This window comes from Canis lupus, chromosome 20 (genome assembly GCF_011100685.1).
Source record: "Canis lupus familiaris isolate Mischka breed German Shepherd chromosome 20, alternate assembly UU_Cfam_GSD_1.0, whole genome shotgun sequence".
NCBI lineage: Eukaryota > Metazoa > Chordata > Mammalia > Carnivora > Canidae > Canis > Canis lupus.
Genome location: NC_049241.1, coordinates 24,524,492 through 24,642,605, shown reverse-complemented (window position 1 = coordinate 24,642,605; position 118,114 = coordinate 24,524,492). Strand labels below are relative to the sequence as shown.

General features: G+C 37.7%; 1 protein-coding gene across 5 annotated transcripts; it reads left to right on the top strand.

Moving 5' to 3' along the window:
* The first annotated feature begins 22,760 nt into the window (after positions 1–22,760).
* KBTBD8 (kelch repeat and BTB domain containing 8) lies at positions 22,761–114,240 on the top strand. 5 transcript variants are annotated; one of them, XR_005374771.1, is made up of 8 exons: positions 22,761–22,917; positions 23,560–23,770; positions 27,405–28,519; positions 31,394–34,553; positions 42,431–42,500; positions 46,375–46,645; positions 112,065–112,263; positions 114,205–114,240. XR_005374771.1 is itself a non-coding variant. In XM_038565889.1 (4 exons), the coding sequence occupies exons 1-4, from the start codon at positions 22,902–22,904 to the stop codon at positions 31,855–31,857; spliced, it is 1,806 nt and encodes a 601-aa protein (XP_038421817.1). In that variant the 5' UTR covers positions 22,761–22,901; the 3' UTR covers positions 31,858–34,689. The 5 variants fall into 5 exon arrangements, 2 of the variants coding, with proteins under 2 accessions (XP_038421817.1, XP_038421818.1); XR_005374774.1 differs by lacking the exons at positions 112,065–112,263; positions 114,205–114,240 and adding an exon at positions 68,629–68,769; XR_005374772.1 differs by lacking the exons at positions 46,375–46,645; positions 112,065–112,263; positions 114,205–114,240 and adding an exon at positions 45,373–45,509.
* The last annotated feature ends 3,874 nt before the right edge of the window (positions 114,241–118,114 follow it).

The following is a 118,114-nucleotide window of genomic DNA, read 5'->3' as shown; positions in this document are numbered from 1 at the left end:
GAGAGAGAGAGGCAGAGACATAGGCAGAGAGAGAAGCAGGCTCCACGCAGGGAGCCTGATGTGGGACTCGATCCTAGGACTCCAGGACCATGCCATGGACAGAAGGCAGGCACCAAACCTCTGAGCCATCCAGGGATCCCCAAGGCTCAATTTTTAAATCCTCCTCTATTCCTCTACATATTCTCTCATGTAACATATATTCTGTGTCTCTTTCATACTCTGGGGATTTAAGTAATGAATAGACTTGGCTCCTGATATCAAGGATCTTCTAGCAAAGAAGAGAAAATAAGTCAGGTGTATAATGTTCTTCGTGCAATGAAGAACGTCAAGTGGTCAAAGAAGCCTTTATTTTAAAGATGGTGTTAATTTCACCTAGGAAGACTCTGGGAAAAGAGACTATGTGCACCATCATGATTAGAAACATGGAGTTTTGTGTTACCGTGATCTGGGTTCAGTCTCAGCTTTGCCATTTGTTAGCTAGATAACTTTGGTTATGTTTTAATATTGTCACAGAGCTTCAGTTTATTCTTCTGTAAAACAGATAGTTGCAGAGCCTATATAATCGAAGGTAAATGAAAGTTCTACATAGAAATCCACTTACAATGCTACAGAAATTTCAATAAAGGTTAGTTCGTATTAGCAGTACTAGTATCAGCATAGGTAATACCATCATCAAGCCTTATTGATGGGGATGCTAAATGTGGTGTTTTAATTAGGAGTAGGATTTGAATATAAGGCTGGGGAACAGGTGAGGAGGAAAGAAGAAAAAGTCGGAAGAGAGAGAAGGGGAAGTTTTGAGGAACCAGAGAGTGCTTCAGTTTGGCCTCATTAAGCACTGAATGTGTACTTAGGGTAACCATCTGTCCTGGTTTGCCCAGGGCTGATGGATTCTCCAGGAAAGCAGTACTTTGAATACTAAAACTAGGTAAGTTCTGGGAAAATCAGGGTGAGTTTATCACCCTACACTTAAAGGACTATCGCCCAGCAAACAAGGATCTTGACCATGTCAAGGGGTTTAGGCTATATTTGTAGAAAATAGGGAGCTCTCGAAAGTTCTTGAGGAAGGGACTAACTGATCAATAGTCTATTTCAGGTAGTTTACAGATGGAAGGTTTTACCTTTCTTTTCTGCCAAATCAGTTTGCTCCTTCCTACTCTTCTCACAGGCATTTACTTGTCTGTCCTCTAGCATTTATCACATGTTAGCTGTGTTACAGATTTGTGCCTGTCCTCATAGTCTTACAATGTAACTTTTTTGCTATCAGGATTGGGTCTTTACTATTTTCTCTTCATGCTATCTTATACATAATATAAGCTCAATATGTATCTAATTAAGTTGATTAAAACCTATGGTTCTTTGCAATACAATATCTACTGACATTTACTGTTTGTCTCAGTTCACAAATGGAACATCAGTTTTCTGTGCACCTAGTGATTATTCTTTAGGGGGTACGTAAAGTCAATCTATTAAAATACTGATTGGCAAATATACACACAAAATATTTTTCTGAAACATGTACGGGAGTATTCTCCCCCTATCCATTAAAATTTTAAATTGAAGACATTTTTCTTATTCATTTCCTCAACCATCAAGTATAGCTTAATAGAGCTCTGTGTTTGTTCCTATTCTAGAACCCAAGATACAGGTAAAAAAAAAAAAAAAATTTGAGATCCCTCACCTTATTTGGTGGCCAGTTGCCTGGAAGGTAGAGCACCAGGTAGAGTTTCCATGCAAAGTTCAAATTGGCTCAAGGTCATTTTTATTTTATTTTATTTTTTTATTTTTTTTTTCAAGGTCATTTTTAAATGCGTAACTACCCCCATCGAAAGGTATGTTTTAGGTACTATCAAATCAACAAATCAAGTAAAAGGCATTTATTTTCTATGCATAAGTGACTTTGGAAAAAATCAAGATATATTAGCCAATGAGAAAACATAGCATGGTAGGATCAGAAGACATGGGTTCAAATCTCAGCTTTGCATCTCACATACTTACTCTAACAAAATATTAACCACTTTTGTTCTCAGTTTCTTTATAGCCAAAATGGGAATAAAACATACAGTTATTATAAGAATAAAATGAGATAATATATGTGAGGCACTTAGCATAATGAACACATTTTATGCAAGGAATATGTTCCTGAAGCCCTCAGATAGTAGAAGACTGATCCAGGCAAAGGATGGAGTATGTTTATTGGCTAAACAGGGACTTCTTTGTATTCAGTTCATTCATTAATTGATTCATACATTTATTCACACAGTTTATAACTATTTGCAGACCAATCTTTGAAATTATGTGATTCTTGACAAATTTTGGGTTCCTGAGTTGGGTTGGGTTCCTGGGAGGCAGATTCTGAATAGAGAAGTTTATTAAGGAATGATATTGGGAATCAATACCTACAGGGGAAGGGTAGGGTGGAGTCCTAACAAAGGACCCAGTCAACCCCACAGGATGCTCTTTTAGGACATCCAATGTTAGGGCTTTTCTATTCCTGTTTTAACTGGTCCTTGGAGGGAAGTCCTTTGACCTTAACCGGAGACAGCTCTCTTTAGATGAGGCAATCTCCCAAGAGGCACTGACTTGAGGCCTGTCTGCCCATTTCACTGGTAGAAAGTGGGTGAATAACTCTCGAATATGGAGGATCTTGGCAGTGTAGCACCCCATTCACTACATGAGTGATTGTCAAGATTGCAGGTGTTGTACGTAGGTGAAAGTTTATTTTTAAGTGACAATTTCAAAATTACATACATTTTTACCTCACTGTGTATGTTCCCTATTACTGCCATTTTGTCACCTTTAGCTAATTCTTAATTTCTAATCTACTTGATGGTATCGACCTTATAACATTTTGGTGAAGATTAAAAATCATATAGGGTACGTAGGATACTTTGCAAACTTCCTGGCATGCGGCAAATGTCTGGTATGTGTTAGTTGTTTTTATTAAGAGAAGGTCTAGGAATATAGAAGGACTCAGTAATAAGTGAATAAAAGGAAACTATGTCAGAATTCTAAAACTTACAGGCTGACTTAAAGCTCTGAGTCTGTCACTAGCAAAGTTTACATTATGGTATTTGACTAGTGGGTGTCTCGGTCTAGTTTTATGTCAACATTAAATAAAAGCTTGGGTTTTGGCACCTACTGGGAAGTCTCAGCTAGACTTAATGTTCTTCTGTCCCTCTCATGAGAACGTAATTTGAGAATGTTAGAATTACACTCTGTTCCATTTGGGAAATGAACGTGTAAACAATGACAAGAGAGGGACAGAACCAAGATATAATAAAGGATCTAAGTTCAAGATATTGAGCATGTATCTCCCAACTAGGTTGTCATACCAAGCTATTTTTTAATATTTACAATCTTGCTTGAATCAGAACATGAGTTCTCTCAGGCAGAGACAAAATTTCTATAATTGCTTTTTTAGCTTACTGAACATAGTATCAGCACTAATGGACAGATGAGAATGTTCCCTTTGGCTGTCTCAGGAAGGAGAATGGTTATTTTTTTAAGTATATTTCATGCACCTATTTGTAAAGATAGATTTAAAACAAAGTCTTCCTACTGATCTGCTCCTTTCCCTGTCCCTAAAAGAGGGTTCAAATGCTTATTTGGGGATCATAATCACATCCTATTCTGATTTTGTCTCATTTTATGTTTTGGTTTTACCTCCACAGATATCTACAGTCGGTGCTCAATAAAATTTTGTTGAATGAGAAGCACCTGTCTGGCTTAGTGGGTGGAGCATGTGACTCGATCTCAAAGTCATGAGTTCTGGCCCCACATTGGGTGTTAAGCCTACTTTAAAAAAATTGTTTAAAAAAATTGTTGAATGAATTTCAGAGCTGGAAGTAACATTAGAGATAATATAGTCCTTATTTTACAATAATGTTCAGATAAATGGAGGCATATGTAGGAGAGTGCAGAGCTATCTGAGTCAAAGCAAGGCTCTAGGGCTCAGAAACCCCCAGGCAAGGCTCTTACCACCACAGCGCACTTCTGCCTTCTGTGCTCTAAAGACTCGTGTGAATCTACTCAGATCATTGCTTGTCAGTCATTCCTATCCAGGGCATTCATTTCTTGAGATATTTGCTTCTCCAAAGCTAGAAATAAAACACAGCATGCTTTTCTCATTTACAGCCCATCAAGTAATGTTAACATGTCTCAGGTACCTTCACACATTTTTTCTTTCATATCTTTGTGAAATTCCCTTTTATTTGTAGGATGTGTCAGATGTCTTCTTTAATCAATCTCATGATTCCGAGGTTCCTCTTATCTAATTAATTCCACAAGTTCAGAGTAGGTCTAGATTGTACATTAGATACAGAAATGAGGATGGAAGCAGGTTTCTGAAGTATAAATCTTTAGCAAATGTATTATAAAAAGCTATACAATCATCATCAAAAGAGAAAAATATTTTTTGAAAATCATCATCCATGATCTCACTACCCTCACATAACAATGATAATGGTATTTTGGTGAATTTCTTAGCCATATTTTCCCATAGTTATACTCAGAGTATGCTGATATCTGCACAATACATTTTCATTCAACATTATATGGTTAGTGTGTCCATAGCCTTCATGACTATAATTTTCGTTGATTGTACAATGTTCCCTTGAATGCATATATCACAATTGTTGGGGAAGAAGAATTTCCTCTGTCTTTCAAGATCCTTCCAGCTGGACTTAGAATCACATTGACATGAGAAAGATTAATAGAGAAAATCAAATTCAATAGTGTATGTATGGGGAATCCACACAGACAAGGAAATTCCAAAGACAGTTGAAGCAACATAATACTTGTATGAGCTAAGAGAGGGTTATGGGTCAGAGGATACAAAAGAGAGAAAGGCCATTAGCAGGAAGGTGAGAGGAGATGTTTGGAAAACAAAGATTGCCTCTTAAACAGATACATTTATTAGGCAAAGAGGAATCTCTGGTAATAACTCTCTACCTCATACAAGCAGACAGTTGAGTGGGAGATAAAGAGCTTTTCCTAAATCTGCTAGGTTTTGATTGCTTTGAATTCAAAATAATTTTCATGCCAGAGTGGCTCATCTTGGGGCAACTTTCCCTTGGCCTCTACATCACTGACTTAACTGTTTCCCTAGCAGTGGACCTAAACACTTTTTCTAATCATTTGATATTATAAATCAAGTAGGGATGAGTATTTCAGGTTACACAGCTTTTTCATGTGTTGGATTGTTTCCTTAGGACAAGTTCCCAAAGTAGAATTACTGAGTTCAAGAGAATGGACATTTTTATGGCTCTTCAAGCACATGCTGCCAATTCCTGGGTGGAGGGATAGAATTCTGAGTTTAATTAAATTAGAAAAGGGGGCAGCATCAGAGGTTTCCTGTGATCAGTGTTGCCAGGCAACCAATTGAGTCCAATAGTGTGAACAGAGAGGGTTGATTTGAGCAAGAGTCCATCTTTTCAGCCCAGCCTATGGAGACTCATCAGAACTGTGTTGGGTGAGATAGCTATTTCTTAGAGATCTGCATTTGAAATTTTAGCTGAACTCTACTGCAATATTGACTTTTCTTTGTCCTGTTTTTAATCTATGACAATCATCTAATAAGCAAACAGGAAAAGAAGCCTTTTTAGATAAACACATTTTTGTGTCATTTAACCACAGCTGGAAATTTAAAAAGATGGAGTATTATGGCTCTGAACATTTCTGGAACATTCAATCACACAGTCAGAAGAGGCCCCTAGTCAGATAGGGTCCTCAGGGGCCCTAGTTGATCACTCAATGCACATTGCAGTGAGACAGAGGGTTTGTTCTCTGTCCTCAAGTGGTCATGCTGAAATGGTACCCTTAGAAACACATCTTATTAGTCAGGCAAACACATCTAGATGTCTGAATCAGGAGAAAGGGACCCCCGACTATTCTTCAACTACACACCTAATGGTTGAGTAAATAGGCACTTTCTTTTCTGCATGTTTATTCCTCAAAGCAAAGAAGACTTTATAAGTCTCAGAGAGTGACTACAAGTAGATGAAGAATTAATAACACTTCTAGCATTTGTGCGTGCTTCATAGTTTTACAAGTGCTTTCATACACGGTATGTTCACAAGTGCCTTGAGATACGTGTAGTGCCTTTATTTTCCCCATTTTACAGATAAAACAGTGAAGGCTCAGAAGCATCAATGATTTTCCTTCAATCACTAGGCCAGTAAGAGTCTGGATCATAACTAAAATTCCTGCCTCTGAGCCTAAATCCTGTATGTGCATTGCCCCCATCACCACAAAGCACCAATCACAGAAATACATTAGGTGACTTTTGAAAATCCTGGAGTCATTTCAAAGTAAATCTCTGAACATGAGAATTACAATTAATGGAAGATGCAAAGAAATATTTAAACTTTGGGTCAGAACATTCACAGAGCTCAAGTCAACAGAGAAAACAGGTGTAGCTACCTCTAAAGCCAAAGAAGGCACCATGCTCAGAACAGTTGTGTGTAAAATACCTATACCTTTTCCATTCAAACAGCTTTTCCTCATGCACAATTTCTAATCATTCAGAAGACTGAGATTATACACTTGATCTCACAGCCAAGATTTCATAATTGCATACATTTTGTGCGGTCTTTAAATCATCCATGTGTCCTTTGGAATGTTCTGACAATTTTAAGAGATCTCTATGGATTATCTGAGCCAGCCCTCATTCTGTCAACAAGTCTGGATTATTACCCACATGAGGGAACTGAGGTCTGAAAGGTTGTGACTTGCTCAAGATCCTATATTCAGTCAAGGTAGACAACAGGGAAAGAGTGCGCTCCCTACAGGTAAGGAGCCATAGTTGAGGGAGAACCAACCTTTTCCTCTTCCTACAGTCCTTTCCAGACAATAAAATAGAAATTCCTCCTAATTAGAAAGGTTGAAACTATCACTTTTTCAACACTTCTCATGAGCAGAGAAAGATTTAATGAGATGATAAAAACTCTGCCATCCATGGTCTGTATTTTTCTGCTAAGAAACACTAATGAGTTCAACATTGCTCTGTTTCTGTGGTTTCACTCTCTCCATCTCCCTGTACTCCCTGTGCTAGTAAGACACAGATCTCTCTTCCTCAGGATTTGAGGGGATAGGAAGCCTGGCTAGCTCAGTGGTTGAGCACCTGCCTTTGGCCCAGGGTGTGATCCTGGAGTCCTGGGATTGAGTCCCACATCGGGCTCCCTGCATGGAGCCTGCTTCTCCCTCTGCCTATGTCTCTGCCTCTCTCTGTGTGTCTCTCATGAATAAATAAATAAAACCTTTTAAAAAACAGGTTTGAGGGAAAGCATTCAGAATTCTCTTTTTGCCATTTGTCCATGTTATGTTCTCTAATTAGGCTTGGCCAGATAGAAAGCGAGTACAGTGATCCCCATCTGCTTTTGATACCAAATTTCAGTGTATTTAGGATCCAGAGAAAGGTGAAGGTTGATTGGCTTCCTTAGGAACTTTAACAATTTCCAAATATTTACTTCCTGTATATTTTGACTAACTTAATTCTTACATACATATAATAGAGGCTCTCTTAACAAACTCCACTTAGCAGCTTGCCAGATCAACTAATGCTCTGTAATCCATGGTTGCTCAACCTCAGCACTATTGACATTTGGAGCCAGATAATTCTTTGTTGTGAAAGGCTGTCCTGAGCATGGTAGGATGTTGAACAGCATTCCTGACCTCCACCAATTAGATGATAGCATCCCTCCCTTAGTTGGGATAGCCAAACATATTTCCAGACATTGCCAAATGTCCCCTGAAGGGCGAAATCACCTCTTGTCAAGAAGCACTGCTCTAAACCATCAGCAACACAGAATGCTAGATAATCAGGGCCTGCTGAACCCTCCAGGTTAGAAGGTTCCCCTCTAAGATGCCCATATCCTCCTTATCCTATTAGTTGAGCTGTGGACTTACCAAGCGTCAGTTATATATTTCAAATATGTTTATGTCAGTTGCACTGTTGTGATTTGTATGTCACATAAATGACATATCATTCAGTGAAATATGAGAGCAAAATAGAAGTTTTATTTCTATTCTAAGTTGAACGATTGATTAGAAAAGACTCCATGTGACAGAAACAAATGATATTTCTTTACCACATCTCTTTTCTCCAGGATATACAACTGACCAACAATTACCAGCCTCCCCTGCAGTCAGGGGAATCAATATGATTGACTTTGGGTCAGTAGAATGTGGGCGAAAACCATGAACACTCTTTCTTTGGCACTTAAAACTCCCCTTGCTCTCTGTTGTTGCACTGGCAAAGAATCCAAGAGGTCTCTGATGTCTTAAGGTGGAGGCTGGCATACTTTTTCTGTGAAGGGCCAGATTAGATTGTAAACATTTTCACGTTTACATATTCTTTCTTTTTCTTAAAAAAAAAATCCTTTAAAAATGTAGAAACCGTTTTTAGCTTGTAGACTATACAAAACAAATCATGGGCTGGATTTGACTTCTGGGCAGTAATTTGTCAAACCCTGCCCTAGGACATAATGGTGCAATACTACTTTCTATAAAGACACTTAAAAAAAATCCTGTCAAATTAGGTATGGCAAAAACAACTGTAAAATATTACAGGGGACTGTAAAAGCCTAGAATGACTCTGCATGTAGTTGTTTTAAATCTCTTTAAATTCTCATTCTATTTTAAAGAAGCTGAAAATAGAAACCATTGACTTCGCATTACAGATACTGTTTAAGGAAGAAAAATAGTGTAGACTCCAACAGCCAGACTCAGTCGAAGGTGAGACTCTGGTTTTACAATAAAAGACTGGTGAAAAGAATATGCTTTGAATTTAAATTAAAAGTTTAAACTCCGTATCATGTTTGTATGACTCTCTATTTTAGTAGACTTTTATTCAAGTAAGAAGGCTTCTGTTTTAACTTTCTTTTGTGTGAAAACCAACTGAGAGGAGATGACAGGAAAGCTTTAAAAGAAATAGGACAGTACCACAATACTGAGTCCTCTGTTCTGGGTCTTGGCTTGGATGTCAGCTCTCCCAGGAATTTATGATAGTACAATTGTGGCAATGTTCTACATGCAGAAATGTTAGAATCTCTAAATGTTTGCTATACAAAGGTGTACAAAAAGAGCGGTTAGTATGGTTTATTTAATATAAATGGACATGGGCCAGGAATAAGAATAATCTAAAGAACATTTAAATAACAAGCCAGTCATCATTCACATGATTCTAATATACTTTAAGTTAAAATAGACCATTCACTATTTGGGAACTTTACACAGTCTACCTTTAGTGTTTAAGTACTAACTATATAGTTTACAGCATCCTTTCTTTTCTGAAATTCCTAGAGACTCTCATAACAAAATGTGTGCAATTGTCGGCGTGGGCTGCCATAGTAAGAGGCCATGAACTGGGTGTCCCTTGAACAATAGGAATTTATTTTCTCTCAGTTCTGGAGGCTGATAAGTCCAAGACCAAAGGGAAAGTGTGGATGGTTTTTGGTGAGAGCTTTCTTCCTGTCTGAGGCATAAGGAAACTATCCAGAATGGGAAAACAGAGTTGTATAAAGGAAAAAAGAATCAAAGAATGTGATAAATATCTGGAAATGTAAGTAAACATTGAAAATATAAAGCAATAATGGTAATGTGAGGTTTCAATTATGCCAAATAAACTTCTTAAAAAATAAATAAAATAAAATAAATTTCTTGCAATCTTGCTATCTATATCAATAAGGAGGTATGTGGAATTAAAATATTTTTAAGGACCTTACATTTTCTGGAAAAAAGAAACAAGTAAAGAGTAACAGTAGGCCTTTAGAAATCAACAATATATCTTATATGCATTATAGTGACTAGGATTATTACTAAAGAAAAGGAATAGTGCCTATAAGTTCTAAACAAAAGGAAGAAAATGGAATGATAAAAAAAATACTTTCAATTAAAAAAGAAATAGAACAAATAAGGTAGGAAAATCTGATGTACACACAGTGATGTTAATATTTAAATTAAATACATAGTAATTACAGTAAATCTAGAACTAACTGTTCCATTTCAAAATTTGAAATTTTGATTTGATTATAAAATATGTGCTATTCATATTAAAAATACATGCCAACTTAAATGTAAGGATACAGTAAGGTTGAAAGCAAAAGAAGAAAGAGGTTAACACATAAACACCAATTTAAAAAAACTGTGTGGGGGCACCTGGGTGGCTCAGTGGTTGAGTATCTGCCTTTGACTCAGGTCATGATCCTGGGGTCCTGAGATCGAGTCCCACATCAGGTTCCCCACAGGGAGCCTGCTTCTCCCTCTGCCTATGTCTCTGCCTCTCTCTCTGTGTCTCTCATGAATAAATAAATAAAATCTTTTAAAAATAAATAAATAAAAATAAAGACTGTGGCTATGTTCATATCAGAAAAAATAGACTTTAAGATGAAAGGTATTACTAAAATTAGGAGTGTAACTTTGTAATGAAAAAGGTTGAATTTTCCAGAAAGAAAAATAATTCTTTATTAGTACGTACCCCCAAAATATGGCCAAAAGGCATATCAAATTTATTTTAAATTTATTTTAAATGTATTTAAGTTATAAATCTATTCAAGTTTTAATATACATAATATATATCCATAAGCCATTTATCCATATAATTAATATATAATTAATATGTTATTATTAATATATATATTTCTATAGGCAAAACATGGAGATTATTTGGTGACAAAGTATGCCAAAATAGGAGAGGATATTTGGTGTTTTATCTCCTTGGTTTAATCTGTGCTTTAACCTACTGAATCTGTTTGATTAGTTTGTATGGCAAGTAAGAATGTAATAGAAGTTTTATATTTTATTTCATACCTTAATCCACCTAGCCACTCCAGACTGTTGTGCACTATGTTTGGCAAGGGACAAGCTCAAAGGCAGCTTCAGATATGTAAAGACAGTGGAAATTGGGTTGGAAGTAGCGAGGGAAAGGGCAGGCTGCCCCAAGATGGGCCACTTTGGCATGCAGATTATGCCAAACTGAAAACAATCAAGGCCCAAAAGACTCAGGCAGAAACTTTGACTTCTCTCCCTCACCAACAACTGTTGAAAAGAATTTAGACAGAGGACCTGCTCCAGGAAGAAAGCCATTTCCATAGATAACTGCATTATAATATAAACTAGGTATGATAGGGAAAAACTCAGCAACGGCTTTTTATCAAAGTTCTCTCTATGCCCTCCTGTTCCTGAATGGCCCAGCAAACATTTGTTTTCCAAACATTTACTCTTTTTCATCTTCCTTTGAATTGCATTCCTTCCCTTTGTAGTCTCTATGTCTCTGCCTCTCTCTGTGTGTCTCTCATGAATAAATAAAATCTTTTTTAAAAAAATGTCTCATGTCAAAAATGTGATTCAAATACCACCTAGAAGAATCTTACAGGGTAAGAGTAAAATTTTTCCTCCCCAACAAAAGCTGTATTAGTATATTACATTGTTTAGTGTGATATAAAACATATCATGAAACACACTGGAATCATAAATTGAGAATCTTAGTAATTAAGATAGTTTCTTAAGAAATCATTTATGTTTTCCTGTTATTTTTGAGAGATATTTACTGCTATTTCTTTTATACTTTTTCCCCCTGGAACTAGAAATAGGCATAAACTTGGTAATTTTTAGAATAACATGAAGGTATTGAGATTATGAGATAGGCATATAATATTATTCTTTCTACATAACCAGACCATGTTGTTTTTCTAGAGAAAAAATGTTAAAATATACTGTGATTTAATGTTAGTTTATATTGTAATTTCATTATCACCAATCATCTCAGTAATAGAGTGAAAGATTCAAAAGATAAAACTGTTTCCACCTTCCTGTACTAGTTAATGTACAAACATATATGTATATGTGTAATACTCTATAGAATACCTCACTCCAATTAATATGGTAGTTTTAGTCGTAACTGTATTATCGAAGTCTGTAGAACATTAATTCACATTGACAACATGTTATGTTTTGAATAATTATAACTTGATGTTATACCTTATACTTTAACAAAATTTATTTGGTTTTTCACTATGTCTTTATATGGCAGGGAGAGAGAGCATGCAAACTTTCTGGGTCTCTGCTTAAAGGGCTCCAAGTCTATCATGGGGGCCCCCCTACACTCATGACCTCGTCTAAAACTAATTACCTTCCAAAGGCTTTATCTCCAAATACCTTCACAGTTGGGGGTGTTAAAAAGGAGACTATAGGGAGCAACCAGGTGACTCAATTGGTTGAGCCTGTGACTCTTGATTTAGGCTCAGGTCATGATCTCAGGGTTGTGAGATCTAGCCCTGTGTCAGGCTCCACACTCAGCATGGAGTCTGCTTGACCCTCTCCCTCCCCCTCTGCCCTTCTCCATGCTCACACTCTCTCTAGTTCTCTAAAATTAATTAAATCTTGAGAGAGACAGAGAGAGACAGAGAGAGACAGAGAGAGACACAATAGGGTGGCACCCAAATGGCTCAGTGAGTAGAGCATGTGACTAGATCTCCACATCAGGAGTTCTAGCCTCATGTTGGGGGTGGAGTTTACTTTTTTAAAAAAGGGAGATGACAAGACCAAAATGGAATCACTTGTGCCATGTCCGTTTCTGCAAATTGAAACTATACCTAACCTAATTGCACTTTCAACCTCTCCAGGAGTATAATCTTAACTGGTCAGTCTGGAATTTCCTGGTTAGCATGAGTGAGGTCCCCCAAAGGAAAGGTGACCTTTCCTGAAATAATCATTTTGTTGTTGTTTATAAATTCCTTGTCTTAAACCCATTCTGCCTTTAAAAACCTTCTCTTTTCTGTAGCTCTTTGGGGTTCCTTTCTATCTGCTAGATGGGATGTTGCATGATACATGAATCATTCATTAAAGCCAGTTAGATTTAAAATTTAGTCAGTTGAATTTTGGTATTTAACAGGGATTATATATGCATTTTGGAGGAACACGATTCATTCCAGAACATCATTCAACAAAGAAGTGTCTAAGGTGCAAACCACTGCAATATTGTTAAGTCTTGAAAGCACTGAGTGCCAATGAAACACTTTTTCTCTCAACACAATCTGTGGCTAGTTGGCCAAGAAGCTCAGAACCTAGTGCTGATAAATCAAAATCAACTCAGACTGAGTCATCCCCTCAAAAAAGCATACCTTTATTTTCATCCTCCTGAGTATGCCTTTTTGTTGGTAAGGAAAGGCACCAGTTGACGTTGTGTGCCTAAATCTGGAATCATCCACTATCACTATTGAAAACATGTCCTGGGAAGAGAAGAATCATTCAGTATCATTTAACAAAGATTTGAATATCGTGTTTTATCATATTCAAATACTCTTTTATTTCTACAGCATTTTCTCTAAGGAGAAAACTAAGACAATTTTTAATACTGTCCCATTTTAAGATTTCAAGCTTAGATAATAGAACTTCTTTCTACTACCTCACAAATCTGGGTTCTTTGGTCATTTATTTTTACTTTTTTAATTTGGACATTTTAAACCTGAAGGATTACATTTTGCCACTTTTATATTCCTGCGTCTGTGTATACTTTTATACTTATTATTTGTGCCAAGCCACTTGAAAAGTAGTTGCAGGAATTGTGACCCATCACTCCTAAAGACTGGAGCCTATATTCTCTTTGAACAAAGACATTTACTGAATAAAGAGAACCCAGAGAATAAAAGAAAAAAAAATGGTTGGTATTTACCAAGGACAGGTGTGAAAGGGGACATTTTTTTTTAAATGAAGAATTTGCATAGCAATTAAATTTCCCTTGTGACTGCAGGAACCTCATAAATAAAAGAATTCCAAACTGGGTTTAGGCATGCTCCTTTGACCTATTGTAGTCTGGGCAATTAAGAAAGTGTTTGGATTGTATTTGCACTACAAGCTTCAACCCCCTGAGGAGCCAGTGAGCTAACACAGGTGGAAAAATTAGCAATTTATTGATTTGGTACATTCCACACATAGTTTGGAGACCCCAAACTGGGTGCATTCTTGTAAATGATTGTACTGGCTTCCTCTCAGCCATCAGGATTAACATACTGCTGGGCCAGGGTTTGCCTTTTGATTCACAGATTAACAACCCACAAATATCCTTTTGCCTGGCATCACATCATCCCTCTGGAGCCAGTCATTCTGCAAGCCTCAGGCTTGAGGTTCAGACAGGAAACAAAACGTGCTGCCTGAGAACTAACTTTAAACCCAAATTCAAACAAGGATGACGTTGGAAGGTCAAAATTCCCTCAGTGTAGTTTACTTATAGCTTTCAATCTTCAAGTATAAAGAATTCATTTCACATGCCTCTCTTGATTCTGCATTCATTTGTGTCTGTAAAAAGTTGTCTCACAAAGTCAATTAGTACCCCAGAGCTTTAACACGTCCTCTTTCCTTGGTCACTGGTCGTCCATCATTTCCTGACTACTCCTATCATGGTGGACCAGTTTTAGAGAAAGGTGACCCTGTCAAGGTCTTGCCATAGTTCTGATATAAAGCTTATTATCCATGGTCACCATTTAATCATATCATGCCTTTTTTTTTTCCATTGGGACTAAACCTTGCTTAATTAGGTTGGCATATATATTAATGGTACTGTTTTGAAAAGCAATGCTTTAAATTTGAATTTCAAAGTTTTTTACAAAAAAGAATTGAAAATATAATCAAGTCTCTCATGTGGATCTCAAAACAGATGCACCAGATGTGCACTTCTGAATAAAAGTACCATACTTGAACATGAAATGTATGATGGTAGGCACACTTGGGCTTCTGGGTACTGTTGTATATAATCTCAACTACAGCATTTGAAAGGCATGATTTTCATTTCAGTGGATTTAGGAGTGGTGTGAGAAAGTTTGAAAATTACCATAACCCAGATTTTTTCAACTGCAGCGCTATCGACATTTGGGTCAGATAATTAGTTTTTGTGGGGAATTGTGCTGTAAATTGTAGGATCTTTAGCAATCTTCCTAACTCCTATGCAACACTCGAAAATGTGGCAACCAAAAATGTCTACTGGGGGACAAATTCCCTGGTGAAGAACCCCTGTGATAGATGGTTTTGGTTCCATATGATGGGGGAAAATAATATTAGCAACTGCAGGTTTGTTTTCAAGTCCTATGTATATACGCTACAGATTCCCTTCTTAATTGCTAGGTCACTGAGAGTACTAGGCGTTATTTATTCTTGTGTCACTAAAGTGTCTAGTCCTTGCATGGTATGTTTCTCATTGATGCTGTTTTCCGCCTTTTCTCCTTCTGAGAATGGTAGAATTGGACTTCCCAGCCTATTTGTACGAGCAGTAAAGGGTGGCCACGTGACTATTTTGGCCAATGGAATGGGAAGGCAAGTAATGCATGTCTTTCCAGATGAAAGTTTTAAAACCCAGTACACAATTTACCACATGCTTTTGTTAGGGAGAAGAATTTCCTCTGCCCTTTAAGGTCCTTCTAGCTGGACTAAGAATCATATTGATGTGAAACAGATAAACAAGAGAAAATCAAGTTTCATAGCATATGTATAGAGAACCCACACAGATATGAAATTCCAAAGACGGTGAGTTAACAGGATGCTTATATGAGCTAAGAAAGGGGTAGATGTTCGAAAATACAAAGGAGACAAAGACCATTAGCAGGAAGATGAGAAGAGATGTTTGGAAAACAAAGTTTTCCCTGTTATGTAGCTAAATTTCTTAGGTAAGGAGGAATTTTTGTTAATAGTTCTCTTCCTGGTACAAGCAGGCAATTGAGTGGGAGGTAAAGAGCTTTTCTTGAATCTTCCAGGTTTTTATTTCTTTTAATAAAGAATGAATGATGGACATTATTTTGAGCAGGCAGAGCTTGATACCTACATTTTCTTTCCGGTGTAATGACCAAGAACATTTGTAATGGTGGCTGCTCCATCAGTCTGGGTCTCTGAAAGATTGCAATGAACAGAATCCCTGCTTGTTTGTGTTGGACAAGAGTGAATAATGAAATTTTGGTGATGTAAGCTACTTAAATCCCCTACTTTAGTCTATCCTTACATATACATGCTGGCTTTCATGCCACAGACATTTGCATTCACAACACTTATGAGGGTTGTTTGGTTCCTCTTCTCTTATCCTTAGCAAGGCTAGAGATCACTGATGATGAGCCTATACCACAGGAATATAGCTGCATCCCTAAGTGCCCGCTCAGGTTTAAGTATGAGCAAGCTGCAAATAGGTTATTATACCATGAAAAATTTTAAAGAATTAATTGCAGTCATTATCTGCCATTGTTAATTATATATGTACATATTTAACCATTTTATTTAATGATTTAGTGGCTCTCAACTTGGGACAATTTTTCCCATAAGGGACATTTGAGAATCTCTGGGGACATTTTTGGTCGTCATATCTTTGTGGAAGGTGCCACTGGGAACTAGTGGATAGAGACCAGGGATACTGCTAAATACCTAATAATGCACAGGACAGTCCCCCTCTCCTTCTGCCATGACAAGGAGTAATCTGGCAGCAAATGTCAATCCTGCTGAGATTTAGAAACTCTGTGGTACAACAACCAGAAATAAAAATTAAATATTCTTGCAATTACTGTGGTACACCAACAAATTTGCTTTATAAATATTTGATTATTTGGGGGATTAAAGTACAATTAACTCCTTATCCTCTGTGTTTTCTCTGCTGTGTTTAATGTACTCCTTTCCTATTTCTGATGCCTATTCCACAAGAATTTCATTTCTTGTGTCTACATGTTGAAGACTACTGCCCCCTGATATCCCTTGCCATTTGGCTTCTTAGTGATTTCATGAGCTTAAAAAAAAATTCAGATCATGATTGAGGTTAGAAAGAATCAACAATTATTGTTTAATTTCATTCATTCCATTTGGATTATAAAATAATCTTCAAACAGGGACAGGTGTTGATGTCTCATGTTTGACAGTGGCCTTGGTTCTAACAGTATTTTAAGCTTAAATATTATCAAATAACTTAAAGGTCCAATAGGGTAATTCCATTCAGTCTCCAGTCTTGTACAATAATTCAGTCTTGCAGTAGAATAGTAAAGCATAGTCAACTTAATAAATATTAATGATTAATCATTAATATACATATTTAACCATTTTATTTAATTATTTAGTGGAAAGATAAAAATACTACATTACTATACCTCTAAATCTATCAGTTTAGTCCGACAAAATCAAATTAACAGTATGACTATTTCCCTCTGACTTTAATTTTTTTCTCCCCATTTCTTGGGGGGCATAAAAGTATCTCAAATATATACCAATAGTGCTGTCCATTTATGGTAAATACTAGCAGATAGTAATTGACCATGGTTTGATACAGAACTAGACCTGTGTAATGGAGGAAAAAATATTACACCACCTTTCTTTTTTTAAAAATATGTATTTATATTCATTTATTTATTTGAGAGACAGAGAGAGAGGCAAAGACATAGGCAGAGGGAGGAGCAGACCCCCTGTGGGGAGCCCCATGCGGGGGACTTACTCCCAGGTCTCCAGGATCACTACCTAAGCCAAAGACAGAGGCTCAACCACTGAGCCACCCAAGCATCCCAACACTACTTTCAATTTTTTTTAAAGATTTTATTTATTTATTCATGAGAGACACACAGAGAGAGAGAGAGAGAGAGAGAGGCAGAGACATAGGCAGAGGGAGCAACAGGCTTCCCTCCGGGAGCCCGATGTGGGACTGGATCCCTGAACTCCAAGATCAGGCCCTGAGCTGAAAGCAGAGCTTAACCGCTGAAGCCCCCCAGGTGTCCCTCAATGTTCTGTCTTATACCTCAGGATCTTTATATATTGTAGTCAAAAGAGAGTTGCCTTTGGAGCCAAATATCTCTATATGACTATGTACAAATTATTTAAATTCTTCAGGATTTAGTCTCTTCATTTGTAACACTATTCTTATAAAATTTAATTAAAACATGAAATTAAATGAAATAATGTAGATAACACATAGCCATGGACTCCCTTTCTTAGTTTAAGCCCTGAATTAACCACTATTGATGTTAAAGTATGAATGAATAAATGCTTTTTCTTGTAGGTCAAGCCAAGATATAGCAAATGGGTAAGGACATACACTATTCCTTTTGTGAATATTTCTGTGGTGTAGCCTCCTTTGACGTCCAGCTGAAATCCCACACCAGCTGGACAAAATATCATGTCTCTTTGGAAATCTTTTATTTTAATTTTGTGAAATAGTTATTATATTCTAATTAGGGGCTGCCCTCTGTCCTCATTGTTTAATTGATTTTTTCTTGTGAATATTGATTTTCATGTGAAAATGTGAATTTTCATGTTTTATCTCAATAGATAAATCATAAGGTCTTTGAAGTTAGGAATCATATGTGTGTTATATGATATTATACACATATGATTACTATATACCTTATAGCACACATATACACACACTTTAGTATAGTCAGGCTTCTATAACAGAACCATAGATTAGGTGGTTTATCAGCAATAGAAATTTCTCACAGTTCTGGAATCTGGGAAATCTAAGATCAAGGCTCTGGCAGATTTTGTTTCTAGTGAGGTTCTTATCCTGTTTCATGAATAGCTGTCCTCTCTCTGTGTCCTCACATGGTGTTAACTCCCTGGGTCTCTATTATAAGGGCACTAGTCCCATTCATGAAGGCTCTACCTTCATAACCTAATCACCCCCAAAAGGTTGCTCATCAAATACCATCCCATTGGGGATCAGGTTTCATTTCTTTCTTTCTTTTTTTTTTTTCTTCAAGATTTTATTTATTTATTCATGAGAGACACAAAGAGAGAGAGAGGCAGAAACATAGGCTGAGGGAGAAGCAGGCTCCATGCAGGGAGCCCGATGTGGGACTCCATCCTAGGACCCCCGGGATCATGCCCTGATCCAGAGGCAGATGCTGGACCCTGAGCCACCCAGGCGTCTCCTCCTGGGGATCAGGTTTCAACATGAATTTTCTTTAAAAGATTTTATTTATTTATTCATGAGAGACACATACAGAGAGAGAGAGAGGCAGAGTCACAGGCAGAGGCAGAAGCAGGCTCCATTCAGGGACCCTGATGTGGGACCCGATCCTGGATCTCCAGGATCAGGCCCTGGGCTGAAGGCAGTCCTAAACTGCTGAATTTTGAAGGTACACAAACATTCAGTCTCTCTCTACGTAATCGATAATTATTGTTTTGATTTCAGGAACATTACTTTATACAGTGCCTGCCCAGAATGCAGATTGGGGGATGGTAATAAATATTTTTGAGGAATTGAATATCCTTGCCACTAATTTTACAGTCTCTTGTTTTTCATATATGTGCTAAATTTCAAACACTTAAAAGACAAGTTAATGTGTTTTAATATCCCTTAGTATGATCAAATTCAGTGACTCACAAAAGGCAGTCTTCCAGTTACTAATCTGTTGAAGCCTCAAGGGAATTAAAATTAACCTCAAGGGAATTAAAATTAACACACAGGGAGGGGCACCTGGCTGGCTCAGGTGGAAGAGCATCTGACTTTTGATCTTCTTTGATCTCAGGGCAATAATTCTGAGCCCCACAATGGATGTAGAAATTATTTAAAAATGAAATTTCAAAAATTAAAATATAACTGAGGCCAGTAATGTACAATCAGTAAACCTGATGTTACTATCTGCTTAGAGTTTTGTGTTTAAAAGAAACAAAATTCTATGAAGTATATAATGTTCTAGACATTACAAACCCCTTTTTCAGTATGTGATATGTATTACATTTATATTCAAATAATAACTTCTATTGCTTCATTTAAAGCATTAAGTCAGCCAACATAAAAGTCTTTAGCAAGGAAAAATATCTCAGTTTGCTGTAGCTATAGCCTGAAAAGGATAAATACAGGAGGATGTCATTTGTTAAAAGGTAACAGTCACAGGTATTCTCTCTTTACTTTCATTTTACATTGCTCTGGCCAATTTCACAGCTTCAACCAGTACTGAACAGGGAAATTGGAAAACAGCAGAATCGATTTGCAGAGTGGTGTCCTATTTCATTTATACCTTCTTCATCAGGGTTGCTATCATTCTTGTGTGGTATTATTGTCAACAGTAGCCTGGGCACAGCTGATAATTGCTAAAAGTCATTCTCTTAAAGTGGAAGCATAAAAAAAAACTGAAATGAAACAAGGTGACTGTGCGATTTTCTCATTTTCCAAATTTGCTGTTTTCACAATCCTTCATCTTTGCTAGAATTTAATGCAAAGACTTTTCCACTGTCAAACAACCACGATTATAGCAAACTTCTTTCTTTTTAGTTCTTAGGTAATAAATATTAAAATAATAAAGCTTTAAGTATCTAATTTGAACCAATAGAGGTTCATATATATGGTTTGCTTTTTCAATGTTCATTCTTACTACATTTTGCTTTAAATTCTAAATACATGAGAACTTGCTTCATAGGATAATATAGCTCTTAATGCATTAAGAAAACTGGTTTACCTCTGCTGCTGCCTTTCTAGATTGACAGCAAGTTCTTATAAAATTAGAAATTAAAGTCATTTAAAAACAAAGCTGTAGCCTTTGGCTATTTAGTATCAACCCTGAAACAAAATCTCCTTTGTATTCTTAAGGATCATTGAGAATGAATAGTGTGGGACTGTTGGCTCAATTTTTACATTCTCCTCCTTATTCTTTTTTTTTTTTAAATGTATTTCTAATGATGATGAAATCTTTCTATGTAATGCCATCTGCCCAGTAGAATGGAGTCTATTTACAGTGTCATATAAATGGCATCCTTGTAATTATAAATGTTCACTTTTTTCCCCATTTATATTTAGATTAGCCTTGTTCTTCATATTTTGCCATTCCAAATTTTCAGAAATTTTTGTAAGTTAAAAAATCAGGGCAGCCCAGGTGGCTCAGCGGTTTAGCACCTGCCTTTGGTCCAGGATGTGATCCTGGAGTCCGGGGAGAGTCCCACGTCGGGCTCCCTGCATGGAGCCTGCTTCTCCCTCTGCCTGTGTCTCTGCCTCTCTCTCTGTGTGTGTCTCTCATGAATAAATAAATAAAATCTTTAAAAACATTTCAGAAAACTTCCTTTTAATCAATTAAGTAATATTGCCAAGTCTATTAGGTGAGAATGAAATGAAAAAGAAAACTGGCCAAATTTCTTAAAGCTTAGATATATAATGAGGACAGAAACAAAACACAAAGAATAAAATCTGTATTTCAACAGGCTTGAAATATAGAACACCCAATTAAATTTGAATTTTAGATGACAGATATTTCACTTAAATTATGTACTAAATATTGCATGTCCTGTATCTTTGTTTGCTAAATCCCTAAGGACTGATGCCCTCTTTGTCTTAATATCTTCAACATGGTTAAGCGAAGAAACCTCTAGTATTTTCATAACTTAGAAAGCAACAGCATTAAGATCATAAAAAAATGGAAATTTAAAGTTCTGAGTAACAAAAGTTACATCAAGCTTATTCATGCAGAGCCGTACAGACAGGGCTTACAGGGTACTCTCAGAGTGTAGACACAGTGTATATCAATGTTCATACACCCCAGCCCCAAGGAAACTTCAATTCTTGCTAATTTGAATGGAATTATAGCATATATATTTTTTGAGCTCTCAAGTTTTCAGCAGAGCTAGGAGAGCTGGGTTGTTTTTCATCATTCTCTCTTTCTCCATCACAACTTACAATCCAAATTCTTTTTTTTTTTTTGAGATTTTATTTATTTATTTATTCATGATAGACATAGAGAGAGGCAGAGACGCAGGCAGAGGGAGAAGCAGGCTCCATGCAGGGAGCCCGACGCGGGACTCGATCCCGGGTCTCTAGCATCACACCCCCGGGCCGAAGGCGGCGCTAAACCGCCGAGCCACCCAGGGGTCCCCATCTTTCTCCCAAAAAGCTTGCAGCCTATGAAGCAGACGGAATCCTCGTGGTGATTCGCATGGTACAGGTGAAGGCCCTGAGCGCTCAAGAATTAAAAAGTCTTCTCTACTTAGTAAGGGAGCAGCCAGGTCTTCAGGTTCGGAGCACCCTCCAATATTTCTCCAAAGGAAATCCCAGGCTCTCTAGCATCCTAACTCCTCCACTTCCCAGGAGCAGAGAGGAAAGCATCCCGAATCCCCTTGCAGCCTGCTTTCGCGCTCTTGCAAGTGGAACAGGTGTTCTCCGGGCGCTCGAGGAAAGCAAGGCACAGGTGGGAGTTAGAGACCTCGTGCAGACCAAATGAATCTGCAGAAACCAGAGCATTCGGCCGGTGGGGGGGGTGGGGGGGGGGGGCGATGCTAGATGCTATTTCAATTGGGTGTCACAGGTGACTCATCAGAGAACGGCTTGCTTTGGGGCCTCTTGATATTTTACTTCAGGGTGGAGTGTCAGATTTCCTCCGCGTTTTTGGACCACAGCCCTCTTGGCCAGGTCCTAATTTTTCTGGTTTCACAGCTCTCACGCAGAGCCCGTTTTCATACCGGAAGCTAGTTGCTGGCGAGAGGTTTGGGGAATGAAGAACAAGGTGCAAGGAAAAAAAAAAAAAGAGGAAAGGCGAGCCAGGGGCCTGGAGAGAGGCCTAAAATGGGGAAATTTGCACTTGAAGAGCTTTCCCTACCCTAGCCCCTCAGAATGACAGCTCTACTCAGCCAGAAGACTACGTTTCCCGGCAGGCACCGCGCGCCCCACAGACACAGGCTGGCGAGTTCCCAGCTCTCCACCTCCGCCGCAAGCAGCCAATAGAAACCACCGGCGTGGGCCTCCGCCCTTCTCGGACCACGCGGGAGCGGGGGCAATAAAACTACACTTCCCGAAGCGCCTAGCGCGGGTCGTGGCCAATCGGAGCGCAGAACTCGGAGGCTGGGGGCGGAGCCGGATGCCTAGGCCACCCCATTGGCCAGGTGAAGCTTAGAAGAGCCGGAACCCGGGAGCTGGAGAAGCGAAATGACATTTCCTCTTTAAATAGCTGGAGCCGGGGCCCCGTCGAGAAATGGCCGCGTCGGCAGGTGGGTCGTGCGGTGGCTAGGGAGGTGTGTTGCGGGGGGGGCGCGCCGGGGTCCCGGCTCAGGCTGCGAGCTGGGGAGGTGGCGCAGAAGAGGCGTGAGGGAAGGATGGGGATGGGGAGGTGGGGAGGGATGAGGGGAGGGAGGATGGATGGGTGGCGTGGAGGGCGGTGGGCGGTCCGGCCGGGCAGAGATGGGGAGGCCGGGTACCCGCCGCCGCTCCGACCGGTGCATCAGGCGGTTGAGGGGGTTGAGCGGCGGCCGCCGTCCTTCGAGCTTCCCTCGTGAGGCTCCTGCTCCGCCGCTCCCGGCCGAGCCGCCGGTGCCGCCTGCAGGTCCCTCCGCGAGCACGGGGCAGCGGGCTCGCCGGGCTCCCGCAGGAGCGGAGGGTGTTGGACCCGCATCCCCGCGCCGTCTCCCCCGGATCCCACTCTGCGGCCCCACTGGGTGCTGTCTGTATACACAGATGTAGTTTTGGAGGTGGGGAGGATGTGTGGGGGGGGGTGGGGGGGAAGGGAGGGGGGAGGGGAGGGGGGGGGTGGGGGATGGGGAGCCTGAACGCCGTAACTGGCTCCGAACTTCTTGTGTTCGTTCGGTTTGTTTTTTTGTTTTTTTTTGTTTTTGTTTTTGTTTTTTTTCTCCTAGATTTGAATAAGGCCTCCCCAACGCCGAATGGGATTCCATCTTCGGACACAGCCAACGATGCCATGGACCCCTTCCATGCGTGCAGTATTCTCAAGCAACTCAAAACAATGTACGATGAAGGACAGTTGACAGACATTGTAGTGGAAGTGGATCACGGGAGAACCTTCTCCTGTCACAGAAACGTCCTGGCTGCGATCAGCCCTTACTTCAGGTATGACGATGATGGTATAGAAGCTTCGCTTTGCTTATCTTCACCGAGGTTGCCTTCATCGCTCGGTATTGCCCGCTTGATGATAAAAAACGGAGAGGAGACCATTAAATGAAACCCACCAGTTTGCCCCCTCCAAGTAAATAACAGGCCCTGCTCTATTGATTGGGCCCCTTGTTTTTGACTTGACGGATGCTTCTGGAACCCAGGTGGCTGGTTTGTACGTTAGTGAGTCTCTCTTTGTTTCTTTCGGGTAAATAACTGCAAAATCTAGACCCTGTGCTGCTCTCAGCATGGCAGCCACAAGCCACATGTGGTTATTTAAACGTCATTGTTTTAAATTGAATAAAATTAAGAATTCAGTCCCCCAGGCAAACTAACCACAGTTAAAGTGCTCAGTAGCCGCATGGAGGTAGTGGCTGCCAATTGTACAGCCCCAGATATAGAGCATTTCCATCACTGAAAGTTTTAGTGGACAGTGCTGGTCTAGAATTTGTTCCAAGAATTTGTCCGTGAGGCACAGTTCCCTGGTGCCTGTAACTCTTAGCATTTAAAGCAAAATAGTGCTTTCTTTCGAAAATGAATTACCATTCAGTAGGTGGTTTTAATGCCATTGGGGTAAAAGCAATGAAATAAAAATGAACGAATGCATCTTAAGGCTCCAGGCTAATGATTATTTCCATGGTTTCCAGAAGCGTTTGCGGGTTTTCATTCTCATTACGCTCTTTGTGTATCCGAAAGTTGGAACAGCAATATTTCAAAACTTGGGTCTAACAAAGAATTTTATACTTTTAAGAGGAGAACACTGATAAAGACAATTCCCGTCTTGAGTTCAACTTCTTTTGTTTCAAGTGCTCACTTTTTAAAGTCCTTCAGTGTTCAAAACTGGTGCCCGAATGACAGCTAGATAATCTCAACTACACTCTAAAGGTGGTTTGTTGCTGTTGTTGTTTTTTTTCTTCTGAAGGTGCTTGCCTTTATAAGCATATAGCAGTATACTGTTCCAGGCAGTAGTTTCTGGTTCCTCTTTCTCAGAATACTGGGTTAAATATAGTCACTTCAGTCTGATGCTTGTGATGTAACCATTTAGACTTGCCTAGGGATAGGTCATTGGACTGTTAAGTATTAACCATCACAAGGGAGTGAGCTGGAAGGAAAAAAGAAGAATCTCATGCACAGAAGGTATGAAGTTTGGCCTGGTGAAGTTTGGACTGCTGGTGGGATTCACTTATCCAGACTATCTGTTAGATATGGTTAGTTCGTCTGTGCATTTAAATATATGTCATAATTAATACTGATCAAGTTCTGGGCTAAGCTTACTTTACATATATTGCTTTACATATCTTTACAATCCCGTCTTTACACAGTTATTCCCATTTTACTTATGAAAAACTGAGGTTCAGGGAAGTTAAATGACTGCCTAAGACCTCTAACGACGAAAGTGACAGAGGCTGGATTTGATTCTAGAGTCAGGCTTCATAGTCACTATTAAAACTTTTAATGAACAAGAGCGAGCGCCCTTTAAAGTTGCCTTTGAGAAGTTTCTATTGTATATTAGATTTGAACAGTTTTTAAAAATTGAAGCTTGAAAAGTAGGAAAATGTATCTTACTGAAATTTTATACTCTGGCTTGTATCATTTAAATGTCATACTTAACTTAAAGTTAGTTTGAAGACTTAGACAAATCACTTTAAAAGAAGTATGCTACAGTTGATTTTCTTAATTACAAGAAATTAAGGAAATGCTTGGAAAACTTTCTAAGCAATAAGATACATGGATTCAGATGAAGGTATTTGGCTGGGAAACTTAGGGATTAGGTTCTTATCTCTTGCTAGAGGTTTTTGTACAGAAGTTTCTTGGCACTGGTGCTGCTCCTTATGTGAGCCTCTAGGAAGACATACTTAATAGTTTCTGAGTCTTGCATCACTGGTGGAAAAAAATAAAAATAGCTTGAAATCTGGCATGGTTGTTTCATGGTCCCAGTGACTTGTCCAAATTAAAATTTGCATGATTATTGGAAACTTTCTGCTGCTCGGGATTGTGCGTGAGGAAGGTGCTCCATCTCTACATAGCATTTACAGAAAGATCCTGTTAGAACAGAAGAGAACTCATCAAGTGTCACACTGTGCCTGTGTGTGAGACCAGCCTATTCAAGTCAGTTGAGTTCCCATGATAAAGGAGTATGTGGTAATGTTCTCCTTTGGGAGTTAATCTTTGCCTAATGAAGGGCTTTATTTTTCTTTTTAATTGGTTGCTGTATAGCTGAGTTTTTCAGCACCTGAAATGGAAAACCTGCTCATGCATTGGGAGATCTAGTTTTCAATCATGAAAAAAAGCCATTGTGATATGAAACTTAAAATTTATGTTGTAGATGTCAAAGTAGGACTAAGAGATGGTTAATCCAGGCAGCGAGCTGGATTCTTGTACCCTGCTTATCTCCAGTGTTGCTCATTGTATTTTAAAATTAACTATTTAATGGTATTTTCTTATAATTTAGCACTTCAAAATGAGAGGGGTCTGGATCTGTATAAACAACTTTATATCAACCGGTGTTAGGTCACCTTCTTCAACAGACATCTACTAAGCACCCTAGGGCAAACAACCTTTTTCCCATTTTTTTTTTTTAATAACTTTGATTTAATTTTTTGTATTTAATTTTAAAAGCAGCCTACAGGACAGGGGGGAAGGCAAATGATGTATATAAGGGACTAATACTAAAATACAGAGCTAGGCCTTTGACTGCTTAATGTTTTGGCCAAGAAAGTCCCATAAATGCACAGATATTTTGAATGAGAAATCAATGAATAAAAACTTGCTTTCAAAGGCAAAAGCTGGAGACTTTCAAAATCATTATCTCCAAAGCGTTAATTATTCTTAAACTTCTCTTTAGAAGTGTGCATTCTATTAACCCTACTATAATCTTTATTTATTTTCAGATGTACATAGGTAAAATATGGTAGCTTTGAGAACATTGAGTATATTTCCTTAAGCAAAGATTTTCAAAATGTCCAAGAGAAGGTGAAGTGATATTCTTTATATTCCTTATAATGATTAAGGAAGCATTCAAAAGATAATAGTTTTAAAAGGAAGTAGGTAGAGATTATGAACTTCTGAAGAACATCTTATTTTTCTGAGATGAAATTTTTAAAGATTTTTAAAGGACAGGTTGCCTTGTATATTTTCATTGAGACATGAAAAGTTTAATCAGACAGTCTATAAATGCTAACGTATCAATACTATGGGTATTGTTAAATTTTCTGATTGGTCTGGTGAGTTAAGATCTCAGGTCCCCTAAGGCAACTTGACCAAGAAGCCTGGATAGGGGCTCCAAGGAAAACAAGGTGTCCTGGAGTATTCCATGCCATCTTGTGGGGTGCCGTGATTAGGTACACTCTCTTTTTCTCAGAGTTGGCATAAAGTTGACTGGCCCTGAGAATAGGATTTTTGAGATTAGCCAGCCTAAATCCTTATACTAGATGATCAGCTTTTACCCCCATTCAGAATATCAGGAAATCCATAGGAAGTATTTTTCAGACTCCAAGATTTTCTTGGTGGTAACTGCATACTTTAAAAATGTTGTCACAATAATTTTTTTTTTGGAGTGCACATATACTGTTAATCATTCTTTCCTTCCTAGATCCATGTTCACTAGTGGCCTTACAGAAAGTACTCAAAAAGAAGTTCGAATAGTTGGTGTTGAAGCTGAATCGATGGATTTAGTGTTGAACTATGCCTACACCTCCAGAGTGGTTCTGACAGAGGCCAACGTTCAAGCCTTGTTCACTGCAGCTAGCATCTTCCAGATTCCTTCCATCCAAGACCAATGTGCTAAGTATATGATCAGTCATTTAGACCCACAGAATTCTATTGGGGTCTTCATCTTTGCTGATCATTATGGTCATCAGGAACTTGGAGATCGATCAAAAGAATACATTCGTAAAAAGTTTCTGTGTGTCACCAAAGAACAAGAGTTTCTCCAGTTGACAAAAGACCAACTGATTAGTATATTAGACAGTGATGATTTAAATGTAGACCGAGAAGAGCATGTTTATGAAAGCATTGTAAGGTGGTTTGAACATGAACAGAATGAAAGAGAAGCGCACCTTCCAGAAATTTTTGCCAAATGCATACGTTTTCCCCTGATGGAAGATGCCTTTATAGAGAAAATCCCACCTCAGTTTGCACAGGCTATAGCCAAGAGCTATGTAGAAAAGGGCCCATCCAATACCAATGGCTGTACACAGAGACTTGGAATGACTGCATCCGAAATGATCATATGTTTTGATGCTGCCCACAAACACTCAGGAAAGAAGCAAACAGTGCCTTGTCTAGATATAGTCACGGGAAGAGTGTTTAAACTATGCAAACCACCAAATGATCTAAGAGAAGTGGGGATTCTTGTATCACCAGATAATGACATTTATATTGCAGGAGGGTACCGGCCAAGCAGCAGTGAGGTCTCCATCGACCATAAGGCAGAAAATGATTTCTGGATGTATGACCATTCCACCAATAGGTGGCTCTCCAAACCCCCCCTGCTGCGAGCCAGAATAGGCTGCAAACTGGTGTATTGCTGTGGTAAGATGTATGCAATTGGAGGTCGTGTTTATGAAGGTGACGGGAGAAACTCCCTAAAATCCGTAGAGTGCTACGACAGCAGGGAGAATTGCTGGACCAGCGTTTGCGCAATGCCTGTTGCAATGGAGTTTCATAACGCTGTGGAGTACAAAGAGAAGATCTATGTTTTACAGGGTAGGTGCCTGACTGGTTTATTCTCCAGGAGAGGGTAGCAGGTCAAAAGTGGTTTACTTACTTATACTAAAACAGATGTTTGTTCTTGTTAATTGAGGACTCCTCTGGCTTTCTTATCATAAACTGCTGCAACAGTCTGTTCTTTAAAGGATGTATAAAGGCAATAGATTTTTGAATCAAAAAAGGCAGGCATCTTTAAGTTACTAAAATGATTTTGTAAGTTTTTTATGTTCTTAACTGTGTTTTGACATCCTGTGGAATGAGTATTTTTGAAAACATAATTTAGTGAAATACCAGTTCAACATTTTGGGAAGACTTTCAGAGCCATTTTTAAGACTAGGAGAGAAAGCTTGATACATGACTGTTTTACTCTTCAATAATACATAATCAAGAGGTGCCTAGCAGGTACTTTTTATGGAACTTACTGGATTAGTTTTTTTTTTTTTTTTTTTTTTTTTTTTTTAAATTTTTATTTATTTATGATAGTTACAGAGAGAGAGAGAGGCAGAGACACAGGCAGAGGGAGAAGCAGGCTCCATGCACCGGGAGCCCGATGTGGGATTTGATCCCGGGTCTCCAGAATCGCGCCCTGGGCCAAAGGCAGGCGCCAAACCGCTGCGCCACCCAGGGATCCCTGGATTAGTTTAAAGGAGAAGAAAGAACAAAGAATTTTGCGATAAGCCTTATGATTGCGAAGGTCATGAAACTTAATTATAAAGAGTTTGAAATTACAGTCTTTAGATTTTAATTTCACTGCAGTGTATGATATCTTCCATAATATGTTTTCAGTTTTTTTTCACTGAAAAGCTTTGAGATGTCCCCTTTTTCTTTACGTTTGTTATTATAAGCATCTATTTATATCTAATATATTTAGCTTTAAAAAGTGTTTTGTTTAAACTATTGAAGGTTAATACTCTGGCAAAGGTGAGTGTAGAGTAGTAGTAGAAAGAAGCACCAAGTAAGTATAAGTAAGATATTTGATCCGGTCTTCTAATTTGTGATACCTAATGTTTTCTCTGTGTTTGGCTCCTTAAACATTTTAGTTGCTTGAATGTTGAAAGCGATGATGATAATACTGGCATCCTTATTCCTCTTCTGGGTTTCTTAATTGCTTATATGTTTTCCTCACACTATTCGTTTATAAAACAAGGAAAAAAGCGATTCTGTGTAAATATACATGATTTTTTAGCTCTTACACCATTTAAGAGTATGTTCTTCGCTCTCATCTTTTATTTGACTAGAAATGCCTGAACCCACTTGTTTAAACTTCAATATCAAGTTAATTCTCCAAAAGGAATATTAACTATCTAGTACCTTACTATAGTTCAGTAGAAGCACGGGCATGATTAGGTTTGCTCGTCTTGCTGAATATGGAAGATAAGACTGGATGTATAATCTGTCCAGGGTGGTTGGACAGGTTATATCATCCAGTATGATGAAGCTTTCTCTACATATACTTTGGTCTTGCTGGCTAACCATTAGATAGAATTAATTAAAAGACTTCCAGTGGGAAGGTAAAGGTTATATATTAATGTAAATACTAAAAGTAACAATGAATTAATAGAATTTCAGGACTGGAATGAACATTGCTTAATCTGAGGTTATATCTTCTATAAGAGAAATCTGAGGCTCTAAAATTTAGTTTTCTTAATTGCTGTCTGGTTTAAGTTATTAAGAGGACTTCATATTTTAAAAATTAACTTGTGAGTCATCTTTTTATAAGAAATTTGTAGAGAGGTAGTGCATGTTAGGAAGTTTTGTTTTCTATTGTCTTTATTAAGAATCCTGTTAAAACTCAGTGAGGGTAATGTTGGTAAATTGAATTTAAATAAAATATTTTTTTAAAAAGTCAATGAGGGTAGGGTATATATACAACCAAAAGCTGGTGGTTTAATAAGCTCTTCTAAGAAAAATTGAAATTATAGTGTTACTAAGTAGGCAGTTACGTTTGTAGATAAGAGTAAACCTCGTTCAAAACAGTTTTGAAGGGGAAGCTCAATTTAGAAGTAGGTATTTCTAATCTAAACAAAGCTTCTTTATATAAATAAAGTTGATATAAATAGAGGCTTATGCTGCACTATATGCGGCTACTGGAATATCACTTAATGTCCATAAAAGATCCAGATTTTTAAATCAAGGATTTTATACAAATATTATAGCTAGCCAAATTCTTGTAAATCTTCACTAGTTTAATTCTTTTAGACATTTTTATATTGGCAGTCTGACTCAGCCACACCCTTTTATCATCAAAATAGAATTGAAAGTGACCTGAAGTCAACTCCATGAACTGTGTGTTTTCTATCTTATCAAAGCCATGTTTTGTCCTCTTAACGATTTGTGTTATAGCAGCACTAAAGGAAACATATTAATGGCCCATAGACATAAATCTGAACAATTCCATGTGCTATCTTCTAATTAATTAGCATATAAATGTGTAGTGGCTTATTCATGATGAAGCTGTATACATACTTTGATCTTACCGACTAACCATTAGTGATAATGCTCTTTTAGAGCTGGCTTAAAATAAATTTTCTGAAATATACAAGTGAATGGAATAAATGGAGCCAAGCTTTCAACTATTATTCTGCCTCTAAGCCAAAGTAACTCCTTATACCTCCCTACTACAAAGCCCCAAATCAGGTTGACTATAATATTAGGTTATGTTCTGCTGTGGAATGAAGAAGTTTTAAGTTATATTATACTATATAATGTATCTCTGGAGATTATAAAAGAAATATTTTAGAAAGTGAAAGATTCAGAAAATTATGTTTTTCAAAAATTATGCTTTCGGTTCATCTAACCAAAAAGAGACATGTAAATGTATATATTCTTGGTTTTCTTTCTTTCTTTCTTTCTTTCTTTTCTTTTTTTTAGGAGAATTTTTCCTCTTCTATGAGCCTCAAAAAGACTACTGGGGTTTTTTAACCCCCATGACTGTGCCTAGAATCCAGGGCTTAGCAGCTGTCTACAAGGACTCTATCTACTACATAGCTGGAACCTGTGGAAATCATCAACGAATGTTTACTGTAGAAGCCTATGATATTGAGCTAAATAAATGGACTCGGAAGAAGGACTTTCCATGTGATGAGTCCATCAATCCATACCTTAAACTGGTACTTTTCCAGAATAAACTGCATTTATTTGTTCGAGCTACTCAAGTGACCGTTGAAGAACATGTCTTCAGAACCAGCAGGAAAAATTCCCTTTACCAATATGATGACATCACTGACCAATGGATGAAAGTGTACGAGACCCCAGATCGCCTCTGGGACCTTGGCCGGCATTTTGAATGTGCTGTTGCTAAACTCTACCCTCAGTGTCTTCAGAAAGTACTTTAATGAGTAGCAGGCCTTAGTGAGCTCACTGGCATCTTGTGCTTGGAGAACTTAGTCTTTCAATGATACAAGAAGTGCTGTCAGTATTTAAGAAGCTGAGAGAGTTTGTACATGGCAATGGGTGCTCTTAAAGATTACAGTGTAGAGAGGGATTTCTTTTCATCCTTGTGATGTTTTCATTTCATTAAGCAAAAGGTAACAAAGTGCAATTATCAGCATTTTTTTTCTGGTATATAGTAATCATTTTCATTCTAGAATTTTGTGATAATTCATCACTGAGATACCAGATGAATCAACAACTATGCACTCTTATAAGAGCAGTTAGGGTATTATGGTTAGAGACATCCAAACTAGTTTGTTGTGACTTTTTATTTTAAATACGGGTAAAAATTTGAGGCAATATCACTAGGACTTTAGCTGTGACCTCTCCAACACAGAGAAGCACTAACTTAGATCCTCATTCTATAATATATTTGTGTACTGTTTTCAAGTGTACTGAGATTTAAGTGTGTTTTTAGAGTAGGTTGATGGAAAACAAATCCGTCTAAGAAAGAGCTTTTACTCTGCTTGTTTCATATTTCCCATGTAACTTTAAGTTAAGCTAAAGTTTTAAAGTAGCAGTTGTTTTTATTGTTGTTGTTGTTGTTGTTGATAACTTTTTCAAGTGCTGACACTGTCTCATTATTTACGAATCCCGAAAAGGGCTTAAATTCGCAGGTGGCTGGTGCTAGTATAAGTGAATTCATGGGTCTAGCTCTATGGGTTGAAGTTGTTTGAGCCTGTGCTTACCTTTCAAGTTGGTATGCTGGTTTTGTGGCATAGTACTTTACCTGTTGAACTCTTGTGATTTCACAAGATTCTCTGCTTAAGTGATAGCAAGATCTCTAACTGGACTCAGTTTTAGAATAGTGAGAACATGACACTCAGTTTGCACTAACATGGGCCATTTTGTTGCCCAACCTCCTTTCCCATCCTCCACCCATCCCTTCATTATCGGTACAGTGAAAGGTAACTTATTTCTCTTCTGCACAGAGCATAATGTGAAGTTTTCTACTTGCTTTTACGATTTTGTTTTCCAGAAACCTAAAACTCCTTCAGTTGATCTAATTTAATGGCTTTTACGTTACATATGACCATTAAAACCTCACTTTTTTTTGTTGTTGTTTTCTCATTTTTGCACTTAGTAATGTATATTTTTACATTGAAAACCTTGTTCTAGCTGAAAGTAATTGAGAAGGAAAGGGTGAGTGAGTATAATCATAGCATTGTAGGTACTAAATCGCTTTTCCTACTTAACGGATGGATTTCTAACAGTCAGTAATAGTGACATAAAGGACAAACCAACTCACTTGTAATACCTAAGGCAGATATTTGGATCAGTAACTTGTTTTTTACTATGCCTAGAATAACTGATAAAGGACATAAGGATAGCCCACAGTCTGTCCTCAAGTAGAACATTTTGATTCTCTTAAAGAAAACAAACTGGCATGGTTTGTATTAAAAACTCTTGCACAAATTGAAATGTGATACTGTGAAACAAATTTAAAACATTGCCTCTTTGCATCACATACCTCGTTTTTCAGAAACTTTCCAAACTGCTTGTCCTTGACCTCTACAAGTAAGGAATGTTTTCTGAAGCAGAATTTAAAGTGGACAGCATTTATAGAATTAACATTTTAAAATCTAGTCTTGGGAAGTTGGATATGTGGTTTCTTATTGGCCTTGATAGTATGTCAATAATCTCTTTATAAACTTTGTCAACCACCTGTTTTTTTTTTTTCTCTTTAGTTTTTCTTTACTTACATGCTGTTTTGGGGCTTTTGCTGTGAGTGTTTTGAAGCATCTTTCCAGTGTTGCATTGCGGAGGGGAGGAGAAGACAAAACTAACTTTTGCAAGAGATGTTCATGTAATTTATTTTTGAAAGCTGTGTTGAATATCTGAGATTTCCTGCCACTTTTTGACAATCTTCTGTATTTATTTAGAAAAATGTGTTACTTGAAAACATGACATAGAACAGTGAGTTAACAATTTACATGTGCCGTGTGATATATAGGAGTACAATATACTGTGGTTAATTCTGCAGATTTATTCTGTTCATCTGCACAACAGTTGATCCTTTGCTATAACTATTTATACTGGGGGTGTGATCCAAGTATAGTGTGTCAAAGCCAAGGTTTAGAATTTGCTATGGGAGTAGAATATATATTGAATTTTGTATGAAGAACTATTTGTTTAAATTATATAACTGGGATATTTTGCCACTTTTAAAATGATTTCAGAAGAGGTCCTAGAGAGCTAAGATTAGTAATTTGTGTGGGTATATATGTTTAGATATTTAAGGTACATTTGCATAGTATAATGGGAATATAAGTAAAAGGCACAATGGGGACTACAGAAGTAAAATATAGGCTAACATATGCCAGTCCCACTTGAACTTTGTTTTTGCATTTGAAGAATGTATGTAGCACTTTCCTATATATTTTTTACATATTGAAAACTGGACTTGGTATAACTATGTTATAGGAAAGTAGAAACTGTATTCTTTATTTTCCATCTTTGTTTTCTGTTATCCTACAAAGTTGATGCTTAAGCATCTGGCTGATTTCTCTGGTGCATGAGGAGAAGTGGGTGTGCTCTGCAAGGAATCAGATTCCCTATGTGAAGCAGTTTCAAATGGCATTCAATGTTCAGTGCTCAGGTATGGAGTAAGTACTGTAGTCCTTTGGGGGCAAATGTGTAGATATTTTTAAACATTTTGCCATAATTGCACAATTTTATGCATTTTTACTGATGGCATTGTTTCTTATAATAAAACCTTTTCTCATTAAAAACTTCCATTGTTGTAACTTGACCTCTGCCTAGCGAGTTCCACAGAATTAAAAGTTGGTGAAAAACATGAAATACCTTCTGTCATAGTGGAATGAAATAAGATTTTAATCTATCAAATATTTGGCCTCTGGTACAAGATGAACTAGTTAATATCACCTTAGATAATGCTCCTTAAATTCAAAAGCAAGCTTGCATATATCAGTAATTCCTTTGTTCTCTTTGGTTTGGCCTGAACTTGGTCATTCCACTCCTCTCTCACACTTCACATCCAGTCCATCAGAAAATCCTGTTGCCTCTTCCTTCAAAATATACCTAGACTCTGACCACGTACCACTATGCACCACTATCAGCGGAAACTAAACTAGCCTACCTTGTCTGTCTTCTTCGCTTTGAAGTGGTGAAGAAGACAGACCTTTCTATACCCTTGAATAGTTGTAATCTATTCTCCACACAGTAGCCGGATCGATCCTGTCAAAACACAAGTCAGATTACATCCTCCTTCTGCTCAAACCAAACCCCTCCAGAAGATGGCTTCCCATCTCCTCCGCTATGAGAGCCAGACTCCTTCCTCACTTGATCTATATACCTCACAACCCCACCCCTGGGACCTCATCCACCATTCCACCACTGTATTCCAGCTGCATGGACTGCTGTTCTTGAAGCATGCCAAGCTCTTCTACATCACTGCCTTTGTCTTTGCTGTATCTTTTGCCAAGAAAGCTCTAACAGCTCACTAACCATTCAAGCCTCTATTAAAATTCCAGACAGGACTTCCCTGATCACCTTCTAAGGAACAGAACACTGTCCTCCCAGCTGCACCCATACCACCTGTTTTTTCCTGCTGCTTTTTTCACATTTCTTCCCCTACTGAAATGTAAGCTCCATGAAGGCAAGAGATTTGTTTTATTCATTATGCACCTCAGATCTAAGCCTAGCATATACTAGGCACTCAATAAATGTTTGTAAAAAGAAATGAATTTTCCGTTAAATCTCAGAACCCTGAGAAGTGGTAGGACCCATACAATCTTCTTTGTTTTATCAGGTAGGACACATAAAGACCAGTGAGTTATTAAAGGTCATCTAACTACTTAGGGGCATGACTGGGATTAGAACAAAGATTCCCACTTTCTTTTTAAAATTAAAAAAAAAATTTTTAAGATTTTATTTATTCATTCATGAGAGACACAGAGAGAAAGAGGCAGAGACACAGGCAGAGGGAGAAGCAGGCTCCATGCAGGGAGCCCGACGTGGGACTCGATCCTGGGACTCCAGGATCACGCCCTGGGCTGCAGGCGGTGCTAAACCGTGAGCCACCCGGGCTGCCCAAGATTCCCACTTTCACTTTAGTTCTTACAAGCTCCATTAGTTCCAAAAAAGAAAACTGATAGAAAAGGGTAGACGCTTTTTTAAGGTAACATGATTATTCCCTAACACCATGACTTAAAACATTTACTGTAATTTTTAACTGCAATTGATTTTTCAATGAGGGAAAAGATGAGGTAGGAAAATACCCTCACTAGGTCATCCCGCCTGGATGCCTCATTTTTATATCCTTCTGCTAGTATACTGCTGTTATGAGTTCTGTCCCTCAAATAAGGTGAAGAAAAACAAGAAGAAATGGCTTGTGAAATATGGATCTAGAGTATTGTTATTTTGGTTCTTAAAATGACTTGCCATTTTAAAATCTTGGTTGTATGCCTGCGTTTTTTATTGAAAAATTATTTGCAAATACAAAAATTCAAAGTAAGTGGTCTAATATCTTTAAGTCTTCATAGCAATGTTGTAAATAGCATCTGCTTAGTCTTTTTGAAGTGAAATTTGGCATTTTATATAATGGATTTAAGTGAGGGGAAAGTATTTTCCCTTCATTTTATGCTTCTAGGAATACTAAAACTTCTTGACTTGGAACTTTGGTAGATAGAGTTCAAGTGGTTTTTAACAGTAAACACAAAGGGGTGGCATTAACTATTACTAGTTCTAATAAGTATCAGGTTGACGAATCCTTATTTTTTTTTAATTTTTATTTATTTATGATAGTCACACAGAGAGAGAGAGAGAGAGAGAGAGAGAAAGAGAGAGAGAGAGGGAGAGGCAGAGACACAGGCAGAGGGAGAAGCAGGCTCCATGCACCGGAAGCCTGACGAGAGAGAGAGAGAGAGAGAGAGAAAGAGAGAGAGAGAGGGAGAGGCAGAGACACAGGCAGAGGGAGAAGCAGGCTCCATGCACCGGAAGCCTGACGTGGGATTCGATCCCGGGCCTCCAGGATCGCGCCCCGGGCCAAAGGCAGGTGCTAAACCGTTGTGCCACCCAGGGATCCCCTGAATCCTTAATTCTTGTTCTCCACACTTCATTTTGACTCCCTCCCTGTATGTCTCTGGAGAAAGATGTCAGAACTTAGAAGGTTGGGTACCTGGCTCATGGGTCTGCTGGTTTTCCCTTCTCTTTTGGTAACTGGCTTTAGCCCAGACACTGTGTGTATACATAAGGAAGTTACTCTACGCATTTGGATAGGTGAATCAATCTGGCTGCCATTTCAGAGAAAGGAAAAAGTACAGTTACAAAGTAAACATTTAGACATTTACATTGCTATGCCATAAGGGCAGAATTTTAATCCATGAAAGTGTGAAATGTATTATGAATGCTGAGGGGGGCATAACCCAGAATGACTAGGTAACCATGACACAATATTTACTTCTACTTTTCAATCATGTATTTTTTTTTTAACTTTATTTACTTTTGAGAGAGAGATTGGTGACGAGCAGGGAGGAGCAGAGGGAGAATAACAAGCAGACTCCGTGCTCAGTGTGGAGCCTGATGTGGGGCTCAATCCTGTGACCCTGAGATCATGACCTCAGCTGAAACCAAGAGTGGGCCCTCAACCAACCGAGCTACCCAGGCATCCCACAGTCATATATTTTAAAATATTTAAATGGCACAAAATATGCAATAAATTTCTCACTACCCACCTACCTTTATTATTCAAACTCATGCTTAAGAACCCTGCTATCAGATTTTCAGAATCATTGAGATGCCAATCCATGGTCCCTACTACTTTTTCCACTATTCATCAGCCCCAACTGTGGACCCTTCCTGAACTTAGCCAAGGTCAATTCCATGATTCATGCAGAATAATGTTATTTTACTTTTCCTCAGTTATCCTGCTTCTCTTTCCTACTGCCATATTTGCCTGAGAAAAACCAATTCTGAGTGATTCCAGCTATGAGCCTTCTCTGTGCTGACCTTGAGTAGCAGAGATATCCCATGGTCAAGTGGATACACTGTAAATTGATACACCTCCCATGGTTTTTCAACATGGTGTGGCAATTGTTGCCTTTTCTCAGACTGTTGCATTTTTTATCCCTCTTGGTTCTTAGCTCTTTAACTTCGTGATATGTTGAGAAGACAGAAATCTGTCCTATGGGTGCTCCCTCATCTCCCCACCATCTACCCGATTTTCTCTGCTCTTCCTCTTATCAAAGGAGGAAGGGTACTGTTTCTACCCGGGGTTGCTCATGCTCCAGCCCCCATGTACTCTCCCCTCAAAACCTTGGTTCCTTTATCATTCCCTCTTGCTTGGCTCATTTTACTAGAACAAAACAAAATTCCACATGAGTGAAATCATATGGTATTTGTCTTTCTCTGACTGACTTATTTCACTTAGTATAATACCCTCTAGTTTCATCCATGTCTCTCAAATCGCAGATTTCATTTTTTGATGGCCAAGTAATATTCCATTGTGTGTGTGTGTGTGTGTGTGTATACATATATACATATATATGTATATATACACACCTTCTTTATTCATTCATTAGTCAATGGACATTTGGGCTCTTTCCATGGTTTGGCTATTGTTGATAATGTTGCTATAAACACTGGGGTGCATGTGTCCCTTTGATTCTGTATTTTTGTATCCTTTGAGTAAATACCTAGCAGTGTAATTGCTGGGTCATAGAGTAGTTCTATTTTTAACGTTTTGAGGAAACTCCAAACTGTTCTTTGGAGTGGTTGCATCAGTTGCATTCCCACCAACAGTGCAAGAGGGTTCCCCTTTCTCCACATCCTTGCCAACACCTGTTGCTCTTTTGTTGCTTATGTTGTTAATTTTAGCCATTCTGACAGGTGTGAGGTGGTACCTCATTGTGGTTTTGATTTGTATTTCCCTGATGATGAGTGATCTTGAGCATCTTTTCATGTGTCTGTTAGCCATATGGAATGGAACACCGTGTTTTGAAAATTCTCCTTTTACTGGCCTTACCCTGATTTACTGCTTCCTTCTTTCCCTAGGTCCTCTTCTCTTTTTCTTATCTTTTCTATTCTCTTCTGATCTCATATAATTCTGTGGTGTTAAATGCCATTTGCATACTGATGACTTCCAAATTTGTATTTTCAAACCATACTTCTATTTTTGGCTCCAGACTCATATCCACCTGCCTACTGGATAGGGTTAGTAGAGACATCTCAAACTTAACATCTTTGAATTTTCCATTTCCATCATTCCCTGCATCTGTTCAGGCCATCAAACAGGTCCTAAAAGCTCTACCTGCAAAATGCAATTTCTGTCTGTCCACTCCTCTCCATTTTCACTACTTCTACCTATACTGAAGCCAGTCTTCCGCTGTTAGGACTATAGCAACAGAAACGTAGCAGACCCTACTTCAATGCATATCCACATTCTCAGTAATATGTCCCCAGTATAAGAGCCAGAGTGATCTTAACGAGTGGCATTACATTTCTGCCAAGTGTAGACATAGCAATTGCTTTCCATCAGGTGCTACATAAATGGCCCCTTGCTTACTTCTCCAACTTTACCCAGTATCACTTCCCCCACTTGCTACCCATTCTGTAGATATACTGGCTGTGGCAGACCTTGTGGGTGCTCCTTCAATGTACCCTAGGCACTCACTAGTCTCATGCATATTGACCTGTTTGGCTTCCAGTTGCAACTATTGCAGTTTTTACTGGCTCTTGGACCCAGACTGGTCCACCATAAGGCAGGCTGGAAGTGCCAGAGAGCTAACACCCCTGAGGACTAGACTTCAGCCAATTCCTGATGGGACTCAGTTGATAAAATCCTAGCTTCTTTCCGTAGGCGGGATAAATGAGGCATGTTCCACACTGTCTTTTAGAGTTCCCTAGTGTAAATCAATCCTAATAGCCCATAATAGTAACTTGCTTAATAACCACAAGTTCCCTGATTCACTTACCTACTCCCCTTCCAATGCCTCTTGGGCATCCTACTTCCTCTCAATGAACTACTGGCACTCAAATTCTTGTACCAATGCTCAAATCCTTGCTCAGGATTGGTTTCTGCAAAAGCCCAACCTGAGACACTGGCCATTTTTTCAATTCTTCGAGGCTCCTCCTACACTATGGACTTTGTTTACGCTCTTTCCTGTACTTGAAAATTTCTTCTCTTCACCTGTTCTTTGCGTGACCATTTCATTCTCATCTTTCAGGTCTCAAAGAAATCTTCCCTGATAATCCTAGCTAAAATAAGTGGCTGGGCATGCTTGCTTACACTAGCCAAAGTGGTTTCCTTCCCATAACTTTTGTTTCTGTGTCCTCATTAAACAGTTCCATGAGGACAGGGACCAGGTCTATTTGTTATGCAATGTGTCCCCAGTACTGGGAAAAGTGTCTAGCATATAATAGATTTTATAAAAAAATAAATTTTTTTTTGATAAAAAAATTTTTTTAATTTCAAAATAGTTTTAATTTATAAAAAATTTTCAAAGATAGTACGAATTCCGGTATTCCTCATACCCAGTTTCCCCTATCATTAACATCTTCTATTAGTGAGACAATGTTGATTCATTATTATTAACTGAATGCTATAGTTTCAGATATCCTTAGTTTTTACATAATGTCCTATTTATGTTTCAGGATCCCATCCAGGATACACTGAGTTCTCATCCTCTGTAGGCTCCTCTTGGCTGTGACAGTTTCTCAGACCTTCCTTGTTTTTGATGACTTTGAAAGTTTTGATGAGTGCTTACTGGTCAGATGTTTTGTAGAATGTCCCTCAATTGGCATTTGTCTGAAGTTTTTCTCATGAGTAGACTAGAGTTATGGATTTTGGGGAGGAATTTTCCACAGAGGAAGATTACCATTCTATCACATCTCAAGGGTACATATTTTCAATATGACTTAGCACTGTTGATGTTACCCTTGACTGCCTGGCTGGAAGTCAAGTTTCTCCACTGCGTAGTTGTCCCCCACCCCTTATTCTACACTGTACCTTTGGAAGGAAGTCACACGTCAGGAGTGCAAAGTTACTCTCCATTACCTGGAGATGGGGTATCTACATAAATTATTCAGGATCTTCACAGATTTGCCTCTTCTCCCTAATCTATCTATTTATCCCATCACTTGTATCTATATGGACTCATGAATATTAATTTTTTATACTTTGGATTATAATCCACTACTATATTTTGTGGCTTAAATTGTTTTTTTTCTTCTCCTTAAAGATTTTATTTTATTCATGAGAGACACACACACACACACACACAGACACACACAGAGACAGAGACACAGGCAGAGGGAGAAGCAGGCTCCATGCAGGGAGCCCGATGTGGGACTCGATCTGGAGACTCCAGGGTCAGAATCTGAGCCTAAGGCAGACGCTCAACCGCTGAGCCACCCAGGTGACCCTGTGTCTTAAATTGTTACAGCTTTGGCCATTGAGAGCTCTTCAGTCAGTGCCTGTGCCCCTCTGACATACTCCCATCAACGTGAATGGTTTTGGTTTGTTTTTAAAAGAATTTTGTGGGAGGCAGTTTTCATTTCTGACCTTACAAGATGCTACAGACTCATCTTGTATATTTCCTTCCCCAGTGCTAGAATCAGCCATTTCCCCAAGGATCTCTAGTTGTTTTTATTGGAGATCTGGGCATTAGGTGTGCTTGTTGCTACTGGGATGTCATTGTTTCTAGACCCTCTCAGCTGACTAGAGAAAGATGCATGTACTTTAATCTGGCCACCACCATCCATTTACTTAATTTCAATTCTAGTATACATTGATAGTGCTCTCAGAATTGTTAACCCAATGCCTATAGGAAATCACTTTATCAATGGAGTACAGAGTTTATGTACAATCCCTTTGCCTTTATAGTTAGTGACTCCACTCATTTCCAGAGTTATTCAGGTCAGCACCTGTTCCTTCCATCTACTTTGTGAGGTTGTTTTATGCATTTTTAATTAATTAATTAATTAATTAATTATTTTTGAAGATTTATTATTTTTGCTTATTCATGAGAGACACACAGAAAGAGGCAGAGACATAGGCAGAAAGAGAAGCAGGCTCCCTGCGAGGATCCTGATGTGGGACTCGATCCCAGCACTCCGGGATCATGACCTGAGGCAAAGGCCAATGCTCAACCACTGAACCACCCAGGCTCCCCCTTTGTAATGTCTTTATCTGGGTTTGAGATTAGGGTAATGCTGGTGTCTTAGTAAGAATTAAAAAGTTTTCCTTTTATTCCATTTTCTGGAAGAGATCATGAAAATTTTGTATAATGTCTACCTTAAATGTGTGGTAGAACTAACAGGTAAAACCATCTGGACTTGATACTTTATTTTTGTAAGGTTATTAATTATTAATTCAATTACTTTAATAGCTATAGAGCTCTTACCTATTAGAGTTATTTTATATTCCCACTCAGACAATTCCAAAATCTCTGACATATCTAAGTTTTGTTCTGATACATTTTTCTCTTTAGAATGTTTTTTTTTCTTGTATTTTAGCATGTCATAATTATTCACTGAAAGTCAGACAAGATGAATCAAGTATGAAGAAGATAAATAGAACCTTAGGGTGAGTATTTATGTTAATATTGCTAGGAGGTGGGCTTTGTTAAATGATTGCTGTGCTTATGGTGTTAGAGGCATCAAATTGCTCTAGTACCCTTGTTTCTCTCCCCTTCTTACCTTTGGTCTTCTCTGAGTACTTCTATTCAGAGGGAGTCTGTGTCTCACAACTCTTTCAGCTGTAATGAATCCACTCTTATTATATGGAAGCTTGTTGGTGTGGTTGTATGGCGTGGGAGATAGAGAGCAGTATAAAATCTTCCAATTAAATCTGTCTTTGAGTGCACTTGTGTCATAGTGCTATGACCATCACAGGTGTTTCTCCAGTGGTATCGCTTTTTTTTTCCGCCTGTACCATCCACCCTTCCTGACTGCAGCATTCCCAAACTGTTAACTTGATGCCCTAACCCCTACTGGCTGTATATTCCTTTTTCCCTTAGTTGAGACAGGAGTGCTCTTTCTCCAGCTCTTATCAAGCTGTCAAAGTATTTCTTCCCTGGAGAGGCCTTTGCTATGGAAAAGGCTCTGGGTATATTTCACAATTATTACCCCTCCCCTCTTGCTGGAGCCACTAGCTGATCTTTATCAGATCTCTGCCATGAGACTTTGGTGAGATGATTATAGGTAAAGCCCACAAAACTGTAGGGGCTCCTCTGAGACAATTCCCAGGACGTCTTTACTCATGCTAGTCCATGCTCAGCCTTCAGTAATTCATTAGAATTATCACTTAAGTGTTCTTAACAATTTATGGCTCTTGGGACTTTTGGGCCAGGTAAGCAAATGTTGACTGCAACTGTCTGGTTTCAGCTGTATTCTAGATTTCAGGGTGACTGTTTGCCTTGCAAACAATTTCTCTAGTGGGTCCAAGAAAAGTCACTGATTCTCAGTTTGAACAGCTTTATCTTGTGAGGTTGTGAGTGACAACTTCCAAGCTCTACACGTTCCAGTGCTGAATCTGTAAGTCCCTATAGTAAGCTTCTAATATATATTTGTTACTGAATGAGTTATTCTTTACTTCCTGCATGAATTTATTTTATGCCTTCTTTTACATGTACATTTTACAATAAAACGTCAGTGAAAAAAGTCTCACTTTGTAAAACATGTTCACACACGTAATCATATTTAGGTATCTTTTCTTTGTAATTTACATGGTCATGCAATTATTTAGCATATAGTTCAGTGAGTGGTGACTCTTGAGCACTTAATAACCCAGTTTTCTAGGACCAAATTAAAATTTTGTGATATAATTTAATTAAAATCATCAATCTATTTTGAGATTTTTTATGCTACTATGAAAGCTCATTGAACATTACAATGCAATCATTTTAAATTATCCTTATCACGTATATACAGAACATTTTCTATTGATTAGTTTGTTAGAAATAAATGGGATTTAGTAGATCCTTTTCTTCCTTTCTTTCCTTTTCCACCAATAGCACAACTGTATGATTTAGTGGAAAAACGATGAGTATTAACAAATAGAAAATGTTAATATATTTCCTATATTTTATTGGTCTTATGAACAGGAATTATAGTGCTTTTTGGTGAATATGAGCAGATTTCTTAACCTCACGGAGTTTCAGTTTTCTTGTATATAAAATAGGGTTAATAATATAATCCACCTTCTAGACCTTTCATGAGGATCGAATCAGCATGACAAACTTATCACAGTGCTTGGCACATAATGAACACTCTATAAATGTTCAACTAATGTTGTTAGTATTATTAACTATATATAGTCTTTTGGATATACTCAAAACAGTCTCAGTAGAACAAGATATTCTTAATAGCTAATACAGATATGCTAAAGAGAAAGGAAGCCATTTGCAATCTTGTTAATGACATTGTGTCCATAATCCCCATGTGAAAGCAATTGTCACAGTTTTCTGGTCACACAGTTCTCACTTTCCTTTCTGCACTGAGCATTTCTGGAGAATTGAACTTAAATAATATTTAAGGCAAGCTTGTAACCTCTGTCTGCAAAATAAAAATAAGGGTTATTTTTTGTTTTTAAGACCTGTCCTTCTGGTTTATCTTGTCCTCTGTTGTCATTTAGAGATAAGGATCTAATAGAGTTTGAGTCACAGTTCAGTTCTTGAAACCTGTGTTTCCAAAGATCCTTTAAGGATAAAGAGATCTAAGGTCAGAACACCTCACACCAACACTTAGATTAGGATGTTTGATACCCATCTGTAAGTCACGTGGCCAAAGTGAAGTTTTTAAAATTGCACACCGGAAGTAACTTGTACAGCACAGGACAGGATTTCCTTGTCATCAGGAAGTGTCTGAGATGGTGAGAAATCCCCGAATGCTCTCTGACAGTTGGTCCAAGCTTAGGAGTTAGGTCAAAGTGGACAATGAAAATTAGGATTCTGGCACCTACACTGCTGGTTTTAGTTGAATTTGAGTGAATTGTTGCATTATCTAAAGCAGCCAATGAAGAATGAGAAGGAAAAGTAGCTAAGAACAAAATCTGAGAAGTTCAGTGGGAGGGACAGAAGAGAGGGGACCCCTGAAGGAGTAGTCCTGCAGGAGAGAATATAAAAAATGAGATCCAGAGAGAGTAAGGGAAATGCAGGCTGAAAAGGGGCTCCTGGATCTTTCAGTTTTAAAGCCTGAAAATGACAGACCAATTCAGCAGGGTGCTAGGGACACTGCTGTGCACTGAGGTGCACGTTGAATGTGTGAGTGGGTGTGAGTGGGCAAGGGTGCGGCATTCTGCCCAGAAAGCCCGGAGGCAGGGAGATTCGGAGATGGGCAGGCTCTGGAGACGCCAAGTTAAAAAAAAAAAAAAAAAATCAGAGCAATCAGTACCTCTTCAATAAAAATAGGATATGAGAAATACCTGTGCAAAAAGTCATAACCTGTTGCATTTCTAGGCTGTGTCCAGTTGAGAGTTCTGCAGTACCTCCACTTTCCCTAAAGTAATATAAGCTATGGACATGCAGAAATCCACAGGTAGGGCCTGCAATGCTGAAAAAACAAATCCCTAGAAACAGAAGCGGAGCAAAAGACAACAAAGAGAAGACAACATACTTTTTGTGGCCTCTCACATTTGTGCAGGAGCATAATGTGAAACGGGAAGTTTTTGCAACTTTTTGCTACTTCGCCCCACGGGTCAGATGAAATGCAATGGTGAGCCAGATCTGGTTCCCACTCCTGACCAAAACATCTGGTTTGTGATACGTACTCAAAGATCCTGTGTTTTCTAAAGTATGCAGTGGGTGTGGTGACAGCAAGAGCCACCGGACGCAGAATGGATGAGCTAATCAGGGGTCATGTGAAGGCGGGGAGGACCTGAGTCTTTTCAGGTAGTAATGTCATACCAGAGGGGTTAGGGGGGATGGTGCCCATCACCTAAACCTGGCCCCCAGTCCTGCCCAGATTCATGGATTTCACTCATGGTTTCTGGATCTCAACCCCAGGTTGTACAGCATGTGCCTGGGGATTTAGCCCTGGGACAACTGTAGTCCACAGTTTATAAAGCCACTTGATAGCTGGGGTTAGGAAAAGAGGAAGGCAATTTGGCATATGGATATATACTTTTACGGCCATATATAAATGTGATAAATAGCAAAATATGTACATCTATCTATGCATGTCTTTCTCGAAGGTTTCTAAGAGATATGATTTTCCTCTTAAACCTACATTTCACCGTTCCCAAAATAAAATACTACCCACATTTTATTGGGCACTGAGCTGTCTCAAGTCTGATTTGCCGTTCAGCATGACAAACTCTATATTTTAAGCCCGCGTATCCTATTTATCATACTTGTATGTGACAATAGCCTCCCATGTGGAAAATATTTTAATGTTTATGAGCCACCAGCTCACATCCTATTCTTGCACAACACTTTCTACTTTTCAAAATGCTTTTATAGGTTATCTTTTTGGATCCGACTCCCGGTACTGCAGCCATCTGTCACTGCCTCTGTTTTTACTACTGAAGCAACAAACACACGGAAGGGGAATTGTTAAACCTGTGGGATCCCACGGAGCTCGACGGGGGAAGTGGACACATCACATGCTCCCCAGTCCCCAGGGAGTGGGGACCCAGGAAGGTGGCCCACACGGTCACGTTCAAAACCAGCATGCCGGAGGTGTTAGGACTGCAGCCGGCTGGAAGGGAAGCCGGCGTGGGATGCGAAAAGGGTGAGCTCACTTTTGGATGAGCGGCGTGTGGGGGGCCGTGGGAGCAGCATGCACAGATTGGGGCGCAGAGCGGCAGCCAGGCTGGGGTGGAGGCGGGAGGCCGACGCAAGGTGAGACCAGAGGTCAAGTGAAGATGCAGACTTGGCAGCGGTGCAAACCCTGATCACCGAGCCTGCACCGAGAGGGGCGCAGGGGGGAAGCCGGGCCTTGGAGGCCCCACGTGAGGCACGGGAGAGGGAAGAGCACCAGGATCCGGGGTTCCTGAGGCCCAGACCATGTGCATTTAATCTCCAGCCTGCCCTGAGCACAGAGCCAGGAGCTGCAGCCTGGAGGCCCTCACCTATGCGGTGACCCCAGGTGACCGGCCCTCTTCTCCCCACCACGGCTTTATTTCTCTTCTCTGCGACTTCCTGACTCCACATTTCCTCCCATGGTTTGGAAGGATACATTTTTCAGGCTTAGGGGTGATGGGCAAACATTTTTTTTTTTAATGTGGGGTTTGGCATTTAAACGTCCGGAAAAGTTGTGAAATCAATTTTCTCGGATAAAGATGGACAGATGGAAATGTCTGGTGCTTTTTCTTACACATGTGCAAGTGTGCAGAATGAGATCATTGCTGATTGTGCTACACTGGAACTCTGTTTTACCAGATTTTAGGAAGAGTATTGTCTTTTGTTTTGGAGCCGGAGCGCTGGGGTGGAAATACTGCCTCCTGACTGAAAGGAGAGCTGGGTGTGGAATATTTAGTGGTGTCGAGTTTTCATAGGCTTTTCCCAAACACTTACCAAGTCTCTTTGGAGAATTTAGATTTCCTTTCTGTTCAAACTATGTGCAATTGCACTGATTCCACCTATTGTATCACGTTGTCTGTGACAGAGGGTGAAGAAAATATAAAATTAGCTGAGATGGAAAGGAAAAGGGAACTACTGGTTTTTTTGTTTGTTTGTTTGTTTTTGTTTGTTTGTTTTGATCACAGGTAGGAGCCTATCTTGGAAACTAAAAGATCTGTGAGCATCATGAAGCAGATAGCAAAACTTTAATATTGTAACTCAGGCACGTGGGGAATAATAATTTCATTATTTTGGATATACCCGAGCAGGCCATCTTTCGGGGTCCCCACTCACTGGGAAGTGGGAGAAAATTAATAAAACATCCACTTTCATTTACAGCTAAGTGAGATCCAGTACGTTTAATAATCCCTTTACAGGAACCCTCAATGTCTCAGATCAACACACTCAGTTTTATACCAGCCCGGCCAGGCTGTCCTACCAAATCAGTGTGGTCATGTCCTGGGTTGGGGTGGCGGCAGCCCCAGGGATGCTTTTGACCGGAGTTGTAAAGTAGGATGAGGCAGGAGCTCTGCCCATGCTGTTGCTACCACATCTGTCTTGTCCTTTCTTCTCTGTAGGAAGGAAGCGATGATACAGTCATCCTGACCACTCTGTTCTTGGCCCTCTGTGCTCTCCTCCCTGCTTTCTCTCTGCCCCTAGAGTCCTGTCTTACAGAAACCTCTGCATGCCAGTGAAGAAGCCTGGCACTTGGTAATGTGAGAGTAAACGGGTACAGGAATGGGGAACTCGGCCTCAAAGGAGAAGCTGGGTTTACAAGCTTCTTTTCTTGCCTCGTAATCCTATTTTGCATGCCATACGCTGAGTATTGCTTTATTCTTTGTCTCTGCTGTCTTTCTCTAAAAAATCCCAACCACGCGTAGGAAATAGTTAACCCTTACAGGCCAGGAAAACACTCTTGAATGACAGAAGGAAAACTATTACCCCAATTCACTTCATATACACATTCTTATTTTTTTTTCTAAATGCCATTCATATCACCTCCCCACTACTCCCCCTTCTCCCCTTTTCCTGGAACCCTCAACCCAGTACCAAGCTTCTGCCCCCAGAGCCCATTTCACCTTGTCATTTTACAATGCTTTTCCTACTCTACGGTGCTGGATTTCTTCTTTCTTGACCTCCCCTTAGTTTTATACAAACCCATTGTCTAAATAGGTTCTTTCTTTCATTCTTTCTTTTTTTTAAAAAAGATTTATTTATTTATTTATTTATTTATTTATTTATTTATCTATTTATCTATTTAAAGAAGAACGAGCAAGAGAGAGCACAAACCAGGGCAGGGGCAGAAGGAGAGGGAGGGGCAAACTCCCCTCTGAGCAGGGAGCTTAACTCGTTTGGGGCTGGATCCCAGGACCCTGGGATGATTCCCTAAGTTGAAGGCAGACTCTTAACCGATTGAGCCACCCAGGCACCCTGTAGTAGTTTCTAAAAAAGAAACTTTGGAGGTAAGATGTCCTCATTTTACCTGACATGTGATTGATAAATTTTGAGTACAGAATTCTAGATTGGAAAGAATTTCCCCCACTAATGGAAACCATTGCTTTCTAGCGTTAAGTCCTATCATTGGTAAGTCATAAGTTCGAAGTCCTATGTTCCCTATCCCATCTTCTTTGTTTTTGTGTTTGTGGCATGTGTGTGATACTGTATTATGTATGTGCACAGATACATAAAATTTTTTAAACCATCATTTAGTGTAGGCTGAGGGTGGCGAGGAAAGATGTACACATGGATTACATATCATTTTCATGAAAAAGCTACCTTTCTCTTCTTTTCTCCTATATTATTTTTATCAGAGTATCTTTAAGTGATATGTTCATAAAGGTTCATGGGTATGAACCTGAATACAGAATCTGTATCAGAAAATGTTTTTATGTTTTGTATTTTTATTTAACCTCAACCCCTGATTGTGAAAGTTCACAATCCTTTACTCTTAGAGCTTTATAGGTTTTCTCATTATCTTCTAGCATTTAGTGTCATGGAGAAGCCTGATGCTTGTTTAATCCCTATTCATTTGTAAATAATCACTTTTTGCTTCATTCTAAAACAAGTAGGGTTTTAACTTTATTCTGGAAATTTAAAACATCAGGAAAGGTTACCACGGGGCCAGTGGCTATGGGAAAGACACTAGGTCCTCATTACTCCAGCATGAATCAGAAGTAGTGTCAGCCTGCACCCCAATGTTTCTAGCAGCAATGTCCACAATAGCCAAACTGTGAAGGAGCCTCGGTGTCCATCGAAAGATGAATGGATAAAGAAGATGTGGTTTATGTATACAGTGGAATATTACTCAGCCATTAGAAATGACAAATACCCACAATTTGCTTCAACATGGATGGAACTGGAGGGTATTATGCTGAGTGAAATAAGTCAAACGGAGAAGGACAAACATTATATGGTCTCATTCACTGGGGAATATAAATAATAGTGAAAGGGAATAGAAGGGAAGGGAGAAGAAATGTGCAGGAAATATCAGAAAAGGAGAGAGAACAGGAAGTCTCCTAACTCTGGGAAACGAACTAGGGGTGGTGGAAGGGGAGGAGGGCGGGGGGTGGGGGTGAATGGGTGATGGGCACTGAGGGGGGCACTTGCTGGGATGAGCACTGGGTGTCATTCTGTATGTTGGCAAATTGAACACCAATAAAAAATAAATTTATTATTAAAAAAAAAAAGAAGTAGTGTCAGGACTAGAGAAATGTACTGCCACCGTGCACGGGGGAACATGTTCTTCTGGGTCTCATCTTCCCAGAAAAGGTAAGGCCAAAGAGGGGGTTGTCAGTGTGTTAATTTCAGGACCCAGCTGCAGAGAAAAATATATAGAATGAAGTTGTTAATCCATGTAACAAAGAACTATTAGCTGTCATTCTGATCTAGCTTCTTAGCAAAATGGCCTGTAGACCCTCAACTTTGAGGAGTTCCTTGGCAGAGATTATAAACAGTATCCAATTTGGCAGAGCTGACCCTTAAAGGAAGGGATTCAACAAATTCAAAGAGAATATAGAGTATCCAAAATTGCTGACTATGGATGTGCATAGCCCAGGACACTCAGAAGCTGAATGGCTGAACAGATGCTATATACCAGTAATACCCAACTTTTGTCTCATATTTAAAGGGCAAGCTTCAAATGGTTCCCAGGTGAATGTGGAAATGTGGAATCAAAGTAATACCTCATACTAATCTTAGCTGGATATAATCTTTATTTTTTTTCTAAAGAAAGTGAAAATAGTCTGAAAGATCCTCTAAATGAATGGTGATTTTCTTATGGGTAGGCCATAAGAAAGAAACCTAGCTATGGGTACCTAACTGCAGAGTAGAAATAGGAGGAAGGGATGGATGAGAAAATGCACGGCCTTGCCATCTCTACTTACTCTCAACTACATGTCTCTCTTATGAGCTAGAAGCACAAGAAGGTAAGTGAGAGAGAAGAGAAACAGCTTTGCATGTACTAACCAAATCAGCCGAAAGAGAAAGAAAGAATGAAAGAAAGAAAGAAAGAAAGAAAGAAAGAAAGAAAGAAAGAAAGAAAGAAAGAAAGAAAGAAAGAAAGAAAGAAAAAAGAAAGAAAGAAAGAAGAAAGAAAGAAAGAAAGAAAGAAAGAAAGAAAGAAAGAAAGAAAGAAAGAAAGAAGAAGAAAGAAAAGAAAGAGCAACAGTGAATCACTGGAGGATGTGTGATACAGAAAGCCACCCTAAACTTCTGTTAACCCCAAGTTGAAGAATGCTAGAAAGTGAGGAATGGTGTTGCCTCTAGGGCAGAAGACTCAATTGATTTGATGAGAAAGTATTTAAAAACAAGATATTCAAATTAAAGCTACTGGCAGACAACTGCTTCTCCAAACCATCTTTGCTCTTAATAGAGGACATTGATTAACTGTCCACATTCAAAGAAGAGTAATATGAAGAAAGGAACAATCTTGGGATCTATGCATTGCTACTACAAAGAGAGAAGGAGGGAGAGGGAGTGGGAGGGAAGAAGAAGAAGGGGAAGAAGGAGGAAGAGAAGAGGAAGGAGGGCAAAAAAAGAAGGGGAGGAGGAGGGGGAAGAAAAAGAGAAGGAGGAGAAGAAAACATAACAAACAACTTGAAGATAGTGAAAACATGACAGAAGAATTACTCCAGGAAACAAAAGAAAATTTCAGACACATACTAATTTTTTTAAAAGATTTATTTATTCATGAGAGACACAGAGAGAGAGAGGCAGAGACACAGGCAGAGGGAGAAACAGGCTCCATGCAGGGAGCCCGACATGGGACTCGATCCCAGGTCTCCAGGATCAGGTCCTGGGTTGAAGGCGGCGCTAAACCACTGAGCCACCTGGGCTCCCCAACACATACTAATCTATATTCTACTATTAGTTGAAGAAAACACACTATATAGATGAAAGAGGTCAAAGGGGTGATGAGGAGGCAATAAAATAGAAAAATATGCTAGAGAACTTACTAAAGAAATGGTAACTAGTCAAATCATTGCAGAGAGCAGAAGAAACAAAGTATAAAAGACTGTTGCCAAGGGTCTGGGGAAAGATTTGAAAATCACAGAGAAAAGCTGTACTCTCACATTAATATATGTAAAATCCAATACTTACAGTGAATAAAAACACTTGATAAGCTAGGAATAGAAATAAATTTGCTTTGGTTGGTATAGAATACCTTAGCAGAAATTCACATAAAACATCTTTTAAAAGGTTTTATTTATTTATTCATGAGAGACACAGAGAGAGAGGGGTGAGACACAGGGAGAGGGAGAAGCAGGCTCCTTGTGGGGAGCCTGATGTGGGACTTGATCCCAGGACCCTAAGATCATGATCTGAGCCAAAGACAGACACTCAACCACTGAGCCACCCAAAGTGCCACACTCACGTGAAACATTTGTGTTGGAGTAACTATACAGGGATTCCTACTCAAGTCAAAAATAGAGATGCTATTATTTATCCCTGCTCTGGTAGTATAAAATTAGAAAAGGGAGCAACAATACATTTTATGGGCAAGACATGGACAAGATTATTTATCTATGAATGATTGGTTTGACAACATAGAAATTTAAGAGAATCAGAATGGAAAGAATAGAACTAATTAATACGGTTCAGTGAATGGGGCAGGGATTATAGATTATTAATATAGGAATCAAAATGCTGGAACATGCAAATATAAGACTTTTTCAAAATAATGATTTTAAATGAAGATTTAATTTTAATGTTACATTCAAGGTGGTAATTAATAAAATAATATCCCTTTTGGAGGACAATTTATCATTATCTGTTAATATTTCTCAAAACATAGAATCTTGGATCCAGGAGTCCTACTCCTAAAAATTTGTTCCAGAAAAATTCAGCACATGTAAAAATATTTATATGTATAAGAATATTAATTGCTGTATTATTTGTAATAGTACATAGATGTTGTAAAGGCACAGAAACATGTATTTTAGATATTAAGAGAAAAGCTATATACACTCTATATATGTATCCCATTTTTGTAAGAGTGCCTCCTGTAAATGCATGTATAAGTCTGTATGTGTATCTATATACTTAATTCTCAACAGGTTTACTTCCCAAGACTGAGAAAGAGAAGGGCATCTATTTTTCATTTTATATATTTCTTAATAGTTTTTGTCTGTTTCTAAGCTTTTTTTTTTTTTCTTTAAGCAAAGAGAATGTATTATTTGCTATGCAAACTAAACAAAGCTAACACTAAAACTTCCTGAATTGGAGCCTTAGCTCTACCAGTAATTGGTTTGCATGATCTTCGGTAAATTGCTTAAGTTTTCAGAGTCTCAGTTTCCTCATTTTAATAATAGTACCAACCTCACAGAGTTATTAGAGGACTAATGAGTTAATATATGATGGGACATTCTCCAGAATATATCACACACTAGGTCACAAATCAGGTCTCAACAAGTATAAATAGTCTGAAGTCATACCATGCATATTTTAATATATTTATATCAATTATTTATATTTATATATATAGATTTTCTTTAAATTCAATTAATTAACATTCAATATATTATTGGTTTCAGAGGTAGGGGTCAGTGATTTATCAGTCTTATATAATACCCAATGCTCATTACATCACGTGGCCTCCTTAATGCCTGTCACCCAATTACCCCATCCCCCCCACCGCCCTCTCTTCCAGTGACCCTCAGTTTGTTTCCTATGATTAAGAGTTTCTTATGCATATTTTCTGACCACAATGCTGTGAAACTTGAAATTGACCACAAGAAAAAATTTGGAAAGACCATAAATACATGGAAGTTAAATAACATATTACTAAATAATGAATGGGCCAACCAGGAAATCCAAGAAGAAATTTAAAAAATGGGGTGCCTGGGTGGCTCAATCGGCTGAGGTCACTATCTCTGAGTTGTGGGACTGAACCCCACATCATGCTCAGTGTTCAGTATGGAGTCCTCCCTTGCTTGCCCACCCTCAAATGAATAAATGAAATCTTTTTAAAAAGTACATGGAAACAAATGAAAATGAAAACAAGACAGTCCCAAACCTTTGGGGTGTAGCAAAAGTGGTTTTAAGAGGGAAGTACATAGCATACACATCTACCTTAAGAAGTCTCAAAAAAATAACCTAATTTTACCCCTAAAGGAGCTAGAAAATGAAAAAGCCTAATAGGAGGGAAATGATAGAGCAAAAATAAATTATATGAAAACTAAAAAAGTAATAGAACAGATCAACAAAATCAGGAGCTAATTCTCTGAAAAAATTAATAAAATTGATAAACCCCTAGCCAGACTTATCAAAAAGAAAAGAAAAAGGACCCAAATAAATAAAATCACAAATGGGGGGGGGGGGAACAAACAACCGATACCACAGAAATACAAACAATGATAAGAGAATATTATGAAAAACTATATGCCAACAAATTGGATAACCTGGAAGAAATGGATAAATTCCTAGAAACAAAACTACCAAAATTTAAACAGGAAGAAATAGAAAACTTGAATAGACGGGTAACCAACAAAGAAATTGAATCAATAATGAAAAACCTTCCAACAAACAAAAGTACAGGGCCAGATGGCTTCACAGGTGAATTTTACCAAACATTTAAAGACCACCTAGTACCTATTCTCCTCAAACTCTTTCAAAGAATAAAAAACGAAGGAAAACTTCCAAATTCATTTTATGACAGTAGCATTACCCTGATACTAAAACCAGGTAAAGACTCCACTAAAAAAGAGAACTACAGGCCAATATCCCTGATGAACATGGATGTAAAAATTCTCACTAAAATACTAGCAAACCAAAACCAATAATACATCAAAAGAATCATTCACCACTAGCAAATGGGATTTATTACTGGGCTTCAAGGATGGTTTGATATTTACAAATTGATCAATGTGATAAACCACATTAATAAAAGAAAGGATAAGAACCATATGATCCGGGATCCCTGGGTGGTGCAGCGGTTTGGCGCCTGCCTTTGGCCCAGGGCGCGATCCTGGAGACCCGGGATCGAATCCCACGTCGGGCTCCTGGTGCATGGAGCCTGCTTCTCCCTCTGCCTGTGTCTCTGCCTCTCTCTCTCTCTCTCTCTCTCTCTCTCTCTGTGACTATCATAAATAAAAAAATAAAAATTTAAAAAAAATTAAAACGTTTAAAAAAAAAAGAACCATATGATCCTCTCAATAGATTCAGAAAAAGCATCTGACAAAATACAGCATCCTTTCATGACAAAAACTCTCAACAAAGTAGGATTAGAGGGAACATACCTGAATATAATACAGGAAAGTCCATATGTGAAAAAAACAAACAAATACACCTAATACCATCCTCAATGGAGAAAAACTGAGAGCTTTTCCTCTATGGTCTGAAATAAGACAGAGATGTCCACTTCCATCGCCTTTATTAACAAAATGTTGGAATCCTAGCTTCAGTAGTCAGACAACAAAAAGAAATAAAAGGCATCCAAATCAGCAAGGAAGGATCAAAGTTTTCACTATTTGCAGATGACATGATACTCTATATAGAACCCAAAAGACTCCACCAAAGAATTACTAGAATTCAGTAAAGTCGCAGGATACAAAATCAACATACAGAGATCTGTTGCATTGCTAAATACCAATAGTGAATCAGAATCAAGGAATTGATCCTATTTACACAGAAATCTCTCTTTGGAATTTAACTTACACGTGCATATCCCAGAGGCCCATCCTTTGACTTCTTCTCAGTGTCTCTGCATTATTTGATAAAATGGATTGTTCAATGTATAATCGCTCTCCCTTAAAAAAAAAAAAAAAAAAGACTTGGGATCCCTGGGTGGCTCAGCAGTTTAGCGCTTTCCTTCAGCCCAGGGCATGATTCTGGAGTCCTGGGATCGAGTCTCACATCAGGCTCCCTGCATGGAGCCTGCTTCTCTCTCTGCCTGTATCTCTGCCTCCCTCTCCCTCTCTATCTCATGAATAAATAAATGAAATCTTTAAAAAAAGACTTTATTTTTAGAAAAGTTTTAGAATTATAGGAAATTGAGAATATAGTACAGTGGGTTTCCATAAATACCCTTAAAAAGTTTTCCCTCTTGTTAACATTTGTGTGGTAAAACAAACAAACAAATAAACAAACATTCGTGTGGTATATTTGTTACAATTTTTGAAACATTATTGATGTATTATTATTAACTAAATTCCATATGATATGTAGATTTCCTTAGTTTTTACCCAGCATTTTTTTTTTCCTGTTCCGGGATCCCATCCAGAATATCACACACACAAAAAATATTTACTTGTCATTTCTCCTCAGGCTGCTCTTATCTGCGATGGTTTCTCACATTTTTCTTATGTTTTTTGTTTTTGTTTTTGTTTTTTGTGATGATTCAGTTTTGAGGAGTTCTGGTCAGATATTTTGTAAAATGTTCCTCAATTTGAGTTTGTATGATATTTTCCTCATGACTAAACTGGGATTATGAGTTTCGGGGAAGAATATCACAGAGGTGAAGTGCTGTTTTCATCACATCATGGTGATTTATGATTGCTGAAATCAACCTGATCACCTGGCTGAGGTGATCACAAGCTTGCCAGGTCTCTGCACTGCAAAGTCCCTCCTTTTACCCCCTTTCATACTCTCCTCTATGGAAGCAAGTCACTATGTGCAGCCCATACTTAAGGAGTGAGGATTTATGGTTCCCCTATATTCTCTTCTAAATCTCCTGCCTTGAATATTCTCACAGAGCACAATCTTGGTTTTCTTTTTATCACTTTGATATGCTAAGTATAGGTCTAACCAAATACCCTGTGTCAGTGGTGTCTCCTTTTCCCTCCTCAGTAAATCCCTCCTGTCCACTCCACTCCTCCGTCTTCTGCCTGCCTGCAAGAGGCTCCCAAATGTGTACTCTTAGCCTGGCCCCTCTCCTGAGCTCAAAGGCCAGATATCTCCACAAGATTCACCTGTAAGCACATGACAGTTCAATCTTCCAAACGCTGACCTCTTCGTCTTCTCTTTCTTCATTTCTACTAATGGCATGTCTGATTACTGAGTTGTCCTGTCACGAAACCTCAGAGCTGTATCGAGTGTTTCTTGCTTGCACTGAATTCAGCCAAATTATCAGTTCTTGAAATCATCCATATGAAATCTCTCCCCTCAATCTCTTCTTTTTTATCCATGGTCACCCAGAGTCAGGACGTCACTTTCTCTCATCTAGATAGTTTCAATGGTGTCCGTTCATATATCTCTTTCTTCACAATCTATTTTGTGCCCAGATGGTTTATTCAATACGGCTAAAGTTATAGTATTCTGAGGTAAACATCTTTAGTGGTTGGTTCCCTGTTAGTGAATATCTCCCTCGTTCCCCTCCTTCTTCCTTCCCTCCATACACCCACTCTACCATCACTGTCATCAACACCACCAATTACTGAATGACAAGCATTTTATTCAATGCTCATGGGGTAGAGACAAATTGTTGAAATGTGGCTACAGTCAACCAAGGTGAGCATACATTCTTCACAGTGACATGTAAGGCACCACATATTCTAATCTCTACCTCCAAATAGATCTTCTGCTGTCTATATAAATGCTGCTTTAAACATATTATTTAATCTATCTAGAATGTCCTATATTCTGAGACATCATTACAAACATACACAGACATAAACACATACACACACACTGATGTTATCTCTCTTGTCTTCAAATTCATGTGGCATTCTGTTTATGTTTAACACATGGGGCTTTCCCCACCCCCTAGATTATCATCCTCTGTGTACATGTCTTTTATCCCTCCCCAGACTGGTAGTCCCTTCAAGTCACTGTGGTGCTTCAGTTATGTCTTATCTCCTTTAGTGCTTGCATAAAGCGGACCCTCAGTAAATCATTTTGACAGCTTACCTTGCTTTGTGTTATACAGAAGTCCTTGAAGTGAGAAACAGGTCCTAGATAATTACTGTAAACCTGGCCCTGTGTACCATAGAACACTATCAGAAAGGGGTTGCTGTTTGTATCCAATTTGGTACACGTCAAATAATTATCTGTCTGCCATATAGTACTGTTAGAATTTATTTTATCAGTAGGAAAAAACGTTATCGATAACAAACAGTGAAAATCACAGCTCAGGGTATCTGTACCTACTTAAATAGCTTTTACTAAGCATCTGTTAGAATTCCTTGCCAACCAAGATGTTTTAAGCACCTTGCTACTATTTAATTGTGCAAAATAACCACAGTTTTAGGGTTGAATTTCTAAGTGATTTTTCTTTTTTGTGTACTTTCCAGAATTTATTTCAGACATAGTTTTCAATTTTGAATAATAACATTTCAAATCAACCCCAAGGAAAACGTTGTAGGACAACATAAAAAATGAAGTCACTTTTCATGTGTTTCCCATTGGCAAATTACCGTGGTTTTTTTTCTGCCACCAGGCTTCATCTAATGATGTGACCTTTACCGTGCTAATAGACAGCAAACAAAAATCTGCCAAATTGTGATAAAATATAGGTTTTAAATATAAAATGAATTAAGCTAAGAAGATTTATAAAGGTCAAAAGCATGGAAAAATTAAGTTGAAACAGTGATTTGTGTTTGACACATATTGTACCAGATTTTCTCCAAGGTTATTTTCTGAAATCTTAAGGCTTAATAACTGTATGAGGAAATGTACTTTTTTTTTTAAAAAAAGTAACACTACAATAGTGTTGGCTAATATTTGTTTGAGCTCAGATATGAGTTTATTCAATAATTATTATATAGCAAATATGCTCTAGGTAATGGGACACACTCAATAAACTCAATAAAGATCCTTAACCTCTTGCAAAATACAGTTTAATAGGTGAGGGAGAGAAGAAAATGTTTATTTCAGGGAAAATGCTGGTGGAAGCTGTACCTCTCTCACTTAGACTTCTAAGAAGATGGAGTCTGCCCTGCACACAGTGGGGGAAGACAACTGCACATATAAATGACATAAAACACATAAAAGTATGGGGGAGAAAAACAGTGTGCTTCTGAAATTGAGAGAACTGAAAGGAAAGTTGCTTATGGTGTGAGAGAAGCTTGAGAGTGTAAAAGACTAAAAGGTGGTGATTCTCAACCAGGGATGAGTTTGGCCCCAGGGACATTTGTCAATGTGTGGAGATATTTCTGGTTGCTGCAACTCGGCGTGTATGGAGGCATATCAGGATCTAGTGAGTAGAGGCCAGGGATGCTACTACCTATCCTCTAATGCACAGGACAGCCTCCTACAACAAAGAATACTCTTGTTCCAGTGTCAGTAGAGCATGGGCCAATGCTGTTATAGATAAGCCTGTAGACATAAATTAGGATTAGGTCACAAAATTAATTGTGAAGGAGTTTGGAATTTATACTGGGAGTCATGGGGCACCATTGAGGGATTTAAGCACTTTTTTTTTTTTTTTTTGTCATTCAAGAGCCACTCTATTATCATGGCTGTTATTAGATATTTGTTTATAGTGAGTCTCACTCATGGGATTGGAAAATAGTGCTTATTATGAATTACTATGAATTTCCACCAGTCATACAAAAGTTGAGAGAGCATCATTGTGGAAAGTTTGCTAGAAGTTTAAAAGCCAGAAGGAAAGATACCGTAATTCTTTGGCCCCTACCAGTCACAGGATAGTCTTTAAAAATGTGTATATTTATGTTACTGGAGTCTCTCCTGCCACAGAGTCAAGCATGAGCACCCACTCACACAAATCTGAAGCCGTGTTGGAGATCAATAGAAGACCACAATGAACCATTGTGCAGTTTCAACTGGGAAAAGGAAAAAGAGAGAAAAAGAGAAACCTCATATGTCTAGTGAAAAGAGGAATCATTCAAAGCTTCAGAACAGGCTTATTTTTTTTTTTAATTAAAAAATTTTTTTTAGTCCAGAGCCTTTTGAACATCTGGACAATTATAACCTCTCTTTTTAGAAATACGCACTTATCCTCCCAAATATTGCATCTAATTTCAGGGGTTCGCGGACCCTATAGAGATTCAGTGATTTCTCACATGATGCTAACGTTCCCCAAAATATCTAAAGGCTAGATTTATAGAGACAAAAATTTGCCAAAGGAAATACAGCACAATTTACAATCATCCAGAGAAAGCTTTGCATTTTTTAATCAATGAAGAATTCTTTCCAAAAAAGCTAAGATGCCACTTGTGTCATCTTGCAAAATATAAGTAATATTGCATCACAGCTAAAAAAGTCAATGGAAACAAGCAATTTTTCTTATGATCTATAATGAGGACAATATGTTGCTCTGGTTACAATAACCTCTGTGATGAACAATTTTGTACACCATGAGATTTCTGCTGATTCCTGTGAATGAAATCATTACTTTCTCTAAAAATAGTGATTGATTACAGTCTCAGTGTCTTAAAAATGGGAAGAAAGGGTGAATTGATCTTGCTTGTGCTCATTATTTTTTTTCTCTTCTACATTCAAGTACTGAACTGTCAATTCCCTTTACTCTCTTGCACTACAGATGTCCCAATTGCCTTAGTCAGGAAAGAAATGCCCCCCAAATACCCACACCATCATAAACATACACACATGGATACACACATCTCATCAGTTCTTTGGAGGAGATAATACATGCTTATTTAATGGTTTCTATCTCTAGTGACACCATCACCAATAACCCACTGTATTTTCTCCTTGTTTGTCAATACCCCCTTCATTTGTCTCACTTGTTAGTTTCTACAAAGAATCTGAGCATCTGTTTATCTCTAGTTCTCTCTGGGATTTCCAGTAATTTCTTCACTCAAACCAGATTCCATTATAACAATCTGAATGTCTGCTGGTGCTCTTTAGATTGGGGTTTTGTGGACTTTTTGAATCTAAGGCAGAAGAAGTTAATACCTAGTCAGAATCAAGCTGTCGACTGGGACTCAGGGTCTTCTTATAAGCTGATTGGTTGTTTGCAAAATTCATTTCCTTCTCAAGCTTTTCACATGTCTGGTTCCATCTTTAAACTAGTAAAGGTGGCTAGAATCCTTCTCATACTTCCCATCTCTCATCTCTTTCTGCCACATTTCTCTGACTCTAGCTAAAGAACGTTCTCTACTTTTAAAGGCTCATGGGATTAGACTGGGTAACACAGAGTACTCTCTATCTTACAGTTTCGTTTTTTTAAAAGATTTTATTTATTTATTTATTTATTTATTTATTTATTTATTTATTTATTCATGAGAGAGGCAGAGACACAGGCAGAGGGAGAAGCAGGCTCCTCGCAGGGAGTCCGATGCAGGACTCAATCCTTGGGCCCTGGGATCACCATCTGAGCCAAAGGCAGATGCTCAACCACTGAGCCACCTAGGCATCCCTATCTTAAAGTTTCTAACCTTAATTACTTCTAAAATGTCTCTTTGCCATGTAATATAACATACTTTAGAGTCCATGGATTAGGATTTGGACATCTATGGGGGCGGGGCATGATGCTACAGAAACCTACAGATAAAAATATATCATGGACATTCAGAGGAAGGGTGGGGTGATCAGTTCTAATTAGAACTGTCATGGAAGATCAAAACCACAAAGAGATATCACTTCACACTATTGAAGGGCTGCCATCAAAAGACAAGAGATAATGTGTATTGGCAATAATGACAAGAGAAAGGAACTACTGCACTGTTGGCAGAATGCAAATTGGTGCAGCCACTATGATAAACATGTATGTATGGATTTTCTTAAAAAGAATAGAACTATCATGTGGTCCAGCAATCCCACTTCTGTACATATTATTTCCAAAGGAAATGAAATCAGGATCCCAAACAGATATCTGCACTCCCATGTTCGGTGCAGCATTATTTGCAAGAGTCAAGATATGGAAATAACATAAGGATCCATCAATGAATCCTGAACAATGAACAAAGAAGATGTGATAAATATATATAGTAGAATATTTTTCAGCCCTGAGAAAGAAGGAAATCCTGCCAATTGTGACAACATGGATGGACCTTAAGGGCACTAAGTTCCCTTAAGTAAAGTAAAGTAATTCAGAGAAAGTCAGATAATGTATGATATCACTTATATGTGAAATCTGTAAAAGCTGAACTCATAGGATCAGACAATAGAATGATGGTTACCAGTATATGAGGTGAGGGCAGAGGAAATGGAGAGACACTGGCCAGAAGGTACAAATTTTCAGTTAGAAGATGAATCCATTTTGGGGATCTAATGTACAGCATGATCATATATAATCATATATATGATGATATTGTATTTTATACTTGAAAGGGATTAAGAAAATAGATCTTAAATATTCTCACCACAAAAAAGAAATGGTAGTTATGTGAAATGATGGTGGTGTTAGTCAACTCTAGAGGAGTGATGATTTTGCAACATGTAAGTATATCAGATGAATGTGTCATCCTCCTTAAACTTACACAGTGTTAATATGTCAATTAAAAATAAATAAATAAAGGGATGCCTGGGTGGCTCAGTGATTGGGCATCTTCCTTCAGCTCAGGACATGATCAGGAGTTCTGGGATCGAGTCCTGCATCGGGCTCCTGCATGCAGCCTGCTTCTCCTCCCTCTGCAAATGTCTCTGTCTCTCATGAATAAATAAATAAAATCTTAAAAAAAATAGGTAAAATTTTCTAAAACTGTTAGAAAAAGAACCATTATATAAGAACTATATAAAGGAGGTGGGACCTTGGGTTTCCGGCTGGGCCTTAAGTTTTGAGTAGAATTTTGACTGCTGGAGCTGAAGCTTGAGAGCATAGAGATCTGAACATGGGAAAGTATGAGAGTTTGGAAGAAATAGTGGCTAGTCAAATTTGGGGCATGAAAGATGAAAAAGTAGGTTGGAGCCAGGGAGTGGAGTATCTTAAATTATGGGTCAAAGGTTTACTCTTATTAAGAATATAACCTGTACCTTGAAGATATTAAATAAAAATAAATACTAAAATTAAAAAAAACGCATTTCTTAAGTGCTGCAAGTGAATTCTGAGAAAAGTCAATTTTGCAATGATTAGATAAATTTATCTGCAGAAAGCATAATGTTACTGATATGGTTTGGGTTGTGGGAAGAGTCTGACAATTGAGGAAGCCAAATGCAGAAAGAGCACCTCTTAGCAACTCCTAAATAAGGACTTCCCATTAAGGTTTTAATATTTTCTGTGAAATAAAGGCTTCAGATTTTACAGATGTTCATGTTCAATTATCATTGTGCCTGCTTTTACCACAAATATGAATGACTTGCAGGTTCTTTTCCCTTTTATTCATGAAAATAATCAAATGTGTTGTGATTTGAAAAACCTAGAGATAAAAATATTCAGAAGATGTAATAGAAGATCTTGTTTACAGCAGCAAAAACAAAGATAAAAGGGGATAAACAAAAAATATGCAAGACTTACATAAAGAAACCTTTCAAATGCTATCAAAGAATATGAAAAAAGACTTGAACTGATGGAAAGATGGATTATGTCCTAGATCAAGAAGACTCAATATCATAAAGATATTAATTCTTCCTATGTTAACTTAAAATTGAATGTTATAATACCAATAAAATACTGACAGTCTTCATTATTTTTTAAACTGGACAAACTGAATATAAAATTCACATGGCAAAATAAACAAGAATATCTCCAAATCAAAAACTCTAAAAAAGAAAAATTGAGGTGAAACTAACCATACCAGATAGTAAATCATACCCTAAGTTTCAATAATTTAAGTAATATGAAGATGCAGAAATAGACCCAAATACATGCTAAATGATAAAGAAATCAATGTAGGTTAGTGGAAAAAATGCAAATTCATCAATAAGTTAGTCAAAAAATCCAGTTGTATTGTGACAATTGGATGGCTATCTAGAAAGAAACTTTTATCTATACCTCACGCTGATCTACAGAGTACATTCCAAATGGATCAAAAGTGTAAATGTAAACCATGAAATCATAAAAGCACTAGAGCAATCTGTAAACAAAGTCCTTTGTGATCTTGGAAGATCAGAAGTTATAGAAGAAAAAGTGTGATTATATCAAAATTTTGTTTAGAAATGAAAGTAACATAAGCTAAGCCAAAACCTGTGAATTAATTGATACTATATTTGCAATAACATTTAAAATAATAAAAATATTAGAAACATTTAAGAATTTCCTCTGTGGGAACCAGTTAATCGTGTTTGATTCACATAATGGAATACTATGGGGAGATAAAAAAGAAAAATGGTGTTCTCTATGTATTGATATCAAAAGAACACCAAGATGTATTATGAAGTGAAAAAAGCAAAGTATAGACCACTGTTTTAGTATGCATCTTGTATATAAAAAGGGGAGACTGAAGATATATATTATTTGCTTGTATAGCGATGAAGAAACTTTGGAGGTATATATGAGAAACCAATAATAGTGCTGATCTTAAGGTTGAGAAATGGAGAGGAGACAATCACAGGTGATTGAGGTGAGGGTAGTATTTTCTTTTGAATCCCTTTTATTTATTTATTTTAATTTTAATTATTATTATTATTATTTTAATTTTTATTATTTTTAATATTTTATTTATTCATTAGAGACACACACAGAGAGAGGCAGAGACCCAGGCAGAGGGAGAAGCAGGTTCCCTGTGGAGGACTCAATGTGGGACTCCACCCCAGGACCCAGGATCATGAACTGAGCCAAAGGCATACATTCAACCACCTAGGTGCCCCCCCCCCCCTTTTTTAAAAAAGATTTTATGTATTTATTCATGAGAGACAGAGAGAGAGAGAGAGAGAGAGAGGCAGAGACACAGGCAGCGGGAGAAGCAGACTCCATGCAGGGGGCCCGATGCGGAACTTGATCCCAGGACCGCAGGATCATGCCCCGGGCCAAAGGCTGGCTCTAAACCACTGAGCCATCCAGGTGTCCCTAGGTGCCCCTTTTGAATCCCTTTTAATACCATTTTATTTTGTATTCTTGATTTAAAATTTTAAATAATAAAAAAGTCTAATAATATCTCTCTTTTTCCAGGCAACTCTAATTCATTTTATTAATTATCATAGGGAATATTGCTAACCACAGAATTCCTTCAAAGGAATGCTTAGTTTGACAAAGGTAAAGTCCTTCTGAGTTTTGGCTCTAATGGCTGTCATACCACTTCTGAATAATTGGTTACACTCTTGAAACTCACTGAATCCATCCACTGAATCCACCTGTAAAATGAAACTTGAGGGATCTGGTGAGCCATGCAGTGAGCTCTGGGGCCAGGAATTACATAAGTCAATCCATGACAAGGATAAAGAGCTGGTCAGTATAAATTACATACTACTCAAAGTTGGCCAGGCTCTGCATTCTGAATTTATTTCTCTCCTTGTCTGGTCTCAGTGAATCTATCTTGACCTCTTGCTTCTCCAGAGCCCTGGGAATTCTGACATGGTACAAAGGAGGGAAATAGGAAATTAAGTGGGGGCCAGAGGTCAGGGGAGGGCAGTTGCCATTCTTCCCTGTTATGTAAATAAATGGTACTTTTTGGTTAATGGGATACGCTGGAGAAACTGCCTTATAGCTCCATTTAAAACCATTTTAATATTGTGCTTAGGTGTCTTTCTTTAAAAAGTAAAATTCTTGGAAAAGAGGCCTGGATCCTTTCAAATAATGGCAAGGTGTGACTCTGAAGACCATTTGTGTGCGTATGGAGAGAAGTGGGCAGGCTTAGAATAAATGAAATTCCATTCCAATTAAAAAGGGATTCTTGGAAGCACCTCAAGCAAGCTAGAATTACTGTCATGCCTGTTGATGTTTTAATCTCTCCTATTCTATTGGCTGAAAGGCCTAGGAAGGAGCAGAGAAATAAGGCAAGTAATCTGAGAAAGCAAATGCTAGTGGATTTTTTTTTTCTTTATAAATTTTAAGTGGAAAGAGGCTGGCTGAAGCTGAGGTGGGATTATGGTATAAATGGTCTGAGAAGAACAAAGACTCTGGTGGTTTTGATAACTGACCATGGTGGATAAGATTTTAATTCCTTAAAGAAGCCCTAAAAAAATGAAGAAATCAGATTGCAAGGAACACACTCAGGCTCTGAAGGGGAACTCAAGGTTAAATAAAGTGAAAGCAACATTGCTGAAGATGAGTTAGAAAATATCCATTCTTACCTGGTGTCTTTCCGTTTTTTCTCCAAATTGTGCATCTTGTTTGAAGCGAGTATTTCTTCATGTTTCTGCTTTCTTGTTTAATAGAGAATTCTATTTCAGGCAAAGCCTGAGTAGAAAATGTAGCAAAATCCGGTGACTGACTTATTCATGCCTGTGGGAAGCTAGCCATTCAGATCTCAAAGCTAAGACAGCGCTCTGAATAGGATGACACTTCAGTCAAACAATGGGCATGGATCAGGAGACATTTAGAGGCCACTGACATGCTAGCGTGAACATGCAAGCCTACAAAATAACCTTGGCAAATACCAGAGAGTGTAAAAATACCTTTTTGTGGCGTCTGTGTCTTAGAGCATCACGCTGAAATGGACTGTTTTTGAGTAGCTGCAGTTTTCAAAATGAGAATGAGATCTTAGGACTTTAGAGCCTAAGTAATAAGAAAAGCAGCAAAAAAAACTTAGGAATGACAATTAAAGTACATTTCATGCTTAACTGTGCAACTTCAAAGCCGGTAATTTTAATCTCTGTATTAACACCACAATTTTCAATAGGTTGAAATGACAGTGGAATTCATTTTTCAAATGTCACCTTTTACAGAATCTGGGTCCATAAAACAAACAAAATATGGGGATTTTAGTAGTTTTAACCAATTTCATAAGTGCCCATTTTTATTTATTTATTTATTTATTTATTTATTTATTTATTTATTTATTTATGATAGTCAGAGAGAGAGAGAGGCAGAGACATAGGCAGCGGGAGAAGCAGGCTCCATGCACTGGGAGCCCGACGTGGGATTCGATCCCAGGTCTCCAGGATCACGCCCTGGGCCAAAGGCAGGCGCCAAACCGCTGCGCCATCCAGGGATCCCCATAAGTTCCCATTTTTAACAGTTTTTTATTTACTTCTAAAACCAGAGAAAATGACCAGGCTGTTTTGACAAACAGGATCATTTGAATGCCAGGGTTGTGATCTCAAGTAGTTATGACAGAGCCATTTTTATCATCTTTAACACTCTACGGATTTTTGTTTTTTTGTTTGTTTATTTGCAAGATAGAGGGAAAATCCTCTCTTACTAAATCAGAGCAAAGCAAATTAACACTTTTCTAAACTACTCCCTTTGCATTCTCAGCGTAGTGGGCAATTGAGTCTGAAATACAACAGAGGATGCCAAATGCTTTCCTGCATTTACTCAGTAACATTATCTAACTATTGCTCACACAATTAAGTAGATTAAGTGCTCAAATTTCAGAGAATTTGATAAAAATAATAATTTTTTGGAACAAATTGTTTAAAAACGTATAATGTGATGTTTGGTTTGTTTGTTTGTTTGTTTGTTTGTTTATTTAAAAAATCTTTTGTATAATGCTTGTCTCTATCAGGGGCACAGGTGGCTCAGTCCATTAAGCTGTCTGCCCTTGGCTGAGTCATGATCCCAGGGTCCTGAGAATTAACTTCCCTCCCCCACTGCCCTGTCAGGGTTCCTTGCTCAGTAGGGAGTCTACATCCCCCTCCCCCTCTGCCTCCCTCCCCACTTATGCTCTCCCTCTCTCAAATGAATAAATAAAATCTTTAAAAAAATAAAGTTTCAAAATAGTAAAATGGATTTCATTTTGTGTGTTAAGATTTGATTTCAGTGCTCATATTGTCTGCTGTTAGAAAGATGTTACTATTGCAACCTGCATAGCCTAATGAATAGTATTCATATTGTAAAAATTATTGGCAAGACACAAAAACTGATGCAAAATGTATAATCTAATGTGACGGACATGCACAGCCCCAAATAATTAATAAAAAAGACATGTATACAAAACCACATAAAAATTTTAAGATTAATGTTGCATTTACAAGAAGTTCAACTATATGCAAGAACTGTCAAAGTAAACATTATTTTGAAATTTTTACCTATATGATTTCATCAGAGTACAAGATCACACATTGATGTTCTGTAATGTGTTAAAATATGGTATTAGACACTTTTGAACAAGTGGGTTTGCGGGTCTGTTACAGTTTAAATAACATCTAAAATGTATGAAGTAAGGTTTGACTTCAACAATGATGCAACGTAGGAAGCACATTTTGAAATATCTTTTAAGATATCTCAATAGTGGAGTTAGAGTTTTGGGACCTAGGGTTGGAAACAATTAGTACAAGCCTAAAATCCTGAGCTTTCATGTTGGTGTATAAATCCCATAAATCTCTTAATCACTCCTAGGGCAAGCTTTCATCTAATTTTCCCAAGAGAGAGTTATCAAAGCAATTCTCTGAGTTGAATTAGGGCATGTTGGAGCTCTTTGGAGGATAGACTTCTTATAGTTCTCATAAATCAATATGTATCCCAGGCTTGCCTAATATAATAATTGTGTTAAATCCATTTTTTTTCAGAATGTTGTGCTATGACATTATCACAAAATGTTACCGCAAAATGGTTGAATTTCTTTTCCAAAAAATATAAAGTTAAGCCTTCTGTAAGTAAATCATAGAGGACATTTTATAAAGCTATCTCATAGTATGTTTTTGTGGCTTGGCCTTTAATGTTACCTCTTGTCTATATCATTTAAAGGTATTTTACTTAAGATGTCATGAACTGCAATAATTATTGATGATACAATGCCCTAACTTTCTCAGCAGGATGGCAATCCAGTCAGAAGCATAGAAAATGCTGATGTGTCTCCTTCCCATACCCAACGTGACTTAAAGAGGAAAATACTGGAGTACATAGTTACAGCCCTATTACAACTTTTACTTTGTATGTCAATTAGCATGAAATGGAACTCACTAAAAAAATGTATTGTCTTCATATTTCAGTGTATTCTCCTTCCTGGTGTTCTATTTCAGAAAAGTGATAAACTCTGGTTCCCATCTCCTAGTCAAACATAAGCAATGCAAAAGCAGTCACTTTCTTCTAAAGCATCCACACTAATGATCAAGCCATTTTTCAGTCTTGACTTTTAGTCACATTTTCTTCATTATGATAATTTATCAAGTAATCTGTGAAAACTAGTATCATAGCTCTTGCATTCTGCTAACTAGATGTGTGAGCTGTATGTACACTTTCCCATCTTCTTCATGTCTTGTCCTTACGTTGATCCGTGAAGTACTAAGGAAAATAAATCTTGAAAAAAAAAAAAAAAAAACCTATTGTGGTAAGAACACCTCGCATGAGATCTACCCCTTAACAAATTTTTAAGGGATCAATACATTATTGTTGAGTATAGGTACAATGTTGTATTCTTTATACCACTGTATTTTAGGAGCCATGCAAGGTTCCTTTTTTTTTTTAACATTTATGTATTTATTACAATTTTTAAAGTTTAAATTCAATTAACCAACATATAGTACATCATTAGTTTCAGATGTAGTATTGAATAATTTATCAGTTGCATATAACATCTAATACAACACCTAGTGCTCATGACATCATGCAAGGTTCCTGACTGGGTATAGTGGATAGTACCATAAGAAGACAAAAAGAAGTTCAGGAAGGTAGGCTCACTGGTAAGGAGCAGGGAATATATATTACTATATTACAGAGTTGAATACAGCTAAAGGACTAAAGGATTCTCTGGACAACCGGATTCAGCAGTCAAGTTTAGCCTTCTTGCTCAGATGTATTTTAGCTGGACAGAAAATTCTTATACAGTATCTATTAAATAAATCCGTCTACTGCCCAGATATGGGAAAACATTGTGTTAGCAGATTCTCAGTACTGTAGGAACTCCATTTTTCACCAAGGCATAATAAAGAGCTTTCTGCTAGAAAGCTAATCCTTGTTTACTGCTGACCTAGTGAGGGACTGGAAGAAGGTCTGTTAATTCGAATGAGAAAAAGCTGCATAATTATTTATTCTTGTTTTTAGAATGTACTTACACACACACACACACACACACACACATATATATATTTGAATTTGTCCTTCATTCTAGAAATGTCCATTACTTTACAAAAATAGTAAAACCACACTAAACTCAATAGTAGTTCGACTATGATTATCTGACTCAAAAGACAACAAATTTATGCTTCTCACTCTTTCTTTGCTGATCAGTTCTTCCAGTGTTAGTGTAGCGTCCCAGTGACTGAAGCAAAGTCACAGCCTTGAAAGAATTGATTTATGTCCTTGCATCTACTAGCCCCCACCTTCCTGGTCACGTAGGGAAAATGAAGTACTCTGCCATATATATTTCAACTTTCAGAAAAAAGAATTATTCACATACATTGGAAAGCTCTTAAATAAGTAGAGCAGATGGTACTGTCAAAAACATTTTGAAGGGATAACTTAGCATGATTCAACAGATATTCTCCAAAGGTAAGGTATCTAGGCTGTGCCTCATTTATCCCATCTTTCACAGGTAACATGGGGTCTAATAATTTTATCCATTCTTGCTTCCTCATTTGGCTTCACATAACATATAATTTTTTTCCCGGTGGATCAAAGACCTAAGTATGAAAAGCAAAACTTCTAAATTTTTTTTTTAGGAGTTAGAAGAATATTTTTTGATGTTGATTCATAAGGAACAAGATTATGCAAAAAGATTGACAGATTTGACTACATGAAAATGACAACTTGTAAATAAAAAACAACTGTAAACTAAGTTAAAAGACAATAACACATGGAAAGATATTTGCAAGATTTTAACAGAAATAGTGTCACTATCCAGAACCTATACATAATTCCTACCAAACAGGAAGAAGACAACATAATAGAAAGAGGCAAGATACATATGGATAGATAGATCTCTGATGCAAAAACCCAATAAACATGTTAAAAGATGCTCAACTTCACTAGGAATTTGGAGGATGCAAATTAAAACTACAATGACAGGGGGATCCCTGGGTGGCTCAGTGGTTTAGCGCCTGCCTTTGGCCCAGGGTGCGACCCTGAAGTCTCAGGATCACGTCCCACGTCGGGCTCCCTGCATGGAGCCTGCTTCTCTCTCTGCCTGTGTCTCTGCCTCTCTCTCTCTCTCTCTGTCTATTGTGAATAAATAAATAAAATCTTAAAAAAAAAAAACTACAATGACATTTCATGCTCTAAAATTTAATAGTTGATTCATACCAGATATTAGCCAGTATAAGGTAAAAGAGGAAAACTTTCCTGAACTCTTGGCAGAAGTGGAAATTAATACAACCACTTGGAAAAGTAAAGTTGGTAATAATTATTAAAGTTGAAGATAAGCATTCCTATTTTCAGGTATCTACCTTAACCCTTGTGCATGAACGTATGGAACACATGCAAACCATCATTACAGCAATGAGAACAACCAGGGGAATGGACACATAAGTGGTAGAAATCTACATGGCAGCTAAAATGAATGAATTTGTCTCATATGTATCAAAACATAATGTTGGGTGAAAATAAAGTCTCATTTAATGAAATTATTAAAATAAGCAGAAAAGTACACAGATTAATATGCTATATATTCAGGTGTCTATGACCCAGAATGTATAGATGTTAACTTTTGCTATGTCTGCTTTAGCAATTATTTTTAAAGAAATAAAATATTACAGACAAGTTTGAAACACCTTTTTTACTTCCTCTGGACCTCGCCCTTTCTGTGTTTCTCTCTCTAGAGGCAGCCTCTTTCCTGAGGATGGTTTGTATCTTATCTGTCCATATCTGTATATATTTGTACATAAATGATATTAAATATTTTATATAGATGGCATATTTTAGTAACTTCATAACTGACAAAATGGTAGCTATTCATCTTAAAGATAAACTAATAATGAGTTCAAAGACACAAATTCACCAACTTTCAAAACTTACCTCCCAAAATAACTATTGATAAAAGAAAATATCTTAAAAATTAAATAACTGACTTTTAAAATAATAAAAATGGAATATTATAGTAGGACTTATGGAATGTGGTCAGTATGTTCCTTAGGCAAAAATTGGATGCATTTACCTTAAGAATTAATTCAGAACAACTATTTTAAAACCTGAGGCAAGTAGCTGGAGGGAATGATAAAGATGACTGTAGAAAAAAATTGTTTAAAGATTTTATTTATTTATGCATTAGACACAGAGAGAGAGAGAGACAGAGAGAGAGAGACAGAGAGAGAGAGAGAGTCAGAGACACAGGCAGAGGGGGAAGCAGGCTCCATGCAGGGAGCCGGATGTGGGACTCGATCCAGGTCTTCAGGATCGCACCCTGGGCTGAAGGCAGTGCTAAACCGCTGAGCCACTAGGGCTGCCCAAAATGAGCATTTAAAAAAAAAAAAAAAAACTAAGAACAAAAGAATAAAACCTAGTAAGTGAAATTTTGAAGAAAAAAGATGTAACCATAGAGAAAACAGAATTAAAAATGAACAGAGAATACTATAGAAACTCTCCTATTAGGTTTAAATGGGCATTTTAATGAAATTTAATGCTCATTACCTATTTAAATATCTCTTTAAAACTAATATTCAAACTAATTATCTTTCGTAAATCAACAAGTTTCTATCTCAAATCTGTATCTAATGTCATACATAAGGATGAAATGCTAGAGGCATTTGTGTTAAATTAGAAATGAAACCAGAATTCTATACTTATCATTGTTCTTGAAATTCTAGAAGAGAAAAAAAAATCCAGAAAAACGTTGTATATGTGGGGTAAAATAGAATAAATTATTATTTGCAGGTGATGTATTTTTTAATTTTTATTTTTTTAAAGATTTATTTATTTATTTATTTATTTATTTATTTATTTATTTATTTATTTAACAGAGCAAGAGAGTACAAGCAGGGGAAGCAGCAGAGGGAGAGGGAGAAGCAGGCTCCCCACTGGACAGGAAGCCCAATGCAGGGCTCGATCCCAGGGCCCTGGGATCATTACTGGAGCTGAAGGCAGATGCTTAACTGATTGAGCCACCCAGGCGCCCCTGCAGTTGATGTATTTTTATTAAAACAACAACAACAATAACCCAACAGGATCAATTGAAAGTCTCTTAAAGTTGATAACAGTATAATAGCAATTGGAGATACATATATCTCCAATTATATACATCCAATCTTTCTATAAAATACGTATATGTTATATTTACACAAAAAGTATATTTTTACATATATTATATACCTATACATATGTATATACGTATATAATATGTATCTTAGTATATTTTCAACACATCAGTCAAAAAATATAATTGAAAAAGAAAAAGAATATTATACACACACACATCTACACACATCTCTCTCTCTCATTAAGAACAAGAACACTACCTTGGGATAAATGGCAATATTAATAAAATGTATGGGAAAAATACCCTACTGGTTAAAAGAATCAACTTGTATACACTAAGAAAAAGCAGATATCACATGTTTTTAAAAAGGAGGAATAAATATTGGAAGGGAAATTTTTATTCATGAATTAAAATATTAATACATTCAGTTTTTTCATTTGACAAAATGATTCTAAAATTGATCTTGAAGATTAAATGGGTGAGCCTACAGCCCGGTGCCTAAGGAATGGTAAATACTCCAGCTATTGGCTTTCTTAACACGGCAACCGGCAATATTAAAGTTACTGATCTAGTCTCAGCCAACCTGGACCTGGCTAGAAACAACTGAAGGCACATTCTCTCCAGTCAGACTTGCTCTTGAGAGGAAAACTGAAAAAGGGGTTGTGTCTCATATCCATCAGCAGTAGACCAGAATTTTCACCTGTGGTCATGCCATTCAGAGAATACTCTTTAGCATTGAAAATGAACTAAATGCAGCCATATTCATTAAAGATAAACCTCAAAAGACATAATGGTAGGAAAAAAAGTAACTCCCAGAGGAATCTAAGCAGTATCCTTCCATTTAGATAAAGCTCAAAACAGAAATGCTAAACAACATAGTGTTTAGAGATACACAAATAGAAAGGAAACTTTTAAAGAAGAGGAATGATTATCACAAAAGCCAGAAGAGTGGTTATCTCTGGGAGCAGACTGGGTCTGTATTAACAGTCACATACAGAGGCCTTCTAAGACATTGGCATGTTCACCATCTTGAGTGATCTGTAAATATGTATTTTCTATATTCTTTTGTATGCATGATATACTTTATTTTATTTTTTTTTTTATTTATGAAAGTCACAGAGAGAGAGAGAGAGAGGCAGAGACACAGGCAGAGGGAGAAGCAGGCTCCATGCACCGGGAAACCAACGTGGGATTTGATCCCGGGTCTCCAGGACCGCGCCCTGGGCCAAAGGCAGGCGCCAAACCGCTGCGCCACCCAGGGATCCCTGCATGATATACTTTAAATTGGGGGGGAAATGGAGAAATGGTATGAAAAATAAGAATTAGAACATCCTTCTTTCTCTGTATAATATCTGCATCTTAATTTTCCTAACCAAAGCATCACAATTAATTACACCTTTACCTATCTCTTTTGTAGAGATATCAGTTGGTCCCTTTCTATCTTTTGCCACAGTTATTTTTTTTTTTAAAGATTTCATTTATTCATTCATGAGAGACAGAGAGAGAGGCAGAGGCAAGGCAGAGGGAGGAGAAGCAGGCTCAAGGCAGGGAGCCTGATGCGGGAATTGATCCTGGGACTCCAGGATCACGCCCTAGGCCAAAGGCAGGCGCTAAATGGCTGAGCCACCCAGGGACCCCCATTGCCACAGTTTTTTTTTTTTTTTAATTAAAAAATACTATTTATAAATTCACAGGGAGTTGCAAAGATAACACAGAAAGGTTCAGGTATCCTTACCTGTGTTTCCTCAATGGTTATGGCTTAGAGTTAGAGTACACTTTCAAATCAGTAATGAGACAATATGTGTAGAGGTCTCCCATTTTATTATAGGTATAGATTTGTTTTTGGCTTTTACAAATAAAACTGCTACGAACAATCGTATATAGGTGTTTGGGTGTATGTACGTTTTAATTTGCTTGGGACAAATACTCAGGAGCATAATGCTGGATAATGTGGCAAATATATGATTTTTTTTTTAAGACATGGCCAAATAATTTTCCAGAGAGGCTGTACCATTTACATGTATACTAGCAATGTATGGGAGATCCATTTTCTATGGGTCTTCACCAGTCTTGTCACTATTCTATCAAATTTTCCCATAGGTCCACAGTAAGAGCTCACTGCAGTATTAATTTACATTTCTGTAATGGCTTGTTGTGCTATTTTCCTATTGCTGCTATAACAAATAATCACAAACTTAGTGCCTTAAAAGAACAAATTCATTATCTTATGACTCAGGAGGGAGGTCAGAAATCTAAAATGGGTCTGTAGGGCTATGTTACTTCTGGAGGTGCTAGAGGAAAATCTGTTTCCCTCCTCTTTTCAACCTCTAGAGACTGCCTATAATTTCTTGTCTTGGGTCCTTTCTTGTCTTTGAATCTTATCATGGCATCTCTCTTCTCCTTTTTTTTTTTTTAAGATTTTATTTATTTATTCATGAGAGAGAAAGAGAGAGAGAGAGAGAGAGAGAGAGAGATTGAGAGGCAGAGACACAGGCAGAGGGAGAAGCAGGCTCCATGCAGGGAGCCTGATGTGGGACTTGATCCTGGGTCTCCAGGATCACGCCCTGGGCCAAAGGCAGGCACTAAACCGCTGAGCCACCCAGGGATCCCCGCATCTCTCTTCTCTTATCTAGGCTCCTCCTTCCCTTGTGATTACATCAGGCCCACCTGCATAATGCAGAGCCACCATATCTCAAGATCTTTGATAACTTAATCACAACTGCAATGTTCCTTTTGAATATAAGATAACATATTCCTCGGTTCTGGACATCAAGATGATGGGCATTTCTGTCTACCAGAGCTCATAATGTTGAGCACCTTCTCATGTGTTCATTTGCCACCCATATATCCTCCTCAGGGCTCTCTTTTGTCATCTTCTACAAAGATTGTTTGGGTTTTGTTTTGTTTTGCTGTTGAGTTACGAGAGTACTTGGTATATTTTAGATCTTGTCAGATTTGAATATGGTCCTTGTCAGATATCTTTGAGTCTGTACCTTGTCTTTTCATCTTCTTAACAGAGTCTTTTACAGAGCAAAGGATTTACAATTGCTTTGATGGAGCCCAATTTATCGATTATTTTTTTTCTTTAGGAATCATGCTCTTGGTATCAAGTCTAAAAAGTCCTTGCCTACCCCTAGATCATGAAGATTTTCTCTTATATGAAAAAATCTCTTATAGTTTTAGATTTTATGTTTCAGTCCATGATCTGTTTTGACTTACTTTTTTATAGAAGGTGTAAGATTTAAATCATAGTTCTTTTGCTAACACTTTGTTTCTTTGCTGAAACTTTCCATTATTTCATCTGTTTCAAGTGTGTTTGTAATTACTTAGAAATGTTTTCATGGGGATCCCTGGGTGGCGCAGCGGTTTGGCGCCTGCCTTTGGCCCAGGGCGCGATCCTGGAGACCCGGGATCGAATCCCACGTCGGGCTCCCGGTGCATGGAGCCTGCTTCTCCTTCTGCCTATGTCTCTGCCTCTCTCTCTCTCTCTCTCTGTGTGACTATCATAAATAAATAAAAATTAAAAAAAAAAAAAAAAAAAAAAAGAAATGTTTTCATGATGGCCACTTTAAAATTCTTGTCGATAATTCTAACATCTGTGTCATCTTGGTGTTGGCATATGCTGATTGTCTTTTTTTATTCAAGTTGAGATTTGGTCTTTTGTATAACCAGTGGTTTTTGATTAAAGTCATATTGCCATTCCCTAGGTTTGAGTTCTTTAGCCTGTCTGCCTTTTTCTCTCTACCTTTCAGACTCTTCTTCTGTCTGTTTTATATATTATGTCCACGGGTTGTAGATGTGCTTAGCAGGAGAAACAGAGACAGTTATGTCTATCTTTAAGAAGTGGAAGTCTCCACAAATTACTTTTAATGGCATTTTGGTTATTGAACATCAGTGCACTGGGGTTTATAATTTTGAAATTTACCTCCAAAATCATACGATATAGATGTATTTTGTATTGAAGGAGTTTTTAAAATTAATTAATTAATTTAAAAAAGATTTTATTTATATGAGAGTGAGCAAGAGAGAAAGAGAGAGCACAAGCAGGAGGAGAGGCAGAAGGAGAGGGAGAAGCAGATCCTCCTGCAGAGCAGGGAGCCCGATGCCAGGCTCAGTCCCAGGACCTGGGGACCATGACCTGAGCTGAAAGCAGATACTCAACCGACTGAGCCACTCAGGCACCTCTGGATTGAAGGGGTTTTAGATATTAATAATTAATGCAACTTCCAATATCTTCCTAGATAGTCCTAAGAGTTTTCAAAGTCAGTTGATTCAGAAAAAGTTAAGTATTCTAGCATTTTATGTGAATCTCACCCATATAATACCCTAACCCATATATCTTTAACCAGAGTTGTCATGTTTGGTTGTATAGATTGTGTACTGCACAACTCCATGGTGTAGGGTGCATTCACAATGTTTTCTATTGTAAATAGGATACAGGAAAGGAAAAATTATCATAGTACCTGGCTTCTAGTCCACCATCACCTTTTACGGTCTTCAATAATCTTAAGTATTCTTATTTGGTTTACTAGAGCAGAATGACTTGTTCAGAGTTATCCAGCAATCCTCAGGTGCAAAGTTAATTGGATTCTAAATCTCCAATCCTCTCTCTTCCTTCCATACATAAACACATTGCTTAAAAAGGACCACTGGGAGCCCTAGACTTTTTAAAGGCTGCAGTGATAGAGACAAAAGGAAGTAGAGGGAGGGGATTCACAGCTGACAGCAAGGTGATATTTCCATTAGGATTTTCTTCCATTTCAAGTTCCAATTGGAGGCCTACATACGTCTGGCTTGGGTAAGGAGCAAGTAGGTCCCAGCCTCATTTTTAGACTCTCACTATATTCTCATGGGTTGGAGGTTCCATAAGGGAAGTGATAACACTTTACTCCCACCCTGCCTGAGAGGGGGGTCAGAAGAGTTGCCATTGAGGGGAAAGAAATGCTGTGAAAGCCAGCAGTGCAAGAGAAGGCTAAATGTTTTTCTCTTCTCTCCTGTTCAAGTGGTACATAAGTAGGAATATAATCCTTTCATTTTTATCTGTGTGTGTGTGTGGGGGGGGGGCAATGACATATGGAGTAAAGTATGGGGATAGCATTTATATTTTAAAGCAGGAAGCATAAGCATCTGTACAAAGGACTTTGCATTTTTACCTTAAAAATACAAAAGTACCTGAAGAAGGAGAAATATGTGAGTAAATGTGGTATCTTGATTTTTTTTTTTTTACTAATATTACTGACAACTACAAACAACACTAAACTAAAAGATCAATTAAATGGAAGTGCCAATGTGTTCTAAATAACTGAATTTATAATGTAAAATATCGATTTTTCAGGGATATCTCTAAACATTCTTGGAAGAATCAAGTATTTCTTGGCAGTTAAAAAACATTCATTTAAAAGGAATATGACAAATTAATTACAAATTAGTTTTAATTACTAGCACCTAGAGACCCCAAACTTATAAACAGTACCTATTTATAAATAACTAAAATCAAAGAGACTATTTTAATTTTAATTTGTTTAATTTTTAAAAATATTTAATTTATTTATTCATGAGACACAGAGAGAGAGGCACAGACACAGGCAGAGGGAGAAGCAGGCTCCATGCAGGGAGCCTGACGTGGGACTTGATCCCAGGTCTCCAGGATCAGGCCCTGGGCTGAAGGCGGCTCTAAACCGCTGAGCCACCAGGGCTACCCCAAAGAGACTATTTTTAAAGTAGTTTTTGTAAATCATATCTTTCTGGCACTAGCTTAAAATAATGAAATTTTACTTTATCTCAAACTCAAATTCTGATAATGTAGAAGTCAGTTTCTCTGGGTCTCAGGACTATAAAATGGATGCTTGCCTGCTTTAGCCATTTAATAAGATAACTGTGAATGTAAAATCATGTAGGAATTTGGAAAGTATTTTAAAGAAATGTGTAAGTGATTGTCAATTTATGCTATTGACTTAAATATTCTTAAGATTAAGGCCAAAAACGAACATGAACTAGAAAGCATTACACAATCTGGACCCCCTTGTCTACCCTGCCAACATCAACCCCATGGCTCACTCTCTCCGACATGGCACCACTCTATGGCTGGAGCATGTGGGGACCACCTACATGCTAACTCTTTCCTCCCCCAGAGCAGAAATGGTTGTAGGCAAATAATATGAACAATTCTAGGAATTGGCCTCAGAGATATCCTGCACTGAGAATGATTTCAAGAAACAGAAAGAAGAAGGTCATATGTTAATGACATTGCAATGACAAAGTCCAGTGACACTTGGCCTTTATGCTTCCCTTTAACTAATTGCTGTTGCAGCTATTGCTGGAGGGGGCGTTTATCCTCTTAGGTAGAATTCTCCTTAACTGTTGCATAACAAGGATTCTTTAAGGGCCCTTTAGACTTAAAGCAAAGAAAGCAAGGCCAATGCCATGGGCAATGGGACAGATGAAACCAAATTTTATCAACTGGAAAAACATATGGCTCCTTTAATATTGATAGTTTTATAGACTTTACATTTTAAAGTATGGAACTCTGCTAATTTTCTTGGTGGGAGATGTGAAGATCACTCTAACTCTTTCCCTTCTGAATTAGCTTGCTGGGGATGCCATAATAAATACCACAGACTGTGTGGCTTAAAGGACAGAAATTAATTTTTTTCACAATTTTGGAAGCTAGAAGTCCAAGATCAAGATATTGGTTGGTTAGTTTCTTCTGAACCTCTCTCCTTGCCTGGCAGATGGTCTTTCCTCATGTCTTCATGTGACATTTCCTCATGTGTGTCTATTCCTATCTTGTCATCATTAAGGACCCTAGTCATATTGGATTAGGACCTACCTTAATGACTTCTTTTCATTTAACTGCCTCTTTAAAGGCCCTGCCTCCAAATATTATCTGAGGTATTAGGAGTTTGGATTTCAACATATGAATTTTGGGGCAACACAATTCAGTCTAATAACACCTCTCAAAGCTATTTCTGATAGGTCAGTTAGGCCATTTCAATGAACCATTCATAGTAACTTCTCAAGCATTAGTACCTTGATGGATATGGTTTCTATTCCTTGGACTTGACTACTGGCAAAATTCTCTTGGTCAGCTTTTAATTCTGTATGACAACAGTATGGTAATTCTGTATTTCAAAATACAGATCTCAAGATCATGTAGATTAGTATAAATTTTCCAAAACCTATACACATTCAGTAGTGTATCGTGTTTTTGTTATAATGGCTTTATAGAGATATAATCCATGTGCCAAAAAATTTCACATTTAAAGTGTAGAATTCAGTGACTTTTAATATATCCACAAAGCTGTGCAACCTAATTCCAGAAAGTTTTCATCCCCTGACCCTGCAAAAAAAAAACCCTCACGTTTGTTAGCAATCACTTCCCTCTTCCTCTTCCTCTAGCCTTTTGTAACTATTAACCTATTTTTCTGTCTTTATAGAGTTGTCTATTTCACAGAAATGGAATCATACAATATGTATGTGACTGTTTTCTTTCATTTAGCATAATGTTTTCAAGGTTAATGCATTTTGTAGCCTGTAACAGTATGTCATTCCTTTTTGTTGCCAAATAATATTCTATTGTATGGATATATGACATTTTGTTTGGATGTATCATATTTTGTTTATTCATTTACCAGGTGGAGGACATTTGTATTGTTTTCACTTTTCGCCTATTATGAATAATGCTGCAGTGAATATTCATGAACAAGTTTTTGTGTGGACATATGTTTTTAGTTATCTTGGGCATAAACTGAAGAGTAGAATTACGAGGTCATATGGTAACTATGTTTACATTTTGAGGAACTGCCAAATTGTTTTTCAAAGTGACTACAGCATTTTACATTTCCACCAGTAAGGAATAAGGGTTCTAAAAGCTCCACATTCTTGCCAACACTTGTTATAGCCCATCCTTTTTATTTTAGACATTGTGGTGGGTTTGAGAGCATGCACTATATGATTTCCATTCTTTTAAATTTGTTAAGGTGTGTTTTATGGCTCAGAATGTGATCTATCATAGTGAATTTTCAAAGTGAGCTTGAGAAAAATGTACAATCTGCTGTTAGTGGATGAATTTGTCTATAGATGTCCATTATAGCAAATTGATTGATGGTGCTGTTGAAGTCAACTATGCCTTTATGGATTTTCTATCTGCTGGATCTGTCCATTTCTGATACAGGGGTGCTGAATTCTTCCAGTAACGAGTGGATTTCTCGATTTCTTCTTGAAGTTGTATCAGTTTTTACCTGAGAATTTAGGCATATACCTATTAAGGATTATTTTTTAATATTTTATTTATTTATTCATGAGACACACACACACAGAGAGAGAGAGAGGGAGAGAGAGAGGCAGAGACATAGGCAGAGGGAGAAGCAGACTCCATGCAGGGAGCCTGATGCAGGACTCGATCCCGGGACTCCAGGATCATGCCCTGAGCCGAAGGCAGATGCTCAACTGCTGAGCCACCCAGGTGACCCCTTATTAAGGATCATAATGTCTTCCTGGATAATTGACCACTTTATCATTATGCAATGCCCATCTCTATCCCTGATAACTTTCTTAACTTTGAAGTCCTCTCTGTCTGAAATTAACAGAGCTACTTCAGCTTTCTTTTGACCTGAGTTAGCATGGCATATGATTATACTTTTACTTTTAATCCATATGTGTCTTTATATTTCAAGTAGGTAACTTGAAGATACATTATAGTTTGTCTTATTTTTTGACCCACTCTGATAATCTCTTTTTCAATTGGTATATTTAGACCACCGACACTAAAATGATTACTGATATAACTGGTCTAATATCTACCATATTTGTTACTGTTTTCTGCCCTGTTCTTTGTTTCCAATTTTGTCTTCCTTTCTTTTTCTGCCTTTTGTAATTTTAATTAGAGATTTTGTATGTTCGTTTTTCTCCCTTTTCTTAGCATATCGATTCTACTTGCATTTTTTAGCTTCTTTTTTTAGTAGGTGTTCTAGAGTTGCAATATACATTTGCAACTAATCTAAGTCTACATTCAAATAACACTCTACCACTTCATGAGTAGTCCCAAGTTAACATCTATTTCTTTGTGTCCTCTTCAATCTCTTTCATAAGAGTTCTACAGTTTTCAGGGTATAGATCTTTCACTTTAGTTAGATTTATTCATAAGTATCTAATTGTTTGTGGTGCAATTGGGATTGATTTCTTTATTTCTTTTTCTGCGGTTTTGTTATTGGTGCATAGAAATGCAATAGATTTCTGCACATTGATTTAATATTCTGTGATTTTGCTGAACTCATGTATCAGTTCTAGCAATTATTTGGTAAAGCCTTTCAGGTTTTCTACACGGAGTATCATGTCGTCTGCAAATAGTGGAAGTTTGACTTTTTTCCTTGCCAATTTGGATGCCTTTCATTTCTTTTTATTGTCTGATTGCTGAGGCTAAGAGTTCTAATACTATGTTAATTAGTAATGGTGAGAGTAGACATCCTTGTCTTGTTCCTGACTGTAGGGGAAAGGCTCCTGGTTTTTCCCCACTGAGGATGATATTAGCTGTGGATCTTTCGGATGTGGACTTGATGATGATGTTCCATCTATTCCTACTTTGTTGAGCGTTTTTATCATGGATGGATGCTGTATTTTGTCAAATGTTTTTTTTCTGCATCTATTGACAGGATCATAGGTTCCTTATCCTTTCTTTTATTAATATGGTGTATCACATTGATTGATTTGGGAATATTGAGCTACACTTGCAGCCTAGGAATAAATACCACTTGATCATGGTGAATAATTCTTCCGATTTGCTAATATTTTATTGAGAAGTTTTGCATTCATGTTCATCAGGAATATTGGCCTGTAATTCTCCTTTTTCAGTGCGGTCTTTGGTTTTCGAATCAAAGTAATACTGGCTTCGTAGAATGAGTTTGTAAGTTTTCCTTCCATTTCTATGGAAGTTTGAGAAGAATAGGTATTACCTCTTCTTTAAATGTCTAGTAGAATTCTCCTGGGAAGCCATCTGCCCAGTACTTTTATTTGTTGGGAGATTTTTGATGACTGATTCAATTCCTTGTTATGGGTCTGTTCAAATGTTCTATTTCTTCCTGTTTCAGTTTCGGTAGTTTGTAAGTTTCTAGAAAGCTGCCCATTTCTTTCAGGTTGCCCAGTTGTTGGCATATAATTTTTCCTGCTTTTCTCTTATCATTGTTTGTATTTCTGTGGTGTTGGTTGTGTTCTCTCCTCTTTTATTTGTGATTTTATCTATTTGGGTCCTTTCTTTTTTCTTTTTGGTAAGTCTGGTTAGAAATTTACCAATTTTATTAATTCTTTTGAAGAACTAGCTCTTAGTTTCATTAATCCACTCTACTGGGTTTTTGTTCTTTATCATTTATAATCTTTATTATTTCCCTGCTTCTGCTGGCTTTAGGCTTTATTTGCTATTCCTTTTCCAGCTTCTTTAGGTGTAAGGTTAGGCTGTATATTTGAAACTTCTTTTCTTGAGGTAGTCCTGTACTTTTAGGATTGCTTTGGCCATATCACAAATGTTTTGGGCTGTGGTGCTTTCATTTTCATTTGTTTCCATGTATTTTTTTAATATCCTTCTTTAATTTCCTTGTTAACCCATTCATTCTTTAGTAGGATGTTCTGTAACCTCCATTTATTTGAGGTCTTTCCATTTTTTTTCTTGTGGTTGGCTGTTTTATAGCATTGTGATCTGAAAATATGCACAGTATGATCTTGATCTTTTTCTCCTTGTTGAGGGCTGATTTGTGACCCAGTTTGTGATTTATTCTGGAGAATGTTCATCGTGTACTCAAGAAGAATGTGTATTCTGCTGCTTTAGAATGAAATGTTCTGAGTATATCTGTTAAGTCCATCTGGTCCAGTGTGTCACTGAAAGCCCTTGTTTCCTTGTTAATTTTCTGCTTAGATGAGCTCTCCATTGCTGTGAATGGCGTGGTAAAGTCCCCTACTATTACCATATTATCACCAAATGAGTTTCTTTATGTTTGTTATTAATTGATTTATATAGTTGGGTGCTCACAAGTTGGGGGCACAAATATTTACAATTGTTAGATCTTCTTGATGGATAGACCCCTTAATTATGATATAATACCCTTCTTCATCTCCTGTTATAGTCATTGTTTTAAAATCTAGTTTGTCTGATATAAGTATGGCTACTCTGGCTTTCTTTTGACATCCATTAGCATGATAGATGGTTCTCCATCCTCTCACTTTCAATCTACAAGTGTCTTTGGATCTAAAATGTGTCTCTTATAAGCAGTATATAGATGGATATTGTGTTTCTTAATCCATTCTGATACTCTATATCTTTTGATTGGACCATATAATCCATGTACATTCAGAGTGATTATTGAGCGATAGGAATTTAGTGCTACTGTGTTACCTATAAAGTTGGTGTTTCTGGTGATGTTCTTTGGCCCTTTCTAGTTTTTGTTGCTTGTGATCTCTTTTTTTCTCCACTCAAAGAGGGGAAAATTTTTTTTGCAGGGCTGGTTTAGTGGTCGTAAACCCCTCTAGTTTTTGTCCAGAAACTCTTTATTTCTCCTTCTATTCTGAATGATAGCCTTGCTGGATAAAGAATTCTTGGCTGTTTATTTTCCCCACTCATCACATTGAATATTTTCTTCCATTCCTTTATGGCCTGCTAAGTCACTGTGGCTAGATACACTGTGAACCTGATCTGTCTTCCCTTGTAGGTAAAGGACCTTTTCTCTTTTGCTGCTTTCAGGATTCTTTCCTTGTCTGTGTATTTTGAGAACTTGACTATAATATGCTTTGGTGATGGCTGGCTTTTGTTGAATTTAATGGGAGTTCTCTGTGCTTCTTGTATTTTGATGTCTGTGTCCTCCAGATTAGGGAAGATTTTAGTTATGATGTGTTTGAAAAAACTTTCTGCCCCTTTATTTCTCTCTTCATCCCCTGGAACTCCTATAATGTGAATGTTAGTACATTCTGCTAAGTCACTGAGTTCTCTAAGCCTACCTTCGTGGTCCATTACCTTTCTTTCCCCATTCTCTTTGCCTTCATTATTTTCTATGATTTTATTTTCTATATCACTGATTTGCTCTTCTGCTTTGCCATCTCGTATTTATGGCCTCCATTTGTGTTTGCATCTCAGTTATAGCATTTTTAATTTTGGCCTGACTAGATTTTAATTCTTTTATCTTTTTATCTTCTATGCTTTTCTCAAGCCCAGCTAGCATCCTTATAATGTTTTAAATTCTAGTTCAGACATCTTACTTATATATATATTGATTAAACTCCTGGCTGTGAGTTCTACCTTGAGTTCTTTCTTTTGGAGTGAATTCCTGCATCCTGTCATTTTGTCCAGAAAAGAAAAGAAATAAGAGAAAAAAGAACAATAAAAACAAACCAAAATAAAACAAAAACAAAGAAAAAGAAAACAACAACAACAAACCCCAAGAAAAAACAAAAACACAAAATAAGAAAACCAGAAAAAACCCTCAGTCCTCGGTATGTTTTGGTCAGCTGTTAAAAGAATCTAGATCCTAAATGACAAAATAAAATAAAATAAAACGAGAGTAGACAAGTACATATATGTATATATGAAAAATATTTATATTTATATATAAATAAAATTTAAAAAATCAAGAAACAAAAAAGGATCGGAAAATATAAGAAAATAAATGAAAAAATAATAAAAATAAAAGAAATAAAGAATAAAAGTAAAAGGAAGCTCAATCCTATTTCCCCTAGAGCTGAGGCTTTTGTAGCACTCTATGATCAGTTAACCTGATGGAGCTAGCTGTTTGTGCCGGTCTTCTGGGTGAGGGCCCTGCTCTGCTCAACCTCAGGCTGATTTGTTTCAGTGGAAATGCTTTTCCAGGGCCCAGTGGGGTGGGTCTTGGTATACCTGGCTCTGGCCTCCACTAGGTGGCACTGTTTTGCTCCCTGAAGGCTTTCAGCACTGATGGGCAGGGTGAAAATGTTTACGGCCAGCTCTCTAGCCTTGGAGCTGACAGGTTGCACCCTCTACTCTTCAGTGAGCCCTCAGAGAAAAGCAGTCAATCACCCTAGTGTTTCCTGATTTTCATCTGAACCCTGTGTTCACCCTGCTGTGTCTGAGTATTTTCATCTAAGGTGCGTGCCTGAGGCTCAAAACTCCAAATTTCAGGGATGCCTACAGCACAGACCAGCAGTGGTCCTCTGGGGAGGGTCCTGCCAGGCTTGCCTGCCTATCCCAGAAAAATGGCCTGACAACTGTGAGGCAGTTCACAGTTTATAGTAGAAAGCCAGCACCAAGACCCAAGGCTTTCTGCCCACTTCCTGGCTCCTATGCCTGGGAACAGCGCAGCACCATGGCACCACCCATTCTTCCTGCGATCCAGGGACTCCCCAGACCACCCCGTCACTCCTGGGAGTCTGCCCCTCTTCACCACCTGAGCACCTTTCATCCAGGTATGGCCCCAACCTTAGCGAATTTACAAGTTCAGATTTTGTGTTCCCTCACTTCTAATACTTTGCCTTCTAAGCAGCCTCCCTCCCTCCACCATATTCTCATCTATGTCTCCCTCAAGTGAACTTCTGTACCTCCTACCTTACACGTACTTGTTTTTCTACTTGTAGACTTGCAGTTTTTTGTTCTCTCAGACCTCTGATTGACTTCTTGGGTGTTCAGAATAATTTGATAACTATCTAGCTGTGTTCAAGGGAGGAGACAAGCTCAGGGTACTCCTACTCCTCTGCCATCTTAACTTGTATTTTTACACCCCCCATCAACACTTTATTTCACTTCACTCTCTTCTTACTTGTGTGGTTTCTGAAGAAAAGTCAACCTTTATTTTGCAACTCTATAGGAAGGTGTTTTCTCTTTCTTTTTCTTTTTTTCTTTCTTTCTTTCTTTCTTTCTTTCTTTCTTTCTTTCTTTCTTCTTTCTTTCTTTTTTCTTTCTTTCTTTCCTTCCTTCCTTCCTTCCTTCCTTCCTTCCTTCCTTCCTTCCTTCCCTCCTTCCTTCTTTCCTTCTTTTTGGGCTTCTTTCAAGACTTTTTCAGTATCTTTGATTTTAGGTGATTTGAATATGATATACTTAGGTGTTGCTTTTTTTCTCTTCTCTCTCTCTCTCTCTCTCTCTCTCTCTCAGCAATTATGGTGTTCTCTGAGCCTTCTGAAAATGTGGTTGGGTAGGAAAATTCTGTCATTATTCATTCAAATATTCCTTCTGTTCCTTTCTTTCTTCTGTACATGTTAAATATTTTGTAGCTATCCCACAGTTCTTGGATATTTTGTTCCATTTTTTTCAGTCTTTTTTTTTTTTTTCTCTTTGCTTTGTATTTCTGGAAGTTTTTATTGACATATCTAATGAACCCATTAGGTTAGCATTAAAAAAATTTTTTTTCTTAGATTTGCCATCCCTCTACTTACACTACCCATTTGTTCTTACAGGTTGTCCACTTTTTCCATTAGAACCCTTAGCATATTCATCATACTTGTTTTAGATTAACATATGATAATTGCAACATCTCTGCCATATCTAAGTCTGGTTCTGATGCTTGGTCTTTCTTCAAATTGTGTTTTTTAGCCTTTGGTATGCTCTGTAATTTTTTTTTTTTTTTTTTTTATTGAAAGCCTGGCATGATGAACTGAGTAAAAGGGATTGAGTAAAGAGACCTTTAGTAATGTGGTGGTAACGTGTTGAGGAGGGAAAGTATTCTCTAGTCTCATGATCAGGTCTTGGTCTTTTAGTGAGCTTTTGCTTTTCAGCTGTGAAGTTTACCAGTGCTTCTTATTTTTTTTGCCCCCTCTTAAGTGGTACAGGACAGCTAAAGGGGGATGGAGTTGGGTATTTCCCTTCCCCCAGGCAGTTAGCCTGTGATAAAACCTGAACAGGTTAGGCTATGGTCAAATGGTTTCGCTGGAGATCAAGTCTTGTTAGGAAGAACAACATGCTGTGATATATTTCAAAATCGTTTTCTTCATCTTACAGATCACTGTGAGAAACTGGAGGTAGAACTCACAAAAATGGGGCCTTTACAAGACTGGATCCCTCTGGAGCTTTTAACTCTCAGAGTTGTCCACATTTAGCCTCCAGCAATTCCTCAATTACAGCTCAGGTTTTCCTATCACAACACTGGAAGTTTCCACTCACAGAGTCTTCTGCTTATGGTTTCTGCTCCAGTAAGCTGTGATTCTCAGTATCCACCAGTCTGTCTTTTAGAAGCCTCCATAGAGGGATGCCTGGGTGGCTTGTTGGTTAAGTGTCTGCCTTCAGCCCAGAACATGATCCTGGAGTCCTAGGATCGAGTCCCACATCATGTTTCCCTGCCTGGAATCTGCCTGTCTCTCTCTGTGTGTCTCTCATGGATAAATAAATAAAATTTTTAAAAAAGTCTCCAGAGAAAATTTTAGCCTCTGAAACCTACAGCTATAGCAAATAGTATAACCGCCTAATTCATGGTCAGGTTAACATAAAATTATATACTAAATGCTTATTTACCTCAATTCTCTTTATCTAATATGTCATGTCTGATCTTCAATTTAAAAGGCTTGCTAAATAATATAATGTGAAATCTCTGCAGATCAGATGTTTTCTCTACTTTTAGGATTTTCTTTTGTTGTCATTATTGTTGCTGCCATTTGCTTGTTTTGTGGCTTTCCTGGTCAAAGTATGTAAAGTCTATTCTTTGTCATGTGAAGTCACTAAAGTCTGTGCTTGGTTACCTTAGTGGTTAGGCAATGGTTGGATGGAGATTTCCTTGAACTAGTAAGTCTTCTTGCCTTTGCCATGGGGCTTTGTGCTGTGGCACACTTTTAATGTTCATGGTCAGCCAAAGATGAGAAAAAAAGACCTTTGTATGTCTCTCTTGAGTATGTGCACCACCTTGCACATGCTGTGTTCTAGCTTTCCAGGAGCATATCTGAGATTTTCAAAGCCCCATGGACATCTAATTTTCCAGTTTTTCCCTTTAAGTGTTTTTGTCAGGCTCTTTTTGCCTCAACTGATATCACTGCCACAGGCAAGGGTGATGTTAAACAAATGCTACCGATTATTTATTTATTTATTTATGGTAGTGGGAGGTGAGTGATGCCCTAGTGAGGGGCAGCTTCCACAGAGTGACTTCTGAATCAGGTCAAATAAAGACAAGCCCTGAAAGCAGAGCTTTTCTGGGAAGTTTTCAAACAGATAAATTAATAACAATTCTCTGGGGATGGTGCGTTTTGGAGGACTCCAAATCTGTTCTGTCTTGTCCGGTGGCTGCTAGGCTGCTGGTTTCATAGCTACTGTAGTTATAAGGCTGTTGTTTTTATAGCTATAGTAGAGCAGGGGATATGAAGATGGAAATAGGGAGAAGAAAAAACCATGGAGCTTGCAGTTCTAACTGAGATTCACCTGTTTTTCCTGCATAAGTGCATAAATAACCAAAGGATTGCTATAAGGTTTGGTTAATATCCACAGTTCTGCCAATGTTGATTTTCATGATTTTTACCTGTGTTCTCATTGGCTTTATGAAAGAGTGGGTTTTTCAATGGTTCCTACATATAGAAGTGCTTCTCCTAGATTGTGTTAATAGCATATATTTTGTTGTGATTGATTCACTACCATTTGAAACTCTTCCACTCATGGTGAGAACTACCTGATATACAAGCACTGCTGGGAATCGTCTTGCTGGGAATGTTTTGCTATCACTACTTGACGTTCGATTTCTCCTCATGTCTCTTTTCTTAAATGTAGCTACAAATGAAGAATAAATGAGAGAGGTACTGCCAGGATATAAAAGAATTTATGCTAAATCAGTAAACCAGAAACTCCCAAGGATGAAACTGATTAGCTTATCAGATCAAAAAAAATTGAAAATATTCCACTGTTATCACTAGCAGGTGGATATAGTTTTCCTTCATAAAGTATTCAAAGTGGAAATACTGTTACTTTTAAAAATGAAACTCATTGCAAGACTCTATGAGTCATAGTGAGGGCAAAGTGATTGCTTTTGCCTTTTTCTTATCTTTAAAATATTCAATAGTCATCTATATTTTCTTCTTAAAATAGCAAGACATTAAGGTAAGATTTTGACTTTAAGTCTGATGTTCACTTTAATTAACATGATTAAACAAATATGTTTTTTTAAGACCAGGCTGGACACAAGGGAATGAATTATATTAAATGTGGGAATAACAATTTATCAATAGTTTTAATGGAAAGAAGATTATTGTAGTATTTCCTGTGATTTATGATAGCCAATCTTGCCATAAAGTTGGAGATTGTGGATGCTTTATACTAGATTAGGCATCATTATATAAGACACTTCCTATTTATAAACTAGGAGCAAAGGAAGGTGATAAAATTAAGTGTCTAAATTAATTCTATAGAACAATTAAATTCAGACCATCACAATTTAGAATGTCATTATTTTGACACATATGAGCCAAAGTTCTTCTCTTACCTCCTTATATTAAAAAATGTTTGCAGAGCGAGTTAATTGAATAAAAAAATTCTTAGGAATAAACTATAAAGTGTAAGAACATATGAATCATTAAAATACATGTTTAAATTATTATTTATCTGTTAAGCAAGTCAGAAAGATTCCCTATTTAGAAACACAGTAGCAACTTGCATGAACATATTTATCTGTTCATTCATCCATTCAGTAAACATTTATTCAATCTCAACTATGTGCTAGACATAGTTATAACATAAAATTATAACATAACACTGAAAAGACAGACATGGTCCATGGAACGTAGAAGACCCATCTCTTCTCCCTACTCATCCTCTCTAAAGTAACAGAAATCAAGTGGACACAATTCAAGATAATGATATAAAAGAACCCAGAGATGCTGATATAGACCTCTCTGTTGTGGAATGAGAAGACTAACAAATGAGAAGACTGACTGGGTGAAGAGAAGCATGTCAGTTCGGTAGGGGGACAGCATAAATGAACGTCCTGACACTGGAGAGAACTTGAATATTCCATGACCTGAAAAAAGGGTCATGATGCATAGTAAGAAATTGGGGGTAAGAGACAGTCAGTAAAAAAGGTAAATGCCATGTGATAAAGATGGGAAAGAGTCCAGATCAAGCAAGGCCTCAAGTCATAGTAAGGGTGAAGTTCAGGGTTTTCCCCTCAAGAACACAGTACTTATATTTATTCACCAAATAAAGCAGGAATATTTGAGGCTAAATGGCAGAATGGAAAACCGTTATGATTTTGTCCCTTTTTTTATTAAAAGAAAAACATTGCTTCCAAAAGTATCTCTGTCAATGAAGCAGATACATTTGCATTCTCTCTTTTGGTAGGTGGAAATATGTGTGTGTTATCTGTGGTAGCTCACAGGACTTCCATGTCAGACTCTCACGGCCTAAAATATCTTGGATATTTTAATAATGAGGCAAGGCAGTTTTAAGCTGAAAATCAAAGATAGTATTCAGTATCTCTTGTTTCCAGTGCTTTATTTGAATTAACTTATTCAATCTCTGTAACCCTACGTCACTTTTATGACTATCCCCATTTTAAACACATAGAAACCAGGAGGAAGAATTCAAGTAACTTGCCCGTGGCTATGTTGTTAGAAAGTGGATTTGGGACTTAAACCCAGCCATTCTGTGTCCACAGTACCTCTCTGCCTACCATGAGGGTCATTCTCTGTACTCCAAGTTAGGACTTAGTCATCAGCTTATGAATGGGAAGCTCCAGTGTCCATATGATAAAAGGCTGATTTGTGTCAGTTAGGTGGATCCTTATCATAGTACATCATTGGTTTCAGGTGTACATCATAGTGACTTAATATTTTTAGACATTAAAAATAATCCACAATTAAGTCTAGTTAACATGTGTCACCATTGCCAAAAAAAAAAAAAAAAAGAAAAAAAGAAAAAAAAGAAAAGGTCTTTGCTTTGAAAACCAAGTTAATGTTAGATGACTACCTGGCACACAAACAGAATCTATGAGAAGGAAGATGGTTGCTAAAGTCATCCAACCTTAAACTATAGTCTCTCTTCCAACCTCATGAAATATCCTGGGGCAATTCATAAAGGAGGTGCCACAGAATTATAAGCTTGAAAGTCAGTGCCTAACTAAATTTGCTAAGGAAGGGAAGGAATGCTATTTGACATGAGCATTTAAAAAAAAAAAAAAAACATATTCATGAAATTTCTATTTTTCAAGTGTTAATTGAAAAGCTGTTTCAATTCAGAAATATGTGAATATTTGAGGAATAAGATTTTCTTGCATAATAATATATAAGATGCATATTTCCAGTATATATCAAAACTTTATATTTTAGAAATCCTTTAAAGTTACTTTCACATATCTTTTAAAAGTTAAATGTTAATTTGTAGACTAGTATATTCTATCAATGAATTTTGCAATTCAAAGTGTCTATGTTAAAATATAACCCACTAAAGGAAGACATTAATTTTCCATATCTTTTTCATGTGCTATGCTGACGATCTGCCACTGGAGAAAACACGCAATCACAATATGTGAAGAAGAACCAAAAGAGGTCTTTTAGAAAAAGATATGTAGAAATTTCTTGTTTTCTCTGGCAATAACATTTTCTATCTTCTAAACTTAAATTTTATTTTCTAATTTATAGGCATAATGACAGATTGTTATGCATCCTACAGCTATGTGCTTGTCCTAATATGGTTAGCATATAGAGTTCTATCTAGCATGTAGTAGCTGAATTATATTCTGGAATTTTCTTCTATTTTATGATGGCCTATAACAGAATAATTAAAAAGGAGAGAAAAGAGAGAAAATGAATGATGAAAGAATACAAGAAGACAAAAACCATAAATCAAAAGCACAAATGTGAATAGTTGAGAAAGATGATAAAAGCAAGCTATAATCTAAAAGGAAATTAAATATATCTCAATTACCTCATTTTAAACATATAATGATGTTAACATAAAATGGAAATTAATTAGTTTCTGAATACTCTGAAACAGAGAAATCTTTTTAATGCCTTAAAATATCATCTTCTTATAATCCACAGTAATTTCATAGTTAAATATGGCTTTATTATCAGTGATTTCTAAAAATGTTAACATTTAAAGTATTAATATTTTTAGAAAAGTATTAACATTTACATGAAAATGATGACATTTTACAAGTATTAGAGATACAGTGATACAAGGAAATCACATGGATTTGGTACTTTATCAATAATTTCATAACCTCTCATTTTTAGGGGATGCCTGGGTGGCTCAGAGGTTAAACGTCTACCTTTGGCTCAGGGCGTGATCCCTGAGTCCCAGGATTGAGTCCCACATGGGCTCCCTGCATGGAGCCTGCTTCTCCTCTACTCATGTCTCTGCATCTCTCTGTGTCTGTCATGAATAAATGAATAAAATCTTAAAAAAAAATAACTTCCCATTTTTAGGTGTCAAAGTATCACATGACAAATATGAATGTTACTAGAACTATATTGATTTGAGAAGTATGATACAGGTATAATATTCTCAAAAACCTGGGTTGAGATTAATGTTGAAATTACATGCAGCTAATAACAATTCAGCTGCATCTGTGTGTGAGCCAACAGGTAGCCCTAATGTATCAGAATTGAAGCCATATTATTCAGCTGGACAGAACCCCAACACCTTAAACCCAGCATTCTAAAACATTCACTATGAATTATTTTAGATTCTAGCCATTTCGAGTTAGTAGGAAATCCTTGAAACTTGGCTAATTTTGACACTATTTTAAGTTTTCTATCCTTTAATATGGTCAACAATTTTAAGTAGTCACTGTTTTTCATTCTAATTTATAATGTAGTTTGGTACCTTTTTAAAATACATACCCTGATTAGTATTTAGAAATACTTGTCATATGAAATACATGGACACTTTCTTATCATACACGCTATTTTGTGGCTAATCTATATTAACGATGTGAAAAAAACCTATGCATAGTTTCACAAATATCTGATTTACTCTATGAAATGTGACCACAATTTTCCCACCAAAAAATAATTTAAAGTTCTTTTGAACATAAACTGTTCAGAAACGGCTTTGTTAATTTGATTTTTAAAAAATTTTTATTGTTCAATTTGCCAGTATATAACATAACACCTAGTGCTCATCCCACCAAGTGCCCCACTCAGTGCCCATCACCCAGTCACCCCAACCCCCCTGCCCACCTCCCCTTCCACTACCTCTTCTTGTTCGTTTCCCAGAGTTAGATGTCTCTCATGTTTTGTCACCCTCATTGATATTTTCTTTTCTTTTTTTAAGATATTTTATTTATTCATAGAGACACACACTAAGAGAGAGAGAGAGAGAGAGGTACAGAGAGAGGCAGAAACGCAGGCAGAGGGAGAAACAGTCTCCAAGCAGGGAGCCGAACGTGGGGCTCGATCCCAGGTCTCCAGGATCACGCCCCGGGCCGAAGGCGGCGCTAAACCACTGCGCCACTGGGGCTGCCCCTCAGTGATATTTTCACTCATTTTCTCTCCTTTCCCTTTATTCCCTTTCACTAATTTTTATATTCCCCCAATGAATGTAGACCATATAATGTTTGTCCTTTTCTGATTGACTTATTTCACTCAGCATAATACCCTCCAGGTCCATCCACGTCGAAGGGTTTTGTTAATTTTAGATTGGCAGCTCAATATGAAGCATATTTGTGGCTAGAAATACAAACGATTCTGGTTAATTGTATTTCTTATAAAAGGTAATCATCACTGCTTTTCAAACTTTATATGATCAATTTTTAAAAAAAGTTTGTGATATTTTGCATTTTGTTTTTCCATTTGTTATTGCAAAGAGAGTTAAGAAGTGTTATAATAATACTGTGTTTTAAAACATCTACAGTAACTGATCTGAATAAAAACAGTGAGCACCATTATTTAAGAAGCTTGATTTGCAAGTAAAGGTAGTAATTATTTCTGTATGTACAAAACAAATTTTTTTCTATTTTTTTTTTTAGGTTTTATTTATTTGAGAGAGAGAGAGTGGGTGAAAAAGAGAGCACAAGCAGGGGGAGGTGGCAGAGAGAGAGAGAAGCAGACTCCTGGCTGAGCAGAAAGCCTGATGTGGGGATGGATCCTGGGACTATAGGATCATGATCTGAGCCAAAGGGAGATGTTTAACCAACTGAGCCACGCAGTTGCCCCAAAATATAAATTTCTATAAAATTTTCATGAGGAAGAGGTGGAGATACCTTGGTGGAACCTGTATCCAAAGCTAATTTTGACTGGAAAGAAGCCTGAGAAGGACTGTAGAGGAGCAACAAATGGCAGAAAAAGGGTGGGGGGAAATGGCCAACAGCTTGAATTGGTACGAAGTGGGCAGCATATAGGGTAAGCCCGGGACAGAAAAGTAAGCCAGTTACTTACTGCTGGGGGACCTCTTGTTTACCTGAAGCTATAAATGAGATGTGTTGAGGTGCAGAATTAGTCAAACAGATATCTAATGTAAAATAGGATTGAACTCATAAACAGCAGAAAATTTCAATGGCTGTAATCATTCCACAAATATTTGTGTTGTGTAAGGCACTGTTCTAGGTATTGAGAGTGCAGCAGTGAGCAAAATGATAAATTCACTCATGTCACTTACATTCAGTAAGGAAATTATTAGAGTGATCAGAAAAGGCTGCCCCAAGGAGATGAGCAAGATAAGGACTCAGAAGTGAGGCAGGTAGCTGTGTGACTGGGGGAAGAGCTCTCCTGGCCAAGGGCACTTCAAGTGCAAAGACCCTGCAATGACAACATCCTGATAAGTTCCATGACCAACAATGATGCTCATGAAGCAGTTACTAAAAGAGAGAACCGTAGGCAATTAGCTAAAAAAAAGATAACAGGGGTGCAGATCATGTAGGGTGTTTGGATCATGGGACACCCTTGGAGGAGTCATGATCTGATTTATGCTGTAAAGGACCACCATAGATGCTTTGTGGCACATATTCCATAGCTAGAAAGGAGAGAAGCAGGGAGGTGAATGAGGGAGTGACGAAGTCGGCTCAGATAAGAGCGGGAGTAGTAGAGGTGGTGGCAAGTGGCATGACTGGATATATTCTGAAGCCATAGCCAATAGGATTTGCTACAAACTAGCTGTGAGGTGCAAAAAAAGAAGTCAAATATAACAACTATTTTTAGCCTAAGCAAATGGAAGAAAGGAATTTCCATTAATTAAAAAGAGGTAGGCCACAGGAGGAGGGGGCTATGGAAAGAAAATCAGGAGCTCAGTTTTGGACTCTTGGACAACTGTATGGAGATGTTAGGAGGCAGTTGAATATATAAGGCTATAAGGTAGAGGACTGGAGATAGATATATGAGCATGATCATAACATAGATGGCGTTTAAAGTCATGAAAATGGATACATTTGAGTTATGGAGGATTCCTCCTTTAGAGATACGGGAGAAGAAGAGGGACAGGTGAACCTCTGAGAAAGTGGCAAATGGATTGTGAGCCAAGGGTGTTTGCCATATTCCTCGTGCCTCTGGGCACTGTGAAGGATCTGGGTCCTTCTATCCTCATACCTGCAATAAATATGCCCACTCTGGGAATACCAGGAAGAGTAGCTGCTAAGTAATAAAATGATGCCAGTAGCTCAGCTTTGCAGGGTGTTATGTGTGCCAGGCATGGTGTTAAACAAACACAAGGAGTCACAACTATTTCTATCTTCATTTTATACATGAGAAACATGTAGTTTAATGGGATTAAATGACTTGCTTGAGGTCACACCACTAGCATGTGGTGAAAATTGGATTCACATTCAGGCAGTCTGCCTTCAGAGCCTGAGGAAGCTGACAATTAATTAATTGAAACCAAAATTAACCACACTGATCAGGATCATGGCTTTAGTGTCAGGATAACTTGGGTTCTACAATTCACTCATTAATTCTTAAGCTTTGGGCATGTGGTTAACCTTTTGGAACTTTAATCTTATTTGTAAAACAGGCCCACTCTATCCTGCATGGCTGCACAGCATCCAGCAAATGGAATCTCTTCTTATTCCTGAGAATTATCCTTGTGTTCTCTGTCCCTTACCACCCCAAACCAACTAATCCTCAAGTCTCATTGATTCAATCTTCTGTGGCTTGAATATTTCTCTTTCTTTCTATCCCCCACTAGTCCATGTCACCATTCTCTCCTTTCTGGATTTCTTTTCTCCTAACTGATTTCCCTGTCCCTCTTTCTCCAGTCTTTCCAAACAGCAGACAGAGTAATCTTTCTAAAATGCAAATCAGATCAGGTCACCTGCACTGGTTAAAAACCCTTTATTACCTCCCTGTCACCCTCAGGATAAAGTAGTTTGGAGGTCACTTCTTAAAGCTTTTCCTAGCCCAGGCTCTCTTTGCACTTGCCACAAAATGGCACATTAGGAAATGGATTGATACTGTTTGCCAGCCTGGGCCCCTTCTCTCTCGCACATGCCCTCTAGACTAATGTAAATCTCTACAAAGGCAAGAATATGATCTGGATCATATTCCCGTGAATCCCCAATGTCTAGTACAGGGCAGGAAATATTTAAGAATGACACATTATAAGTGTTAGTGATAAAATGACACAAAGCATTGCTGGATGAATGACATGTAATATTGCTGAAAAAGTTAAGAAATGAATAAAAAGGAGCATGCCAAGGCATAAGCTTTTCACTTAAGTTTAATCTGCAAAAGGCAGAAGTCTCAGTGTTTTAGGATGGAAAACTAGAGATGCTTTGAAACCAATGTCAAAATTGCAATTGGTAAAGCATAAGAGAGAGGAGGAAGGTGAAAGGGGCTATGCTATTACACGAACAACTTTTGATCCTAAGGCTGTGTCAGAACCTGAGGTATGAAGCGCCACACGACTGCTCTGGTCTGATATTTTTTGTAATGGATCCTTGAGTTTAAAAGGCACTATAATAAAGCAGGTGTAATCCTTGGTTGCAAGACAGGCTACTTAGTACCAGGTCAAAATACACGTAGCTTTGCACCCCCTACACATTCTCCTTTTACACAAGCATATGGGTTCCATCCCCTTGTGAGACATGTTAAAGCGCTACCTTGCTTAAAGGAAAGGTGAGAGTAAGACAGAGACCACACTAGTCAACCTCAGAGGCCCTTAGGAAATGGTAGTTATGATGACGTAGAACTGGAAATGAATGACACGCCCTGCCTCCTCAGACTGGTGGGGATTGTTCCTGTGTGTATCCAAGAACATCCTCTCAGAAGCAATACTACACTTGAGGTATTCTGTGTTTTCCTGGTGCACCTTGCATGTTTCTAGTTTTTCCACAGGGTGTTCACTTGGTGGCTGAGCATGTTTTGGAGTTTCCTTGAAGCACAGAAAGTCCAAAGATCAGCAGCACTGGCACTCCCTAGGAGTTCATTGGAAATGCACAATCTCTATTGTAGTAAGATACCTAAGTGATTTGGATGCAAGTCAAAATTTGGGAAGCACTATTTTAGAGGACTGTCAGAGGAAAGCAAGACATCAGTAGCTCTCAAATTGTAGTGCCTGCACCAGTACCATCAACATCACGAGGGAACTTGTTAGAAATGCCATCTTTAGCTCTACCCTAGAACCACTGAATCAGAAACTTGGAGGGGGGTGGCTAGTAATGTGTACTGTAACAAGTCTTTTAGGTGATACCAATGCTTACTGAGGTCTGTGAATCCCAATCTAGGCAGACTGCCAGTAATCAATCAAGGGGCAGTGGGCATGAGGTACAATTGGAGGGCACCGCCTTAACAGGCAGGAGATGAGGAGCTGGATTTCTTGCCAGCTGTGATTAATTAGCTGTGTGACCTTGGGGAAAGAACTTGACTAATTGACTGGATCTAGTTTTCTTAGCTGCAAAGAGAAAAGGATATAAGTTCTTTGGAGTAAGAGTTGTCAAAGTGTGGTTTGCAGAGGTCCAGGTGGTTTAGCAAGGGCCCGGTAGGCAGCTGGCTTATTTCAGAGTTAAAAAATAATAGCATACACAATTTAGAAAAGGAAAAAACGTATTTTGCTTAAATACATGAATTGATTTTGAAATGCAAGGTATGAATGCTACGGAACTGTGACTAAACATCACAGCACACATGCTATGAGGTCTGCACTGAATAAGGTTGACCAGTTTGTCCCAGTTAACTCTTGGTTAACGGGGTCCAGGTAATTTTTCTAATGTGTTTACATATCATTTACATCTTACCATTTACATTTGTGAATTTCCCATTCTTCTTTGTTGCAGTTATATTGTACTAGAATTGCAATTTATCAAAATGGTTCCATGGCTCATAAGTGGTTCATCGATGCATGAAAGTGCCAACACAACAATTACATAAATTCTGTTTCAAAACAACCCTGTGGATGTAATGAATAGCACTTTGGGGTGAACATAGGATTTGAACCTCATTATACAGGGACAAATGAATCTTTAGCATAAGGAATTTACTTAAGCAGTGGGAGTATGAATATGAACTAAGAAAATAATCTAAATATTTTCTCTTTCTCTTCACCACATTGTCTGTTAAGAAAATTTGGGAATACGCCTTCATGTTTGTTGCTTTCCTCACTGCCAAAAAGGGTAAATGCCATACTCTGTCCAAAAAACTTGCAAATACAACATTAATGACATATAATATCTGGGTAGAAAGGAGGAAAAAAAAGCTCTTGGCAGATTCCTTTAGGACAGTGTTGGATAATGTTACAATCCCAGTAATACACAATGTGGAAAAGTAATGACGCATGTATGTATACTAAGTTCGATGAAACCACTAAAATGCAAAATAGAAATCACCTCTGTGAACACATACCTGGTGCATATATGATGAGGGAGTGCTCAATAACTTTTTATTCTGCTTTCCACCTGCCATCCATGCCGTATAAGAAGAGATTTGTCATTTAGCCAATGCTCATTTCACATGCCAGATGTAGACTTGGAAAAGGTACCCTGTGATCAGTGCGGATGGAACAGAGCAATGTAAGAACCCCAAAGGGCAGAGCTCAGGGAAGCAAAGGATGCCAACCAGCACACTGCTTCATTCACAGAGGAACTGACATTCAACAATGTGTCTCCTGGTCTTAATTCAGCACTGATGACTAAAATAACAATTGTGGGTATGATTAAATTATGGTCACTGAGTGAATGCATGTTCAATGGGAGAAGAAATGGCAATGAAGTCAAGAATTTTTTCCCACATTAAATCACTCTGATTACCCATGGCAAAAGTGCTTATGTGATTTTTAAGGTTACGTTTATTGAGGAATAACATGCACACCACCATATGACTGTCACTGTAATCATGGTGTGGAACATTTCTGCCATTCCCCAAAGTTCCCCCTGCTTCTTTGTATTCAGTATATCCCTTTCATCCCCAGTTCCCGATAACTATTGGTCTCTTTTCTGACTTCAGTTTTGTTTTTCCCAGAATGTCATATAGAATGCGCTCTTGGGGGCCAGCTTCTTCTCAATTAAATGTGAGATTTTGGCTGGAGAATGAGATAAAACACTATTTGAATAGGGCAGTGGGGCTTATTTCTTTGATTTCATGTGGTATGATCAAGAGCATATCTCAGTAGGATATTTATATCTCCAATACCTGAATGTATCCCTTCATAGCCAAAATGCTAGGATTCAGAAAGATCAAACTGTGGGACAGATGCCTTGATTGACAAGAGTCTGGCTCTTTCCCACAATTTAGTTGTTTTTTCACTTTTTAAAGTTAGGTTTTAAATTTTAATTCTAGTATAGTTAACATACAGTGCTATATTTGTTTTAGGTGTACAAAAGAGTGATTCGACAATTCTATACGTTGCTTAGTGCTCATCACGACAAGTGTAAGTTTCTTCATTTTTTTGAGAAAAATCAATGATCTTATTGGTCATTAAACACACACACACACACCACTGAAACAGAGTATGAAGAATGTTTTCCAGAGCCCCGTAACAATCAGAGAGTGCATTAAGAATCTATTTGCTCTCATCTTTCAGGTTACTTATTCAATCTTACAGTTTTTGAGTGTGATAATGCATTTGATGGTAAGTGGTTTTCAGTGAGAATCCTGTATATAATTTCTTGGTCTATCCACGTTCAATGAGAATTTCTACAACTTATTTAGACCAAAAATCACTTGTCACCATTTTTACCTTGAGTTTATTGCTCCTATTTTATCCACAGTTTACAAAACTTACTCATCTGTTTAGTTTTTCTTTTATTTATATTTGTATCATCATGATTATTTTTATTATCCTGTGTGGCACAGACTTTTTAGTATAAATCACATGGCCCACAGGGGTTTTCAAAGAAACCGAGTATTTCTTTATATTTTTGAGACTGTTTTCCTGTTTCTATTTTTTTTTCCTATGGACCTAAATAAATGAAGACTCTCAGTTGAGATTTTCAGGAAATCACCCAACTACAGGCTGATCCAATGAGTTGCCATGAGAAATTGAATATGCAAATCATTTTTACACGCACATTTATGTAGGAAAAACACCTGCACATCTGGGTTCCCAGCAGTCCCTGTTGATTAATATGCATGTAACCCAGAACTGCCCATTGCTGGGTAATAAGAATTTTAAATGCACTTGGCTCGTTTTCAAGTAAATCCCTGGGTCTTCAGTATGCAACTGAATGTGCCAGGTTAGATGCTCATTTTATATTAAATAAACTTTCTACCTTATGAAAGAAGCCCCATTTTGTATTCAATATGTATTTTTTCCTTACTCTGGGAAAAACAATGACTCCAGTTAGCAGCAAACAATGGGCTTTACATTGTAAAGAAAACCATCTGGTAAACTAGAATGTTTTAGGGAATGATTAAAAAAAAAGTAGGGGAGATGGCTCCTGCCAAGCAACAGCTGAAAGCCCAAATGTAACTGAAAAACATAAGCCAGCTGGCCAGGTTGCCCCTGATGAATGATATCTCCTTTTTGTGGAGTACTTATAAAATTCAAATTGTACATGGGTTATTTCACTCGGGCATCTATAGAACCTTGGAGGTTGGTAGCGATACGTAGGTTATATTTTGAGGTGGAGAAATCCTTCCAAGTATGAGGAAATAAAGGTCAGAAGTAGAGTTGAACATAAGTCATCTCCTTTGATCAGCATCTACCACCATGCTTGCTTACTCTTCTTTGGCAGGACTCAGTATTGGGTATGTAGATCATTTATTCTATCTTCACTAGAAACAAAAGCTTTAACACACAACCTTTTAATATAATAACATCATTTACATTTTAGTGGGTTTTGTTGTTTTTGTTGCTGTCGTTTTGATTTTTGTGAACAGGTAACCAGGAATTTTCAAGCAGAAAATCTCCAGAAATTAATTACCTACCTCACCAGACTCTGATAAGTATAAAGTTCAAACTGGTTGCTGTTACTTGTGAAGAAAGTTCCAAATAAAAGTCTAAGAAATATTTAACAGCTACACCTGATCTTTTTTGACTGTACCCCAGAAAATAATTACTGTGATTTTGTTATTTAAAAAAAAATTACTCTTTCTGTACCTCAGTAATAGGCATTTAGAATCTATCATTAAAACAGCATTAGTATATGACAATACTAAAAGAATGTGGCATAAACCCATGTTGATTTGGGGAATTATGTAAGTGCTTATGTCAAGCATTACATACTTAATTTCATTTGCTTAATTTAATCATCAGAACAACTTCATGAGATAATTCGTAGTGTTTTCACTTTACAAATGAGGGAAGTCAGATCTAGACAAGGAGAGTGAGTTTCCTGCCACTTCCACCCCTGCCAACTGGGGTGTTCTTTGTCCTATCCCTTCCACTCATTTCACCTTCTATTTACTTAAACATATTTCTGTTCTTCTGGACTCAGGTGAGCATCTATGATATAGTGAAGGAAATTTCATGAAGAAAAGTGGACAATATTGGTTAAAAAAATTAGCAGTCTAGTTAAAGAACATGGACGGAGATGACAAGATCAATCAAATGTTCTAAGAATTGATTCTAGTTTGCTAGTTTTGCTTTACTGGTATTGCTTTACATCTCCGATGACTTTTGGCAGGACTGTTTTGACACCACTTTAGCTACCCATTTAAAACTACACTCTTACATGCGTCAGTGACATTCTCCCACTTCTGCTGCTGCCAATGGAGACAGTCTATGTTCAGATCACAACATCTTCTAGGTTGCCCTGTTCTTCCCAAGTATTCAGTTCTTTATTTCATACTAAGGCTACAATTCTTTCTGTCTCCCCTCCCAGTCTCCTTCCTAATTTTCTTCACTATTGACTGTCTAGCTTAGAATGTGTCTCTCTTCAATCACTATCTTGCAAATTTCCTCAACCTCCTTGACCTCTTGGTCTTCCCTTATATCTGACTAAACCAAAAGTCCACCCACATTTGGATGGGTCCCAGAGGGCGCCACCCACATATCCAGATTACTGAGAAGTGCTAGATGGACAGAGCTGTGCAGACTGGGGCCAATACGGGTTTGTGGTCACTGACCCCAGACAGCTGGTGCATTTTCTCCAACAATCCTATTTATACTCTTATTCCATGCCCATTTTCCATAGCACATCAACATTCTCCACTATTCTTAGGCCTTCAATTTCCTGTCTCATTATCATCTAATCCTATATGATATTTTCCTTTCCTGAATTGCCCTGTTGTAGTTCAGGTTCCCTTAAAACTGAAGCTTGAGATGATATTAAAATGTGAATGTCCTTTACAGGGACATGCAATCCCAAGGCAGTGGGAGTGGGGGAAAAGAAATATAAGTCAAGGAAGGATGGAAAGAACATACAGGGTGGTGCATCACTCAGCATGATGGAAACAGACATAGTCACTTGCCCAAGCAGGTTACCTCTTGAAAGGCTATATAGAATACAGATATTCCAGAATAGTCCAATAGAAAGAAGAATTAAGAGGGAAATTACTAATGGTTCCTGTTCATCTCGTCTTTCACTGGCCAAAGGTTGCCTCATGGGCACCTGTCTCCTCCATACTTCTCTCTTGTGGCACTTTGCATATTTTCAGAGTTTTTCAAATGGGCAGTGGAAACATGGTGGAATAGGAGGGAGAAGGGTGGCCGAGGGTTTGGGTGAAATATGAAGAGAACTAAGAGATACAAAATTCCAGTTATAGGGGCAGCCTGGGTGGCTCGGCAATTTAGTGCTGCCTTCAGCCTAGGGCCTGATCCTGGAGACTCAGGATCAAGTCCCACGTCAGCTCCCTGCATGGAGTCTGCTTCTCCCTCTGCCTGTGTCTCTGCCTCTCTCTCTCCTGTCTCTCATGAATAAATAAATAATAATTTTAAAAAATTCCAGTTATAAAATGAATAGGTCATGGAGATGAAAAGTAAAGCATAGGGAATATAGTCAATAATATAATAATGTTGTATGGTGATAGATGGTAACTATGCTTACTGTGGTGAGCGTTTCATGATTTTTATAGTTGTTGAATCACTGAGTTGTACACCTAATACTTATATATTTCAACTATACTTCAATTAAAAAATAAACTTTTTTTTCTGTCTTATCCATACTATCCTCTCCTTTTGGGGACTCTGTTTACACATATTTTGGTTGCCTGGAGTTTCCCACAGTTCACTGATATCTCTTTCAGTTTTCATAGCTGTTTATCTCTCTAATATATTTTGGGTGGTTTCTATTGCTGTCTTTAAGTTCATCAATCTTTTTCTCTGAATGTCCAATCATAATTATTTTCCTATTTTGTGTATTTTTCATTTCATACATTGTTGTTTTCATCTCTAGTAGTTTGGTTTGGGTCTTTTTTTTAATGTCTCTATTTAATATATTCAATCTTCCCTCTACCTTTTTATATATATGGATTGGTTAAATAATCGCTCTAATGTCCTGGTCTATTAGTGCATCATTTATGTCATTTCTAGATGCATTTTGAATGATTTTTCTCATCATTATGGATTACATTCTCCTTTTTTTGCAAGGTTGGTACATTTTGATTGATACCAGACATTGGGAATTTTAGCTCATTGGGTGCTGAGTCTCCCCTGCCCCATAAAATTATTCCTTAGCTTTGTTTTGAGACATGGTTAAGTTGCTTGACATGGTGTGATCTTTTTAGGTCTTGTTTTAGGCTTTGTGAGGAAGGAGTAGAGCAGTGTTACTTTTTAGGCAGTTGTGTCCATGGTCTCCAAGAGGTCTCCAAGATTCTATGATTTGTCATACTTACAGCTAAGAGTTTTTACAGCAAAAAGATCAAAATCAGAATCAACCAAGGTAAAATGTTCCTAGGATGAAGGCTAGAGAAAACCAGGTCCAAGGATCTTCCAACGTTCTTCTCTTAGGGTAGCACACAAGACATACTGAACTTTCCCACCAACAAGTTGTGACAACTCATGTGAACTGTAATCTACCAGGGAAACTCATCAGATATTAAGTACCCAGGGTTTTTCCTGGGGGCTGCTCATGTGTCCGGCCTCTGCTAGCATGTGCCAAGGTTTCAGACTCCCAGGAAGAAAGCAGGTATTCAGCATACATTTTTTTTTTAAGATTTTATCTATTTATTCATGAGAGACACACACCGAGAGAGGCAGAGACACAGGCAGAGGGAGAAGCAGGCTCCATGCAGGGAGCCTGACATGGGACTTGATCCGGGATCTCCAGGATCAGGCTCTGGGCTGAAGGTGGCGCTAAACCGCTGAACCACCCGGGCTGCCCAGCATACATCTTAATATGTGTACGAGTAGTTCAGGTAGAATAAGCCATCCTTATCAGAGAATGGTTGGAACTCTCATGAAACTGGTCCAAACTGGTAAGAGGAATTTTAAGGATAACCAGCATCAGACCTGCTATATTTACTCTTCTGGACAGTGCTATCCTTTAAGTTTCCATAACACCTTGTACCCCTCCTCTCAACCCATCTGTTCAAATGTCTACCTCCCACAGATTGTAAGCTTCATGAGAAAAGAAGATACTACTATTTTGTTCAATATCCTGTCTCCTGGGCCTACCATGACAATTAGTATAAGTAAATGCTCAATAAATACTTGTTAAATGAAGACACAAGAATAATACTGTGAAAATATATGGAACCTTTAAAGCTATAAAGAAAAGTGGGTAAGGGACATAAATAAATATTCAGCAGTAAGCACATATATCTATTTAAGAATTGGTTCTTTTCATGTATCAAAGTGAAAAAAATTTAAATGTTAATATAAAAAGTTAAGGATGTGGTTAAATAATAACTGTTACACATTGCTTACAAGAATATGTAAGTCATACAGATGAACAATTTAGTAATGTGTCATTATCATGTCTCAGAAAATTCCACTTACAGTAATTGATTACAAGAAACTAATCAAGAGATAAAGACAATAAATAAAGATGCTAATTGCAGCCTTATTTATAATGGCAAACATTTGCAAACAACATAAATGTCTAATGATAGGAGAAATGTAATAAATTATGGGATATAAATACAGTGAGATAGTAAGAAGTCAAATGTAGACTGTTTTCAAGAAATATTTTATGACATGAAAAAATACTCATAATAAGTGAAGAACTCGGAATATCAAATAGTTAATATGTTTTGAGCCAAATTCTGTGCTGTATGTTGCATTTACATAAATAAATGTACTTTATTTAAAAATATAATAAATATGGGTTATAGATGCTGAAAGATTAACAACCATGATTTTTAAAGAGTCTATTCATGTTATTCATGGGGTCACTGGTCTTTTTCTAAATGTTTATGTGTTTTCTAAAATGGGTATATTTTATAATTAGGATACACATACATACAACTTGCATACATATACATCTATACAAATGAAGATATAGTTCCTAATTTGTTTCACTATTTGATTATTGGACAGTAACTGAATTTGGGGGAAGGACTGTATATTAGATGTGTATGACACACTTGAATGAGGTTAAGTGAACTTGCCAACATGGGCAGACCACTTCTCACATGAGACATTTGGGGAACTCCCAGATTCTTAGCTGGTACTAATACAGTATCGTTTACCATTATCAATATTTTGTTTGAAGATCGACTTCTGACAGTATAATTGTTTCATTTCAATAATTAAATACTTTTCCATCTCTACTTTCTACTCCCTTTCTTTATGACCTCAGGGCTATTTATGTCTATTTCTGAAGCCTCATATATTAAGGTATTCATCAGATATTTTATGTCATCTTTGAAATTGTGATTTTGCTATCTTTCATATTTAAAATTCTAAAGCATTTGCTTTTAAAATGAGAGTGAAATGTACAGTCATCAAAGGTTAAATTTCTCCAATTTATTTTGAATATTTATGCAGGATAAAAGGGTTTGAGGACACACACTTAAACACACACACACAGACTTGTAATTGTGGCTCCAAGACCCTCATAAGGAAAGCTATGTAATTTGATGAGAAATGATTTATTAAAAAGAATCTTTCCTGACAAATTGTGTTCTCTGCAACATCTGTCATTTTCTTATCTCATTATAATGTTTGCATTTCATACAAACCATTATAGACAATGGATGTTTTGATGAGTAGATCCGCAATGCTGAATTATTTCTAAAACCAGGCTCTCTCTCTATTTTGGTTTAGATTTCTCCTACAGCAAGCCCTGAGCCAAGGATTTGGCTGCAAGTAACCTATTTGGGAGGTGATCCCAGGATACATGGTGAGGGCCTGGGAGTAAGACAGGAAAGGGATGAGTGCCACTGAAACAGATGTTAATGATCAGGCTATTTCTAAGGGCAACCAGACCTCATTCTTGCTGGAAACTCTCTGAGAAACTGTGGAACGTCTCTCAGAAATGTCGCACTTAAGGACAGGGATACTCAGTATGAATCCTATTTATCCATCAATACTTCTCTGTCATTGCTTGAGGGTCATCCCAGGGACATGAACTTTCAGGTATTTCCAGCCAGCCTCTCTCTGTGGGTTGTCTGCAGGAGACAGGTACCAACTATATTCTCTATGTGGAATAAGATGTGGTGAGGCAGAAGAAATAAGACTCTGGTCATTGTTCTTTCATAGAGATTTCAAGGCCCAGAGTCACTAGTTCTAACTTGAGTCCTAGCACCCAGGATTCCTGTGACTCTGAGACAGTTACAGAACCCTCCAAACTTTAGGCTTTCTCATCTGGACTAGGGTTTTGTCAGAAAATATCTGAAACTTAGAAATGAGCAAAAGGTTGACTAGATGTTCCTTCAGTGACCTGTTGGGATTGATTTTCTATTCAGTGGGCTATTTTTTTAAACCCTGGAGGGGCAGAGATTACTACAGATTTTGTTCTGTAGAGATGCAAAATAATTTATTTCCAGTTTTCTTTATTTTTTTGAATATAGTTGATACATCATTTTACATTAGTTTCAAGTGTATAACACAGTGATTCAACTTCTCTATATGCTCTGCTCTGCTCACCATAACTGTAGCCACTACCATCTGTCACCATACCATACTATTACAATATCATTGACTATATTCCCTATGCTGTGCCCTTTATTCCTGTGACTTCTTCACTCCATAAGTGAAAGCCTATATCTCCCACTCTCTTTCATTCATTTTGCTTATCCCTTACTCTACCCCTCTGGCAACTGTCAGTTTGTTCTTTGCATTTATAGGTCTGATTCTGCTCTGTGTTTGTTCACTTGTTTTGTTTTTTAGGTTGCACATGTGAATGAAATTATATGGTATTTTTCTTTCTCAGTCTACTTATTTCACTTAGCATAATACCCTTTAGGTCTATCCATGTTGTTGCAAATGGCAAGTTCTCATACTCTTTTTATGGCTAAGTAATATTCCATTATATATCTGTATCTACATCTACATAGAGATGGATTGATACAGATCTATCTATCTCATGTCTTCCTTATCCATTCCTCTATCTGTGGACACTCTTGTTCCTTCCGCATCTTTGCTATTGCAAATAATGCTGCAATAAGCATAGAAGTACATATATATTTTTGAAATTAGTGTTTTAATTTTTTAAGGTAAATATCCAATAGTAGAATTACTGGATCATATGGTGTTTCTATTTTTAACTTTTTGAGGAACTTCTATACTATTTTCCATAGTAGTTATGCCAATTTACATTCCCAACAGTGGATGAGGTTTTCCTTTTGTCCACATCTTCACCAATATTTGTTGTTTCTTGTAATTTAGCCATTCTGACATGTATGAGGTGATATCTCACTGTGGTTTTCATTTGCATTTCCATGAGGATTAGTAGTGTTGAGCATCTCTTCATGTATCTGTTGGTCATCTGTATGTCTTCCTTGGAAAAAATCTTATGCAACTCCTGTTCCCATTTTTAAATTGGATTATATGGTTGTTGTTGTTGTTTCTTCTTTTTTTGATGTTGAATATGTCTTCAGTTTTAAAATCTTGCTTTAACTTTGAAGCTCTCCTGTCTAAGCTAAAATAAGACTGGCTGTTTGTAAAACAGTTAAGTAAGCAGGGAGTGGGGCAGAGATGTGCCTTCCTCCAAGCTTCTTAAGAGATGCCAAGTATCCTGCCTAGCTCTCTGAGTGTTACAGGTGCTCTTTTAATGATCCCTAGACTCCTTCTTGCTCTTTCCCCCCTCCCCCAAACTCCTCCTTTATAGAAGAAAAATCTAGAAACAAAGACCCTCTCAAGTGAGAAAAAGAAAAGACTATTTATTCAGAAGTTGCTGTACAAAGGAGTCAGCCACCATCACTTGCATTTAGCAGAGACTGGAAGGCAGCAGAGGAGTGGAAAACTTTGAAGTGGAAAAAGAGAAGGCTTGGTTCAAGTGTGTACTGGTTGGAGGCTGTTGGCATGGGGAAACTAGAGAAGGGCAGGGCATCCTATGGGATTGATTTAGGGGAGCATATTTGGCTTTCGCTTTCTGATCCTAAGTTGGAAGCAAGCACAAATATTGAAGCGATCAGTTATTGATTAAATACTGACTGTTTTGGACCGATTCCTTTAGAAATTGTGGTTTGACTTCCTGGACTGGTTACTGCAGATTGCGGATTGGCGTTCTAGTTTTAGATATGATCTGGCCATTGTCCATTTGTTTATTCAGCCTCTGAAAACTGAGGTTTAAGTATATTAAGTTGCTTAAGGTCTCACACAGTGGCTAAGGTAAGATTCTGCATCTCCCATGAATTCTAGTCTTAACTTCACTATAAAGAGCTAAGGTTTCTTTGGCTAGGAAGTAACACAAATCCCTGAGGCCCAGACCAACTACCAGCTACTAGGAACAACCAGGAGGGCTTGGCAGTAGAGCTAGGGAGCAGCTTGTGAGAAATGTGAGAAAACCCAAGGCCTCACTGAAACTTCAAAGTGAGCAGTGAGGGCTGAAAACTAAGGGGTTGAATTTGGCAAAAGTCTTGGTATTTTTGTGACCTCTAAAACCCGAGGCTAGTGGAACCCATTACAATCAAGATTATATCTACATGTACCCTTGAATACCTCACACTGAACCAGCCATATTCCTTCTCAGGAATCTGCGAACAGCTCTTCAAATCAGAGCTTGGCTTTATCCCTTATCTGAGAACTGCATTACAAGCAGAACAAAAGTAGCTCTTGCAATGGGAACGGATCGAATGACTCTTTGATCAGTCATTCCAGTCACGTGAGACTATCCCTAAACCAGAGATGGTAATGAAAGTAATTTAACATACATCTATAATTAATTTGTTACACTTTTCCTGCTGCTGGCAAATCATACTATTTTAGCAAAGTTCATGGAATTAATCTCCCAGAAGAGAGATGAGATGGAAAACCTTCAGAAATAAATGGTTTTGTTTACTCCCAAACATGTGAGTTTTAAGAGCCAATTTTGGCTACAGGTCAGGGTTAATTTAGTGTTTCAAATGTGTCTTTTAGAGAATTGTATAAAGTCAAAGACCTTCTTCCATACAGGAGATCTGCAGCATAAAAACCATTTTCCTTCTTGAATGATTTTAATGATCTAATAAAGGCAATAGATAATAATTTTTTTAAAAAACATGAAGAAAGTATAAAGATAAGTTAAAAAAGGATGTTACATTTATTTATTCAGTTGTGTGTAGAGAATAAAGAGTAAATGGTACATTCCTGATATAGATATTACTTAAGTGATTTAGATGACAAAGGTACATTCTCATTATGTTTAGAGGTGACCAAGATTTGGCCAGACTGCTAAGTAAGGTGGCCAACTCATCCTAGCTTGCCCAGAACTTTCCTAACTAGCAATGAAAGTCCTATGTCCTATAATCGGGCAAACTGGGATGATGGGTCAGATTGCAGAAGATCTGAGTTTAAATTGATTCAATTTTGAAAAATGATGAGTGATGTAATATGCACTTGAGTCAGAATGAGTCCTAAGCTGTGTCTTTAAGAATGGAAAATAGCTTTCCACAATATGAGATAAGGAAAAGTTGATGGAGAAATACAGGAACCAGAGATATCACAAACTGAAGAGTCACAGAATTGGAGATTTGAAAAAAAATCACTTAAGAGCAACCTCTTATTTCACATACAGCTAGCAATCCAAGATAAGGCAAGGCATGACTGAGATTCCTTGACACTCTTGTTTCTTTCATTCTACTGGATTTTTTGTTTGTTTTGAATAGTATCTGGAGTAGTGGTTCTCAAAGCACATTACTAGACCAGCAGCAACAGCACTACTTGGACACTAACTAGAAATACAAATTCTCAGGCCCCTGAGTTACTGCATCTGAACCTCTGAGGGAACAGCAAAAATCTGTTTTATTAAGCCCTCCAAGTGATTTTGATGTATGCTAAATGTTGAGACCCACTGATCAAGAACAATCTTCCCTAACATTTGCACATCATGGGATACATCATAAATGATCATTTTAAATACAGCACATGGGGCAAATGGATGAGGCCACTTGAGGTTGTATGAAGGGGCAAACATTGTCACTTTCTTAGCATGCCTGTAATCATGCATTCAGGGTTCATTTTTTCAGCAGACCAGATGAGAAGGGAGTAGAAGTCTACACTTGCCTTTTCTACATGTTTGTCACTCTTTCCCACCTGTTATATAAGCCAATAGCTAGTTACCAACAATGGACTCTTCCATGGTACTGATGCTATTCAAGATGCCACTAACAAGTGACTTCAAAATTGCTTTGCATAGACAAGTCATAACAATTAAGGTAACCTAAATAATAGATCTTTGCCTCTACCATGTTTCCATACCCAGACGCTCTAAATCCTAGGGCATCCTGTGGAACAGTGAAGGATGGACAAGTAGAACAGGTGAGTCCTTATTTTGAGCCATACTGCATTGTGTTTAATCTACTCTACTCTCTCTTATATTTTAGGGAAAAGGATTTGGTTTGTCATTTTTTTCAGCATTGAAAGGAGACTTTGTCCCAAGTGTCTGAGAGGGGGTATTTTACTCATGAACAAAGCTGGAACTTAATCCCAATAAGAGCCAAGACAGGAATCTGTCAATGAGTGTTCAGTGCCCCCAAAAAGCAGTAAATTGGGACAACAGTTCAATAGAATTATAAATTTCTTGTAAGTATCTCAGCTTCATGGAGAAATAAATGACTTGAATGAACTAATTTGTAATTCAGGGTGGATGATGTCAGTATAGTAAGCAATATATTTATAGGAGGAATTGTGTCAGAAAATGCTTACCCTTAATATAAAAATTTAAATAGACTCACATTGAAAAGTTCTGGAAATATATTTTAAATTTCAACAACCACTGCTGACTTTGTCCAGAGAGGCCCATGTTTATTTAGCACATGGCTTTGTAAAGATGTATGCACGTTAGCAACAAAACAGAAATTTTCCCCAATTTGAAGAATTTTTAGGACCATTTAAAATCCTTCAGCTATAAATCAAATTAGACAAATGTCTGTCTAATTAGGAACAACTCCAAAGCATTCTTTTCTTTTCAGAGCATCAAAACAGTATTTTCAAAGTCTCAATAGAGCACATGCATCTTCTAGTATGCTCATTGTTTTGTCATCTGATGTTAATTCAATTGTGGGATAACTTTACTTCCATAAATTTTGCTTTTTCAGAGAATGTTGGCATGGTAATTGCCTTTGAGTGGCTCTAACATTTAAAACTTTAAAGGTGTAAAAATGAATAAAGGAAAATAGTCATTTATAATGGAGTCAGGAAATCCTGAAGGGGGCACTCTCACATGTACCACTCATGGAAGCTTACTTTACATAACCTAACAGGAGGAAGGAAGATTTTCTCCTTGCCCAGCAAAAACCAAGCCACTGAGAATCACTGCAACTCAGCTAATGAAAAGTTTTTAAAAACGTCAACTCCTGCTCTCCTCTTGTGATGGACTTTTATTTCACATAGTCCCTCCCAATTGCCCTATTTCCTCTATAAAATAATATTCTGCTCTCTTCTTCCCTATCTATGCTTTGCCATAGTTTGCATGTTCTGAATCGCAGTTCCTCTGCTATTCTCAAACAAATATTGCTCATAAACTGGCTATTTTCAAGGTTGACAAAGTCAAAGAGGTATACAAGTACAAAGATATATTAATTTCCATAAAAATATTGAATTCCAAAGCTATGCTTATGTTTAATATATGGTGTTTAACCAACATTTTTTTAATAGGCTTAGTGTTCATAAAGGATAATTTTGGCAGGAATGTGGTTTTATTTAAACTTATTTAGAAGTTAATAAGCCTATAGGACTTCAACAAAAATTTAACTTCAAATCTGTCTCCTGAAAAAAAAACAAAAAAAAAACAAAAAAAAAAACCCAAATCTGTCTCCTGGACAGTGTGGGTTGTGGAGAAGGAAGGATAGAGTATGAGGAAAAGAGAGAGATTGGGGGAGGGCCTCTCTACAATCAGTCTTTTCTTTCCAAATTCAAATACGTACAAGAGGATTTTTATTTAAAGTAATTTACAATAAGTTACGGACAACTTATCAGGGTTGCTCTCCTTTCAGAGAGAGACAGAGGGTAAAAGAGAAAGATCTTCAGTAAAAGAGGGAGGAAAAGTAACCAAAATGCCAACTTCTCAATTTTGCTCTGCATTTGAACTAGCTAGGTACACCCAAACTAGCATAAGGCATCCAATATTTTCACAAGACAGTTCATCTAAGTAAGATGGCAACTACAATTCTGAGAACAATGATGACTGTTTGATTTAATGCAATGTGATTGCATTAAATATTTACTGAGCACTTACTATGTACCAGGGAAAACACTACTTTACCATCCTATTTAAATCTTACAACTCTCCACAATATCCTTACTATTATTGGACTATTATTATTTCAACTAAGAAAATATAAGTTTTATAAGCTCTTTACATATTTTGGATGCTAACTCCTTATCAGATGTGTCATTTTTAAATATCTTCTCCCATTCTGTAGGTTGTCTTTTAGTTTTTTTATTGTTTCCTTTGCTGTGCAGAAGCTTTTTATTTTGATGAAGTCCAAAAGTTTATTTTTGCTTTTGTTTCCCTTGCCTCAGGAAACATTTCTAGTAAAAAGTTGCTATAGCCAATGTCAACACCAGAACAAACAGTCCAATTAAAAAATAGACAGAAGACATGAATAGATATTTTTTCAAAGAAGATCTGCAGATGGCCAAAAGACAAAAAGATGCTCAATATCACTCATCATCAGGTAAATACAAATCAAAACTACAATGAGGTATCACTTCACATCTGTCATAGTAAGTAAAATCAAGAACAACAGGTGTTGGTGAGGATGTGGAGAAAGGGGAACCCTGTTACACTGTTGGTAGAAATGCAAATTGATACAGGCACTCTGGAAAAATGTATGGAGTTTCCTCAAAAAGTTGAAAATAGAACTATCCCATAATTCAGCAATTTTACTACCAGGTATTTATCCAAAGAATACAGTTTCAAAGGGATATCAACCCTGATGTTTATAGCAGCATTATTAACAATAATCTTATTGTGGAAAGGGCCCAAATGCCTGTCAACTGATGAATGGATAAGGAAGAGATACTACACACACACACACACACACACACACACACACAATGGAATATTATTTACCATCAAAAAGAATGAAATCTTGCTATTTGCAACAATGTGGATGGAGCTAGAGTGCATTTCATTATGCTAAACAAAGTAAGTCAGAGAACGACAAATGCTGTATGATTTCACCCATATGTGGTATTTAAGGAACAAAACAAACAATCACAGGGCAAAAAAGAGAGAGGCAAACCAAGAAATAGACACTTAATGATAGAGAGCAAACTGATGGTTACCAGAGGGGAGTGAATGGGTAGGATGACTGAAATGGGGTATGGGTGAAATGGGGGATAGGGATTAAGGAGTACACTTGTTCTGATGAGCACTGGGTGGTATATGTAAGTGTTGAATCACTAAATTGCATATCTGAAACTAATTTTACACTGAATAGCAACCAACTGGAATTTAAATAAAAACTTAAAACTTAAAAGAAAAAAAACAGGAAACAGATTTAGAAGCAATAAATAACTCCAACACATAAGAAATAATTGGCAAAACTAGGAAATGACTTGGTGCTTTGAATGAATTGCTGCTCTACCCAAAAGCCAAGGCCTTCCCTTCCCAGGGCTGTGTCCTGCTCAGGGGGCATGAATTGACTGGCTGAGGTGTTAAGAGAAAATTTCAAAGGCCCACAGTTAACAGGAGTTAATTTGCTTTTGAGTCAGAACATACACTAAACTAGGAGGGGGTGGGTGTTTCCTCAAATGGGCAGGACTCTGCTCTCCTAAAAAATTCCAGACCCTAAAAAAAAAAAAAAAAAAAAAAAAAAAATTCCAGACCCTACTCATAAAGCCCTTGATTCAATCCAGAGCTTGTAGTTTGCTCTGCCCCTGGCCCTCTTCCAAGAAGCTGTTATTTACTGGTTCTTCAGGTCTGACCTAATTTGGAAATAGGCAGCATAGTTCCCTGAAATGGTGACCTCTGAGGTTGGTCTTCAAAGCACATTTTGCATCTCTCACAGATACATAGCACAGGTCTCTTGTTCACAGGTATTAGGATGATATTTTATCAGGAAAAGTAAAATAGAGAGTCAAAGCAATTTTCTAAAGCAGCTTAGGCAAAAACTCCACATGAACGATCCAGATACCCTATAGCATTCTCATGAACCAAGTAATTGTCCAATTCTTGACTCTTCCACTCCTTGATGATTTTTTTTCAACTGAATCCACAGAGAGAATTTATACCACTGGGGACAACTATAAACAAGCCAGGAGTAATATGGCTCTGAAAAGAAATTTCAGAGCCCAAATCCAGAAGAATCACTGTTGAGACCTGAACAAAGACAACCTCAAGTCCACTAGGCTATCATTAGACGTATTTTCTTTTTTCTTTTTTTATTTTTTAAAAGATTTTATTTATTCATGAGAGAGAGAGAGAGAGAGAGAGAGGCAGAGACACAGGCAAAGGGAGAAGCAGGCTCCATGCAGGGAGCTTGACTTGGGACTCGGTCCTGGGTCTCCAGGATCACACCCTGGGCCAAAGGCGTCGCTAAACCGTTGAGCCACCAGGGCTACCCGATGTGTTTTCTTTTTGAAGGAGAATTCATCTCCTTTGAAGGAGGAGTCCTATTATCAGATGCAAGTTGTGAGCAGAAAATGTCTACCTTTCTTTCAATCTGAGTTCTCCTATCATCTAAGGATATCTCTATGCAGGGATATTTATCTATGCATCTAAGGATATTTTGCAGGGTAGGATGGAAAAGGAAAAAATAGCATACAATGCCTGATTCAAAGTTTATACTCCTTCCTCTGAATGAGGAATCCAATCCTTTTTCTCCTAAGTGTGCTGTTAAGAATAACTAATGATCATAAACCACCCAGACAACTTAGTGTGCAGCATAAGTGATGGATCCTATTTTTCTCTCATGCCTTTCTTTCCATTTTATATAGAGCACAGAGAGCCTGGATTTTATGTCTGTGCTCTGTTATATGATCCCCGTGGCTTTTTGCAAGTAACAAATGCCCCTCCTCAGCTAATACACACATCAAGCCCCACATGACTGTGTTCTATGGAGACATTTTATAGATGAGGTGACTGTATGTGATTGTACCTTCTGTTGTAATGACCTTGTAACTTTTGAATATGTGAAGAGCAAGCTAATGAGAGGCAGGCCTCAAAATGTATTTCTGCTCCATAAAAACAGCCACCAAGCACAAGAAAAATCCAGAACAGTTTTGAACTAGGTGTCTATCACTGTCAGAGTCAAGGCCTAGGTTTTTCCAGAATCCATTTGGAGGGAAAGAGAACGCTGCTTGGGGCCAACTCCCTTGTTAAACAACAGACGAGTCTCAGAATATCATATAAACATAAATTCACTCAATCTTCTCTGTGGGGAAGTACAGGGAATAGAAAATGAGTCACAGAAGCTGTTTACTAAGGACCTACGTAAACAACCACCTGTGTAACCTCAGGGTTACAACCTTCACAGTACAAAGGAAAGATAATAGGATCCCTTTCCCAAATAGCTGACTGTGAATGGAAGCCCCAAAGGATGGATGAAACAGCTTTTTTAGCTCCCAGTTGTTTATTTCAAAGTAGATTAAGGGTGCAGAAGAGATGGGGATCTGAAGTGTCTCTTTTATGCTATGAAACTTATCCCAGCTCTGTAGTAGGTATGGGGATTTCATTTAAATCTATACCATCCCTTCTGGTTTCAGCTTAGATATGTAAAGAATTTGGGAGTCAACATTCTCATTATTGCAATGGGAAAAATATGGACAAACTGGAAATCAAGGACTTTTGTTGGACCCATCAGAGTATTGAATTTGCAAGGCAACCGGTCACCCCCTATTATGAAGAGACAGCCTTCAACTATGAAGGGACATAGTCATGATCTGCTTATCTGGGGCAGAAGCTGCTGGAGCTATAAACTGGTGAGAACATTTAAATGAAACCTTTGAAGGATTTCTGGAGGCTGAAGTGTGGAGTAGGTTTAGAGTGAGAAACTCCTGGGTACCACAGTATTGGGAGACCCAGACAATTTTGTGGCTTCTATATCTAGAAATCTACCAGATTCTCATTGTGAAAACCTAAGAAAAATATCCTTGTGACTCTGGAGGAGTTAGAGGAAGAATAATTATTGTGGAGTTTGTCTGGAGCCTTCCACAGAACAAAGATCTGATGTCCAGGGGAAAAGACTTTGCCAGAATCTTACCTCAGGATCTTAGTTGTGATAAGAGCATTTCCCTCAGCTCTCTTTAGCTGACTGAAGTGAAAGATTTAAAGCATTTGTTATGGACTGAATGCATTTCCCCAAAATTCATATGTTGAAGTCTTAACTCTTAGCATGGCTATATTTGGAGATGGGGCCTTTAAGGAAATAATTATGGTTATTTGGTTAAATGATGTTATAAGCATGGCCTCTTGGTCTAATAGGAT

Bases quoted from the DNA above. Each gene is read 5' to 3' on its own strand.
- KBTBD8 (XM_038565889.1), top strand. The intron at 23,771-27,404 runs GTATGACGATGA...TTTCCTTCCTAG, and splicing joins GCGATCAGCCCTTACTTCAG to ATCCATGTTCACTAGTGGCC. The intron at 28,520-31,393 runs GTAGGTGCCTGA...TCTTTTTTTTAG, and splicing joins GAAGATCTATGTTTTACAGG to GAGAATTTTTCCTCTTCTAT.